General features: G+C 37.5%; 1 protein-coding gene across 6 annotated transcripts; it reads right to left on the bottom strand.

Annotated features, from left to right (window-relative positions):
* Positions 1-30,496: 30,496 nt before the first annotated feature.
* LOC131946853 (nuclear hormone receptor HR96) lies at positions 30,497-132,666 on the bottom strand. Of its 6 annotated transcripts, none has more exons than XM_059307826.1 (7): positions 132,560-132,666; positions 99,709-99,818; positions 98,095-98,158; positions 37,784-37,963; positions 37,133-37,274; positions 35,334-36,154; positions 30,497-35,084 (listed from the first exon to the last, which is right to left on the bottom strand). In XM_059307826.1, the coding sequence occupies exons 3-7, from the start codon at positions 98,131-98,133 to the stop codon at positions 34,581-34,583; spliced, it is 1,686 nt and encodes a 561-aa protein (XP_059163809.1). In that variant the 5' UTR covers positions 98,134-98,158; positions 99,709-99,818; positions 132,560-132,666; the 3' UTR covers positions 30,497-34,580. The 6 variants fall into 6 exon arrangements, with proteins under 6 accessions (XP_059163809.1, XP_059163810.1, XP_059163811.1 ...); XM_059307827.1 differs by lacking the exon at positions 132,560-132,666 and adding an exon at positions 100,604-100,630; XM_059307828.1 differs by lacking the exon at positions 132,560-132,666 and adding an exon at positions 100,533-100,566.
* Between the last annotated feature and the right edge of the window lie 11,513 nt (positions 132,667-144,179).

Here is a 144,179-nt window from a genome sequence, read left to right as displayed (position 1 = left end):
TCCAACGACCCCACCACCAACCCCAACATCAATTTCGAATATCTATTCATTTACTTTTTAAAGTTCTAAATCTTGTTTCTTTCCCCTCCTTTTTACACAGCAACCTTTTGAAAACTCAATGCGACCAGTACATAAATAAACACTCTTTTAACTAGTCAACTTATTTTGTTTCCCTACATTGAAAATGCTCCACTGGCCCTTTGTCATTCTCGGAAAAATATCCTTTCCACTCCCCACCCAGACTTTTGACACGTTTATTTGACCTTCACCCCTTTTACTGCCATCTTTTGTAATTTTTGTTATAATCATATACATGACATCATGTAAATATTCTTTATGTACATGTTTAAAACCTTTCGTTTTCTGTTGAAACTATGTAAAAAAAAAAAATGTGATGTTGATGTACTTGTTTTAAATTGCAAATAAAAGTATTAAAAAAAAAAAAAAAAAGAAAAAAAAATTCAAAAATTTTCAAAATTTGTCACAATGGATATCTTCTAGTTCCGGATATAGGCTACACTGTTATGCATCTCCTAGCGTATTTTCAACAGGAAGGGCCTAAATGTTGGAAAACCACAGCCAAAAATTACTTTGTAAAAAAATTTTGGTAAAATTATTTACAACAAATGTTTGCATCATACGTTAACTTTCTTTTATGAACTGTTTTATAGCTCCTTGATATTTACTATTATGGTAAAAAAATATATGTGTGTAGGCCCTATGTATAATAGTTTTTTTTTGGCACATTTTTCCGTCAATTTTCAAATGTCTGGGTGATACTGCCCCCTGAACGATGTATAGAGAACTTAAAGATACTGACTTTTTAAAAAATAATTTGCTGTATTTTTTATATGTATATACTAAATTTTATTTAAAGAAAGAAAATAAAAATAAAGCAATATTCGAATATAGAAACCCGTTTTTAATTATGCAACTGGAAAAGTGTTTAAGGATGTAACAAGAACGCAGAAAAGAATGACGTCACATGCCACATGTTTAAACTACCGAAAGAACACAACAATAATGGCATCATCTTCCAATTTTAGAATATGAATAAATGAACTATTTCATTCAAATCTGATTTAGTTCTAGATTCTATAAGTTCTAGATTCTAGTTCTAGATTCTTATCAAGTTTTACTCTATTAAACGTGTAGAACTTTCCCGGTCAAGCTGATACAAATTACTTAAAAAGTAATACAGTAAAAGTATGTAGGTCTATAAATCACGTGAAACTAGTACCTATGGCTAGTTTGCACATACAGTGGCGTGCAGAGGGGCGGGGGGGGGGGGGGGGGGGCGGACGGGCCCCAGGCCCCGGGCATCCACTTCGAGGGAGCATCTGATAGAGTGAATTTAGATTTTATTTTTTTTGGAAATTGTGTCTTTGAGATATAATACGTTTTCATCTGCCTCAACAACAATTGCTGACTTATTTAATTATTTTGCCAATCCCACCCAAAACACATTTTCATTCTCAATCGTCTATCACTCGTTATGACATTCTGTCAGTATAGCACAACGTTTCTTTAATAAATGCGGTCTTTATATTAAAAGTGTGCATCTGATTTTTTTTGTATAGTCTAGGGGCATCATTTAGAATACCTTTTGCCCATTTAATTCCTAGGCACTGAAGGTGCATCTTTTTAAAGTATTTAAAGTAATTATGTCCATATTCGTTTTACTACTTTTAATGAGAACCTTAGAATAATAATTATTATATCCATATATATATATATATATATATATATATATATATATATATATATATATATATATATATATATATGTATATATATATGTATATATATATATGTATATATATATATATATATATATATATATATAATATATATATATAATTTATGGGGGCATCTTCCCTTGGGTTTGCCCCGGGCAAATTAGTAGGCAGTCTTATCCAACTACTCCGCACTATTTATACACGCGTCATCACTTTCAATAGGTGCGCAATGGTGTTTATTCATGCAACTCTATTGTAAATAAAACATGTAAAGTACTAAAAAAATATTTCATAAAAACTTAATAGCAAACTTTTATGTAATAATACACTAAAAATGAGAAAATAAATTATACACTACGATTCAAATGAATATAAAGAAAAGCGTGGGTCTCTTCATAAATATTAGTAAAGGTATCCAATAAATAATAAAGTGACCCACGCTTTTCTTTATAGTTATTCAAATCGTAGTTTGTAAAATTTATTTTCTACTTTTTAGTGCATTATTACATAAACGCTTCTTATTTAAACTTTTTTTTAAAATTTAATAACTTAAACTTTTTGAAGTAGAATAGAATTTTGAAGGAAAAAAAATTGCACACCAAGGGAACGCCAAACAAAAAGTGTATAATAGTGCGAGATATTATTAGTACTTTAAATATTCACATTCGTTTTTTTTTTTGAGAAATCGGAAATAGCATAAATTACTATATCCGCTTAACGGAGGTTACTCAAAATTTAACAGAAGGCAGAAAATTTGATCTATCACTTACTTGACAAATTTCGTTTATCTATCTGAAATAGTGACCAGAAAGAAGCGCAACGGAAAAAAGCGCAAAACAAAAGGCGCAACGGAAAAAAGCGCAAACGGAAAAAAAGCGCCCATAGAAAAAAAGCGCACACAGAAAAAAGCACAAAAAGAAAAAAGCGCAAACAGAAAAAAGCGCACAGAAAAAAAGCGCAACCGAAAAAAAATAGTAAACGGAAAAAAGTGCAAACAGAAAAAGCGCAAACGGAAAAAAGCGCACACAGAAAAAAGCGCAAACAGAAAAAAGCGCAACAGAAAAATGTGCAACCAGAAAAAAACAACGAAAAATGTGCAAAAGAGAAATTTAGCACAAAGACCTATATGGACTAGATGACTGATTTATACATGACTGTTAGGGCTGCTGTGAGAGTGTCGTGTTTGATCACGTGATCTACTACTTTTTAAAGCATACCACTACCATGTGCATTACCATCACAACGATACAGGCTATAATCGCTTTACACAATGCCTATTATTTTCTTGGTTAATAATTATTCAACTACTATTCTCGTATAAATAAACATAAAACTATTCTTGATATCGACATTACACGAAGTATCACTCATATTCTCCCTAGTCCGAACTACCTAGCTTGCATACTTTTTTCCGTTTGCGCTTTTTTCTGTTTGAGCTTTTTTCTGTTTGCGCTTTTTTCCGTTTGCGCTTCTTTCTGGGAACCATCTAAAATAGTAGTCAAATTATAGGCTTTTGAAAAACCAAAAGTTGGATAAGTTCCACTTCCGTTTACCGAAAATCGCTGAAAAGTTAATACAGAAGTACAAATTAATACTTATATTTGGTTTCATCAACCTAGCTCTATCAGTACACAAGTTATCTTGTTTACAGACATACATACACACACAGACATACCGACAGAATTGCAAAGCCCAGTTTTTCCGTTTCAATTACGTATAGAACGCTGAAAATTTGATAAATCTGCATTTATTATTTTTTCCCGATTAAAATAAGTCCCTTATACTCCATATATGATGAAGTACTCTGGTGAAACACGGTGAAAATTATAAATATTTCATGTGCATTTTGTAAACTATTCCAATACTTCCTCTATACAGAAGAAAATAAAAATAGTGTATGCTTTAATTAATTATTATTTATAAAATTAAATTCATTATATATTTTTACTAGCCGTCCCGGCCAGGCCCTGCTCTGGCTTCTGTGAAAAACCTTCCTGTTAAAGACCATTACCTGTGTGTTTAGTAATCATCATAAACCCGGCATTGCCCACCCAAACCACAACCAACCAAAACCAAAACAACAAAACGCAAACATAACGCTAACACAATTACAAATACAAACAAAAACAAAAACCTAAAAACAAACCCAACCACAACCACAAACACCAATACAAACACAAAGAAAAAACAAACAAAAAAGCAAACGAAAACAAAAACCTAACAACAAACCCAACCACAACCACAAACACCAATACCAACACACACAAAAAAAAAAGCAAACGAAAACAAACCAAATCCAAACGCAAAACCAAACAAAAACACAAATACAAACCCAAAGAAAAAAACACAAACAAAAACAAAAAAAGAAAGAACAAAAACGAACCAAATTAAACCGCAACCACTAACGCAAACCCAACCTAAACACAAAGAAAACACTAACGCGAACATAAACGCAAAGTGCTCACAGTCTAGCCCGGGGCGGAATCGCCTATTTTAGCTTAATAAACGACTATAGTACCCCAACTTATTCATAGTCTTTTGCACTCACTTAAACGAACGCGCCTGTTTCAATTTAATGAACAATTATAATACTCCAAGCTTATCCGTAAAATACCTACAACGTTTGCACTTGATCAATTCCCGCTAATTATGTAATTATTTTTTTTTCCCAACACCAAAACAAAGTAATAAAAAGTAAATTCTTTTCCACTAATGCAATGGTTTTATAAAGGGAAGTAATTGTGTTTTCCTAATTTATCAAAGGGAAGTAAGTGCTATAGGACTAAATATAGACATAATTAGAATTTTTGTAAAAGATGATATTTTTTAAAACTTGTGTTTAATGAACATGCCGAAAATTATTACTTTCAGTTTGAAAAATGAAAATTATTTCCCAAAACTTTCAATATGAATTTTTTAACTCATAAATTTAGACCATAAGGACTTTAATTATCTAACACTTAAATCCATCGAAGATCCACGACAAACATATGTGTTACATGCAGAATTGAGCTTTATATATTAGATACTCATTTATATGTTGTAACATTTTACGTAATACAGATTATTTAATGTGTAACCCATTTTTTTTAAAATTTTGTTTCAGATTATGATTTAGTGTACGCTTTGGTTGTTTTAGTTTTACTGTTGGTAATATTTATCTTGTTATCGCTTTGGCGCAAATGTGGATCAAGTATATAGATTTCCTTTCATTTTATACGTTTCTATTATTATGAACATATAGTTTTCAAAACGTACACAAATTTATCATTTCAATAAATTAACCCAATAACATTGAAATCAATACTTAAGTGATTATAGTTCATTTATATATATATATATATATATATATATATATATATATATATATATATATATATATATATATTTATTTATTTATTTATTTATTTATATATACATATATAAATTTTTTAGAAAAACAAACATCTGTTAAATCAATCTTAGATGATGCAATTTATTGCTAGTAAGTTCTAATTTATCTCGTGTAACTTTTAAAGTATTGTGCAAACCATAGGTCTAACTCTGCAATGTTTCTTTCGAGTATGCTTCAATTCAATGAATGCAACATATTAAATAGTCATGAGTAATTGCATAGCTTAAAATACTCTAAAATTTATATTTTACTAGACTACCCAGTCATCCCCTGGATAACTGTGGGTTTCGGGGGTCATCCATAAAAAACATCACGTCTGTCACATATCGTCAGAAAGATCCAGACCCCACATTCAAAAAAACGTTTTTTTTTTATCTTTCGAAAACATCGATTTCGGTTGAGCATTGGTCTGACCACACTATCCCTTCATATATTGACATCACAGGTGACCTACTCAACTCTACTTCACCTGCCCAGTGTCGCCAAGTCTCAGACAACATGTTTTTATCGTTTAAAAAAACTATACCGGCCGAACATGTCTCTGACCACAATATCCCTTCATATGCTTAGGACACAGAAACGGATGAACTCTACTTCACCTGCCCTGTATCCCGCCAAGTTCAGATAGGCAACTTTATCATTCGCATCTAAAAAAATATAAAAAAATTGAATTTTTTTTTAACATTGACGTGATGTGTCTAGAACCCATGCTACCTGCATGAAAGCCTATTACACTATCAACTTAGCTATTTAGACTCGTGATGTCACTGGTGTTTTTTTTTTATGGTATAGTTTAATACTTTGAGTCTCCCTATACAACTTGATTTACGCGCATAGGCCAGATCTAGATCTAAGTCTAGTAACTTTCAAATTAAATTTTATCTTAAATTAGACAATTACATAGCTAAACAAAACAAAGATTTATATAAAATAATGAAGGTCTGAAATTATCTAGATCTAGATAGAGTTATCTAGATCTAGATTCTACAACTCATTTGCTTAAGTCTTAAGTCTAGTTTTTGCGTAACTCTTGCTACATCTAGAAAAGACCTATTCTAGATAGATCTAGATAGATAAATCACAAAGATTTATATCAAGTATTTAAGGACTAAAAAAATGTATTATGATTTTAAAAAGGATTGTATTTTTATCAAATTAATCTTTGGTTTGTATCTAATTAATCTTTGGATTGACCGAGATTCTAGATCTAGATCTATAAATAACTTTCTTGGCCACCTGATATGTAGATATATAAATAAATAGATATTTTTCTTGGACAGATTGTAGAGCTAGAGAAATTTATTGTAAAACTAAATGAAAAAGACAGTTGAAAATTTATATAAGCATGGAACATAATAAAAACAGCAAACGGACGTATTGTTAAAGTTATAGCCGACAGAAAATTAGCTTTAGAACGCGTTAAACTTTTGAATGGGCCACAAAGTCTATGATGGAAGCCACCATGTTATTGTACTAAAAAATAGACAAATCATGTGACGTCACTATTCAGTCAAAGTAAAGCCGATGTTTGAAAATTTTAAAATTAATGTGGTTAATCTACCTATGAATAAATCAATAAATTAATTAACGTCTTTAAATAAATTTGTGATTAACAGTCTGTCTGAAAAGAAAAATTATTCTCTACCTACATACTATTTTACAGCACTACACATATTGCAGATTCTCTCCAGTAGCAAATCAGACAAACAAATAAATATTCAAACATGTAAGAAAAGTTGAGTTTTAGTAGTTTAGAGATAATTATTACAAGATTTTCCAACAAAACAAAAACAAAATTTTGTATTTAAAAATCAGAGGAATAATAGGATAATTCTAATGGTTGCATTTTAAATTCAAAGATACATAAATTAAATTTTAAAATCTACCAAAATTTTAACTAAAAAAATTAAATTTCTATTATTACAGATCTAAGACTAAACATCGAAAGTTCTGCTATTGATACACTTTTTTGGTAAAAATTAATTAGTAATTAATTAGTAATATATATATATATATATATATATATATATATATATATATATATATATATATATATATATATATATATATATATATATATATATACATCAACAAATAGAAAAATATAGGTTTTGGACTTAGCTCGAATCGTGAGCTAACACTGGTTACGAATCGTGAAAACCCACTCTATGTTTATGGATATCCAAAAGAAACAATTCTCAATTGTAATCACTGGCGCTCAGTGTAGGGTGGATCTTTGGGGTGTGTGGCTGCTGGTGGGGTGAACTAGAGGATAGCTTCGTATTTAAATCTATGCCTTGTGTTGCCAAACCCTAAGAAAAAAATCTCCAAGATCGAGTACTACTTTACTACTACGTTACTGGATCTCTGACCGAAGAAGGTTTGTGTATGTAGTGCGTACAAGTATTACATGATCGAGGTCTCACAAGAGAAGAGTCGTGACTATAATTAGGGAGAAAACGACATGACAGTCAAATACACCTTATTTATGAGTTTCCCGACGGCATGTTCGGGCTGCCGTGAATGCCTGTATTTTAGACGTGTAAGAAATCAGGACAACTTTACAATAAAGCGAACTCGGCCCGAGGTATCAAAACAGTATGGACTTCAAAATTTGTTTAGAATCCATACAATATTTTAAACCAAAATCATTATGCTCCAAACTATTGTAAAGGATATCCTACAATAAAAAATGTGCGTGTATTAATGACTACCATATCTCTGCCCTTCAACGATGCCCATTCATCCATAAAAATTGTGCAACACGTATAATGCGATGACTATATTAAGTCAGCACCATTGGAAACTATTGTATATAACAATTGGAATGAATTCGTTAAATTAATAATTATGTTTGGGAACGCATGAATCTTTAAGATGACACAACATACCAACACTTTTACTTTCTTCCAAAAAAATAAATAATAAATCACCCTGTTGGATTCCCCCCCCCCCGATGAGGACTCCCCCCCCCCCCCTCCGGCCATATGCCCGCGAGTGAATGTTAATTTTGTTATACCAAGACAAGTAGGCCTACTTAGACGACACCTACCTACAACAAGAAAGTCAGGACTAGCGTTCACGAACTGTTTACTATAGGCATCCCGTCTGTTCACTACAAAACTTCATCGGCACGCATACAATAGGGTATCTGATTACGGGGTTTCTAAATTTTCCTCCCTGGTCAGGTCGGGAGCTAATTCTAGTCCACCCATCCCCAGTAACCTCAGGTCAAATGCGAGGCGACCGTACCCTTCACACAGGGAGGTGTGACACTATAATTTACGGCCTGTCACAGTTCAGGTGGGTGATAACTACTAGCATCAACCGGGGCCTCAGTTACATCAATCAACAACGTCGGCATTCGACCATTTAGTTTTTCCCAAGTGAATTCAGCAACAATTATTTAAGTTTACAAACTAATTCAGATAATAGTGACGATGCTGAAGCGCGGGGCCCCTCCAAGCGCGGGGCCTGGGGCGGCCGCCCCGTTCGCCACCCCCAAACGCCGGCTCTGTATATATATATATATATATATATATATATATATATATATATATATATATATATATATATATATATATATATATATTAGCTTATACTCGTGCTTCGCTACGGTGTGGATATTGCCGCGGTCATCATCATCATCATTCCTTTGTTGCCCCTGGGGAGCAAAGGGCTGCAACCACACATTCCCATCGGACTCGGTTTTGAGCTGCCCCCTTTATCTGTGCCCATGTGTGCCCAGCTGTTTTCACCTCTTCTTTAACTGTTCTTCTCCATGTCTTCCTTGGCCGTCCCACCCTCCTTTTCCCCTGGGGATTATAGTCCAAAGCATGCCTTGCGATGTTTTCTTTTACTTTTCTTAATGTGTGTCCGATCCATCCCCATTTTCGGGCCTTGATATCTGTCTCTATTGGCTGTTGCTTAAAAGTTCGCCACAGGTCTTTAATTAATATTTTGTCTAGCCATCTTATTTTAATTATATGTCGTAAGCATTTGTTTACGAATGCCTGTAGCTTATCAGTGTAGATATGAATATTACCTCAGAGTTTACCGCGCTTCGCACGGGTGCGGATCCCCGCATTGAGGCGGATATTTTTTTTTAGCGCACCGCGCTGCGCGCGAGTGTCGGTATCCTCAGAGTTTATCGCACTGCACGCTTCGCTACGGTGGTCGCTAAGGTGTATATATGGATATTACCTCAGAGTTAACCGCGCTGCGCGCGGATGGGGATCCACGCATTGGTGCGGATATTCATTCAGTGTCGGTAGCACTTGGGTGTGAATATGGATATTCTCGAATTATACCAGTGCTTCGCTACGATGTGGATATGGATATTAGAGTCCCCGCAATGGGGCGAATATATTCCTTCCGTGCACCTTGGTGTGAATATGGATATTCACAAACATTAAATTACGGTTTAAAAAACGTGAGAGTCCGCCCAGACATCACTCCCCCCATACTCGCGTCGTCATCTAAGCAGCCGACGAACAACACGTTTACCCAGGCGTCCGCGCCCAGGGGGAGACTTCCACATGGTTCCAAAATCTATATCGATGACGGAATGACGGAAGGACTGACACACTACCAGCAGTGTTATATTATATATATATATATATATATATATATATATATATATATATATATATATATATATATATATATATATATATATATAAGTACCTTATCATTTATTAATCCATGCTGCCTTTCTGTTTTACATTCATTCTCCTCATCAATTTTGCACTTTTTGAAAGTTGAAGATAATGATCCCTCCGTATCACCACTCGTTCTTTTCTGAATGAGTATAGGCGTGAATTTGTTATAATACAAAATCCGTTTCTATAATTAAAGTAATTATTAATTAATTATCCATCCATCCATCCATCCATCCATCCATCCATCCATCCATCCATCCATCCATCCATCCATCCATCCATCCATCCATCCATCCATCCATCCATCCATCTATCCATCCATCCATCCATCCATCCATCCATCCATCCATCCATCCATCCATCCATCCATCCATCCATCCATCCATCCATCCATCCATCCATCCATCCATCCATCCATCCATCCATCCATCCATCCATCCATCCATCCATCCATCCATCCATCCATCCATCCATCCATCCATCCATCCACCCACCCACCCACCCACCCACCCACCCACCCACCCACCCACCCACCGTCCGTCCGTTCGTCCGTCCGTCCCCACCTACCTACCTACCTACCTACCGACCGACCAACCGACCGACCGACCGACCGACCTACCGACCGACCGACCGACCGACCGACCTACCGACCGACCGACCGACCGACCGACCCACCGCCGACCGACCGACCGCCGACCGACCGACCGACCGCCGACCGACCGACCGACCGACCGCCGACCGACCGACCGACCGACCGACGGACCGACCGACCGACCAACCGACCGACCGACCGACCGACCGACCGACCGACCGACCGACCGACCGACCGACCGACCTACGGACCTACCGACCGACTTACCTACCTACCTACCTACCTACCTACCTACCTACCTACCTGCCTACCTACCTACCTACCTACCTACCTACCTACCTACCTACCGACCGTCCGACCGACCGACCGACCGACCGACCGGTCAAAATTTGTGTCCGTTTAAAAGACTTAATTTTGGGGAATTTTGGGGCATTGAAACTAGTGTTTTGAACGGACACAAATTTTGAAAATTTATAATAAATTATTTTGAACTGTGTATTTAGTGTCGATCAAATAGATAAAATACACGGTTTGTTCTGTGAGAGTTGTAGTTGGTGTCACTCCTCCTATTGACAAATGACGACAATTTGAGCAAATATTATATTCATCAATTAAAAAAAGTATTTTACTCTGACAGTTATTAATTTAAGTGTAGAAATCGAAGTTTTCGTAGAAAGTTATTACATGTGGGATAACCCCCACCAGTGGCGTAGCGAGGTCGGGTGTCACTCACCCCCCTTAAAATTAATATATATATATATATATATATATATATATATATATATATATATATATATATATATATATATTATATATCAGTAAGTATGTATATACGCATGTGTATATGTATTCACATATTTTTTGTTTTTAATTTTTTTTACTTCCCCCCCCCCTATACATCGATTAAAATATAAGTTATTACGATTCTCAACCAAACCGTTTACCTCAGGTATATTTTGCAACGTTGAGTTAATGTAACTTCCCCCCACTCACCCCCCTTCCCCCCCCCCCCCCCCCCAACCCCCAATGCGATTGCTTTAAACTGTGCTTAGATATATTACTAACGATTTTTATCTATAGACGGATATACATACATTTGTTAAATTTGTTCTTAAAAGACTATTTTTATCACTCTAAATAATCGCTTAATAGAGTGGGATTATCATTTTTATATTTATATGTTGCTATTTGTTTTGCCTTGGTGTCACCCCCCCCCTCCCAAAATTGGTGTCACCCGGTGCGGTCCGCACCCCTCCCCCTCGCTACGCCTATGACCCCACACATCTATTACCGTTCTCACATTCTCAATAAAACATTTGTCCGCTGTAAGTTTTGCAAAGTTAAGTTGGTGCACCCTCAACCCACCGTGACAGCTTAAACTGTGCATGGATCATAATAGCGATGTTTATCTATAATCGGTTATTAATACAGCGGGATGTAGTATTTTTGTCTATGCAGTTAGCAAATCTACGTTGTGTCATTCTTCCCACTCCCCATCGGGATTATAAAATTGTACTTAAAAGACTATTTAACTCTAAATATGTAATGAAGCAGAAAGGAGCAATTATCTTTTATATATTTTGTCAATTTTTTATGCCTTTGTGTCATCAGCCTAAATGTTGTCATTCTGTGTGGTACGCACAGAGTTTCTAGAATCTATATGGATAATATCTTGGGCATCATAATAATACTATTATTAGCTAACCATTTATCTACACGCGTTAAACATCTAAGTTTACCGGTATGCTAAAATGATTATAATTAACTTAAATATGAATGAAAGCACTAACCATTATTAAATTTTTTCCAATAGAACTCTTTGGTAATTTTATTAGGCTGATAGTCTACCAAAATAAAATTGCGACTTGACTCGCAATTTCTGTGCTTTCAATTGGCGTGCATGATTGCAGTGGTGCGAATTTTAATAACTATAAATTAAAAAATAAATAAACCGATAGTGATCTCCGGAGTTAAATATCTAAAAGAAAAACCGAGTAGCCTATATGTAAAGAGAAGAGAGCTACGGGGTTTCCCCTTCCTGCCGCCCGGATATATAAACCGACTGACCGCTCGGATATTTCTTTCTTTTGACCCGAGTCGAGAATGTAGGTCGTGTCTGAGTGAGGTTGCATTGTCAATTTGGCTGGGTGTTTTGTATGTAGTGTTTTGCATGTATTGGTTTGTACGTATTGTTTTGTATGCATTGTATTATTTGATGTTTTGTGTGTTTGGTGCGGATAATATATGGCGTTTCGGTTGCCGAAGGGGATAGGAAGGTTGTCTGTGTAGTCAGAGCCTAGACTATCCGAGGCATCGACAGAGGCGTAGCGACCGATTCCGGCGCCCGGGGCGGAATATATATTTTTGCGCCCCTCCCTCCCATTTTATTTATAGATATTCCTGTCTTTGAAAAAGTCCCCCCCCCCTTTGAAAAAGCGCCCCCCCCCCTAAGTAAATAAATTGGTAAGGTTTGTGGAGCTTTTTACCAGTTCCTATCCCATTAGATTTTCTATTTTAGTGCCACAAAATTGATATAAAAACAGTTAAATCAATGTGAAAAGCCTTTAAGTCGTTTATTTTATGTAACTTTGATTGTATATAATTTAATACTTCAGCTTAAAATGAGCTTAAAATGAGCGTTTCAATTAATTTTTCTACCCCTTTTGGCGCCCCTTAGGGTCGGCGACCGGGGCGGCCGCCCCACCCGCCCTCCCCTAGATACGCCACTGGACATCGAAGGTTCATAATATTCCATCGAAAGTTGTAAGTGTTTGATTAGTGCTTGATTAGACGTTTGTTCAGAATGTTTTGGATTTGAAATAATGTTTACGTGTTTTATTGATTGTTTTCATATTTGTTAAAATAAATTCTTATAAATTGTTACGGTTTTTTAAAATTTTATCTAGTCTAAGGTTAGGATTTAACCAAAGTGGGTTTTACCAAGGTTGCATTGACCGGACAGTTTATGAGGTAAGCCTAGGACTTCGAGAGGTAGTTATCCACCCTAGCAGGGCTTACATATAAGTACAAGATTTTATATTTGGTGTACTCTCAAGTTTTTAGTGACCTCCTATACATGAAAGTGATACTTAATCTATTTCAGCTTTTTCTAAAATATCGATAACAAAAATAGTGTTTCAGGTGGTTGGATGAAATTTCCTTTATAGGTACAAGAAATTAATTTTTGAATCCGTTAAACGTAAATGATTTCTGGTGGTTGGAAACTATAGTTTACGCTATTTCCGCTTTCTTAAAAAATCATAGGAATTAGCTTCAAAATGGTTCAAAATGGTTGTTACCAATACGCATTTGTTGCAACCAAAATTGAATATTTTATAACATTATTGAAATAAGTATACAATGGCTTCCGGTTTCATTAAGAAACATTAAAAAGTAATTACTAGTAATATATTAGTAATTTAGCTAACACTTTTATTTTTTATTTAAATTAGACTACTCGTTAATCTTGGATAACTGTAGGTTTCGGAGGTCATCAATAAATAACACCATGTTTCTTTGACGATTTTTATTTCTCCCCTCCCCTCCTCACTGACATCGTTACAAAAAGCCAGACCCACATTTAAAAAGACGTCACACCTCAGACAACATGTTTTTGCCTTTTGAAAAACCGATTTCGCCTGAGCATGGGTCTGACCACGCTGAGGTCAAAGTTACTGGTGACAATTTCAACAAACTAGCTGTAACGGTACTCAAGTTATCGTGTTCACATACACACACACATACACACACTCGGACAAAATTGCAAAGTCCAGTTTTTCCTACTCGATTACGTGTAAAACGCCGAAAGTTTGGTAAATCTGGGTTTATATTTTTGCCCGATTAAAATAAGTCCTCTATACTCATGATGTGATGAAGGCCTAATGTGTAAAACGGCAAAAACTCAAAAATTCAAGTGATTTGTGTGCACAATTACAATACTTTCTCTATACTCTGTATACGAGAAAGTAAAAATTAAGAGCATTGTGGAAGCCCTCACAGTGATGTGTGGTTTTCTGAGTTTCCTATTTTGGCATGCCAAGTGTAGATTTGGTAGAATACGGATGATACTGTAACAAATGTTCCATTACCGTAGATGGTGTCTTTGCAGATTTCTAAAAGAAGCTCTCTATCTCCTAGTGCCATAATTCTTTCTGGATCATTTGACTCAGTGTCATAAAGAAGAAATGATGTATATTTATCTGGTATGTCAAACCTGGATGAAGTTGGATTACTTATTGATTTGTTTGTTTTCTGGTAAAGTAGGCTTCTAGACATTGATGATGGCAGAGGCGTAGCGACCCTTCCCGGCGCCCGGGGACAAACCTTTCGATTTGAACCCCCCCCCCTCCTCGAGATTTTGATTTGCACACCCCCATCAAACTTTCGATTTGCACCCCGCCCCCTCGAGATTTTGATTTGCACCCCCCCCCCCTCAAACTTTCGATTTGCACCCCCCCCTCGAGATTTTGATGTGCACCCCCCTCCTCAAACTTTCAATTTGTACCCCCCTCAACCTTTCAATTTATTTTTCCAACCCGTTTTGGCGCCCCCTAAGCTTGGCGCCCGGGGACATATGTCCCCCCCCCCCCGCCCCCCCCCTCGCTACGCTACTGGATGATGGCTTTGATATGGGGCCAGCACATCATTGCTGATTCCTGTTAATGCTTCACCAATAACATTACGAGGGGTTGCAACTAATTTTTAATATCTCTCCTCATTATGCTTCTAATAATGTTAGCATCTGCCTTTTGAGGACAAGAATCGCGAGAATGATCTGTTGGTTCTTGTATTATGACGCCATCTTTAAGTTTCATGCTGGAATGACAGTTCGTTGCACGGTTCCGTCTACACCGCCATATTACAATGCCGTTGTACTTACGAGAGGCGAGATACTCGAACCCCAAGTACTTCATTACTTCAGTGTTTGTTTTGACTTTTTGAAAACTCCGAATCCAAAAAATATGAAATTTTGAATAGTTCCTAAATTATAAATGGCTGTTAAAATAAAAATGTATACCGTATAAATAATAAAACAATAACAGATAACTATAAATCAGTTATATAAATATTTTTATAAGATTTAAGCTGAGAATGAATATTATTTGTGTAAACTAAAAACATTCACTCTGAAGACTACATCAAGTATGTCGTATGGAAAGCAGGTCATCAATATACTACTAAAACTCAAGTTTGTTACCTGTTTGAATATTAATTAGTTGTTTTTTTTTTTTTTTTTTCTTGTTTGTCTGTTTGGTTACAGGAGATAATTTGCACTTTGTGTACAGCTGTAAAATAGTAATTAGGTAGAGAATAATTTTTGTTTTCAGACAGACTGTTTATCAGAAATTTATTTAAAGACGTTAATTAAATTGATTGATTTATTCATTGGTAGATTAACCACATTAATTATAAAAGTTCAGAATAATGACTTTACTGAGAGTGAATAGTGACGTCACATGATTTATTTACTTTTTACACCATTAATGGCGGCTTCCATACAAGATTTCGTTGTCCATTCCAACGTTTAGCGCGTTTTAAAGCTTACTTTTCTGTAGGCTGTAGCTCTTACGATACGTCCGTTTGCAAATTCTATTACGTTCCATCGCTAATATCAATTTTCAACACTCCTTTTCATTTAATTATACAATAAATTTATCTAGATCTAGAATCTAAAAAGATCAGCTGTCGAAGAAAGTTATTTATACAACTAGAGCTAGAATCTAGGTCAAACCAACATTTATTAGTTTAAAAAATTCATAAAAAACGTTTTAATAACAAGCTTTTATGTAAAAATGCACTAAAAAGTAGAAAATAAATTATAGACTACTATTTAAATAACTATAAAGAAAAGCGTGGGTCACTTTAGTATCTATTGGATACCTTTACTAATGTTAAGGAAGACACCCACGCTTTTCTTTATAGTTATTTAAATAGTAGTATATAATTTATTTTCTACTTTTTAGTGCATCATTACATAAAAGCTTGTTATTAAAACGTTTTTTATGCATTTTTTTTTCAGTACTTTACATGTTTTATTTACAATAGAGTTACATGACTAAAAACCATTGCGCGCCTACTGAACATCACGTTCAGTAGGCGCGCAATGGTTTTTGAACGCAGCCATTACGTGATGGCGCAGCTATTGAAGGTGATGACGCGTGTGGTGTGGTTGGCTAGACATGCCTACTAATTCGGTCCAAATTTTAATTAATTCATAAAAAATTAATTAGGCATTCAATTAAGTCAAATTTAGATTCAGATTGCATTGTCTTCATGTCTTGACCCACGTGCCAACTGTGAATCGTATCGGTCAAGTAGAACTGTCCGAATTTTCACTCCTGCGTTTCCGTCTAGACAGACAGACAGAGGAAGTGAGTTAAATAAAAGCTTGTAAAAAAATCATAAAAAAAATTCATAAAAAACGTTTTAATAACAAGCTTTTATGTAATGATGCACTAAAAAGTAGAAAATAAATTATAGACTACTATTTAAATAACTATAAAGAAAAGCGTGGGTCACTTTAGTATCTATTGGATACCTTTACTAATGTTAAGGAAGACACCCACGCTTTTCTTTATAGTTATTTAAATAGTAGTCTATAATTTATTTTCTACTTTTTAGTGCATCATTACATAAAAGCTTGTTATTAAAACGTTTTTTATGAATTTTTTTTTCAGTACTTTACATGTTTTATCTACAATAGAGTTACATGACTAAAAACCATTGCGCGCCTACTGAATATCACGTTCAGTAGGCGCGCAATGGTTTTTGAACGCAGCCATTACGTGGTCGTGATGGCGCAGCTATTGATGACGCGTGTGGTGTGGTTGGCTAGACATGCCTACTAATTCGGTCCAAATTTTAATTAATTCATAAAAAATCAATTAGGCATCCAATTAAGTCAAATTTAGTTTCAGATTGCATTGTCTTCATGTCTTGACCCACGTGCCAACTGTGAATCGTGTCGGTCAAGTAGAACTGTCCGAATTTTCACTCCTGCGTTTCCGTCTAGACTGACGACAGACTGACGAGGAAGTGAGTTAAATAAAAGCTTGTAAAAACGTTTTAATAACAAGCTTTTATGTAATGATGCACTAAAAAGTAGAATAATAAATTATAGACTACTATTTAAATAACTATAAAGAAAAGCGTGGGTCGCTTTAGTATCTATTGGATACCTTTACTAATGTTAAGGAAGACACCCACGCTTTTCTTTATAGTTATTTAAATAGTAGTCTATAATTTATTTTCTACTTTTTAGTGCATCATTACATAAAAGCTTGTTATTAAAACGTTTTTTATGAATTTTTTTTTCAGTACTTTACATGTTTTATCTACAATAGAGTTACATGACTAAAAACCATTGCGCGCCTTCTGAATATCACGTTCAGTAGGCGCGCAATGGTTTTTGAACGCAGCCATTACGTGGTCGTGATGGCGCAGCTATTGATGACGCGTGTGGTGTGGTTGGCTAGACATGCCTACTAATTCGGTCCAAATTTTAATTAATTCATAAAAAATCAATTAGGCATCCAATTAAGTCAAATTTAGTTTCAGATTGCATTGTCTTCATGTCTTGACCCATGTGCCAACTGTGAATCGTGTCGGTCAAGTAGAACTGTCCGAATTTTCACTCCTGCGTTTCCGTCTAGACAGACAGACTGTCGACTGACGAGGAAGTGAGTTAAATAAAAGCTTGTAAAAAAATTCATAAAAAACGTTTTAATAACAAGCTTTTATGTAATGATGCACTAAAAAGTAGAAAATAAATTATAGACTACTATTTAAATAACTATAAAGAAAAGCGTGGGTCACTTTAGTATCTATTGGATACCTTTACTAATGTTAAGGAAGACACCCACGCTTTTCTTTATAGTTATTTAAATAGTAGTCTATAATTTATTTTCTACTTTTTAGTGCATCATTACATAAAAGCTTGTTATTAAAACGATTTTTATGAATTTTTTTTTCAGTACTTTACATGTTTTATCTACAATAGAGTTACATGACTAAAAACCATTGCGCGCCTTCTGAATATCACGTTCAGTAGGCGCGCAATGGTTTTTGAACGCAGCCATTACGTGGTCGTGATGGCGCAGCTATTGATGACGCGTGTGGTGTGGTTGGCTAGACATGCCTACTAATTCGGTCCAAATTTTAATTAATTCATAAAAAATCAATTAGGCATCCAATTAAGTCAAATTTAGTTTCAGATTGCATTGTCTTCATGTCTTGACCCATGTGCCAACTGTGAATCGTGTCGGTCAAGTAGAACTGTCCGAATTTTCACTCCTGCGTTTCCGTCTAGACAGACAGACTGTCGACTGACGAGGAAGTGAGTTAAATAAAAGCTTGTAAAAATACAATCCATTTTAAAATCAGAATGCATTTTTCAGTTTCTTTATTAAACTATTTTAATCCTTAAACACTTGATATAAATCTTTGATTTTTAGCTTCAAGTATACAAGTGATTTATCCAGGGACCGCACCGGGTGACACAAAGGTAAAAAATAGCAAAATCTATAGAGAAAAGTAATAATTCAACTTAATTAAGTGATTAGAGTGTTAAATAGTCTTTTAAGAGCAAATTTGACAAATCCCAACAAGGGTGGAGATGGGGGGGGGGGGGGGGGGAAGGGGTGACACCAAGACGTAAACCTACTAATGATAGAGAAAAATGCTACATCAAGCTGTATTTATAACCCACTATAGAAAAAATTCGTTAGTATTATATCGGACCGTAACATATATATATGTTACGGTCAAAACCCGAAGTGCGGCCAAAGCCCGCATTGGCCGGCCAATGTGCGCATTGGCCGGGACGTACTGGTCAAAGTCCGAAACGCTTAAACTTGACAGCGTATTTTGTACATTGGCCGGCCAATCCGCGCACTGGCCGGGATGTCCGGCCCAATGTTCTATCTAGACTAAGTTGTGATCGCGTTTTCATTATTCTGGGTGTGGTTTCATTGTAAGTACCTTGTTTCATTGTGGTTTCATTGTTTAGCTCTTGTTTGTATAGCATTCTATATGCAAGGCGACATGGACCAAAAGGGCCGTCAGACCATGAGACAGACATAGCAGATGGCTGTCAAAAAAAAATGTAAATCCATGTTAGTTTCCATATATGGGCTACAATTGTATGTGACAGCCTCCTCCATGATGACGAGGTGAGACAATCATCAAAGAACGTGCCAACCAAGATGTTCAAAACATGATGATGACATGGTTGCAAGCAAATGATTCAGCTCATTGGGCTGATAGTCTCAAATTCATTCAATTGACGAAAAAACGTTCTTTTTTATTAGAAATCCAACACTCGCCCGATTAAAATAAGTCCTCCTCCAGCACTCGCCATACGAAGCCTTGTTTTGATGCAAAGCAAAAGTGGGACTTAGCACTTCAAATCTACCAAGAGAGGCTCTCGATAATTTAGTTACTGAGGAGGATTTTGAGAACATTGAACAAGAAATGGAGGTTGCCATAAATGCAACGACATCCTCAGCTGGTGGAACGTCCAGACCAGTTGCGTGACTATAATGTAGCCAACAGATACTCGCTTGCAAACTCAAGTTGCTAAGATGCATAAAACATCAAATACAAAATTTAAACAAGCTGAAGTGGGTGACAATGTACGCATCCGTATACCAGATGTTGACGAGGGTTGCCGTGATCCCCGAAACGTCATTGCAGTTGTCATGAGCGTCGAGGGCGCTTTCTACAATTTAGGAACGGAACACGGTGTTCTAAAAGAACTGTATGCTAGAAGTAAGTTTTCAATTCTTCACGAAAAAAATGCTCTTATTGTCGTCAGTTGGCACTGAGGAAAAATCACTACTAACTATTGCATCTTCACAATCATTGACCGGCGGCCAAGGCTACACTCGCTGCAATTGCACAACCAAGTGCACAACAAATCGCTGCAAGTGTAAAAATAACAAGCTACTATGTAATTCTAAATGCAATAAGTTCAACTTGTTGTAACAAGTGATAATAATGATTGATTAAGACAATTGAACAATAAAAATGTGAATGTTTCTGTCATTTACTTTAATGAATAATCAATGAAGACTTAATTTCATGATCCTTACGATATTAAAAAAAAAACACACAAATTCTGCTCATGATCTTCTAACATGCACTTTGGTCGGTCGTCCCTAGCTAGATAATCTTCTAATTCAGACTTTGGCCGGTCCACCATGGCCAGTCCGCGGATCGGCCGGCCAAAAGCCGAAATCAAGCAACGTTTCGGACTATACCTTGGTTTTCTGTGAACTAGTTTAAGTTCAGGCCACATATTGTTTAGTTCAGAAATAACTTGATTCGCAAATTCTCTTCAATTTAGGATTTAAATTATTTGTTTTGGCAGCCATCTGGTACGTCTGTCTCTTGATCTGACGGTTCTTTTAGTCCATGTCGCATTTCATATAGAATGCTATACAAACAACCAAACAATACGTTGCTCACAATGAAACCGCACCCAGAATAATGAAAACGCAATCACAACTTAGTTTAGATAGGACATTGGCCAGGACATCCCGGCCAGTGCGCGCATTAGCCGGCCAATGTACAAAATACGCTGTCAAGTTTAAGCGCTTCGGACATTGGCCAGTACGTCCCGGTCAGTGCGCGCATTGGCCGGCCAATGTACGAAATACAATCTTAGTGCTAAGTTCCTCGGGCTTTGGCCAAGAGAGCCGGCCAATCCGCGCATTGGCCGTACTTCGGGCTTTGGCCGTAACATATATATATATATATATATATATATATATATATATATATATATATATATATATATATATATATATATATATATATATATATATATATATATATATATATACATGCACACATAATCTATATATCTAAATATAAAGTTATTATATAAAAAGCAATGTGAGTGTGTGTGTGTGTGTCTGTTTGTTTGTCTTTTATGCAGTACTACACCTCTTATCACATCGCCGTCAAACTTTGGGAAGTTGTTGTGAATATACCTGATGAGGTTTCTGCGGAAAAAAAATCAAATTCGCAGGGGTGTGGCGCCGTGGCAGGGTGCGATTTGTTTTTTTCTCTATGTACTGTATATAAAAAATAAAAGTCGATTGAAGTTTGACACAGTTCATCCCATCGCCATGAAACTTTGGTGAGTTGATTAGAACACTCCAGGAAAGGTTTATGCAAAAAAAAAAATCTCTTTTAATTTCGCAAGGGCAGCGCCCCGAGAAGGTTCGATTTTTCTCAATATACGGTATATTCAAAATAAAAGTACGATGAAGTTCGTCATATTCCATCCGATTTCCATGAAACTTAGAACAATCCAGGGAAGGGTTCTGTGAAAAAAAATCATTGTTAATTTCGCAAGGGCGGCGCCACGGGAGGGTGCGATTTTTCTCTGTGTACGGTATATAAAGATAAAAGTCGATTTTGGTTTGACACCGTTCATCCGATAGCCATGAGACGTTAAGGAGTAGATTGGAACACTACCTGGAAGGGTTCCTGCAAAAAATATTTTTTTAAATTCGCAAGGGCGGCGCCAGGGGAGGGTGCGATTTTTCACTATATTCGGTAAATCTATATATATATATATATATAAAGCAATGTGTGTCTGTGTGTCTGTCTGTCTTTTATGCATTACTACACCTCTGATCACATCGCCGTGAAACTTTGGGAAGTTGTTGAGAATATTCCTGGTGAGATTTCTGCGGGAAAAAAAAATTCAAATTCGCAAGGGCGGCGCCACGGGACGGTGCAATTTTTCTCAATATAAGGTATATAAAAATAATAAAAGGGAATTGCAGTGACACCGTTCTCACGATCGCCATGGAATTTTGGGAAGATGTTTAGAATATATTTCGGGAGGTTTCTGTGCAAAAACATTATCAAATTCGCAGGGGTGGCGCCCCGACAGGGCGCGATTTGTTTTTTTTAATAACGGTGTATAAAAATAAAAGCCGATTGCGGTTTCACACCGTTCATTCGATAGCTATCAAACTTTGGTGAGTTAATTAGAACACTTCAGAGAAGGGGCCTGCAAAAAATATTTTTTTTAATTTCGAAAGCGGCGGGGATTAGTAGGTATTGGGGGGAGGGAGTATTTAATTTTGCATTAGCCGCCCCCCGGCAGGATGCGATTTGGTGCCCTGGTCTTTCCCGTGAGCGCTATGGCGACTACGTTCGGTCTAAACAGTGTTATGGACGATGAATAGGATAGGGCGTTACAAACGCTCACTAAATTGAATCAGGCATGTCCTCCGGCGCCCTGGTAGGTTGCGATTTGGCTGCAAATAAACAAAAAAAAAATAAATAATAAACCACTCTGTTTAATGCTCCACTGATGTAGGTCCCCACACGCAACTGAATGTTAATTTTGTTATACCAAGACAAGTACATATACGACAACTACAACAAGAAAGTCATGACTAGCGTTCATCAGGTCTGCTACAGGCATCCCGTCTGCTCAATAAAAGGACGTCTTCATAGGTCCACATACAATAGGTGACACACACATACACACACACATACACATGTAAGGGCCGAAAAAAAAATTGCGGGGATGGAGAGTTTTAATAAGTTTCGCTAAATAAGTTTCGCGGGGATGGGGCGCTAAATTACCGGCGCCGGTACTGGATCTAGATGTTTAAGTCTTGCAACACAAGTAACTGCCTGATTGAAAGTGTCTTCTTAAGCCACCCTGGGCACAAAACAATTATTAAAATCTGGTGCACGGTAAAAGTATCGGTGGCGATCGTTAGTTTCGTAAACTTCACTAGACAACATAAATCATTAATTATTTTATTTTTATAAAATATTTTGTGACTCCTTTTGTGTCATATTTATTTAGTGCTTTGGGCTTGTATTTAAACGCACTTGGAACTAACTCGATTATCTGCTATCTATATGTTGGCTGGTACTCTATTTTTGGCTCGTTATTTTATTATTTGTATTTAAATAAAATGGTTACTCATTTTCTCATCACTCAGGATGGGGCAAACTCGAATAGTCATCTAGTGCAGGCTATTTTTTAGGTATTGAATATTAGGTCGTCCTATGTGGATGAGCTTGTTTGTTGTTCTATTTTGCTTATTTTTGAAGTTATATTTTTACTTTCTCGTATATACGAAGTATAGAGAAAGTATTGTAATCGTGCACAAAAATGACTTGAAATTTTAACAATTTTCACCGTATTACACCTCAGTCCTTCATCACATCCGAAGTATACAGGACTTATTTTAATCGGGCAAAAATTATTAATACAGATTTATCAAAATTAAGAGGTTTTATGCGTAATCCAGTCTGAAAAACTGGGCTTTGCAATTCTGTCCGTATGTCTCTGTGTGTGTGTGTCCGTGTGTAAACACGATAACTTGAGTACCATTACAGCTAGGTTGAAGAAATTTCATATATAAGTATTTTATCAAAATCGTAGATCCGTATCAACTTTTGAGCGATTTTCGATAACCGGAAGTGGTACTTTTCCTACTTTGAATTTTTCAAAAGCCTATAACTTGAGTACTATTTCAGATAGATAAATGAAATTTCACATGTAAGTAAAAGATCTAATTCTCTACCTTCTGTTAAATTTAGAGTAATTTCCGTTGACCGGAAGTAGTAATTTACGCTACTTCCGATTTCTCAAAAAACTAATGTAAATTTTTAAAGTACTAATAATATTGCGCACTATTATGCACTTTTTTATTTAGCGTTCACTCGGTGTGCAATTCTTTTGTCTACGAGATTTTATTCTATTTTTAAAACTTTAAGTATTTAAAATGGATTAAAAATCATGTCTATAGCCCGAGTTCCCATCCCCTGTTATGTTATATAAACATATTCGAGAAAGTTTAGGGGAGATCACTCCCGGTTTATTTTATTAACGTTCCCCCACCCCTTCTCACGAGATGGCGTTCGAGTCTCAATGCACGCTGATCTATCTGTCAGAGTGTCACAGGTAAATTATGGGCTTTAGGTCACGTTGATTAACCTAGTCCCCAGACTCTAGTTGTGCAGTTCACGAGGTGTGAATTTAATCAGCGGTGTGGACGGTCAGATCGCCACCTTGCATTTGTTTTTCAATTTAATGTCCTGTCTCACCAATGGCCCAGAGGCGTAGCGACTCTTCCCGGCGCCCGAGGACAAACTTTTCGATTTGCACCCCCTTGACGATTTCGATTTGCACCCCCCCTCAAACTTTCAATTTGCACCCCCCCCCCCTTAACCTTTCAATTTATTTTTCCAACCCATTTTGGCGCCCCTAAGGTGGGCGCCCGGGGACATATGTCCCCCCCGCCCCCCCACCCCGTTACGCTACTGCAATGGCCGTCTCCTTAAGTCTATGACCGTAAGGCCACGACCTATGTCAATAGGGTCTGACCTTTTAATTAGGTACGACAGAACTGTGGCGCCATCCAAATTAAGCTAGGCTTGGTGGGAAAAAGGTTGGTTGGATTCGGCCTATATAAGAGGTTTAGTGGCCCAGCTGATGTATTGTTGATATGGCCTGGTGTTTACACCAGCGGCCCAACGTCGTGTTTCTGTACATATGTGCTGTGTTCTAGATGTTTTTCTTCTTCTTCGTTCTCAATTATTAGTGTTGAAGGGGATTGAGATTTATCTGCCAGTGGGTTTGAACTCGAGACTTTGTTCGAATTTATGAACCATGAGCTTTTTGCCGACTCGACCACGCCTCCAACACAATTAAGCGTTACGTGTCAACTGTTTATGCGCCATTGAGGCCATTGACTCCGATTTCAGCCTGCTTTTCTGTTTGGATTTGCTTCCATAGCCTTTGTCCAACCAAGAACAAGGCAGCAGTTGTTTAATTTTGGAGTTGTCTCTCTTAGAAGAGTGGCTGTCCCCAGCTAACGAGCCTCATCTGTCCGAGGGTTCGAACTCGAGACTTTTCGGCTTAGTAACCATGAGCTTTTACCGACTCGACCACGCCGAGCCCTGTGACCTGATGTTTAGACCAGTGGCCAATGTTGTAACGGTGGTCAAACGTCTTGTCCCGGTAGATACGTCCTTCGTTCCAGTGGCCATTATCTATGTGGCTGATGTTGGTACCAGTGGCCGAACGTTTTGTTTCTCTAGATAAGTGCTTTGTTCTGGTGACCAGAGATTTGTTTCTCTAGATAAGTGCTTTGTTCTGGTGACCAGAGATTTGTTTCTGTAGATGAGTGCTTTGTTCTGGTGACCAGAGATTTGTTTCTGTGGTCCGACCCTGATGTTTGTACCAGTGGCTCAATGTTTTATTCCAGTGGCTGGAAATCTTCCTATCGTTGGAATGTCTAGCTGGCTTGTTGTAATTCTGAGATTACGTAGCCGTGCAAGTAGAAAAATAATAACTAGGGATATTGATATTTCAATTGGCGATTCTGAGATTACGTAACAGTGCAAGGAATAAAATTAGGATTAGGAAGAGTAACATCAACATAAGTAATTCTGAAATTAAGCAGAGCAGTAGTGTAGGACTTGAGGAAATGACATATAGGGCCTACCTGTGTAAAGTTGAGATATGTAAATGCCGGTTTATTATTCACACTTAGAATCTATATATTTTTAGTTTTATGTAACCAAGGTGAATAATTCTGTATGGAGATGTAAGTTTAAGGATTTGTTTTCATTTTTTATTTGTATTAGGAATTCAAGTGATGTTTCCTTGAATATGAAAGATTGGCCAGGTCTTTATTTGTGCTGTTGCTTTTAAAACATATATATATATATATATATATATATATATATATATATATATATATATATATATATATATATATTTGTAACGTCAAATGAAGATCAATAAATGTATTACCTGGGTGTTACTAAGTTTCATTTTTAGTTTAATATTGGTGTTGTTTAGATGTTAGTTAGTTTTGCTCAGGTCTATAAGACCCCTTTGTCACCACGCAAAGGTGCACGGATTTGAGAGAATAATGGTCAATACCATCTTACCATAGGTCTCTCTTCCCATTGGGGAACCCCCCCCCCCTCCCTAATATATATATATATATATATATATATATATATATATATATATATATATATATATATATATATATATATATAATTCTCTTCTTGGAGACGTTAGAAAACACCATTGAAGCTGTAAGCGCGCCTAGCAGTCCCCTTTTTTCCTCTCTAGGCATATCGCAACCACCCCCACCCCCACATGGTCTGGTGAGCTGTGGTTCACGCTAAATGTTTACAATTGTAGAGCCGGGTTTCGTGACGGCTATTAGAGGCAGATAATTTGTTTTGAAACTATTTTAAACTTAGGGGAGGTAACATAGAGGAGGCTGCTTTCAAGGGGGTGGGGGAGGAGTGTTTTAGTGTTTTAAAGCAAATATTTTCGGTGACAGCATTGGTACTGTCGAATTCACAAATTATGAATTACTAAAAAGTAGAAAATAAAACTAAATAGCGGCGTGTTATACGCCGCGGGTCGGCTCGTTCATTTTAACATGACAAGGTAAGCGTCACACAACCAACGCATGTACTGAACAAAACACAATGGCCAGCATTGTTATAAATGAGTCCATTGTTGATGCTAGTGGGTTATCCGCCCCCTCCCTCCCATCCCACACCTGAACTAGGACAGTGTAACCCGATATGAAGAAATCCCCGCCCCACCTAGAGATCTGCAGGCTAGGGGAAGTACCGGTCGCCAGTCTTTGACCTTAGTCTGACCCAACTCACCTGGGATGCGAATTGGGGAAAAGCTGGGTGGTGAGGGCCAGAGAGATAGGACAGTTGTTTTGTAAAGTGGTAGGGCTGGCCCCTAAGGCTTGCCACGATTGAGATTCAAGATTACTATGTTATTCAAGACTAAAGTATCAACCATTGAAATTAAGAAGCTGAAATTGCGTTTGTGTTTTTCTGGAACCTCTCACTGCAGTTATCAGTACCAACCATATTTATGACGTCATAACAAGCATGTAGTCTGGGTATAAGAAGAGCTATGGTGGTTGATATATTTTTGCATTCGTTCGGTGAAAGCTTTCAGAAATTAGATCTCCAAACACATTTCATAAACTTATCTTTTTATAAAGATACATAGAGAAATTAAGTTTTATTTATACATCATTTATACATACTCTAGAACTTCTCCAATTATATCTACATTATTAAACACATGAACTTTTTAATGCAGTGCTCAATGAACCTTACGCCAAACCAGTTTAAAAGTTCGAGTTTTGTAACTACAACTAGGCAAGCAAAATGTACATAATTTAAATAATCTACACCAACAACCAAGCATTTACCTAACTACCCATCTATATATTCACTCAGCAACCTACCCACTTACCCACATAAACAAAATTTCTGTTTGCGCATTTTTCCGTTGCGCATCTTCCCGGGAACCTTTGTATATATAAGACGTCTCGGCTGTCACCAGTCGCTTGGACCTTATTGCTCCCCTTACAAGGGTAGTAGCCAACGCTGCATTGTCTATTTGCTGTTTCATCTTGTTGCGCGTGGACATCTCTTTCTGTATTGACTATATCATCACGTTTTCATCAAGGGGCTGTCACATAAGATAGTAACACATTTTACGATTTTAGGTAACTAAAAAGAGGGTAGATTGTTTTCTTTATCGGCCTTATCGCCTTTCTGCAACTTGTTCTGATTGATACCAGGCTGTTCTCAATGTCGACCTTAAACCCTTATAAAATGCTATACAATCAAGAGCCGAGCAATATATTTAATATTACTTTATATTATTGATCTATCAATCAACCAATCAAAAAACTCGACGCACCATTGCTGTGTTACTATATGATCTATTTCTCAAGAGCCAGGAATGTAACAAATGTCATCTACATAAATAAAAAAAAATTTGAACAGAAGTAGAATAAAAAAATCTCTGTTAACAATCACAAATCAACTAAAACACAAGGACAGCCAAGCACTTAAGATGACTAACACATCAAATGTTTGACACCTTGGATCAGCTCTAGGCCGGAAGTTGTAGTCTGGTAAACCCCAGGCCTGTACACAACAAGTGGTTTACTCTAAAACATGGACTAACGGCTACAACATAACCAGGAAACAATTTAGTCATCTCAAATCAAATTCAGCGAAATCAAAATTTTAAAAGGTAAACAACTGTCTATAAGTTTTAAATTATTAAATTATTATCTGAAAAATGATTAAAATTATTTTATTCTGATAAAAGTTTAATTATTTGCTTGGTTTGTTAACATAATAGAAAACTAACTATGTAATAAACTTAATGAGAATCACTGAAGCAATGTAACAATAATCAGGGGAAATACATTTTCAGTAGGTTGACCATGTGATTTGTATGATTACATGTACATCCAATTTTTGTGGAGATTTTACTTTGAGCAGGCCCTATTGTCACACCACTGAACAATCAGATGATGTTACACTACCGACCAATCAAATGATGTTACACTACCGACCAATCAAAACGCCACTGATTAATCAGATAATGTATAGCTAGTGACTAATCAGAAGCTGAAAGGCTACTGACCAATCATGCTGTAACATCTAACCAATCAAAACAGGCCTTGTTTTCAGTAGTTTGTCTATAAAGGCTAATTTACAATTCATTATAACTTTCATTTTTAAAATAAAAAACAAACAACAACCCAACAATATAACCAGTGTAGTTAATGAATCAGCCAAGAATTATTATTTTTTTTACAATGACAGAGGGGTGGGGGGTTATCTATAGATACAATCCTCACAACAAAACAAATGTGTATATGCCATTTCTTGGTGTATTCACGTTACCACTGGGCTATCAAACAAGACATAGACACACCAAAATATCAGTCAAAAAATTGATAACAGGATAAATAGATGTAAATAAATTAGTACATTTTCAATAGGATTAATACTACACAATGAAAAAAAATGTATCTTTCTCAATAAGAGGCATACAGATGAAAGAGAACAATCAACATTATGAAATTGAGCAATTCAAGTGCTATAAGGTAAACAACAGATATGCTTATACCAAATAACTAATAAAAAACAGACAAATCACGATATACTACAGCAAATGATTCCCATTTCATAAAGTGCATTAGTAACTTAGTATTGTATGAAAATAGATTAGTCTAGGTATAAAGGTATGTTTAAACCTACAGTCACATATTTCATTGACAGATAATGTTTATAGGAGAGCCCTATTTCTTCATATGATTTCTATAGGACAATTAAAAAAATCTATTTTCAAAGCATGTCATGCCAGATATAAAATAGTAGCGTTTAAACTAAGATTATGATAATTCTTTTTACAATGTCATACATTCTATTTCTTAAAAGTTTTAAATTCAGGCATTTGTAAGGGAAGTAACTTTAAATAAAAAGCAAACCAAAAACCTGAAAATATTTTCAAACAAGTGCTTTTAAGTCAAAACAACTGAAATGTTTTATTTATTAGTTATTGGAAATTACTATTAATAATTAATTTAGCCCCTGAATTGTTTTATTTATTAGTTATTGGAAATTAATGTTATTGAAATAGTTTTGCCCCCAATACAACAACATAAAATATTCTTCGACTAAAATATGAGCAGTGAAGCAAAGAGCCAAGCCATCTCCAGTTACATTAGCCAGTATAATGAAGCCACAAATGTGCAGTGCTTTACTCCTTGTGTGGTTCAGACAATGTATCACAACATGAGCTTCAAGAACATTCCAGAGGAAAGCACTTAGATGATAAACAGAACAAGAAAACAATCTTTCTTATAGTTTTAGTCAATCAAAACAATTTTAGTCAATCAAAACAATTTTAGTCAATCAAAACAATTTTAGTCAATCAAAACAATTTTAGTTGATCAAAACAAATTTAGTTGATCAAAACAATTTTAGTTGATCAAAACAATTTTAATTGATCAAAACAAATTTAGTTGATCAAAACTATTTTAGTTGATCAAAACAAATTTAGTTGATCAAAACAATTTTAGTCAATCAAAACAAATGTATTTGATCAAAACAAATTTATTTGATCAAAAGAAATTTATTTGATCAAAACAATTTTAGTTGATTAAAACAATTTTAGTTGATTAAAACAATTTTACTTGATCAAAACAAATTTAGTCAATCAAAAAAAATTTATTTGATCAAAACAATTTTAGTTGATCAAAAAAGTTTACAGTTTTAAAAAAAAAAATCAAGTTTAAGCTGATGAAACAGTTTCACTATCTGATAAAAGTTTACTTGACACTAACCAGTTTTTGATGTACTGAATTAAAAGACAGGCTCGGCTACTTTATGTATTGAACCAGCATCACATGTGTGTTACGCTAAAATTTACAAGCAAATGATACATTCATATTCTTATTCGTTTGCTATGAGTTTATAAGAAAAGAGAAATATTTTTCTATGTATGTGGTTATGAAATAATCGAACCTAAGAAAATTTTTTAAATTGTTCTATTTTATACCCTCATTCGGTGAATTATAGTTGGAAAAATGCTTGAAACTTTATGTAAAAAATTATAAAAGTGTTTGCCCAAGAAATAGTCAGTAGTCTAAAATAGCAACCATTTACGTGTAATTATTTTCAGCTGAGAAGTGATGACTAAACTTATGTGCTTATTCTCTGTGGTGATATAAAAATTAACAAGGGACAATTCTAAGAATAAATGTACATACAGATTGCCATTTTGTTAATTGCCATGCTAAAAAAAAAAAAAACAAGGTTCAAGAGAGTTCAGTTTTCTATCACAGTTTAAAGGCTGAAAAATTCTGTCGAACATTCTTTAAAGGTTAACACAGAGTTTTAAATTTTTTTTTGTACACCAAAATAATATTTAAAAATGTTAACATGCTTTATTGTATACCAAAATAATATATTGAAAATGTTAAAAATTAGTCTCCCTTTATTAAAAATTGTAAATACCAATTATCTTTCCAAAATAAATAAAGTTTTTTAAAACACACCAACAAAGAACTGAATTGTTGCAGGAAGGTTTCAATTTAGGCTTGACAAAATACATCAGCACTAAAACCAACTCCCTCAATAAACAGTACATTAACAGTAACAAGGTATAATCTCATCTAGAACAAATCTGACACCTCTAAAACAGTGTATAAAAATTAAATGTAAATAATGTGTAGTCACTTTAGCAAAACAAAATGATGGGTTATACAGGAGGCAATGTATATTAGTTAAAAAGATGTTTTCCATATCAAATCTAACACAGCCTATCTACAAAATGACACCAACATGTTCAGTAAATTCAATACTTCAACAATAACCACTGTCAACAAATTAAAAATAACAAATTTACATGAAAACATTAAAAACTTGGCTACAGATAGTATAGGAACAAATATTAGAACAGTAACAAAATTGTTATATCATTTCAAATGAAAACAGTACAGCTAGCATGATTTAATGAGATTTTTTTTTCCAGATATTTTTTATACCAAGAAAAAAATGTTATCCAGTTTAAATGTGTTGACAAAAAAATGGAGAAACAGACCAATCAAACCTGACACCATCTAGTGTAAGAAATTGCTGATTCATTCTTAGTGTTATAGTGTAAAAGCTGTTTTCTTCATTCTAATTTGAATCAATAAAAAATTATGAATATGAATTAGGACCCGCTAGTTATAGTAAAATGTGAAAAGTTTAATAACAAAATGAAGCAGAAAGCAATGACACACTTTAGTTAAACAAAAAGATAAGTTAGCAAGTAGTGAATAAAACAAATATTTAACTTTTTACAATGCTACAGTTAATGTGTACAGTAAATTTTTTAAAAGAACTGAATGATTTCACTTTAAAAATTTAATAATTTATTAATAGGCTGAAGTAAGGAAAAAGTTGATTGGAGAAAAAAAAAATGATTTTTTTGAGCAGTTGATGAGATGAGCAGGGTAAATTGGTCTCTGATGTAGCACTGTAAACAGAGGGTGTTGCCATGGATACTTTCCAAAAACAACTGCCTTGACTTGTAATTTTTTTTTCTCTTGCTATTATTTACAGACACAACCACAATATTAAAGTTAGACAAGACAGTAACATAAGAGATCAAAGTTGTGATGTTTTTAACATACAGGAGGGATGAACCGCACCGAGATTTGTGCATGAAAACATCAAACGTATCAAGCCAATGCATAATTAACATAATATGATGTAGGCAAAACTACATGACATAAATACCGGTATATTGAAAGCCATACCACAGTTATAAGTTAAACAACGTGGTGAGGGGAAATAACATCTTATAGACATTTATAGATTATCTCATTGTACAGGTTTAGTCATTAATCTTTGAGGTATAAGATGCAACATTTATGTACAATTAATAATTAATCAATGTTTTATTTTATAAAGATGGCATGGAGGTTTGGCTGTGAAAGCTTTAAGAACTGAGTTCAGGCGAAGAGTTGAATCATTTGGAGTCAAATGTTTTAACTAAGGGACCCTGGGATAGGTAAACTTTAGGATAAGTTTCATCTAACTAATGCATTGTAAAATGTATGGGAAAGGTTTTATTGAACTGGATTACACCTTTTAGCAAGCATGTCACACATTGCAGTGTTTTAACAGCTTCTACCTTCCTACAGGAAAGTTAAGGATAGATTAGGAACCCAAACAGCTAGTTCTCTCTTCATTCATTAGGCACTGAAAATGTATGGCACAGAACTTCACCTTTCTACAGCACTAAACCATAACAAACTTTATTTGACATCTCTTCAATGTTTACAACCAAAAAAAAATCTAAACTTGTTAGTAGAGTTTTGTCAACTCATTTTCTTGACCTTCACTGTTGAACCACTAGGAATGACCAGCACTACTCATAAAAGTATTTTAAAATTAATTTCTTTTTAACGATAACATCACTAAAAATATTAGCCAATGTTATCAGACTTGACAGAATCAGAATTAAATCCATGTTATATTGTTACGAGCTAAAAATTTTAAATATTTTTTCTTAAAGTAGGTAACAATGTTTGAAACTTGGATGGGAAAAATATTGCCAAAATGAATACATTGACCAGTTTGGAGTTTAGAAAAATTTCTTGATGTAGCTCTACAGATTCACTGATTTAACTAATAGGGTGGCAGTGAGGTTTGTGAATATCTCAGCGAAAGGAAAGGCAAACCAATGCACAGCCAATGTATGTGGCACTACTCATTAATATCAAACCATGTGGCTATGCAGTTTATAACAGACAACAGTGGGTACCTCACGTCATACATACCACTTTGGCAAGCACCAATAAACATACAATAATTTTTAGAAATTGGGTTAAAACCTTAACTTATATAGATTTATAAATGTGTTTTTAGTCAAAAGTCTGATTACATTGAATGAGTTAAAGGTTGTCCATCTTAAAATTTATGATAATGTATTTAATTAATAATATAGTAAAATATTAAGTGTTATTTCTTAGTTCATGCAAATGTTAGCAAACTATAATAAAAGGGGGTTAGAAAAAATGGTTAAATATGAAGATTGGAACAACATAAAAAAAATTGGATGACAAAACCCTTATGGATATTATGGGACCTATATAAAGCATGACTGAGGTAAGGACCTACATAAAGCATGACTGAGGTATAGACCTACACAATACATGACTGAGGTAAGGACCTACACAGTGATATCAAAATCTAGATTTCTTGCTCTAGTCCACCACAGCATTGCGCACTGTCTGCATCAAATGCATGGCTACAGTACATGGTCACTCCATAGGCTGTTGATACTGGACTGTAGGCTTACAGAGAGAAGAGCCAGACATAAAATCTCGGATTTAAAAAAAACAACAACCAACTACCTAAAACACAAACCCTTTTTAGCACAAACATTAAAAGCTGTCAAATCACTTTAAGGCATTAATAAACTCGATCCATATAGTTCGGATGTCCTTGGGCAAGAATTATGCACTTTATACATCACTGCAAGGTCTTGAAAAAAGTTTGAAATGTCACATGACCAAATAGTTTTTAAAAATGTATCTTCGTAGTTTTTTTTTTTTTAAACAGAAAAAAAAACTGAAACAACAGAAGAGGTAAACGAGGTTGGTGTATGCTGCGGCAACCAAACCCACTTCAATGTAGGATCCCCCGGGGATATCAGCGCCCCTGGGACGACACATCTGAGTATTTCACAGCTCAACATGGTTTTATTTGTACAAAAGCAGGCTAAACTTGAGACTGTTTCCGTTAGAAATATCAAAAAGCCAAATTTTCCCCTATGTCTGGTGGTCTCATCTGTTCAGATCAAACACCTCGACCAGCAGGGGTTCTAGATTTGTTATGTCCAAATGCGACGCCATTTGACAGCTTTCCTGACCCAAGTTCCGTACGTCCTGTAACTTCTCCAGAAGTTTGGGGTACACGGCGTTAGCTTTGGCGACCGTATGCACGGACTCGAGGTAAGCTTTCAGCCACATGGAGTGCCGCTTTTGGCTTTGCATAACCTGCTTGGTCTCCACCAGATGGGCCCTGTCAGGGGACATGAGTTCTATGATAAACAGCAGCATGAGCACCGTTCTATCCTTGCCAGAAACTTCTAGAAGTTGTCTAACAAATGTGATGTGCTGGATGAACATTGAGCTGCCCAAGGTGCTGTTGATGACTGACGAGTCCACCTTGCCTTCTAATTTAGGGGCGTCGGGGTTTGAGCCTTGTAGCATTTTAAATTTAAATCCATTGCTCTTCGAGTCAAATCCCATTGCTGAGCGCAGGACGAACATTTCCATTATACCGCCCTGGAAAAAATATTTTAACCATTAGAGGTCTAGAATAAAGAGTTTATTATTATTTTTATTATTAAAAAAATTTTATTTTTATTTTTCAGGAAAACCAAAATTTTGAATATTAACTAAGCAAGTGAGTTAACAAAACCTTTTTTCAGTTTTACTCTTTAATTTACTTTAACCACAAATTTACTTAAGCTTGATTAAACTGTGTTAATTTATCTGAATAAATTATCTAAATGAAGACAAATGTGCATGTACCTTGAGTAAATGAATCTGGTCAGTCTGTGACAGGCTCTTGAATTCTGGGATATGCTTCGCAAATCTAATCAGACGTCGTATAAAGATGTCAGTCATGTTGAAGAGCTGACTGGCTGTCTTGGGTTTCTCCGTCAACTTGGGGACCTGGTCTGGGGTATAAGCAGCTTCAAATATCTCGTCGTAGATCTTACTCAGCTCCTTGAGGCTGCTGTCTATCTGTGGGTGCAGGGGGATGCTGTAGTCCTCGTTCTCTTCCACTGGATCCGAGATCTCAGACTTGACGAACGAGCTGTTAGTGAGTTCGTCGGACGAGCAGACGGTCTCGCTCAGCGGGTTGACACTGTTGGAAGCGCTTCCATAGTAGTAGTCGTCCTCGTCGGAGGAGTACTCAACTTTAGGGATCTTGGTGACAGGCTCCAGGGTGTGGGTGCGCAGGTGTGGTAGAGGGGGGTTCGGCATCAGCGGCGCCATGTGGTGTGGGATATGTGATGGGGGGGAGCTTGTTGACGTGGGGGAAGCGGAGCCGTCAAAGCTCATGTAGTGGCGCTTGAGTGGGGAGGTTGAAGAAGAGCGGGAGTCGTAGTAGGGGTTGAGTGTCATGAAATCACTGTCACCGCCGTTCTGGCCGGTGGACATGAGGTGGGGGTGGCGGGGGAGAGGGAGCTGCCCGGGGTGGAGGTAGGACATCCCGCTGTCCTCGCCCATCAGATCGTTTGATGTGGAGGAGCAGGGCTGGATCTCAGAGTTGGAGCCTCCGCCAGGGGACTGCTGAAGCTGGCGCGTCTGCTGGCGCTGTCTACGTTTCACTAACTGGTCTTCATCTGCACAATTCAACAACATTTAGTTAGCAGTTGATTCCATAAATATTTCACAAAACAGATAGATAAAACTTAAATAATCAAATCTATAACTGGAAAGTTTATATTCATTAAAGAAACGTGGGCCTTATCTTAACATTGCTACATGAATATTAATATATGATAAAAACAAAAAAATATGGATAAAATATATTTTGCCCTAATTAATTTTTTCCTAGCTTCTTAAAAATTACCCACACTGCAAAAAAGATGTAACTTAACATTTTCCCATTGTTTTTAAAATACTTCAATTTTTCCTCTAAAAGCATAGATTAGATTAAATATTAAAAAAAATTAAATACTGTTTAGACAGTCTCTATATGTGCCATTGTGTTAAAAAAATTCCATTTTGCCAATGCCTTTAAAAATAAAAATCTAAAGCTAACAAAATCATCTCTACTGGAAAATTGCAGGAAGTAAGCAAAAAAAAAAAAAAGGCAGCTCAAGTGTTATGACCTCGATATATGATTTAACAATTTGATTTGGCCACACAATGGAGCAAACAGAGTAAATATTTTCTGGGTATTTTGTTCCGGTCTTCAAGAATTTATGTTGTTGTAAATAAATGACAGTGTAATTATATTTTGATTTTTATATTTTAGCATCAACCCTAGGGACTTCTTGGTTGAATGATAGAGCATTGGCTGCTAGCCCTAATTTTTTAATTCGGATCTTGGTTTGGACTAGTGATGGTGGAACATCCCTGAGTCCACCCAGCTCTGATGGGTACCTAACTTACGCTGAGGAAAGTAAAGGTAGTATGGCATAATGCTGACCACACCATCCCTTCATATGCCAAGATCAACAAACTTACCAACTTTATCTACCTAATGGATTGCTAGGTCTAAAGAGGATTCTTTATTTTTTGTTATCATCAACCCTGAACCAGATTTAAAATTTTTATTTTATTTTATTGAAGGTTAAAAAAAAAAAAAAACTTACTTAAGATCCATTCTTTTTTCATCCCAATAGAAAAACACTTTTTTAACCGGCATCCAGAACAGAACTTGCGTGTGTGCGCGTCCAGTTTACAATTTCCTTCAAAGCTACAGGTAAAGGGCTGGAATGGAGAAGGTAAAAACGTCTGTTTCAAAGGGAAAAAATGGCCTTGGTTAGAGTTACGTTTCCTTGATTGATTAGTCAAGTGAGTTACGTTTCCTGATAAATTTTTGTGTTGAGTATAGTATTGTAAAACCAATTGGTTTATAGCTTTTGAATGTCAAAATAGTTATGGCTTATACAAGGTATTAAGTATTATGTGGTAAAAAGTATATATTGTTTACTACTTATTATCCAGTGCATTAAAAGTATATCATAGAATAAAAATTAACTATAATCAATTAAGTGCTAACATTTATTTATATTAATTATATATCTCACAAAAGTTTCTAAAAAAAAAAAACAAAAAAAAACAAACCCCAGTTTATAGTAGTTTTATACTCCACAAAAACTTTGTAAGTTAATGAATTAAATGTAAACCTAGGCTGTTAATGAGCATGTCTGTGTAACTTAAATGATACTTCACAAAAACTTTGTAAGTTAATTAATTAAATGTAAACCTAGGCTGTTAATGAACATGTCTGTGTAACTGACCTTAGCCTTGAGAGCATTTCTCCTGAAGAAAGCCTTGCAGGACTCGCAACTGATGGCGTCAAAGTTGTACCCCAGGGCCCTATCCCCACACACCCCACAGAACAGCATGGTGCCATCTTTAGGCTTGGGGCGTCTTTTTTGTTCCCTCTTGGACTGGGAGCCTGACTTGGGAGGGGGGCTCTGTGGAGGAGAGAAGAAGACTGTAATCATAGGGCCAGGGGTTGTAAGGGGGATCATGTACAGATTCATGTACAGACATCAACAATTACCATAGGGCCAGGGGTTGTAAGGGGGATCATGTACAGACATCAACAATTACCATAGGGCCAGGGGTTGTAAGGGGGGTCATGTACAGACATCAACAATTACCATAGGGCCAGGGGTTGTAAGGGGGGTCATGTACAGACATCAACAATTACCATAGGGCCAGGGGTTGTAAGGAGGATCATGTACAGATTCATGTACAGACATCAACAGTGACCAAAGGATAAACAGATTAATATAGAGAAAACTACTGTCTACAGAAACTTAGATTTAACAGTTTTTTAAAAACAGATTAACTGCATCAATAGCGTAAGAGTTTTTAGGATCGGTCGATAAACAAAAACAAAACAACTGTGTTACGGCCAAGGCTAAACAGGTTTTGTAAGGGATTAGTGTAATACTAGATGACATCAGACACCGCCTGTAATGTCAACATGTCATTCATCTTTTGAACCCTGCAGGAACAGGAACGTAAACAGGAGTAGAAAGGTATATAAAATGTCAAGAATGTCCATCACTGTTTGTTTACTACACAAGGTAAATAAACAAGCACAAGTGATGAATCAGCCTGAAGCTGGTCAGGGAGGTCAAATGTCAATGTATCAGCTTGTCATTAATCAAGTGGGTACTAGGAAGTTGGGCTGTTAAATGGACACTCAACTTGTTTGGCTACACACTGTCAACACACACAGTGATCACACAGAGTAACAACACACACACATACAGTAACAACACACACAATGATGATACACAGTGTCAACACACACACTAACAACACACACAGTAACAACACACAGTGATGATGCACACAGTGTCAACACACACACTAACAACACACACACTAACAACACACACAGTAACAACACACACAGTGATCACACTCAGTGTCAACACACACACACTAACAATAATATAGTGATACACATAGTACACACACTAATAACACACAGTGTCAACACATACAGTGATGACACATACTAATAACACACACAGTAACAACACACACATGAAACTAGCACATGGCCACACAGTGACAACACACACATATGAATCTAGGTCAGTTCACCACAAGTAGAACAGCAACCTACACATGCTACTAGTCAACGTGCTTTATCTGAACTAAAAACTACCTGTAATGATTACTAGTCGACCTGCATTACCTGAACTAAAAACTACCTGTAAGGATTACTAGTGGACCTGCATTACCTTCAGCTCATCAAGATAAAAACACATAGTTTAAGGCCTACTTAAAACAAAATCAGGACAGATAGTACATGAAGCTAGATCCCTGCCCCCATGTTACTGGATCAAATGTATGCTTCCATCAACTGTCAAGATAAACATGTACTGAGGTAGAACATTAGCTTTTATTTTGGCTGAGAAAGACTAATGTGACCATTATTTTGGTAAAAGATAGACATATGTGACCATTATTTTGGCTAAAGATAGATAAATGTGACCATTATTTTGGCTAAGAAAGACATATGTGACCATTATTTTGGCTAAAGATAGACAAATGTGACCATTATTTTGGCTGAGAAAGACAAATGTGACCATTATTTTGGTAAAAGATAGACAAATGTGACCATTATTTTGGCTAAAGATAGACAAATGTGACCATTATTTTGGCTAAAGATAGACATATGTGACCATTATTTTGGCTAAAGATAGACAAATGTGACCATTATTTTGGCTGAGAAAGACAAATGTGACCATTATTTTGGCTAAAGATAGACAAATGTGACCATTATTTTGGCTAAAGATAGACACATGTGACCATTATTTTGGTAAAAGATAGACAAATGTGACCATTACTTTGAATGTTCTTTGACTACGTGAGGAAGATGCGTACGCTTGTCCCAGGTTTGACCTCATGACATGACCCCGCTAACCAGGTCAACATGGACAGACCAAAGCTGGCATTAACCTACTCACGTGCCCACTGTTTTAATCCACACTCGTCCTCGACACACAGCCCATCCCCCCCCCCCCTCCCCCCCCCCCCCCAACACCTTAGCAAACACACCTGTCTGACGCAAACAATCAACAAGCATCTCCACAACGAGTAAATCTAACCACAGCGTATGTTCAACATCCCAGGCAATAGGTGTAGACTAGATCGGTGAGTGGAGAAAAAAAAACAACTGCTGTTGGTAGTGGCTGGGAGAAATGGGGTCACATGGACAGCAGTACATGAAAGTCACTAGCCCAGTTGCAACGATGGGGCGGGGATCAGGTGGGGGAGGGGGTGCGGCTTTTTTTTAAAGTTAAAAATACATTACTACTGGGGAGATGGGACAGAACGGTGAATTTGTGCGGAAAAATGTAATATGAAGGGGGGGGGTATAGGAAAAAATAAGGGGAGGTAGGGAAAACGTGACGGATTGCTGTATTGATGGGGTTGGGGGGGGGGGGGGAAGGGGGTAGTAATAACCAGAGAAGCTGTAGAGGAGTGGGAGGGGGAAGGATGGACCAGCAACAGGCAACAGGGCTGGAGATCGATAGCTCGATACTCGCGTACATCAGTCGATATGAGCTGTGGTGAGCGAGAGTGGCTTGACTTCCTGATCGTGAATCTCTGGGGTTACAGTGGGCTGGTGGTCCACCATAGTGGGATGGTGGTCCACACAGTGGATTTGTGGTCCACACAGTGGGCTGGTGGTCCACCATAGTGGGCGGTTGGACCACCACAGTGGGCTGTTGGAACACCACAGTAGGCTGGTGTATACAGTGGGCTGTTGGACCACTACCGTGTTAACAGTGTGCTGTTGGTCCACCACAGTGGTCTGGTGTATACAGTGGGCTGTTGGACAACCACCGTGGGCTGGTGTACCACCGTGATAACAGTGGGCTGTTGGACCATCATAGTGATTGATAACAGTGGACCACAACATTGGTAAAAATATTATTAGACGAAACAGGCCCATGAATGGAGTAGATCTCTGTATTGATCAATGGCGATGCTCACGTCACTATCAATATATATATATATATATATATATATATATATATATATATATATATATATATATATATATATATATATATATATATAAAATTGGTGACATGTGATGTGACACTTAAGTGGTGACACAAACTTAGTGGTGACGCGAACTTAGCGGTGACTTAACTTTTTAAGGTAGCCAAACAGTAGCCCAACATAATCTAATATAGACTAGATCAGTGGTTCCCAACCTTTTTCGAGTGGCGACCCCCTTTTATAAAAAGTAAGTGACCCGCGACCCCCATAGAATTAAAAAGCCGAAATTAGTATGGAAAGTAATAAGCACTAAAATAAGATTTTCTAGTAGACTTTTAATATGAACTACTCTTGATAACTGTTTTAATAGCATGAGTAAAATTGCATACTATTCACTAAACCTGCGTGGTTTAGTTTTTAATTTTAAAAAAATTTTGTTAACGCCAACCTATGTCATTATAATTATCTTAATTTTGTTTTTAATCGAAGAATAGTGTTGAAAATATATTCTCGAAAAGTCAATCAATTTTACGTTTGGGTATGAATGGTGAATACTACACCAAAATTGTGTCTGCAGTTTTTCATCTTACTCGGAATCATTCTGCAAATCAAAGAATTCATCTTGTAATTCATCGGGAATGCTGGAAACATTAAGGGAAGAAGAGAATGGGTAATGCGTAAATGCAGATTCTTCTTTTTTCAGCTCAGAGAAATAGCGATGCAGTTCATTTTCAAGAGATTCAAGATGCCCAGAAATCGCTTCTTTCAAAATTTTAATTATCTCACAATCAGATTCATCTACCACACAGCAGAGTTTCTCAAATTTACAATATTTCCAAGATTTATTTTCTTTACCGATTTTACAGCTTTGATAAAAATGCCCCGAGATTATCATGGAAAGTTATAATATTGTTCATTCCCCCTGAAGCTTCAGGTTAAGCTAATCTTGATGTTCGAACACATCTGCTAGGTATGATACTCTCTCCAGCCACTCTATGTTGTTTTAAGTATATCAAAAAGTCTTGTTTCCTTTGCACTTCCAAGAACAATTTGATTTCAGATTTCAATTCAAAAACACAATTTACAACATTTCGTTTGACAGCCAGCGTACTGTAGTGTAGAAGAGCAGAACCTCGTGATCTATAATAATGTTTTTGCTCAGCTCTTTCAACAGTGTTTCTTCCAGACTTTTTTTCTCCGGGGGGGCATTTGAAATCTTCGGGGGGGGGGGGGGGGGGCGGTAAACTTTCTCCGGGGGGGGGGGGCGGACACTGTTAAAAGTATATATTTTCTATATAAATTATATAAATTTCATTTCGTTCGGGGGGGGGGGGGGGGCGGTAAAAAATTTTCGGGGGGGGGGGGGGGGGGGGGTTTCGCCCCTCGAAGAGATGCCTGGAAGAAACTCTGTCTTTGAAGGTTCCAGATTTTATATAATTTACGACTTATACTAGCAATGGACTCTTGATGTCGATTGGTTAGGGCAGTGGTTAAGGAACTAAATCTTTTCTGTTTTCTGAAAGCCCGATTTTGAGCTAAACATAGAAGGCGCACCATCCGTACAAACCCCCACAGCCGGTCTAACCCATTTTAATCATCCCGTTTAAAAAAAAACGTATTTATTTTCTCCATGCTATCTTCACCAAATAGCAACTCTTCTTTGTTATCATCCGCATGAATATAGACACCGACCAGCAACTGCCAACACGAACTCACGTCTGTTGATTTATCAACTTGGAAAGCAAACAATGTTGAAAGCTTAATTTCAATAAAAATGTGTTATTTAACATTTACGTACATGCAGCGTTTGATGAGATTTTCTATTTTTTTTTTTTTTTTGCTTGGTATTTTCTATCGCGACTTCATTTGATGCTTGCACTAATGCAGGTGAAAACTTCCTGTTCGATCAAGTCTCTGACGTTTACAACTAGCTTCTTACCGACGAACGAACTCCATATATTTTTTGGTGTGTTCCGAATGACTCATCTCAAATGACGTTTTAGTTTTGAAGATTTCATAGATTCGTGACTGAGAACAACTTTGTACAGTGCGCTTTGTTTTTTCCCACGTTTTCTTTAACTTGCTTTCTCTGTTTGTGTGTTTGTTTGTCTTTCCAATCAAATCTTGCGATCGAAATTTCTGGCACTTCCCAGTTAGCTAGCGCGCTGAAATTTTCAGGGAAGCTTTCTTTTGGATGACCATTGAATATTCAATTGTTATTATTACTAAATTGATCAATGGAAACATTTTATTGAGCATTTTAGACCGCTATATAATCTATATATATAATTCTCCTCTGCTAGCCATTACAAAAAAAACCAGCGACGCGTACCTCGCGCGCAGTGAAGCGAACGATCACATGTCGCCACAGGCTTAGGGGCAGAGAATTTAGCTTGAACCGAGTTTAAACTTACAGGAGGTAGGCCAGTTTGGGGGAGACGATATGGTCGAGTGGTTGGGCACACGATTGCTATCCCACTCGACACGGGTTCAAATCTATGTGTTCTAGTCAGTAACGTATTCAAACAACGTGTTTTTTACGAGTTGTCTTTTTACGAGTTGTCTTTTTACGAGTTGTCTTTTTACGAGTTGTCTTCGTTTACCCAAAAAAAGTGAAAAGATAAAATCGATAGCAAGATTTTAATGCAAACAAACAGACAAAGACTAAAAAGTAGAAAATAATAATCATTAAAAAAGTTTTAAAAAACCCACGTTTTCTGATTGAACTAAAAAGTAGAAAATAAATGCTATAGGCCCTACATCACAATAATGCAAGCGATCACTCTACTATAAGCGAGCAAAAACGTGGGGCGCCGTGATTTTCTTACAGTTTCTAATACTGTTGACTCTCTACAAGCTCCCTAATAAAAGTCAATAGTATTATCTAATCAATAGTAATATAACTTTTACTTCGGCGCCCCACGTTTTTGATCGCTTATAGTAGAGTGATCGCTTGCATTATTGTGATGTAGGGCCTATAGCATTTATTTTCTACTTTTTAGTTCAATCAGAAAACGTGGGTTTTTTAAAACTTTTTTAATGATTATTATTCTCTATTACATTTCCAGTGATGTTAATGAAGCCGAATTTCAAAAATTCTTCTAAATATTTATGTTTTAATTCAAATTACTAAGGTTTAGTATACCAGTTGGCGACCCCCCAGAAAGACCTTCGCGACCCCCAGGGGGGTCGCGACCCCCAGGTTGGGAACCCGTGGACTAGATCTACGTAATATCATAGGCCATAGACACATGTAGTAGTAAATTGTTGGCCAAAATAAGCATTTTAGTTTAGGTCTCCAAAACGAATCAGACCAAATCTTTATGAATTTAGTAGTAAAATAAATACCGAAAATGGTCGATAAAATTAAAGTGTAAAAATTCGGGAATTAAATATAAAAATAAATAAACAGAGCAACGAGATGCAATGACGTTACTAGATCTAGAGCTAGATCTACGTACATCGGGGGGGGGGGGGGTCTAAGAATATAAAATAAAAACTTTGACTATATGGATCAATAGAATTCGGCGAGCAGAAGCTGATGTAACTAAGCTAAAATGTTTTAGTAAGCAAATACACGACGACTAGTGAGTATTTGAGTAGGTAAGGCTGTACTTACGAGACTATCGTTGCTGTAGTATGTTATAACCATCTCGTTAAAACGCTGTTTACACTGGGCAACACACGAATAAATGGCGCAGAGCCCGCTAGTCGTCCCGCTCTCGTCTGCTCGCCTCACTCGCGCGCTGGCGACAACACAAGGCCAGCTACATTTGGCTTGGTCCGATTTCTAGACACTGGGGTTTTAGGGGGGTGGGGGAGGGAGGGGGATAGGTGACGTTGACCTGGCAAAGCCAGTGGCTGGTGGAATTGAGGGCGGGGTGGGGAGGCGAGGGGGTAGTTTTGTGTGTGTGGGGGGGCCTTGATGATGATGACCCAAGATGTTTTGACTGGGTGTGCAAAGATATTTTTTAAAATAAAATAAAATAAATTTAATTTTTTTTTAAAAATCCACGCGCCATTAGGAGACGCTAATGGCATAAAAACATCTTGTCACAATTAGTGGTCTTTCTAAACACCGGGGTAATTTGCCGATTACTGGGCAGTTTTTTATTTAATTTTTTTTTACAGGAAGAGTGGCTAGACAGACAGATACCGCACAATACGTTTTTCCTTACGACCTTATCATTCACTACATTATGATTGATTGGAAATCTGAAAATACAGATTTACTTGATTCAAACTATTTAAAAAAAAGTTAATTCAATAAAAATGCAGCCATGTCCACACACACGCGTTTTTGTATTTAAAAAAAAAAAGGTATCGCGATAACGTCTTTGAACCAATTAGGGTTAGGTTTAGAGTTATCGGCCATGCTGGTAAAAAGAATACTGAATATGCATGTATCGCTAGTAGATAAGTACCTATTTTTGTTCTATTTTTGTTTAACTGTCATCATACACAATATTACAAGTTAATGTACCTGGTAATATGGGTTTGGGGTGGAGGGTCGGGGAATGTGGGTAGGTAGATAAGTCATGGATGTGTCACTGAAGTTCAAGGTTAGATTAATAGACAAGACTAAGAGAAAACTTGGTTTGCCTTCACGTTGACACCTTACGGTCATGGGCACCCAACATCGAGCACTTTCATGTTGTCTAACCGTAGCAAGCCATCAAGTACTTTAGAAAGCCCTCAAGTACTTTCATGTTGACGTAAAGAGCCGATAGTCTAAACATCGCAATAGCCTGATGTAGACCTTACATCCTCACACCTAGCTGTAAACATCCAAACAGCTAGTTTAAAACAGCCCAAACACCAAACTTTTAACAGCTAGTTTAAAACTGCCCAAACACCAAACTTTTAACAGCCCAACAACTACTCTAAAACAGCCAAACAGCCAGCTGCAAACATCCAAACAGCTAGTTTAAAACTGCCCAAACACCAAACTTTTAACAGCCCAACAACTACTCTAAAACAGCCAAACAGCCAGCTGCAAACATCCAAACAGCTAGTTTAAAACTGCCCAAACACCAAACTTTTAACAGCCCAACAACTACTCTAAAACAGCCAAACAGCCAGCTGCAAACATCCAAACAGCTAGTTTAAAACTGCCCAAACACCAAACTTTTAACAGCCCAACAACTACTCTAAAACAGCCAAACAGCCAGCTGCAAACATCCAAACAGCTAGTTTAAAACTGCCCAAACACCAAACTTTTTAAAGCCCAACAGCTAGTCTAACAGCCAGCTGTATACAGCCCAATAACTAATCTAAAACAGCCCAAACACCAAACTTTAAACAGCCCAACAGCTAGTCTAAAACAGTCCAACAGCCAGCTGTATACAAGGGAAGAAATTCGCCCCACTTTCCATCCTATCTGCGCTACTAGTTGCTTGCAGTGCTATCCTTGACCTTCATAACAAATGCACATGTTCTAGATGTGCATTCTAGAGAAGTGCATGGACTAGTGCGGTCAAACTGAAAGACTGGCACAATTAGCGCGTTTTGTTTTACACAGTTTTTGTGTGTGTCCTTGAACACCAATTTATTTAATCACTATCAGCCCGTTTTGTTTTATACAGTTTGTGTGTGTGTCCTTGAACTCAAATTTATTTATTCACAATCAGCCCCAGTTCTGTTTCTCTCAATTGTTTTTTTACATCTCATTGAACTCTAATTTACATTTAGTCATCTTTAGCCTCTGTTCTGTTTTATTCATTAAAAAAAAAGAGTTCAAGGACATTTTAATTTTTTTTTTTAAATCAGAACAGGGATTAATTATAACTAAATAAATTTTAGTTCAGGAGCATTTTTAAAAATTTAGTCATTTATTTAGTTTTAAAAAAAAATGTCCTTGAACTCCACTGTATTTAGCAGGCCCCACATGTAACATAAATAAAGCATGCCATGTTATTAGATTAGCCGTACAGTCCACGAGGATTTTGCTATCTCAACGTTTTTAATTGCCATCACATGTTTAGTCACATGTACACAGTGGCGTCGCTAGCCTGGGGGATGGCAACGGCGGGATGCGGGAAGTGGTGGGTGGGGTGGAGATACGTAAAACAATATGAACTCTAAGGGGGTCATCCATAAATGACGTCACGTATCAGCCAAAACCCCACTTTCAAATATATTTTTTTAAAACATGGCTTTCTTTTTCAAATACTTTTATCAGCTCGCTCAAAATGGATTACATGAATCGATTTCTATTAAAACTGTCCAAGCAAAAAAAAAAAACAACAGCCTTCTAAACACGCCAAATAACAGCTGAAATTCAATTTTTTACATTCCTATTTCAAATGCGTGTTGTCGAACTTCCTGAACCCCCCCCCCCCCCCCCATCCGCCCTCCCCCGTCGCAAAATTCTGAACCCTCCAACCCACCCCGTCCCTCTTATAATTTGATGGTAATATACAAAACACAACTGACCGGTGGAATAAAAATGATTTTGTGCAAATAATTACAAGCGGTTTGAAATAATCGAAATTTTAATAATGTCAGCTTTGTAAGACGCATATTCGATAGGATCAGAATTCAACTCGCTTCTTGTTTAAAAATAAATAATTTGTCCCATAGGTAGGCAAGGTGACACCCCCATATCCACATTTTGATAACACACCTGTCACATAAGGAGACAAGGTGTCACCCAATATCCACATTTTGATAACACACCTGTCACATAAGGAGACAAGGTGACACCCAATATTCACATTTTGATAACACACCTGTCACATAAGGAGGCAAGGTGACACCCAATATTCACATTTTGATAACACACCTGTCACATAAGGAGGCAAGGTGTCACCCAATATCCACATTTTGATAACACACCTGTCACATAAGGAGACAAGGTGACACCCAATATTCACATTTTGATAACACACCTGTCACATAAGTAGACAAGGTGTCACCCAATATCCACATTTTGATAACACACCTGTCACATAAGTAGACAAGGTGTCACCCAATATCCACATTTTGATAACACACCTGTCACATAAGGAGACAAGGTGACACCCAATATTCACATTTTGATAACACACCTGTCACATAAGGAGGCAAGGTGACACCCAATATCCACATTTTGATAACACACCTGTCACATAAGTAGGCAAGGTGTCACCCAATATCCACATTTTGATAACACACCTGTCACATAAGGAGACAAGGTGTCACCCAATATTCACATTTTGATAACACACCTGTCACATAAGTAGACAAGGTGTCACCCAATATCCACATTTTGATAACACACCTGTCACATAAGGAGACAAGGTGTCGCCCAATATTCACATTTTGATAACACACCTAACTCCTTTCTGTTTGAAGATACGGCTACTAAAGAGAAAAAAAAAGAACTAAAAAAAAATTCGCCATCTTCACTCTAGAAACAAGCCGAAAATAACTAGCTACGTCATTTGACGTCACTGCGACGCATGACACAATCTAATGAAGATACAGCGGATACATCAAGGAATGATTAGGACACCGGCGTTTACTGGGGGGGGGGGGGGGATGTAATATTGGAGCAAAAATGTGTTTGTTCACAATGATTAAAATAACGCCATGTCTTTAAAAAAAAAAGAAAATTGCAAAGAAATCAACAATCGTATTTCGTATGACGGAAATTAAAGCCTTTTCATGCGGGAACATCAGATAGCAGTAAAGCCTTTCATTTGAAATACATTTTTTCCATGGCAACAAATAAGAATAGAACTCATTAACGAGTCGTAGCGAGCCTACATCCATCCCCCCTCCCACCTTTGCCCCGGTGCTACTTCCGCCTAATGACACGACCCAATTGTCATTTTAACCCACACTTCATAAATTCAGCTTTAATTAAAAATAATGTTTTAAAAATAAAACCTACAGTAAAAAAAAATGTGCCTGGTTTTTTTAAATCTTATTTTATAGCCCAAAACAAAAATCATTATTCGCCATTTTGGATGGAACGGGAACGGCGCGCGGAATACCACTGGGGCACGAGAGCGGCCATGTTGATGACGTCAGTAGAAAAACGAGTAGGATCCGGCGCGCTGAGTGCTGTTCCTGACCTACCTCTGTGAACTGGTGGACTTCTCTCTAGACGATTTCTCGGCTTTGTAGGACAAACACAGCGGCCCATTTTTTTTTAAAAAGCAGAACCAGTTCCAGAAAGGTGGGTGGGGGGAGGGGAGGTGTGAACTGGGTGAACGACTGAACCTTCGGCAGCATTGATCATCGAATGAGTACTCAAAGTTGGGGAGTAGGAAGAAAAAAAAAAGAGGCCAAACGAGAAAAAAAAAGTGGAACAAGCAAAAATAGTTTCAGGTACTGGTTGTTAGAAAAAAAAAATAATCGCTAGCAAATGTTAAGCAAATAGTAGGGGGAGTGACTATAGCCACTGTACTATAGGGGGGTAAACATAGAAGAGGTGAATGTTCTAGAACCTAAACATGACTGTGGTCTAAGCACGAATCATTGCTGGTATCGTTGCCTCATGTCATGGATGGTATCGTTGGATTATGTCATGGATGGTATAGTTGGATTATGTCATGGATGGTATTGTTGGATTATGTCATGGATGTATTGTTGGATTATGTCATGGATGGTATAGTTGGATTATGTCATGGATGGTATAGTTGGATTATGTCATGGATGGTATCGTTGCCTCATGTCATGGATGGTATTGTTGGATTATGTCATGGATGGTATAGTTGGATTATGTCATGGATGGTATTGTTGGATTATGTCATGGATGGTATAGTTGGATTATGTCATGGATGGTATTGTTGGATTATGTCATGGATGGTATCGTTGGATTATGTCATGGATGGTATCGTTGGATTATGTCATGGATGGTATCGTTGGATGTCATGGATGGTATCGTTAGATGATGTCATGGATGGTATCGTTGGCTCATGACAAGGATGGTATAGTTGTCTCATGTCATAGATGGTATAGTTGGCTAATGTCATGGATGGTATCGTTGGATCATGACAAGGATGGTATAGTTGTCTCATGTCATAGATGGTATAGTTGGCTAATGTCATGGATGGTATCGTTGGATCATGACAAGGATGGTATAGTTGTCTCATGTCATAGATGGTATAGTTGGCTAATGTCATGGATGGTATCGTTGGATCATATTATCGATGTTATCATTTAAATTTCCCAGGATTAATACATATATTTAACCTATTCATAATGTCAATTATATCAGCTGTCAATTATATCAGCTATTTGGCTTACAATATTACTGACTTGAGTAGGTCAAGGTGCTCATGTAGAGCAATAGCAGTATGGATTTCTCAACCAGAGTCGTGGGGGGGGGGGGGGTTAGGATTGGGGCCAGGGGTAAACTAAACAATAACTTGAGTGTGTCTAGGTTGGGATATAGACCCGGGATAACCTAAACAGTAACTTGAGTGTGTCTAGGTTGGGATATAGACCCGGGATAACCTAAACAGTAACTTGAGTGTGTCTAGGTTGGGATATAGACCCAGGATAGCCTAAACAGTAACTTGAGTGTGTCTAGGTTGGGATATAGACCCAGGATAGCCTCAACAATAACTTGAGTGTGTCTAGGTTGGGATATAGACCCAGGATAGCCTAAACAGTAACTTGAGTGTGTCTAGGTTGGGATATAGACCCAGGATAGCCTCAACAATAACTTGAATGTGTCTAGGTTGGGATATAGACCCGGGATAGCCTAAACAGTAACTTGAGTGTGTCTAGGTTGGGATATAGACCCAGGATAGCCTCAACAATAACTTGAGTGTGTCTAGGTTGGGATATAGACCCAGGATAGCCTAAACAGTAACTTGAGTGTGTCTAGGTTGGGATATAGACACAGGATAGCCTAAACAGTAGCTTGAATGTGTCTAGTTTGGGATATAGACCCGGGATAGCCTAAACAGTAGCTTGAGTGTGTCTAGTTTGGGATATAGACCCGGGATAGCCTAAACAATAACTTGAATAAATCTTCACTTGAAAATAAACATACACCCCGATAAGACAGACATAGCTGTACCTCGACAAACTGTTTGTTAGAGAAACAAAAAACGAGAGAGAGAATCCGTGTATAAAATGTCAAATTCAATAAAAGACGTATCCAATTTAAAATTTGTCAAGCAACAGTAACCATAACAATGTGAAACACAAACAAGATGATGGTGTGGTATGCGGGTGTGATCAGATTCAGCCGGGCGTGTCAACAGCGCCAGCCACATATCAGATGGTATCTCAGCAGCATAGGTTTCACAGCGGCATGTTTAAGGCGTTCATCTTAGCCCGGGGGGGGGGGGCACACGGGGGACAACAGTATAGTTAATAATAGATCGTAATAAATAACAGTGGGGGGGGGGGGCAGGGAGGACAACAGTATGGGTGCTAATATATAGTAATATATAAATGTGGGGACAACAAGAGAAAACAAATAAGGAGGGGGTGGTGTATCCCCCGCCGTCTGCATCAATATCATGTGCAAAATCTGATCGTTTTATAGCATGGGGTGAGGGGCGGGGAATCTATGCTAACAGGGTGGGGGAGGGGCAAGGAAATCTATGCCGTCACGTGGTCAACATTAGGGTCAACATTCGATCGTGCACTGCCGCGTTAAGAGAACAACATAAAAGAGGGGTAACCCGCACTAACCATGGCAAAAATGACGGCGCATTTTATATTTATAGGCTAGATGTTTCCAGAACATAAGCAATGCAGGTATTGAATCTGGTTCGATACCCCCAACAGAGACGGCCTAGTTTACTTTGGAATAAGACCAGCAACACCGTTACAAATACAAGGGTACGGCGTTCATCGATTCGTTACTATAACAGCGCGCCTCTAGCCGAATGCGTAACGTAAATTTTCTTTACACGGGTGATACCTGGCTGGCACCCCCGTGTGTTGCGACACGGTCCACTGACCACGGGACTAGAGTACACGTAGCCACAGTAATCAACAGCACGTTAGAAAACACTTGCCTCTACCAGGCATCCTTTTTTTTTGGGGGGGGGGGGGCTTCCCGCGAAGCAGATCTAACCCCACCCCCAGAACGAAAAATAATTTATATAAAAAATATTTTAAAAGTATCCGCCCTCCCTCGGAAAATGTAGCCCCCCCCCCCCACCTCCGAAAGTTTCAAGTACCCCCCCCCCCCTCTACAGCGGAGAAAAAAGTCTGAAAGAGACACCGCTTGCGACCCCCACAACGCCAACATAGATTACTACAATGAAGATTACAATGATTGCGTAGTATAGATAAAGCAAGGACATGTTTACTTTGTTATAGAACACTAGACACAATTTGCATATGAAGTTTATTGATCTGTTTTTTTTTTCACTTAAGCCCTTAATAACTTCAGAGGTTGAGAGACAACGTTTTAACATGGGTAGGGCCGTGGGGCTATTTGAATGGGACATAATGCCTGTGGAGCTATTTGAATGGGACAAGATGTACGGACGGTAGAATCTATTTGACAAATGTCTTCTGTTCTTAAAACTACAAATCTGTTGTTTCGTTTTTCTAAGCTTAGGGCTAATCCAAATCTGTTTTATTTATTTATTTATGAGTTGCTCCCCCCCCCCACCCGCTCCCGCCGTATAACGGTATCTGCCGCTGCTGTGGGCGGGGCCTGTGCACGCAGCACATTCGTCTGCCACCAACACGAAGGCGGGGAGGGCAAACCAAGCGAGACGGATTCACGTGACGTAATTCAGAAACTGGGGCAAGCTCACAAACTTGCCGGATATTTTTTTTGAAACAAGTGGCGACATCTGCAGAACGCAAGGGCCGGTAACACGGAGTAATAACCTCAGTTGAATGGACAAAAAAACAGCCATTGAATTGAATTGAAGAAAAAAAAACACACGCCTTCTAAACAGCAGCTGAGCTGGGTAACAGAATAAAGTATGGGAGATAAACACACCTGTGTATTGCAACATACAGTAAACACATAGGTGGGTGGACTAGTGTAGGGATACGTTAAATAAAGCGTGGTAAACAGGTTGTGACTAATTTAATTTTGGGATTTGAATCGGGGGAGGGAAACGACTTGCAATTTTTTAAAAAAATTACAAATAATCAAAGACTGTTGATTAGAACAATTTTATAGCGGAAAGACTTTTCGATAGTTCCACGTCCCATCAAACTTATGAGTAAAAAATTTTGTAAATTAAAATATACACAATACAGGCCATATCAATTTCGTTGTTGGTGGTGTCTAAAGGTTCTATTGTTTAAATATATGTATTCATTTTGTAAAATATCTTGGCTGGTTCTAAAGGCTTAAAAAGTAAATATTACATGTATCCATTTGTATTTAGAAAAAAATTCTTTTTAAAAGCTTATTTAATAAATTCAATCTATTTGGGCTAATGGAGGAGAGTTTTGTTTAAGATATTTAGCTCGTTGGTACTGAGACAGTACATGAACTAACTACTAATTAAACATAATCGATATTAAACCTATTAGTGACCTATGTACCAACAAAACAGATTCGATACTAACACAATATAGGAACTAAGAGCCAACAAACAGAATCGATACAGAAAGAATACATTATCGAATACACGAATACAATGCCGGAACAATAGATAATCACAGTGGTAGTTGAGAGAGAGAGAGACATGTGATGTTTGTGTGGTGATGGTCTAGTTTTAACACAATTCAATACGTGAACATGTCAGCATTTTAAAAGTAGAGGATATAAAATTTGAAAGTGGAGAAAAGATCTATAAATTGACTCATTCTGTCGCACAAAGATGAAAGCCATTGTTTGAGTACACAAAGTATTGGTTCTTGTGGGCTTGACACAAATTGTTTGTCGTTATATGCTCCATCCTAGAGGACTAAACACAAATTGTTTGAATATGTAGTCGACTTTCTATTGTTGTCGTTGGATGCTCCACACTAAAATATGTTTAGGACAAAAAAGGTGCTGAAGCTAATCTTTAAACATTCTTTACAAACAACTTTTTAAAATTAGATGATGATTGTAACAGTCAAATGTAGGATGAATGTATGTTTTGAATGAAGGTGTAAAAAGGCGATATGAATCTGAAATATATTGTGGGCAGGCGCATGCGCAAAAGAGGGGAAGTGAGAGGGAATAAAAAAAGATGACGAAATGAAAGTCGTGGTTTTAGTAGTGTAGCTGCTGTATATCTGATATTAATAAAAAAAACTGTAAAATCCCCAATAATGTGGATTGTATTTGCCTTTAGTTTATGCCATGAACCCAGTCATACAAAAGGGTTGTGACAATGATCATCATGATCTTCATACCAGTGGACCACCGACGGAGCATATGACCCAACCACACCTCTCTATTGTACTCGGTTCTGGGCGATTTCACCAAGTTGAGCCCACGTCATTACGGCTGATTCTGTTTCACTGTTTGATGGTAAAGACTCGCAAAACTATACACACGTATCTCTTGCATCGCATACAAGTGAGTGCAAAATGGAACCATAGAGTTCTTGTTTAAATACATATAGAGGGGGTGGAAGCAGGCAGAAGTGGTTACACGTCTGACTTGATGCATGGAAGGCGAGGCGATTCGGTGCCGTGTGGAATGGTAGGTTCGGATCCCGTTCTGTCTGTTCTGTCTTTACTTGGACTATATTCTGTACCTTTGTCTACCCTTGGCGTTGAAATATCACTTTCTGTTTATATTGCTATTTTGTTTAAATACATAACTTGGTGTGGGAGTTTTTTTTTTTGGCATAGATTGAGAAGCTTTGTCTAAGAGCTAGTGACATCTGTATGTCATTATTTCATTAATTTCCTCCAATCAAGCTTTGTTCGCTCCAGAGCCAGGTGAGATACGTGACGTCATACCGCGTGTTGTTCCATTGGCTCAAACTCATTTACTTCCATCTCGGAGTATATTTTTTTGGAGGCAAAAGGTAATGTTGTGTATCATGTTACAGACTAATCAAACTTTGAACTTTGGTGTTAGTTTTATCATTCATGGGAGGGGTTGGGGCGGGGGGTGAAATAGTAAAGGTCTATCTGGTAAATAATGTTACGGACTACTCAAACTTTCAATTCTGGTCTTAGTTTTATTATTCAAGGGAAGGGTTGGGGGTAAGTTAGTCAGGTCTGTCTGGCGTTTTATGTTACAGACAAATCAAACTGCTCACAGATTAAAATCAACATCACAGGATACTTGCCGACACGTCACATACACGTAAAAATCCAGGAAGTAGAAATCAAGCCAAATATGAACACAGAAAATGTGAGAATAAATGCTTACATTAAAACAAGCAAACTGCTGCACTTTAGAGAATCCAGTTTAAATATGAAATTATTATAATCAAATAATTATTTTTAATTTTATATATTTCGACATTTTTATTTGATGCACTTTTTCGGTAATTCTTTTTGTTTTTTTGTTATCAAAATGTCTATTTCCCGTAAAGTAGATGCAAGTTGTAAAGCCTTTACATGTTGATAGGGGTCAGATTGTGGGTCAGGATGGGGGTCAGAATGTGGGTCAGGATGTACGTACATGTGGTCAAGTAAACAGGCCGGATGATGTGACCGTGCACTCGAACACCGGACATATATCTTGATGACTTCAGTTAAAACGAGGTCAACTCGGGTCAGTACATGTTTGTGTACCAGGACAACAGATCCGGGGATCATTGACCGTAGCCATCGATTCGTCAATTAGCTGCCATTATAACATATAAGGGCGCGTGCGTGCGGGTGTGTGTGAGGGTGAGTGTGTGTGAGTGTGTTTGTGGTGTGTGTGTGGGGGGGGGGGGGGAGACTTTAACTGGAGTCAGAATACATTTCAAAAGCCAATTAAGTATTGATGAACCGGTCGGTGCATGTGAACAGATAGAAATATAAGCTTCAACTACTGAAGTATAAACAAGATTTGCCCGAATGTCTGTCCAAATAGATAGAAATAAGCTCCAAGTACTGAATTATAAACAAGAGATGTGCAGGTATCTTTGCTCCACGTCTACTGGTAAAAAATAGAGTACTAAATATAGCTAAATGATCATTACATTCTAATGTCTTCACCACAAACCGGTAATTAAACTCATTCGAGTGTGCCTGTTTTCTAGGCTGACTAGCTTCAGTCAATAAACAAACCCAAGTTGTAATACCCCCTTGAATGTCGAGTAACATCTGAGAAGGGCGGGGGGAGGGGGTGATGAACAAGTACGGCTTTAGAAAGTTATGTAGGGCCCCGAGGCATCAAAGTACGGCCCATACATGAGTGCAATGCTTTGAAAACATAAAGTGCTTTCACAAATTCAAATCACGACGACTGGATACGCTGGGTGGGGACGTATGGGGTGGTTCTCAGCTCTGTTGTGTGGTCAGTTGTGTGGTCGGTTGTGTGGTCAGTTGTGGGGTCAGTTGTGTGGTCAGTTGTGGGGTCAGTTGTGTGGTCGGTTGTGTGGTCGGTTGTAAGGTCAGTTGTGTGGTCAGTTGTGTGGTCGGTTGTGTGGTCAGTTGTAAGGTCAGTTGTGTGGTCAGTTGTAAGGTCAGTTGTGTGGTCAGATGTGTGGTCAGTTGTGTGGTCTGTTGTGTGGTCAGTTGTGTAGTCAGTTGTGTGGTCGGTTGTGGGGTCAGTTGTGTGGTCAGTTGTGTGGTCAGTTGTGTGGTCAGTTGTGTGGTCAGTTGTGTGGTCAGTTGTGTGGTCAGTTGTGTGGTCGGTTGTGTGGTCAGTCGTGTGGTTAGTCGTGTGGTCTGTTGTGTGGTCAGTTGTGTGGTCAGTTGTGTGGTCAGTTGTGGGGTCAGTTGTTTGGTCAGTTGTGTTGTCAGTTGTGTTGTCAGTTGTGTTGTCAGTTGTAGGTTTGATAGTATGGTCATTTGAGCTGTCAATTGTGTAATCAGTTTTGTAGTCATTTGTAAGGATGATAATATGGTCATTGCAGTAATCAATCATAAAGTTAATGGAATGCTCATGTGAGTGGTAGTATGGCGATTTGTGTGGGCACTGTGTGGTGTAAGGTCATGTGTACATGTGTGTGGTCAATTGTACACTCATCTGTGGGGACACGTAGGCGGTGAAGGGACTCGAACACGTGCCGGGTTAAATGACCATCAACACACGGACCACCAAGAGATACACGTCAGTACACACATTTTTATAGTCCAGCTTTCTAAATATTTTTTTTTATTTGTAACATTTCTATTTATAGGAGCACTAAAGCACACCCAGCAAGCACATTGGAACCCGATTGCGCAACATTACTTATGAATTGTATTAACAACAGCACATTTGCCCCACTTAATACTGATACGTCTTCAACAACCGCCTTTTGATTTCTATATTTAATTTTTGATTCAAAACATAACCAGCCCTTCCGCTAACCCTAACTACAGCTATCAGCTGACCCAGGAGCTTAGAGTTAAAAAAAAATGTTTCGCTTCAGCAACTGCTGGGATGAAGAAAACATCCCCAGCAACACGCATTTCAAGCGACATCTGAATGGCATCATAACCAGACGATAACCACCCGGCAACCACCCGTGGTTGTGACACATCCAGACATCCCCAGCACCACGTATTTATAGCGACATCTGAATGTCACCACAACCACCCGTCAACCACCCGGCAACCCCCCGTGGTTGTGCAGGACCCTACATGCAGTCAGCCGGCCGAACCATATAATTTGATTCCATTGCTCTCCATTTCAGCCATGTTTGGTGAGCGTTTAATAAAAACTCCACAAACAGCTCAATAGCTATTAGATAGACGGCGAGATTTCACAATCCGCGCCACATTTCAACACGTCTATATACCACACGTCCCGGCACAAACCCCCGACATCAAAAGGGACTTTTCAATCCCGAGCCGGTCGTAATTAATACATGACGACAGGGTCGACCCCAGGGCTGCTTTATATGCATTATGTCGTATCGATCTTGGACACATAACGGATGTGTCGTCAGGAGGGATGGGAAAACTTACATATGAATATCATTGACGAAAAACCGACATATGAATGTCATTGACGAAAAACCGACATATGAATATCATTGACGAAAAACCGACATATAAATGTCATTGACGAAAAACCGACATATGAATATCATTGACGAAAAACCGACATATAAATGTCATTGACGAAAAACCGACATATGAATATCATTGACGAAAAACCGACATATGAATATCATTGACGAAAAACCGACATATAAATGTCAGTGACGAAAAACCGACATATGAATATCATTGACGAAAAACCGACATATGAATATCATTGACGAAAAACGGACATATGAATGTCATTGACGAAAAACCGACATATGAATATCATTGACGAAAAATCGACATATGAATGTCATTGACGAAAAACCGACATATGAATATCATTGACGAAAAACCGACATATGAATATCATTGACGAAAAATCGACATATGAATGTCATTGACGAAAAACCGACATATGAATATCATTGACGAAAAATCGACATATGAATGTCATTGACGAAAAACCGACATATAAATATCATTGACGAAAAACCGACATTTAAATGTCAGTGACGAAAAACCGACATATAAATGTCAGTGACGAAAAACCGACATATGAATATCATTGACGAAAAACCGACATATAAATGTCAGTGACGAAAAACCGACATATAAATGTCAGTGACGAAAAACCGACATATAAATGTCAGTGACGAAAAACCGACATATAAATGTCAGTGACGAAAAACCGACATATAAATGTCATTGACGAAAAACTGACATGAATATCATTGACGAAAAACCGACATATGAATATCATTGACGAAAAACCGACATATGAATATCATTGACGAAAAACCGACATATGAATATCATTGACGAAAAACCGACATATGAATATCATTGACGAAAAACCGACATATGAATATCATTGACGAAAAACCGACATATGAATATCATTGACGAAAAACCGACATATGAATATCATTGACGAAAAACCGACATATGAATATCATTGACGAAAAACCCAGTGTCAGTGACGAAAGAAAAAAGCCGTGTCTTAGCATTGCGGCGCGGACAGTTCCGATAAAAAAATAAATCTCGTTCCACTTTTCTTTTGCTGGTTGCATAAAAAACACTTCAACATGTTAGCCGTCTCTTGTCTAAACCTCGGGGTATATTCAAGGGAGGTAATGATATTAATTTCATTGATACAGCTGTTACATCCCCTGGGTATAATTCGAATAATTAGACGAGCATGCTGTGATGAATTAGCCGGCTGGTTGGCTGTTGAGTAGATCTAATAGCTGAGCTGTGTGTCGCAAGCTCTATGGCTATCTCACACTATGGCTGGCTAGCTGTTGGGTAGATCTAATAGCTGAGCTGTGTGTCGCAAGCTCTATGGCTATCTCACATTATGGCTGGCTAGCTGTTGGGTAGATCTAATAGCTGTGCTGTGTGTCGCAAGCTCTATGGCTATCTAACACTGATGGTGGTCCCTGGCGCCGACTATGTAACGTCTGGCTCAATATCAACAGGGTTTCTTTCAGGCGTCTTTTCGGGGTGTGCGGGATGAACACCACTCCCCTCCCCATGCCAATGCACATCAACCGCACCCACCCTACTTGTCACCATAGAAAGAAAGACATACATGAGATAGAATAAACATAATTTTATCAGTATTATCTTCTATCATACTGTACAAGATATCTGTGACCATTCAGTAAAGAGATGACAATTGTGGCCAACCATAGAACGAACATACCAAGACCGTGGGACATCTAACGTCACATATCTGCTTACGCCTCATGCCTACAAACGTCAAAGATCCACTAACATCACAGATCTGCTTACGCACAACACCTACTAACGTCAAACATCTACTAACGTCACACATCTACTAACGTCACACATCTACGACCGTCACACATCTACTGACGTCAACCATCTACCAACGTCACATGACACCATTAAAATCTATTCCAGCCTGGGAATGTGTGAGAGCGATAATTAAATTGTGTGGTCCCGTGTCCTGCCCGCCATAAGAAGAAAACAACAACCCCAGTGATCCAGTAGCGCTACTCGCCGCTCGCTCGATACGGACTGTACCAGGTTTGTCGTTCTTCGTCAAGTCAACTGTGATCGACCCAAGTTGAATGTCAATTATATGTTATGGTTTAGCCGATATCAAAGGGGAAAACCGGGTTCACACAGCTAAACCATTATAAGTTGAATGTCAATTATATGGTATGGTTTAGCCGATATCAAAGGGGAAAACCGGGTTCACACAGCTAAACCATTATAAGTTGAATGTCAATTATATGGTATGGTTTAGCCGATATCAAAGGGAAAAACCGGGTTCACACAGCTAAACCATTATAAGTTGAATGTCAATTATATGGTATGGTTTAGCCGATATCAAAGGGAAAAACCGGGTTCACACAGCTAAACCAATATAAGGCGCTCATTAAATTACAATAATAATAACTATAAAAACCGCTACCTAAAAGACTAGTTATACTGAAGGTATGTTTTAAATGACGTGTGACAGTAATATGGGACGGTAAGTAACTTAGTAAGTTAAATTCCTTTCCAGACCAGTCGAAGCAGAGTAGATTATGTTAGATAGGGCCATTACATTATAATTTAAAACGATTGTGTTGTCTGCAATGTGGGTTTCAAAAATTATCGCATTCGGGAAACGTTAATTTTGGCATTTGTCAAATTCGGGAATTAGACCCATTTGGGCGAACCTCCGTTCGGGCTGATGTGCCATTTGGACAGATTTCCAATCAGGCTTTTGTACCATTCGATACCAAACGCAAGACAACCGATATGTACTGCTCCAACACGCCTTGCTTTCCCCAACTTCCTGCCCAGGTACCCAACTGATACAGAACACGACGCTAACACACGACCAGACCGTTCCATGATACAAAACAGACTCATTAAAACATGCAACAATACAATCCCAATTTTAAAACAATACAATCCCAATTACAACATGCAACAATACAATCCCAATTTTAAAACAATACAATCCCAATTACAACATGCAACAATACAATCCCAATTTTAAAACAATACAATCCCAATTACAACATGCAACAATACAATCCCAATTTTAAAACAATACAATCCCAATTACAACATGCAACAATACAATCCCAATTTTAAAACAATACAATCCCAATTACAACATGCAACAATACAATCCCAATTATAACATGCAACAATACAATCCAATTGCAACATGCAACAATACGATCCCAATTACAACATGCAACAACACAATCCCAATTACAACAATAAACTACAACAATACGGGAAAGAATCAATCTTACAAACGAGTTCGTCATCATAAACGTCGGCTCTGATTGATTTATACTGAAAATGTCAAGTTTATAAAACACTTTATTTACAGGTCTTTCTGATACCCATTTTCTATATATATAATTCTCTTCTTCGAGCCGTTAGAAAACAAGCTGCAAGCGCGCTCCCTAACATCCCCACCCCTACATGATCTTAGTGAGCTGTGGTTCACGCTATGTTTACCTTCGTGGAGTTGGGTTTAGTGACGGCTATTATGGGCAGATAATTTAGTTTGAAACGATTTTAAACGTGGGGGGGGGGGGGGGGGAGAGGAAGGGGGGGGGTTATGGTCCTTAACGAGCTACTTATAGTGTTTTAAAGAAATATTTTCAGTGTCAGCGTTGGTACTGTCGAATTCACAAATTATGAATTACTGAAAAGTAGAAAAAACAACAACTAAATAGCGGCGTATGTTATGCCGCGGGCCGGCTCGTTTATTTTACTTGACTTGGCCGTCTTGATTGAAAACTGATATCCATTTATTTTACGTGATTTAGTTGTCTTGACTGAAAACTGATATCCATTTATTTCACTTGACTTATGCGTTACCTTGACTGAAAACGGTATCCATTTATTTGACTTGAATGTATAAAAACTACACCGTGGAAATGCCGATACTTTGGTCTTTTAAACTAGTAATTAGTGTACGAGTGGTGTAAATGTACCGCCATTGTGGTTGCTCATAGAAAATGGTTCACTCAGTGCTGGTCTCTCCCTAGGTTGACTGATGGTAAGGGTGGGGTGTGGGAGGGGGGTTGATGCTCCATTAACTCCCTTAGGTCGAGTGGACTCGGTGTAACAAGGGCGAGTAAACCACGTGATGAAGTGGGGGGGGGGGCATTCAGGCTAGGGACGTCACTTAGTTTAGTGCTGGAAATCATGGGGTAGGGGGGGGGGGGGGTTGGAAACATAAGGTCAGGGCTGTTACTTTTAACAGGGGTAATGTCGTAATCAGGGGAGGTCAGGGGCATAACTGTGCTGATATATATATATATATATATATATATATATATATATATATATATATATATATATATATATATATATATATATATATATATATATATATATATATATACATACACGGCTACAGGACATTACCCCCCTGGATATTTCCCCCCCGGACATTTCCCCCCCCCGTATTTACCCCCAGAGCAATTACCCCCCAGAGCAATTACCCCCCTGTCAATTACCCCCACCGGGGAATTACCACCCCCCTCTCAAGTTGAAATCCACTCTAACTAGAATTTTATACCTATTTACTACTTTAATCCAAACCTTAAGAAAAAGACCGAAACCTAAGCATCCACCTTAGCCTAAAACTTCACACAAAACCAAAACCAAAGCTAGACACAACCCTAACCCTAGCTCTAACCCTAACCCTAACCCTAGCCCAAACCATAGCCCTAACCCTAACCCTATCCCTAGCCCTAGACCTAACCCTAAACCTAGCCCTAACCCTAACTCTAACCCTGTCCGGGGGGGGGGTAATGTCCTACTGGGCGGGGGGTAATTGACAGGGGGGGGGGGGGGGTAATTGACAGGGGGGTAATTACTCTGGGGGGTAATGTCGGGGGGGGGGGGGAAATATCCGGGGGGTAATTGACAGGGGGGAAATGCCCTGTTCCCACATACACATGCCTCTGTTGATGAATCCCCCATCACCTAAAGTAAACACTACAATATATAAATATTCCAGATCGTAACAAATCATGTACAGTAACAATCTATATTTGAATTTCAAATGAGCTTAGAATTATTCGATCTGACAGACCCCCTGATTTCCTGGTACAAGGGTGAGCGCAGCGACTCTATGGGGGCGGGCTTTACAGACGTGTTCCATACACAGGCTCTGCCGATCATTCTCTTATGTAAACCTTATTCGGTGTGGGAGGAGTTGTTTGATGGAAATAAGAGGATTAGTGTCTTATGGAAATAACAGAGTCAGGGAATATAGTCGAATTATATGTGTATTTAGATGTGTGTATATGTGTTGGTGGTATGTATGTGTTGGTGGTGTGTGTGTTTTGTGTGGTATATGTATGTTCCGGTAAATGGTATGTGTCTCTGAATGTGATGCTTCGGTATGCGTATGGGTTTACCATACTGTAGGTAGATCAATACATATGTATTTGATCACGAAGAAAGGGAGTTATCTCTATAACTTTGTAAAAGAAAAATAAAACGAGTTAAATACACTTTTTCTGTAGATGGGTAGGATACCAGTTTTGGTCGCTTATGAAATATGTTAAACTCAATTTAGTTTCCAGTGTATATTTTTTAATGCATGTTTTTTTTGTATATTTTTTTATTGATTTGGAAGGGTAAAAATTAAATAGTCGATACCTAAGTTTAAAATATAATAAGTACCTCATCTAGTATTTGTATTCCATTATCTAGATATATCTAGATTTAATGTAAAAAATATCGCACTATCGAAAATGAATAAAAACTGAGTTATGAGACTTGAATATAACACCACAGACAGACAGACAGACAGACAGACAGACAGACAGACAGACAGACAGACAGACAGACAGACAAACAGACAGACAGACAGACAGACAGAGTTATTTAAGACAAAAAAAAAACGTGTAGGAAAATCCCCGCCTAATGATCATGTATACACCGTGTAAATGTACATTGGACGAGGGCCCGGGGGACACGTTCTGACAATTATTGATACAGTTTTCAGGCACGGCCTTGACACCAGACACCCACCCCCCTGGTGAACAGGAACCACACCCCCACCCCCTCACTAAAGTACACCGGTACTTTCTCTTACGTCAATAATACAACCAAGGTGTCGTTTATTTGAATTATTTTTTTTTTTCACCAGGAAATAACATTGCTTCCCAGGGAGATGAGATTTAGGTGACTTTTACTTCCAAGTCAAGAACGGGGCCAGTATAAAAACAAATACTGAATCACCTCCCTTGGACAAGAACCGTAACTACCGTGTAGAGAATGGTTGTGAGCATCAGAGCGTGACGAGCTTGTCGTGGTTTAGAGTTATTAGACCGTGGTGTGCTGTCATGGTTTCCTGCTAAAGCGGCCTACCATGTGTCACAATACACACCACTGAAATATTTACCACAGGTATATACGAATGTAAGCATTGTCATTGTTGCGGGGATATGCGGTTCATATGGTTGGGGTGAAATATGTACATACATTAGTGAGATGCGTTTGAACGTTAATGAGGAAAAAAACAACAAGTAATAAAAAGTCAGTTCACGTGTCCGGCCACAAGGCTCCCGTTGACGCATTCATCGATCGAGGCGCTGACGAGATCTGGGTCATGAAAATCATAAAACGCCTACAGGAAACAACAGGGTACATTAAAGTCACCAGACGTCGAGGGATGCTCTAGATATCCACGGGGATAAAATAAAGGGGGGGGGGACGGACACCAGGCATTCCAATCTGGAAGCTAATCAATAGGTTAATAATATCGATCTGGAATACGTACGTCTGACGCAAGACGGCGCCCCAGAGAAAACAGCTGCCAGCAAAACCGGCGGGCAATTATAGTCCACTGACGTCATTGACGGCCGGGTCAGCTCCGGGCTAAACATAACAAAACTACAGGGCAATTTTTGTTGAAGCAATTTTTGTTGGGGCAATTTTTGTTGGGGCAATTTTTGTTGGGGCAATTTTTGTTGGGGCAATTTTTGTTGAAGCAATTTTAAGGGGGCAATTTTAGTTGGAGCAATTTTAAGGGGCAATTTTAGTTGAAGCAATTTAAAGGGGCAATTTTTGTTGAAGCAATTTTAAGGGGGCAATTTTAGTTGGAGCAATTTTAAGGGGCAATTTTAGTTGAAGCAATTTAAAGGGGCAATTTTAGATGAAGCAATTTTAGTTGAAGCAATGTTAGTTGAAACAACTTGAAGGGGCAATTTTTAGTTGAAGCAATTTTAAGGTCAATTTTAGTTGAAGCAATTTTAGTCGAAGCAATTTTAAGGGGCAATTTTAGTCGAAGCAATTTTAAGGGGCAATTTTAGTCGAAGCAATTTTAATGGGCAATTTTTGTTGATACAACTTTAAGGGGCAGTTTTTGTTGAAGCTATTTTAAGGGGCAATTTTAGTTGAAGCAAAGCAGATCTAATGGGAAATTTTAGTTAAAACAAAGTAATTCTAAGGGGAAATTTTAGTTAAAGTAATACTTTAAAAAGTTTCAGATAAAGCAGAGCAAGCCTACGGAGAAATTTTAGTTTAAAAATGCTATACAAAAATGAAAATGAGGAAAATTAATGCAGGGGGCGGGGGCTATACGGTAGCTATACAAATACTGTGGTAAATGGGTCTATAAAACCAATGTCGCGTTAAAATCAAGAACACTAACACGAGATGCGGAATAAAACGTTAAAAATAAACACCTTTAAGACAAGCATAACACGCAGACAAAAGAGTTTCTTGTGTCATTAGAAATCCCGCCAATTAATGGAAATCTCGTCAGTTTATCGAGATCCCTTCCAACTTCCGGGTCGGGAGCACGTGACCTGGGGCCATTTTCTCCCCACAGAACGGAACCAGATTTGATCGAACGGAAGGCGGCCTTAGAAATGAACCTAATCTATTACACGAGCAGCCTCTGACGGGTTGGATGTAGGCTCAAGTTAACAACTTGATGACATCCAGGTGTCGAGAGTATGTCAATTCAGGTGCGTGATGGTTCACGTGACATCATTAACATATTCGTTGTAGGACATTTTAGTTTCGTCTGCTTTAAACAAGCGTAGTACGTAGTTATATATGTCGTTAAAAACAGCGGGGGAAAAACAGGTAAAATTGTTTTGACTAAGATAAAGCGTAAAGGGTGTAAACGAAAGCAGATATCTGGCGCTCAAAGTATCAACAAGAAGTTAGAATACCTGTGGCAAGATTCGCTAAAGAAAGGGAAATAACGGTGACAAGATTCGCCAAAGAAATAAAAATATCTGTGACAAGATTCACTAAAGAAATGAAAATACTTGTGACAAGATTCGCTAAAGAAATGAAAATACCTGTGACAAAATTCCTGGCTAAAGAAATGAAAATATATGTGACAAGATTCACTAAAGAAATAAAAATATCTGTGACAAGATTCGCTAAAGAAATGAAAATATCTGTGACAAGATTCACTAAAGAAATAAAAATACCTGTGACAAGATTCACTAAAGAAAGGAAAATACCTGTGACAGGTTTCGTTACAGAAATGAAAATACCTGTGACAAGATTCGCTAAAGAAATGAAAATATCTGTGACAAGATTCACTAAAGAAATAAAAATATCTGTGACAAGATTCACTTAAGAAAGGAAAATACCTGTGACAAGATTCGCTAAAGAAATGAAAATACCTGTGACAGGTTTCGTTACAGAAATGAAAATACATGTGACAAGATTCGCTTAAGAATTAAAAATTCGCGTGATAAGTTCAGCTAAACAAATGTTTGCGATGAGGTCCACTATACAAATATTTGTGACAGGTTTTTCTATGAAAATATGTTCACACCATTTACATAAGAAGGTAAAGTCAACTTCCTCATCCTAACCCACGGGTAGAAGGAAACAATAACAGGTATATCAACAAGGAAACACTTTCACAGATTGTATTCTACAACTCCAGTAAATATGGCAGGAAAGGGGGGGGGGGGGCAGAAGGGGGTTGATAAAAGTCAATTTTTGTGGCCCCGTCTGGACGAGAGAGAGAGGGGGGGGGGAGGAAGGTGCTCACACACGTTCAATTGAGCTTTAATACACTTATGCTTCATTCGAACTGTATACATTTGTACTATAGTTCTCTAGTCTTAACAAACAACAACAGCACACGACATCTAGATTCATATAATTAGTAAAGAAATGATGCGCACAAAACAACACGGGTCAGAACACTACTGCCTGCCACAACAGAAAAATTGCAGTTTTACACATCATTTCTTTACGGCGAACTTTCCGTGTGTTTGTTTGTAGGTTTGTGGTCAAGTATTAAAACTCAGAGCCACTTCTATTGTAGAAATGTCTTTCTAAGATGAAAACCAAGGACACGATGAATCGGAAATAGACAATTTTTAAAGGCTTTTTATCTATTGTCCCCAGCACATTCAGCTATTAATATTTAAATCAGACATTGCCGAGTAGAATGAATTACTAAATAAATTATTTACTTTGCCAACATCGCATACACAATGCATTTTATTGAATTAGTATGTACGTTGGAATACAGTTTTAAGGGATATATAATAGTTAAAGGGGAGGGGGAGGATTTAAAAATGTACGCGTGACTGTGGCGGGGGGGGGGGGGGAAGGGGGGGGTGAAGAAGAGGGTTGGTCGATAAAGTTAAGTAAAAGTAACTAGAATATAACAAAACACGTGCAAATAGCACGCTCTATATTTTTGTCTGGAAGGTAATATTATTTTCCAAACAAAATCGATCCCAAAGTATATGTTTAAGCCGTAGTTAGATCTGTATAGGAGATTTTATTTTTATTTTACCCCCCAATAGGCCGTGGAATTTAGGCAGGAACTAAAATGGTACGGTATGATAAGTCGAATGTCAGCAAATGTCAGGTCTGTATATATACAAGCATAATGTCAACAAATGACAGGTTTATACATGTATGACAAGTATAAATGTAAGTCTATAATGTATAAAAAGTCTAATGTTACCAAATGTCAGGTCTCTAAATTTATGATAAATCGAGTTTCACCAATTGTCAGGTCTATACATCTGTAAGATGTTAGGTGTCACCAAATGACATGTCTATCATCTCATCTATGACATATCAAGTGTCACGAAATGACTGGTCTATACAGCTATGACATGTGAAGCGTCACCAAATGTCAAGGTCTATAATCTATGACATGTCAAGTGTCACGAAATGACTGGTCTATACATCTATGACATGTCAAGCGTCACCAAATGTCAAGGTCTATACATCTATGACATGTCAAGCGTCACCAAATGTCATGTCTATACATCTATAATAGGTCAGGTGTCATCAAATGTCATGTCTATACATCTATGACATGTCACCAAATGACAGGTGTACTCACCCAGCTCGTCTTCTCCCACATAGACAGGTACGAGTGAGGTGTGTAGTTGTAGAAGTTCTCCAGCCATCGCACAGGGAACTGGCTGGGCGGAGAGAACTCGGTCATTGTGGGCTTATAATCCGCTGTGGGCTTATAATCCGTGGTGGGCTTATAATCCGTGGTGGGCTTATAATCCCTTGTTATTGCGGGCTTACAATCCCTTGTTATGGTGGGCTTATAATCCGTGGTGGGCTTATAATCCGTGGTGGGCTTATAATCCCTTGTTATTGCGGGCTTACAATCCCTTGTTATGGTGGGCTTATAATCCGTTGTTATTGTATGATTATATTCCGTTCTGAAAGTGGGTTTATAATCCGTTGGGACTGTGGGCTTATATAATCCGTGGTGTGAGTTCGGATTTAAGCCCTTTATATTTGTGTCAACAAGTTAGACAACCTGAGGTCTTTCAACAACAAGGGCTACGGCACATTTCACTAAATTAGAGTCGCATATCTAATTTCAATTGAATGTCATATTTGTAACAATTAGACCACTTCAACATCTGATATATATATATATATATATATATATATATATATATATATATATATATATATATATATATATATATATATATATCCTATATTTAGCCTATATACCCACACACACACAATAATACGTAGTGAGGCTAACATTTGCAAATGATTTTATGTACATAATGCCACTAGATCTAATGAACTTGTGAATAACAAAACAGGTTCGCCAACTGATTATGCCCCCTGTCAAGCAAATAAATAACCCTACAGGACGCATGCAGATGTAAGCTCGCCACAGAAACCGCATGCAATGAGGTATATCCCACAGCAATAAAACAACAAGGAAAAAAAATCGCCTGTTAATGTATTAGCTTAATATCTGCTTATTGACCTTTTTGTTTTGAAAGCAGATTGCTACATAAAAACATAACCTGATCACGGTATGGAGGGGAAAACCCCAAGGCTAGTATGATATTAAAGTCATATATGCTTCAGTTCTAAAGAAATAGAGGATTAGATATTCGAAATGCCCCGGAATTTACATCTAATCCTGCTTTTATAGACATGTTTTCTTGGCCGGGCGAAGCACGTTCGATATTAATTGAATATGTTATAATTCTTAACAGCGGTCCCCGTATATTTTTTATAGGGCCCCAGGAGAAAACAACTCTGTGGAATGGGGATACGTTAAGTTGATAGAGCAAGTAAGAGTGGCGTAGAATACTGCAGTGGTGAGTCGTGTCGTGTTACTTGGGTGAGGTGATAACTGATTGTTATACTGCAGTGGTGAGTCGTGTCTTGTTACTTGAGTGAGGTGATAACTGATTGTTATACTGCAGTGGTGAGTCGTGTCTTGTTACTTGGGTGAGGTTATAACTGATTGTTATACTGCAGTGGTCAGTCGTGTCTTGTTACTTGGGTGAGGTGATAACTGATTGTTATACTGCAGTGGTCAGTCGTGTCTTGTTACTTGGGTGAGGTGATAACTGATTGTTATACTGCAGTGGTCAGTCGTGTCTTGTTACTTGGGTGAGGTGATAGGCGATCACTGATTGTTATACTGCAGTGGTCAGTCGTGTTTTTTTTACTTGGGAGAGGGGATAGGCGATCACTGATTGTTATAATGCAGTGGTCAGTCGTGTCTTGTTGAGGGAGGTGATAGGCGATCACTGATTGTTATACTGCAGTGGTCAGTCGTGTCTTGTTACTTGGGAGAGGTGATAGGCGATCACTGATTGTTATACTGCAGTGGTCAGTCGTGTCTTGTTACTTGGGTGAGGTGATAGGCGATCACTGATTGTTATACTGCAGTGGTCAGTCGTGTTTTTTTTACTTGGGAGAGGGGGTAGGCGATCACTGATTGCTATAATGCAGTGGTCAGTCGTGTCTTGTTACTTGGGAGAGGGGATAGGCGACCACTGCAATGGTCAGTCGTGTCTTGTTGGGGGAGGTAATATGCGGTCACTGATTGTTATACTGCAGTGGTCAGTCGTGTCTAGTTACTTGGGGGAGATGATAGGGGATCACTGATTGTTATACTGCAGTGGTCAGCGAGTCCAAACGAATCAAACTGTTAAGTGCATGGTCACGTGACTGATGAACCAGTACATTTTCATGTACAGAGTACATGCTATTTCACGGGTACTGTAAACGCCACACAAGGAAAGGTTTATAACGAAAACAAAAGCCGACCTAAGAGAAGAGACATCGTCTTAAGAATCACCATCTACACCTGCTAGTCATTGATTCGACTCTCAACTTACGGGTTTGGGGAACGGCGCAATCATCTCACCCGATGAAGGGGGGGGGGGGGGGGGAAGGTAGCACCGCTATAACAGCCCTTTGTGGAATATTTAAAGTCAGGTTGACAGGTTGCCCAATCGTTAAATCTTATAATCTAAAAAAAAAATTAACATATCCTTACTAGACAATCATCGATTGGAAATCTTTGTTTAGTGACAATCATTAAATCAATCATGTCAGGGTCGCTTACTTACACACCACAATCATCAACTGATAAAAACTAATTATAACACCACAATTATTAAATGACAAATACCGTCCAGGATCGTCTAACAAAACACTACAATCATTACCTGACAAAAACTATCCAGGGTCACCTACAAAAACACCACAATCATTAACTGACAAAAACTATCCAGGGTCACCTAAAAAAACACCACAATCATTAACTGACAAAAACTATCCAGGGTCACCTAAAAAACACCACAATAATTAACTGACAAAAACTATCCAGGGTCACCTAACAAAAATACACCAATAATTAACCGACAAAAACTATCCAGGGTCACCTAACAAAAACACACCAATCATTAACTGACAAAAACTATCCAGGGTCACCTAACAAAAATACACCAATAATTAACCGACAAAAACCAAACACGAGCGACCCACATCCCACAAACGAGGAACTTAAATTAGCGGCCAATGGAGCCGGTGCGTGTGCAGTGAAGCGCTCACCCGCACCCTGACCTCATCAAACGGGAGCACAACAGGTGTGCCAGCAACACTCATAGCAAGCTGTTACCCCGTCGGTCGAAGTATTTTAACACTAGATCATTAGCGCTGGACACTTTCAAACCTTTCATGTCGAGATGTTACCCCGTCGGTCAAAGTTTTTTACCACTAGATCATTAGCGCTGGACACTTTTAAACCTTTCATGTAGGGATATGGGGCCTTCATTTACAACAATTTATTGGCTAAATTAAGTGTGATTATTAATGAATGGTGAAAAATACATTCGTCTAATAAGTGAATAAATACAACAATATTGATTTAGCTTGAGTAATTTTTTTATACAATGGTATTGACCTATGGTCGGAAATCGTCAGTTTCTGAAAATCCTAACGGAAATAAGAAATTAATAAAAACAAGAAAATGAATAACCCCATTGATGAAAACCCTAAGAATGAAAATCACCATTTAATAAAAGACGTAAGGATGGAAATTACTTGTTACTTTATTAATGAAACCCCTAGGAACGTCATGCTAATTATAAGAAAGAAAATCATCCTTTAATTGAAAACCTAAGAACAGGAAGCTAAGAAAGGAAATCATCCTTTAATTGAAAACCTAAGAACAAGATGCTAAGAAAGAAAATCATCATTTAATTGAAAACCTAAGAACAGGATGCTAAGAAAGAAAATCATCATTTAATTGAAAACCTAAGAACAGGATGCTAAGAAAGAAAATCATCATTTAATTGAAAACCTAAGAACATGAAGCTAAGAAAGAAAATCATCATTTAATTGAAAACCTAAGAACAGGATGCTAAGAAAGAAAATCATCATTTAATTGAAAACCTAAGAACAGGATGCTAAGAAAGAAAATCATCCTTTAATTGAAAACCTGAGAACATGATGCTGAGAAAGAAAATCATCCTTTAATTGAAAACCTAAGAACGGACTACTAACAAAGAAAATCATCCTTTAATTGAAAACCTAAGAACGGGTTACTAAGAAAAAAAATCATCCTTTAATTGAGAACCCAAGGCAAGCCACATTTTTAACGATTATATTATCCAGAAAAATTCGTGGCATCTCCTCGCATCTCTAATTGACATAATCACCGATCCAATCAATTTTTACGTTAGGTAAAACTCGAGCACACGTTACGTAGCAGTAGATATGTGGGCGACTCAAATTCTTTAGGGTGGGGGAGGTGCTTAAGGACAGGTACCGACACACTTTCACTGTTACAAGCAGATCAATCGTTGATCAATTAAGGCAATCCGTAACGGGTGCTGCCATTTTAAACAAATTTAATGTTTCATTGTTTTTATTTTATTATTAGTTAGAAATACATTTATTTGTTTTGGTACCCAATGCATAAAATAAAACAAAAGAAAAATGGGAATTATTGTGTTTTGCCAAAAAAAAGATATTTTAATTTTAAATAACAATCGGCCACAGCTTGACTTAAACAATACAACTATAACTATAAACGTTCTTTTTTTTTTTTTGCTAAGTGCTAAGCTTAAGCCTCTTACTGTGTAAATCTATTAATCGCCGCTGCTATATACTCTACATCTGTCAGAAAAATGTGAATAGAACCGTGAGTGCTGATACTAGCACACCATGAGCCCCAGCAACATGTGGCGCGATAGCTAGACTTCATGCTAATTCACGGCCACAGGTGATCAAAGCTTATTCATCAATGTTAAGTCGTACGTCAATAGACTGTGGTCTTACTGCAACACCCACGGGCCCGTATTGAAATAATAATACCAGCCTACGGTGAGTCAATAGATTATATATTCCATCATATTCCCAGCAGCACTAACTGACACCTCACACACACTCATTAACACGTGACAAACCTTGCTACAACCTCACCAGTCCTCACTTTAACTCGTATTAAACCTACTGCAACTCCACCAAACTTCATTACAACATCCACCAAACTTCACTACAACACCCACCAAACTTCACTACAACACCCACCAAACTTCACTACAACACACACCAAACTTCACTACAACACCCACCAAACTTCACTACAACATCCACCAAACTTCACTACAACCCCACCAGTGCTCACTTCAACTCGTATTAAACCTACCGCAACACCCACCAAACTTCACCACAACATCCACTCTCACTACAACGCCCACCCTCACTACAACACACACCAAACTTCCTACAACATCCATTCTCACTACAACAAGCACCAAACCTTACTCAACACCAAAGCCCAAACAATGTTAGCAAACTATCAAAAGACCACACATCAGCATCATGTGGCCCTGGAGCCGTATAGGCTCTATGCACTATGTGAAGAAGTTCTAACCGACAAATTAAGAAATACACAATACACTATCTAGACTTAAATGTAACTTGTGGACAGTACCGGAAATGAAATACACAATACAGAATTTAATGTAAATTGTTTAGTTAATATTATAAGAACTGAAATACACCGTCTAAATGTAACTTTACATTTGGCAGCACACACTCACAAATATCTACATTTCATTACCCCATCCAAATTATATTTCAAATAAACCAGCATTGATCTCCCCTAAACTTTTTCGAATTTACTTATATAACACTACGGGGGATGGCACCTCGGGATATAGACATGAATTTTAATCCATTTTTAATTACTTAAACTTTTTAAAATAGAATAGAGTCTCGTAGAAAAAAGAATTGCGCACCAAGGGAACAGCAAACAATGTGTGTATAAATTCATGTGCATTTTTGAGAAATCCGAAATAGCGTAAAGTATTACTTTTGGTAAACGGAAAGTACTGAAAATTTGAAACAAGGCAGAGAATAAGATCTTTTACTTAAGAGTTAAATGTGAAATTTCGTCTATCTAACTGAAACAGTATGCCTACTAATGTTGCAGGCTTATGAAAACCCAAAAGTAGAATAAGTTCCATTTCCGGTAACCGGAAATAGCTAAAAAGTTGATACAGAACTATAGATTTGATATAATACTTATATATGAAATTTCATCCAACTAGCTGTAACGGTACTTAAGTTATCGTGTTCATAGACAAACACACAGACATACGGACAAAATTGCAAAACTATGTTTTTTCCGACTGAGGGAGGTGTAAAACGTTAAGATTTCTTAAAATCTAAATTTAGATTTTTTTGCACGATTACAATACTTCCTCTACACTTCGTATACGAGAAAGTAAAAATTAGAAAAAAAAATGTTATAAATTAAAAAGAATCAAGCTCTTAAACAAAATTTTAAAAAATGTATGGCGACGCGTGCCAAGGCGAATGAGACCCCCTTGTGTATAGAGCACATGGCGAGTCACATCAGTAGCTCGCCACGCTTCAGATCCAGATGCAGATCCGCATCAGTGAGTTTTCACAGAACCCAAGGTCAACCCATTAAGCCAGATGAAAACAACTTAGCGCTGAAACCCTCCACGAAACCCAACACACGTCACGTGAACAAAAGACATTGCCAGCTAATGAGGCTGTCCACGTGACCTCGCGAGCACACGCGTCTATTTTTAACCTATTCGTGTAACTCGGCAATGATCCCACCTGTCACGCGCTAATGTCATTCACCGATGGAAAAGAATAAATACTTTTTGATATAGAATTCACTATGTTCAAAGCTACGCTGTTTTTGCACTCGTTAACAACCCTTCACCCCCCCCTCCCTATAATAGTGGTTGAACTCCCCCACCCCCTCCGCTTTAAATAGACGTTGAACTTACTCCATTTTTCTCTCCTGGTTAAACTTGCCTTCCCCTCCTTGCAGCTTCCAATAGTAATTGTAGTAATTTAACCCCCCCCCCCCCCCCCCACTGCATCCAATAGTGGTTGAACTTGCTAAATTCTCCCCCACCCTTTCAAAAAGAAGTTAAACTAGTTCCACCCCCACCTGCTTGCAATAGTAGTTGAACTTGCTCCTCTCCCCCCCCCCCCCTCCCCCACCTTGTCTAGTCCACCAACCAGAACAAGAGTTGCGCTATCTCCTGGAAATTTGCCGCGCTCAACCCAGAGCGTCCGCGAGCACTTCTCAAAATACATTTCCTTCTTCCACTAGAAAAACACAACTAACAAACAAACAAAGTGAAACAATAATCAGGAAGAAACATAATAAACACGCCCAACAAACCAAAAAATTCATTTAAACATTTTTTCGCGTGTCAAGGAACATGTTCAAAACATCAACTGGTTCTTGCGACCTACCGGAGACAACACCCAATCTTTTGTCTCGACTTCACCATCATGGCGGACATACAATCCTGTTAGTTATTTCAGGGATAATGGTATTGGGATAATAGTATTGGGATAATGGTATTGGGATAATAGTATTGGGATAATAGTATTGGGATAACAGTATTGGGATAATAGTATTTAATGAAGGTCTCGTTTCACGTCAACTAGGCGGGTCATCCTTGCAAAGGGGAGCGATCGGTGATTACGTAACGTGACGTAACCAATCGATATCGACCTCGGGGTTTTGGAGCCAAGTTAGATCGAGAATATGAACAACATACAGCTATCGACCGCAGGGAAGCACGTGTAATTAACGTGTCCTCTGAGTCTAGACCTCGACAAAGATGAGAGGGGGAGGGGGGCTTTAAATGAAACAAAGAAACGTATAAGGAAACCGTTTATAACTTCTCCCGTTCAACATCCTAGCAATTACATTCTCCCCTCCAGTTATGGATTCGTAATCGTACGTCGTCCCTATGTGAAGATTCGATACATCGACCAGCCTAACAGAGGGTATATAAACAGCAGCCTTACAAACGATACCAATCAGGTATAGGGTAGTTTTCTATCTTGTTAAGTTTGTAGTTATTCAGTAAATCGACACGATCACTCAATTTGAAATGAAGCCTTATGGCCAAGTCATTTCGTCAAACAATACTTATTCAGCTGACTGTCTCAGTCATATTTTGATACCAAGGGACAACTATACATAATACACACACTCATATATATATATATATATATATATATATATATATATATATATATATATATATATATATATATATATATATATATATATATATATATATATATATATGCCTATATATATATATATATATATATGCCTATATATATATGCGTATATATATATGTGTGTGTGTTTTCTAAAGATCCTTTGAAGCTATATCTTACTGCTTGGCAGCTAGCCTTACATTATCAGTCATTATTTACAACTTTACAAAACTTCTTAACGATTCAATTATGCCACATATAGGGAATGGGACAAGCTTGGCGTAGGTGAGGTAGAGCTCAGCTGCCTCAAATGCCACCCTAAACCGGCTGACCAGCACTCCTAACATCCGGTAGCTGATGAAAACTTTGAACTAAACCCACACAGATGACCCAACTCTAACTGATGAGACATTTCAACTAAACACAAAAATAAGACTTTAGCTGATAAGACATTTCAACTAAACGCACCCAGACGACTTAACTCCCGGACAGTACTGGCACCACAACTTCTGCTTTCAAGAGTCTGCCTCCACAAGTTTAGCCCGACTCAACAAGCACAACCGTGCCACTTTGTTTAACCCTAATGAAACTAGAAACAACAAGCACAAATTCTCTCTTTTAAGATCCAAATACCTGAAGCGGTGCAAAACGAAACAAACTTCCCTTTAAATAACAAAATCAACTCGAGCGTCCAGTAGAACTAAAACACATGAAAATTATTCTATACAGCAGTTCCATAGGTTGCTACCACATCATGTATTCACAACAGAACAACTGCTGCACCTAATTTAGATGTCATATGTTGTATGAGAATATGTAATTATATGCAAAGTGGTGCGTTATTTGGCCACTCGCTCAATTTTAACTGGATGAATTTCTCGCATAGCTCGCTCAAGGTCGCTGGGGAAAGACTGTTGAATAATTAGGATTTATACGGTAAAACGTATAATAAGCATGCCAAGACTCTAGTTCTGTGGGCATTATAAAACATGGGCTATTAGGATTTATACGGTAAAACTTACAATAGACTTGCCAAGACCCCAGTTTTGTGGATATTATAAAATAAACTGGGCTATTAGGATTTATACGGTAAAAATTTCACAACAAAGATACCGAGAGCCCAATTATGTGAGAATTATAAAAAAAACACACTGGGCTATTAGGATTTATACGGTAAAACTCTTACAATCAACATGCCAATATCCGAGTTCTGTGGGTATTATTAAACACTGGGTTATTAGTATTTATACGGTAAAAATTACCAGAGTGTAACCATAGACATGCCAAGAGCCCAGTCTCCTCCGACAGAGGAGACTGGAGACAGCGACTTATCATGTCTAACACTTAACCCTGCCAAAAACGTATTAAAAAACTTACGATTCGTAGTTATAGCAAAGAAATAAAAATTATTGGACGTTTTTTTAATGTAGAAGAAAAACCAAGAGTTGTTATGATTTAGAAAATATACCAACGATATTAGAACACCTGAAAGAGGACCAAACATGTTAAAAAGAAATTTCCAGTGTAAAAAAAACCTAAGAAGTAGGCCTAATAATTAGTGATTGTAACTAGTAAGGCCAATGTTAGCTAATTTTTAAACGGGTAAAAAAAAACATCTCTCGTAATTTGTACTTTACAAAAGAAGAAAAATCTTAAGGTAAACCATAATAAAGTAGTCTAAAAGTGACATGACAGTGCTGACATGGCAGTGATTGACTGACATGACATTGATGGCCTGACATGACACCGATTGCCTGACATACCCAGTGCTAACATGACAGACTTCTTGACATGGCAGTGACATGACAAGATAGTGATGACGTGACAATATTGGACTGACAGAACTGACACAAGTTTCTTGTTAGTCCTAGACCAATAACTACTGTCAAGGATGTAATTATGTTTATTTTTAGAACCGCAACGGCCTTTCCCACCGTGAGGAATAAATAGACATCTTAGAGCTATTTCTAAAATCAGCTAGCAAGATATCCGATACTTGACCTGGTCTCAATATCTAGGAAAATGTCATGAAAATATCGTGTCTCAGTGATCAAAATGTCATGAAAATATTGTGTCTCAGTGATCAAAATGTCATGGAAATATCGTGTCTCAGTGATAAAAATTTCATGGAAATATCGTGTCTCAGTGATCAAAATGTCATGAAAATATTGTGTCTCAGTGATCAAAATGTCATGGAAATATCGTGTCTCAGTGATAAAAATTTCATGGAAATATCGTGTCTCAGTGATAAAAATTTCATGGAAATATTGTGTCTCAGTGATAAAAATTTCATGGAAATATCGTGTCTCAGTGATAAAAATTTCATGGAAATATCGTGTCTCAGTGATGAAAATGTCATGAAAATATTGTGTCTCAGTGATCAAAATGTCATGGAAATATCGTGTCTCAGTGATCAAAATGTCATGAAAATATCGTGTCTCAGTGATCAAAATGTCGTAAAAATATCTTGTTGTAAAGATCCAAATTTCATGAAAATATCATGTCTAGGAATCGTCATACAAATAGTACGTCTAAATGTCTAGAAAAATGTTGCGAAAATATAATGCTCTGTAAAATGTCATGAAAATATCGCATCTGCTGAAGAAAATGTCATGAAAATATCGTATCTCTGTTGAAGAAAATGTCATGAAAATATCGTATGTCTGCTGAAGAAAATGTCATGAAAATATCGTATGTCTGCTGAAGAAAATGTCATGAAAATATCATATCACCTCTATCCCTCTATGACATCCTGGGTTTCTTCACCCCCTCTAAAATTCAATTATTCAAAGAACTATTTTCATATACAGTAGCCACAATAGCTTGAGAGCCGCACACAAGAACAACAACAACCTTATCTTGAATAGCTAATCACCCGGTTCCAAACTAGTAACATATTCGAGATGAGCCCTTCATTATGCGAGATAGAATTTACCCACATAACTTACACACACGGCAATAGATGCTACTTTGTTACCAGACAAGAGCTGCCTTCCCTTAATGAAATACACGACACCAGGCGCTGCCCTATAACCACGCGATGATCACCTACAGCTAAACTGAAGTAGGTTCATTTTTAAACAAATGGACACAAGAACCACAATCACATAGCCGATATTTGATTTTCTTACAACGCGAACTTAAAAAAAAACAAAAAAAAAAAAGCAAACAAGATTTTAGATGTTTTTATGTAAAGCATACACAACGGGTATTGTAAAGCTTCAAAGAATCCATCGTTAATAATTGATAATAAACTGAAAGAAAACGCCAAGGCTTAACACGACATAGCCACGTTACACTCTATAAACTTAAGAGCAGATATACAGCTAGTGTGTACATAAACAACACCAGGGGGCATGGTTTATTTAATGGGTTCACAGTGTGTACACACAAATCCAGTGGGCATGTTTTATTTACAGCGTCCACATATTAAGATAAATATTACTAAGGAACTAAATCTATTGCATGCATACACAGAAGATCCAAAGTACTAAATATCTTTTGTCTGCGAGGTTGTACACAACAAATGTGTACACAGACAGGACAAGTACCACACAATAAAGACTGGCTAGTGTACTAGAAAGCCACTAGAAAGAAAAGTGTGAAAAGTGTGAAATGTGATTTGTTAGAGTGTACTAGAAAGCCACTAGAAAGAAAAGTGTGAAAAGTGTGAAATGTGATTTGTTAGAGTGTACTAGAAAGCCACTAGGAAGAAAAGTGTGAAAAGTGTGAAATGTGATTTGTTAGAGTGTACTAGAAAGCCACTAGGAAGAAAAGTGTGAAAAGTGTGAAATGTGATTTGTTAGAGTGTACTAGAAAGCCACTAGAAAGAAAAGTGTGAAAAGTGTGAAATGTGATTTGTTAGAGTGTACTAGAAAGCCACTAGGAAGAAAAGTGTGAAAAGTGTGAAATGTGATTTGTTAGAGTGTACTAGAAAGCCACTAGAAAGAAAAGTGTGAAAAGTGTGAAATGTGATTTGTTAGAGTGTACTAGAAAGCCACTAGGAAGAAAAGTGTGGAAAGTGTGAAATGTGATTTGTTAGAGTGTACTAGAAAGCCAACAGACGGCAAAGTGTGAAAAGTGTGAAATGTGATTTGTTAGAGTGTACTAGAAAGCCAACAGACGGCAAAGTGTGAAAAGTGTGAAATGTGATTTGTTAGAGTGTACTAGAAAGCCAACAGACGGCAAAGTGTGGAAAGTGTGAAATGTGATTTGTTAGAGTGTACTAGAAAGCCAACAGACGGCAAAGTGTGAAAAGTGTGAAATGTGATTTGTTAGAGTGTACTAGAAAGCCAACAGACGGCAAAGTGTGAAAAGTGTGAAATGTGATTTGTTAGAGTGTACTAGAAAGCCAACAGACGGCAAAGTGTGAAAAGTGTGAAATGTGATTTGTTAGAGTGTACTAGAAGGCCACCAGGAAGAAAAGTGTGAGAAGAAAAATGTGAAATGTGCTTTAATAAAATAGTGTTTGACTCAAACGAGCAGGGTAATTATCTTGCACTAGACGCTTGAGTTACCAGACTTAGACGGAAGCCATGTCGCGGCTAGACGAATCGGTACAAGCTTCAGGCACATCCTACAGTCTGACAAGTGTAGATAACGGAGACCATGCGCCGTACTTAAAATATTATCTCCAGACCGGAGAAGAGATGGTTTCAACATCGCGAGGAAAGCGATGGACTGGAATCTGGAATCTTCAGTGGAAAAGAAAAATGGGCCGGTCAAAATAATCCTAGAGAAGAAGTAAGGGCTGCTGGGTTTACATGGGCTCAACCAAAGAGAGCTGCACAAAAACATAGTCCGGTGGAGAGGTGTGGCTGATTAAGTCAAGATATATAGATTTAAATCTAACGCGTTTAAACAACAGAAATACATGCATTTTAACGTGAGAGGCAAGTGACACCGTGATATCAGATTATCCGTCTTCGTTTTCACACATTAAATTATGGGATCTACTGTTTTCTATGATTGAGAGGGAGAATTTTACTGTCTTTTAAGTTTAGATTTTTTTTTTCACGTATACCTATTCAATTTTTATCTTGTAAAGAACATTACCGCTTTCATTGATTTCTAAGCAAATATGATATATCCAGTTCAAGCCTTTACATTTATCAATGACTAGACTAAGGCCATGTTTAGCAGAGGTGTCCCCCAACATTTTATCCACCGACCCCATGACTGCGCGTCTTACCGACGGTGATGGCTAAGTTTACGGTTTGGTGTGGTGTTAAGAAGACTGAAACTAATCAATCAATAGCTAATCGATGCTTAAGATCAATCACAAAACAACTCACGCTGGTTCAGGTAATCTTAATCAATAGATCGATAACATTAGGATCCTCAAACATCGACGGTCCATGGGTGCAGTATCAGACACAAAAACAATTGGCCGATGTTACACTTAAGGAACACAACAACGAATGTATGGAAAAATTATTAGCACGCCAATATCCAAAATACCTTACACACAATATGAGAGCCCATATATACAACATACCTCTGCATACAACAGTAGAACCCATATATACAACATACCTATGAGAACCCCTATATCCAACATACCTGTGTACACAACATGAGAACCTCTATATCCAACATACCTGTGTACACAACATTAGAATCCCTATATACAACATACTTGTGTACACAACATGAGAACCCCTATATCCAACATACCTGTGTACACAACTACATTAGAACCCCTATCTCCAACATACCTGTGTACACAACATGAGAACCCATATACCCAACATACCGTATGCACAACATTAGAAACCCTATATCCAACATACCGGTGTACACAACATGAGAACCCCCAACACACCAGTATACCGCTAATTGAAATGAACACGATCAGATCGACACGGCCCTGGCTGGGTGCAGGCAGTGTGTCAGTCCGTCTAGACCGCCGAATGCACTTCTAGCCGGAGGTAAACAACACCGATAAAGTACGAATACCGGCGGACCAACTATTTAAACCGGTTTTAAGACAGAAGCCGGAGTAACCGTCACCGAGTGCCGGCAGCGCAGACCAGGTGAACCGTGGAGAGAGGAAACACTAATGGGCAGGTACCAGGGGCCGGTGGCACCGCTTAGGTCTTGTATTCATGATCAGCCCGCTGCTTGATCGCAGGCTCAACACATTGATGAATAGGGTAGGCGTTCTAGCACAATGAATAGACTTATAGTAGGCCATCTAGACATCTTAATATATAGGAACATTAATGAATAGAGTTGGAGGTCTAAACAAATTAATAGTAGATAGCAATGGCTATTCGGCACACGGATCGAGTAGGCAAATCACTAAACACATTAATGAATCTAGTAGGCAATCACTAAACACATTAATGAATCGAGTAGGCAATCACTAAACACATTAATGAATCGAGTAGACAATCACTAAACACATTAATGAATCGAGTAGGCAATCACTAAACACATTAATGAATCGAGTAGGCAATCACTAAACACATTAATGAACCGAGTAGGCAATCACTAAACACATTAATTAATCGAGTAGGCAATCACTAAACACATTAATGAATCAAGTAGGCAATCACTAAACATATCAATGAATCGAGTAGACAATCACTAAACACATTAATAAACCGAGTAGGCAATCACTAAAAGCATTAATGAATCCAGTACACAATCTCTAATCAGCACATCAATGAATCGAGTAGGCAATCACTAAACACATTAATGAATCGAGAAGTCAATCATTATAAACACTAATGAATGAAGTAGCCAATCTCTAAACAGATTAATGAGTACAGTAGATAATCTCTGAACAAATAAGAAAATAAACCCTTATAAGCGGGCAGGTTTAAAAGACAAATAGTATGTTCATTGACACATGACTAAATTATGCTTACTGACTGGGTGACTAAATAAGGTATACTGACTTTAACTAAGGGTTACTGGCTTTAACTAGCTACGGCTGACTAACTTATAACTAAAACGTAATTACGGCTTACTGATTTGTAACAAACCAATGTTTATTGACGAGTGGGTGTCTAACTTATCCGCTCTATTCCAGAACCTATACAAGCACACACAAACGAATGCACCAAAGAGAGAGAATCTCACCGAGTCCAACAGTCAAGTCACCGGTGTATGGGCAACTGAGCTCCCCTAACGATAGCTTCCCTTGACGGAGCACATCACTTATTCTTTCACCGTTAAATAACAGTCACTATCGATTTTAACATCAAGTTAAAAAATAGGTTAATTGCTTTAAGTAAAAAAAAAAGTAAACTATGAAAATTTAGATACAAATAATAATAATTGTGAATAATAATAAAAATAGTTAATAAAGTATTAATAATAGGCATAATAATATTTTAATTTTTATAAATAATATTTATTAATAACATTATTTCTAATAATAATAATAAATAGGCATAAATAAATAAATAAATAAATAAATAAATAAATAAATAAATAAATAAATAAATAAATAAAATAAATAAATAAATAATAAAGAGTTAATCTATCTGAAACTAAAATAAAAAAATAAAAATAAAGGTATTCTTTTTTTTAATGTGCAATAAAAAAAACAGCACTGCGATTTACAACGTAAGGAAATATCCACCTGAACAACAAGCACCGTCTAAAGCTCGTGTAAACACTACAATCACACTCGGCGAGGACACAAAGAAACAATCGGCAGCCAGTGTTATCCCAGCGCCGGCTCGTGTCAATGAAAGCCACGATCTAATCAGCCTACAGACCTATGTGTACCTACAGCATCCACCAGCCGAGGGTGAGAGAGAGAGAAAAAAAAAACACAACAACCTCCGATGTCCCTGGTGTGGTGGCGGGGACGACAGCCACCTGCCACACATTGGGTGGACAAGCCCGGATCACGCGCGCCGCGGCGACTTGCTCGGTAGAAAATTTACTTCTGCTGTTTATTAAGTTTATCACCCCCACCCCCCACCTCCGTGGTTCTCTCCCCCCCCCCCCCTCCAGCCTCGGCCTCCCGACACTAGTCGGCAGTTGCAGGTCTTCAGTACATTCTGCGATTCTGACAAGGGAACTTTGGGGGGTGGGGGGAAATCGGGAAGTGGGGGGGGGGGGGGAGTGAGATAGAAGTGAGGGTGGGGATATGGGGTGGGGGTTAAGGATAGGTACACACACACACACACACATATATATATATATATATATATATATATATATATATATATATATATATATATATATATATATATATATATATATATATATATATATATATATATATATATATATAGGGAGGTGATGATTATATGTATACGGGGTGGGGATGTGGTGTAGCTATATACAGTGAGGGGGATTACAAGGGGGGGGGGGGTAGAGATAGATACGGCAATGAGGGTGGGGATTACCTGGGGGGGGGGGTGGAGATTGATACGACAAATGAGGGTGGGGATTACAAGCAGGGGGTGGAGATATATTCAGCGATGAGGGTGAGGATTACAAGGAGGGGGGGGGGGGTAGAGATATATTCAGCGATGAGGGTGGGGATTAGGTTGGCGATGGACAGGGAAGTATGTGTGGGCGGAAAGTCTGGAAATTCTCCACAAAGTTTTTTCCAGACGGCGGATGTTCTGAGGCTGATTAGTGAGCGAGGTGGGGGTGGGGACATTGAATGACGCGTCCACAGCACACACACAGGCGGTCATCACGTGACTAGACACACTTGCTATTTTTTCAACTTAACCTAATACACAGCGTCCGATGTTTATTAGCATAAAATATGAATAGCTTGACCAACACCGCTATTTTAAGATATCACTGTATTGAGCAGTACATGTTCAGGGTAACTATGTAACAATATCTATGGCAAGGAAAGATGAAAGAAGCAGTACACCATCGTCTAGACACTGACAAGGTCATCGTTGTCTCCATTCAGGGTCAGTTTTAACGTCATCATTTCTACATCCCTAGCAGAGCCCCATTTAATAAGACACCAGTCGATGGTTTAAAAAAAACCTGAAGCAATACAAGGGAAGCTACTCCAACAAATTATCACCTCTTTTTTTAAAAAAAAGCCCAACTTTGTCGGGTCAGTTACAATAAGCAACCTGCACTTCTACTGCGGGGCCAATGTACTATTAGATCTAGCGCGAGACTCCATTTGTATTTGTAGATAGGCACGTGCCTAGCAAGCTGACGGCATCATTGAAACTCTGTGTGGTTTGTCACGCTTTGTTGGCTAAAGAGCGCCCTTTGCCGTACGGAGTAGATAAACCTGGATTAGCACCAGTAATAAACTTATCCGTACGGTATCAATGGCTGTTGTACACTTTAAAGAAAACACGCCAGACGGCAAGAGATTGTATTGACCAACATGATCACCAACACACGCTTCAACAAGTCGATGTATCCATTTCTCAATACACCCCCCCCCCACCGGCTCGTGTAATAGGAGATTCGTTATTAATTCTTTGTGTACTCAAGGCCATACACAATTGCTTTAAAATCTAACATGAACGGGTTGAATTTTTTGCGATAGAAAAAAATTGATTTAACTGAAGCAATCAATGAGCATTGCATCTTCTAGGTGGAGGAATCGATTATCAATCGGTTATAGTGGGGTTTGTTTTTTCGCACAAATCATTAGAGGTTGGGTTTATTTTAAAGTAATGGTCCGTATAACAATTAAAATATGTCTTCGTAGTTCTGTGCTTAAAAAACAGTAAGTGTCAAGATATGTCCGTGTGTGTTACTAGATCTAGTGGTAAGCCCACTAGGGCTAGGACTACATTGTGTGACGTAGAATCGGGGAAGCAAGTGTCTTAAAATAGCTATGACGTTTTGCACAAGAAGAGATAAACCAACGTATCGGATATGCTGACGGTCTGGGTCTGGCCCGACCTTGACCTTGAGTCATTGGTGTTAACACTAGCAGCTGTTGAAAAATAGATGGTCATTATGGTCACTTCTGAGGCCGGGCAAAAGATGAACCTTCTTTGACCAATAGACAGATACAATGTTATATTCAAAGCTGACTTTTGCATAAGTAACTACCGTTGATGACTATTAATAACATTAGCACCACACTAAATAAGTTGAAACGCAATACGAATGAGTTGATATCCTATCTGTGATAGCAAGTTTACCAACCAAACCCAGCATCTCAGAACACACCCGTGACCCGGGCAAATTTGCTCTCAAATTATTGCCAGACCATCGGCAAACGGTTTGGGCAAGATAAATGTTTACCTAGAGGACTGTAGCGCACGGGATACAATCGTTGACGGCTGGAGTGCTGGGGAGATTGGGTTAGAGCCCCATCGAATCAGACAGCTACACCGTCGACTTAATCTTTCAATAGAAGGATAGGCGGAATCCGTGAGAAGCTGTACAGGCGATTAGCGAGTTGAAAAGTTCGATCACGTAGTCTTTTTGTGTAAGGAAAACTAAAGGTGACGCGCAGTACATAGAGAACAATTGAGGCTTAGAGTGGGTAATAGTGCAAGAATGTGGATCAAATACGGAGAGTGATGTCAAACAGATGCCACGTTACCATACTTAAGAGTACTGGATTTCAAGTTTCGCAAGGCCGCTCTTTGCAGTGTGGGTTAGATCTGATCGCAGTCATACTTAGAATATGGCCACGGTTTCTGTCATGTTTAGTTGATCTTTTACACGTAGGTGGGATACACATCTTATAGATTTCCTCACCACGCACGAAACACACCTTTGAATTAATAGTCTAGGATTGTAAAACAATATAGGAAGGTAGAGAGAAATGCTGCTAACCCATAAGTCTGGAGTTCGCATCTAGGGTTTGACTCTGTATGACAACTGAGTCCACACAGCTATGGATGGACACTGTTTAGGAAAGTAAAACCGTATGGGCAGATGACTGGTCATACTTTCTCTACATAGGTCAAAGTCACAGAAACAAATTAACTCTACTTCATCTGCAATATTGACCGCCGGGTCCAGAAGTTGTACCTTACTTACTTTTTACTCGTAAATGAAAATGGTGCGATGTAAACTAATATGTGATTGTGTATCGTAATCACCTAGTAATTAACCCACGAGATAAGACAAAGATGACAAAGTCCAGGTCAACAGAGAGAGAAACAAACCCCTGCTACTGGCCAGGTGATGACAAAGTCCAGGTCAACAGAGAGAGAAACAAACCCCTGCTACTGGCCAGGTGATGACAAAGTCCAGGTCAACAGAGAGAGAGAAACAAACCCCTGCTACTGGCCAGGTGATGACAAAGTCCAGGTCAACAGAGAGAGAGAAACAAACCCCTGCTACTGGCCAGGTGAGTGAAGGCAACAAACAAGCTGTAAGTCCAGGTCAACAGAGAGAGAAACAAACCCCTGCTACTGGCCAGGTGAGTGAAGGCAACAAACAAGCTGTAAGTCCAGGTCAACAGAGAGAGAAACAAACCCCTGCTACTGGCCAGGTGAGTGAAGGCAACAAACAAGCTGTAAGTCCAGGTCAACAGAGAGAGAAACAAACCCCTGCTACTGGCCAGGTGAGTGAAGGCAACAAACAAGCTGTAAGTCCAGGTCAACAGAGAGAGAAACAAACCCCTGCTATTGGCCAGGTGAGTGGAGGCAACAAACAAGCTGTAAGTCCAGGTCAACAGAGAGAGAAACAAACCCCTGCTACTGGCCAGGTGAGTGAAGGCAACAAACAAGCTGTTTACATCCTGAGCTAATCAGCCGCTGGGACATGTGCTAGCAGGATCTGGCTGGCCGCACACGTAATTCTCACGGTACCTCCCCCAGCACGGCTCGTAATCAGACGGGTGCAGCCAATCAGCGCCTCACCCCGGGGCGACTTCCTCCACCCCAGGGGGTAGTCATAGTCAGGAGGTTAGGTTTACATGGGCGACTACCACTACCTCAGAGTGGGGGGGGGGGGGGGGAGGGGGGATGTCACATAGGCGACACCGGCAATAACAGATATTAGCAGTACACTTGTAGTCTACAAATGTTCTAATAAGGAAGATTTTTACACAAGAATCACCGGTTCTTTGTTTAACTTGATTAGAATCAAAAGTACAATACTCAGGTAGGAAGTGATACAAATCAGGTAGAAAACGTTATATAGCCAGGAAGAAAAAATTTCATCATCGTCATCTTTTCCCGTTCGTACATAAGACTGGGGCAGATGAAGTGGAGTTGATCTGTTTCAGTGACCTCGGCATATGATGGGATTGTGTGGTCACCATAAGCCCAGGCGCCTTTGTTTTCCCTAACGTGAGTTAGGTACCCATCAGAGCTGGGTCGACTCAAGGAACTTTCTACTGACGGGACCCGGTTTGGAACTCGAGATTTTCCGGTTAGCAGTCTATGGATAGCTAGTCTACGCCGCCCAATGGAAAAATGTTATAACACACAAAATAGAAATGTTTTAAAGCTAACTTTTATGAAGATTGCATACAATCAAAAAGTGCTATACATTGAATATAAATGTTATAGAATATCAGCATATTTGTTAATAACCAAAAACCAACCCAACCTATCCATTTAATAAGCCTTTGAGTTTTGTCTCTGAACACGTAAACACATGTATCTTCTCGCTTGAAATTCTAAACGTCAAAATAAACGAAACGAAACACAAGCAGGTGGTCTAAATATAACAGCCGAGACATCAGAACACAGGAGGATGAGCAGCTACAACAATAGACAACACGCCTCACGTGCAGAAGGTGATGCTCAGGATTCACACAAAAAAATAAACAAAGGCGGCCGACAACAAAAATAGCAACAGGGGAAAAAATGAACATTAGCTGATGTGATTAGCGTCGCTACAAATTTTTTTACACTTCGTGCATGGGTGCGTGGGCTAGGGTGGTGGTATGCTGGCCGTCCATCTACACTGCAGCATCATAACAGAGATAAACTAAGCACCGACACTCACAGCCGTCCAGTTTCTCTGTAGACATCTTTGCCTAATCGTCAGCACTTAAGATGGCCGATGAGGTTCTTTTAACTTCTCAACTAAACACGGATGCCTATGTTTACAGTTCAGTTAAATATCAATGATTGGCCGCCCATTTTCTTCAAAACAAACATCATAAACTAGAATTTTGTAATTTTCTTTGGCCGTCCAGTCAAGCGTCATATTCTCGATTTTTCTATTTATATCTGCCCGTCTGGTTCTATTGAGCCAACACCATAATCTGAGCACTCCTTCTGTTTGGCCGTCCATTCAAGCATTCAGACTCAAAGCCAAGATATTTAAGTGTACGCACAGCTTCTTTAAACCAGTATCACAATACAAGTTTGGCCGTCCATTCAAGCATTCAGACTCCAAGCCTAGATATTAAAGTGTACGCAAGCTTCTTCTTTAAACCAGAATCACAATATAAGTTTGGCCGTCCATTCAAGCATTCAGACTCCAAGCCTAGATATTAAAGTGTACGCAAGCTTCTTCTTTAAACCAGAATCACAATATAAGTTTGGCCGTCCAGTCAAGCATTCAGACTCCAAGCCTAGATATTAAAGTGTACGCAAGCTTCTTCTTTAAACCAGAATCACAATATAAGTTTGGCCGTCCAGTCAAGCATTCAGACTCCAAGCCTAGATATTTAAGTGTACGCAAGCTTCTTCTTTAAACCAGAATCACAATATAAGTTTGGCCGTCCAGTCAAGCATTCAGACTCCAAGCCTAGATATTAAAGTGTACGCAAGCTTCTTCTTTAAACCAGAATCACAATATAAGTTTGGCCGTCCAGTCAAGCATTCAGACTCCAAGCCTAGATATTAAAGTGTACGCAAGCTTCTTCTTTAAACCAGAATCACAATATAAGTTTGGCCGTCCAGTCAAGCATTCAGACTCCAAGCCTAGATATTAAAGTGTACGCAAGCTTCTTCTTTAAACCAGAATCACAATATAAGTTTGGCCGTCCAGTCAAGCATTCAGACTCCAAGCCTAGATATTTAAGTGTACGCAAGCTTCTTCTTTAAACCAGAATCACAATATAAGTTTGGCCGTCCATTCAAGCATTCAGACTCCAAGCCTAGATATTAAAGTGTACGCAAGCTTCTTCTTTAAACCAGAATCACAATATAAGTTTGGCCGTCCAGTCAAGCATTCAGACTCCAAGCCTAGATATTAAAGTGTACGCAAGCTTCTTCTTTAAACCAGAATCACAATATAAGTTTGGCCGTCCAGTCAAGCATTCAGACTCCAAGCCTAGATATTTAAGTGTACGCAAGCTTCTTCTTTAAACCAGAATCACAATATAAGTTTGGCCGTCCAGTCAAGCATTCAGACTCCAAGCCTAGATATTAAAGTGTACGCAAGCTTCTTCTTTAAACCAGAATCACAATATAAGTTTGGCCGTCCAGTCAAGCATTCAGACTCCAAGCCTAGATATTTAAGTGTACGCAAGCTTCTTCTTTAAACCAGAATCACAATATAAGTTTGGCCGTCCAGTCAAGCATTCAGACTCCAAGCCTAGATATTAAAGTGTACGCAAGCTTCTTCTTTAAACCAGAATCACAATATAAGTTTGGCCGTCCAGTCAAGCATTCAGACTCCAAGCCTAGATATTAAAGTGTACGCAAGCTTCTTCTTTAAACCAGAATCACAATATAAGTTTGGCCGTCCAGTCAAGCATTCAGACTCCAAGCCTAGATATTAAAGTGTACGCAAGCTTCTTCTTTAAACCAGAATCACAATATAAGTTTGGCCGTCCAGTCAAGCATTCAGACTCCAAGCCTAGATATTTAAGTGTACGCAAGCTTCTTCTTTAAACCAGAATCACAATATAAGTTTGGCCGTCCAGTCAAGCATTCAGACTCCAAGCCTAGATATTTAAGTGTACGCAAGCTTCTTCTTTAAACCAGAATCACAATATAAGTTTGGCCGTCCAGTCAAGCATTCAGACTCCAAGCCTAGATATTTAAGTGTACGCAAGCTTCTTCTTTAAACCAGAATCACAATATAAGTTTGGCCGTCCAGTCAAGCATTCAGACTCCAAGCCTAGATATTTAAGTGTACGCAAGCTTCTTCTTTAAACCAGAATCACAATATAAGTTTGGCCGTCCAGTCAAGCATTCAGACTCCAAGCCTAGATATTTAAGTGTACGCAAGCTTCTTCTTTAAACCAGAATCACAATATAAGTTTGGCCGTCCAGTCAAGCATTCAGACTCCAAGCCTAGATATTTAAGTGTACGCAAGCTTCTTCTTTAAACCAGAATCACAATATAAGTTTGGCCGTCCAGTCAAGCATTCAGACTCCAAGCCTAGATATTTAAGTGTACGCAAGCTTCTTCTTTAAACCAGAATCACAATATAAGTTTGGCCGTCCAGTCAAGCATTCAGACTCCAAGCCTAGATATTTAAGTGTACGCAAGCTTCTTCTTTAAACCAGAATCACAATATAAGTTTGGCCGTCCAGTCAAGCATTCAGACTCCAAGCCTAGATATTTAAGTGTACGCAAGCTTCTTCTTTAAACCAGAATCACAATATAAGTTTGGCCGTCCAGTCAAGCATTCAGACTCCAAGCCTAGATATTTAAGTGTACGCAAGCTTCTTCTTTAAACCAGAATCACAATATAAGTTTGGCCGTCCAGTCAAGCATTCAGACTCCAAGCCTAGATATTTAAGTGTACGCACAGCGTCTTTAAACCAGTATAACAACACAAGTTTGCCTACTAATTTGGTCAAAATTTTAATTAATTCATAAAAAAAAATAATTAGGCATCCAATCAAGTCGAATTTAATGTCACGATGCATTGTCTTCATGTCTTCATCCACGTTCCAACTACGAACCGTATCTGTCAGTTAGAAGTGCCAGTAATTTTGCTCGGGCGTTTCGATCTAGACTGACGACTGGCGACAGACAGAGGAAGTGAGTTAAATAAAAGCTTGTAAAAAGGAACTTTACTTTAAAGCTTCGAATAGAGAGTTGGCTTAAATAATGACACAAAAAAGTATTTTTGTCTCGATTTAGTTTGAAATTTCTAGAACATACAAAAGATTATCTCTTCTCATCTTAACCAACACAAAACATACGCGCACATACACTACATAAAAAGAAACGGATAGACAGAGGGCTGCTATTCTGAGACATAAAGAAACTCCACATCCTGCAACACGCCATATCGAATCAAATGCATTAGCCTAAAACAGTTTATTTGGACAACACTTCTCACTCTTCAAATTCTATACATGAAATTTGATTTGGGCATTGGGCTGCAAGAATATAATATAATTTCTCTGTCGGATTTCCCGGAATTTGTCTGCAGAAATGCAATACAGATCTATACCGTCTGCAGAAATGCAATACAGATCTATACCGTCTGCACAAATGCAATACGGATCTATACCGTCTGCAGAAATGCAATACAGATTTATATTGTTGTAAGAATGTAATACAAATCTATTTTGTCTGCAGAAATGCAATACACAGATCTATATTGTCTGCACAAATGCAATACAATGGTCTGCAGAAAATCCAGTAATGGATTTGCGCATTTTGACTGCGTGAATTCACGAATTCGCGAAAAAAAACCTATCATTTAGTTGATTTAGCCTGCAAAACTCGTCACATTTAGTCTGCGAAAATCTTCACAATTAGCTTGCATACATCTTTACCTTTAGGCTACAAAAATCTTCACAATTAGCTTGCATAAATCTTTACATTTAAGCTACAAAAATCTTCACATTAATGCTGCAAAAACCTTTATATTTAGCCTGCAAAAATCATTACATTTAGCCTGCAAAAACCCTCACAATTAAGCTGCAAAAACACTTATTTTCTTACCCCTGGATTTTATGACCCGCCAATTCCATCTGTAAACTTATTGACGACCCACCTTCCCACCTTGATAAACAGAATCTGGGTTTTTAAAAAATGATACAAGTCACGTTGGCTACGATTCAAAATATTTTCCTGAGGTTGTTGCTGATAAACGAGCTAACCGTCACGGCAGTGTTGCTCATGAAATCAGGCTGGTGAGTCAATGAATCGTATCAAGAGTTTGGTGCTGTCACGTTTCATCACCAAACTCCCTGAGTCTTTCCGATGCTGCGTCTTTGTTTTTAAAACAATAAACAACAACACTAAACCAATACTAACTTTAGCTCAACTTTCTGACAGTTTAGTATAAATCTTTACTGAGTAAAAATGCGAAACTTTTTTTTTTTTGCAGCGGGGCATAACACAGTCCACTTATAAGAAAAGCTACACATTTTTAAAAACAATCGAACCGTGGTTTTATTTTACCGTGAAATAGTGCAATAAATTAAAGACGTTTCTTTTATCTGTCTAGGAGGGTGGTTGTTCTTTTCCACACACAAAAAAAAAAACAAAGAAAAAAAAACCTTTTATTATTTTATTTTTTCCCTATTTCGAATGCGATAGTACTTTAGAGCTTTTATTCTACATCATGTGCTATATACATATATCTAAAAATGTACTTGTTTACTTTTAGAGGGTGTAAGTAATTTGTGTATAGCTACTTACGGACAATAAATGACGATTCCGCGAAATGTACCAAGACTAACATTGATAAAAAATAATCTAAATATTTTTTTTTAAAATAATAACAATTTCCATAACTTAATTCAATGAATCCTTAAGAGCTTGATAAATGTATTGCAGCCAAATTGCAGCAGGGGTATTTTAAACGCACGGGATAACAGATGTTATCTTAAGACACGGTCAGCGTCAAATCTAGTGAGTAAACAGGTCAGGAACCACCCAGTCTAGAGACACACAGGGTAGGTGGATCCACCCAGTCTATAGACACACAGGGTGGATGGAATCACCTAGTCTATAGACATACCATCCGGAATATTCTCAACTATTGGACAGCCAAGGTTCAGACACGAATATCGAGTAAAGAATCAGGGACTAGTAAAAACGCTGAAAGTACTATGGAAGCGAACATTACCCCTAACCCTGACAATACCCTGATCTTAACCCCATCCCAAGCTACTATACTATACTGTATTGTCCTACCACGCCTTATACAAAAACCAAGAATCTAGAGGCCTTCTTCAGGCAGAAATTACAGCCATGTAATTAAATGCTTAACGTCACTGAACAAAATAAATGAACCTTTCATCACGCTAATGAACAGATGAACACAATTAACATACATCCCCAATAATTAAACATGCGTTCAAGGTACATCTCGCCCCTATATCTTAATTAGCAACTGGCGACTCCTCTCTATTAAACCTGTTGTAGTGGCATTAACGCATTAACCAGCTACAACCCCATTAACTAAAAAATCACACACAAAAAAACACACAATGTTTAATTCGTTAAACAAAATAGCGTAATCAATACATTAATCTGGTGATTCTAAATCCAACCAAGCGTAACACACAACGATTCTTCCGCGAACACACGCTAATTATGTATCGATCATTAAGTTGAAATATTGAAGACCGAGGACAGAGGACGAGGCGACGGAAGTATCTCAACTGTCAAACTCTACGCCCTGACTTGCGTTCCTTCCTGTGCTCGACAAAATCTAATCCATGTCTAGCGCGGGATTTCCCCGAGTATTCATGCCGTAATGAGAGCGATTCATGAACTGACGCCTGCTACACACACATCAAGTGCTAATGCTTTTCTGGCCTGTTGTTACAACATTTCTTCTGGTGCTTTAGTACTTTTTTGGTGTGTTTTTTTCTTCTAACGATTTTTTTTTCTTCATACGTCTGACGCTCTGTTATTTTCACCTCCAACGATGATGCATGTAACGGTTATATTTTCTCAAACAAACAATGTAGCATTTTTTTACTGCAACGAACAATGTAGCGTTTTTTTCTCAAGCGAAAAAATGTAACGTTTACACTCTTCTACAAAAACAATGTAACGTTATTTTTTTTTATACCAAGACTAGCACTTTACCCGTTAATTTTTTCCAACGATTAGCGTTTTAACGGGTTTTTTTTTCTACAACTAATTTTAAACAGTTAATTTTTCTCCGAAGACTAGCGGTTTAACCGTTATGTTGTCTCTAATGAGCAGTGGTTTAACCGTTATTTTTTTTCTACTACGGCTAGCAGTTTAACCGTTATTTTTTCTTTCTCGACTAGCAGTTTAACCGTTATTTTTTTTTTACCGACTAGCGGTTTAAACATTTTTTTTTAACTGACTAGCGGTTTAACAGCTATTTTTTTCTTTACAGACTAGCAGTTTTCTCCTAAAACTAGCGGTTTAAACGTTATTTTTCTCCCCTAAAACTAGAGGTTTAACCGTAATGTTTTCTCTCCAACGACTAGCAGTTTAGCCGTAATTTTATTTTCTCCTACGACTAGCGCTCTAGCGGTTATTTTTCCACCAGCAGGTGACGCTGTTTGCACTGTGGAGCCAGGAGCTAATTTTGTTTTTATGAGTCTCGGGCTGAGCATTGCATCTCAGGCCGAGGATGCCGCGAGTAAGAAACAGTGGGGATGTTGGCCATTAGCATCGGCGGTGGTCCCCACTAAACAACAAAAACTGCGTGTCTTTAGATGTCTCCAGGACATGTGGAAGGGGATCGATTTTTTAAAACTAACGTTTACAACAGTTTCCATTTTCATTCTTCACTAAAGAGACACTTATAATCAAACCGAATATAAACTTAGATCAGGCAGCTTGCTTAACATGTTCGGGTCGAAGTATTTTTCAAAACCATTTTATTTATTGTTCTATTCATGGTCGAGTCGGCAAAAGCTCATGGTTGATAAATTCGAAAAAAAGTCTCGAGTTCAAACCCTCTGGCAGATAAGGCTCGATCCCTCCCAACACTAAAAATTAAGAACGAAGAAGAAGAAGAAGAAGAATTGTTCTATTATAAGTTTTCATAGTTCATTAGTTAATCAAGTTAAAATCAATTCAAATATAATATAACTTGGACCAAACCCTTATGTAGAATATATTCTTGCGGATATTTAAAAAACAAAAACCCATAACTGATCTGTTTCAGTTTTCAAAGTTCAATAGTTAAGTTAAAATTCATTCCAATTCAATTTAAACTGGGTTCAATAAAAAAAAAAAATTCCGCTTCAGGTCGGATTCTGTTACTAAGTATAAAAAAATTCGTATTTCATTTACCTTAACCAATCTAAAGGTAAATTCACAAAACATGCATTTTAATGTGTTCTTCAAGTTACGTAAAGCTGTGGGGTATTAGCCGTCTTAAGAATGTTAACTGGCTAATTTAGAACATGGCTTGCGTGAAGACCCATGCCCTTGACACGAGGATGGCCCGACAGGTGAGAAAAGGAATAGAGTTGGCATGCACTGCATCAGCTCGAACCTCGGCTACACCAGCGTGGAGAGGAGGAAGAAACAGCGCTTAAAGTATGCATGGGGAAAACGCTAGCAACAACGGTACTACATTCCGCGATCAAAGTATACGCTTAAATAAAAAATCTAGCAACAACGGTACTACATTCCGCGATCAAAGTATACGCTTAAATAAAAAATCTAGCAACAACGGTACTACATTCCGCGATCAAAGTATACGCTTAAATAAAAAATCTAGCAAAACGCTAGTACATTCCTCAAAGTATATATTTTTAAGAATACTACATTCCTAAAACAAATTATACATTTAAGGAAAAAAAAAACAAATAGCAGCAATAGTCCCAAATGTATTTGTCGTCCTCTCCCAAATCTTATCCCCACGTTTCAGCAGCTATTCCCAGTCATCGGCATTATCCCGACCCCTCGGTAGTGGTCACCACCCCTTGTCATTAGACCTATACATCGACAATTGTCTCCACACCGGGGGTCGGCGTGGTCGAGTCGGTAAACCGAAAAGTCTCGAGTTCGAACCCTCGGGCAGATGAGGCTCGTTAGCTGGGGACAGCCACTCTTCTAGGAGAGACAACTCCAAAATTAAACAACTGCTGCCTTGTAGTTTGTTCTTGGTTGGACAAAGGCTATGGAAGCAAATCCAAAAAGAAAAGCAGGCTGAAATCGGAGTCAATGGCCTCAATGGCGCAAAACCAGTTGACACGTAACGCTTAATTGTGTTGGAGGCGTGGTCGAGTCGGCAAAAAGTTCATGGTTACATTCGAACAGTCTCGAGTTCAAACCCACTGGCAGATAAATCTCGATCCCCTTCAACACTAATAATTAAGAACGAAGAAGAAGAAGTCTCCACACCCCCCACCTGACAAATGTCCCCCATCCCTCGGTAGTGGTCCCCACCACTTGTCATCAGACCTATACATCGACAATTGTCTCCACACCCCCCTCCTGACAATTGTCCCCACCCCTCGGTAGTATTCCCTCCCTCATGCCCCAGAAATCTTGCAGACAAGATCCAATCGTCTCCCCTGATAACACTCCCCTACAAGGCGAACATTCTAGAAGAATTGAATCACACACACGCAGGCCATATGAAATGAAGACACCCAGTAGCCAGCTGTGTCGTGATAATTTGTTTTTCACTTTAAAAAAAACGTTTTCCTTACAATATCCACATAGCCAGTTGTTTTTAGACTATACCAAGCTTGAACTGGAAAACAGACAAACCCCTGCTCAAAAAATGCACGTGAGTAAATGGTGTTTAAAAAAATCTAAGTTTATACTTAGATTTCATGGCCGGGAACTGTGCCATTGGTCTTACAGATAATCGAGATGACAGAGATTAGACGTAGCTATTATCCATCACTCAATATTACGTCACCACCCAAGATTCGTACATCAATTAATATTCCTCCACCACCCAAGATTTTTCCACCATCCAAGATTCGTTTCTCAGTCCGCCAGACGATTCACCCCCCCCCCCCCACCCCCTCCATCCAACACACCAGAGATAACAAATAAAAGAACTCACCCCCAAGGAATCGTCAGAGTCCATGGCCGCCATCACCATTAGTGCTTGCACTAAGGCGAACTCTCTGGGAAAGAGGAACACGAAATCATTAAACAGCCAAACTGGCCAATTGTTCAGAGAAACTAAATCTGGTACAGTCACCAAATCTTCACCAAATTTAACTTTTACACTAAAGAGTTACACACATTATACAGCCAAGCTGGCCAATTGTCCAGAGAAACAAAATCTGGTACAGTCATCAAATCTAACTTTCACACTCCAGAGTTACACACATTAAACAGCCAAGCTGGCCAATTGTCCAGAGAAACAAAATCTGGTACAGTCACCAAATCTAACTTTCACACTCAAGAGTTACACACATTATACAGCCAAGCTGGCCAATTGTTCAGAGAAACAAAATCTGGTACAGTCATCAAATCTAACTTTCACACTCAAGAGTTACACACATTACAATCAACACTAGTGAGAGTTGGACAATTACAAAACTACAAAGTTTATTCATTTTTCTCTAGAGAACAAATTATATTAACAGCATCAGTTGTGTGGTAGTTATTAAATATTTTTAACATCAGCTTTTATGCAATAGAGTGGCTCCAATAATTACAACACCGATTATGATTAATAAATGGAATATAGATGGCTATGTGCATGGGACGGTGTGGCCTAGCGGTAAAGAGCTACATTGCCACGCAGAGAGTTTTGAGTTCGAATCCAGGTTCAAATCAGTGGAATGTCCCTGAGTCCACCCAACTCTGGTGGGTACCTAACTTATGTTAGGGAAACAAAGGCAGCTGGGCATAGCCCAGACAGCACTATCCATTCATATGCCGAGGCCTCTGAAGCAGATGAACTCTACTTCATCTGCCCCATGTGCCTTGGGATCATGTCCAGATAAGGAACGCCAAAATGTTAACTCCTACCACCCAAAAAACATTATTAAAAGTGGATATAAAACGCGTACCATAGGATTTTACTGAAGAGGGTGGGATTGGGACACGTCATAAATAATTTGCACGAGAAAGCCTGTATTTTGGTTCCTTTAACCCTAACAACAACCCTAAACCTAAAGGCGGATAAGTTGTTTTTTTGGCGTGCGTTTAAAAATTTAAATGCGTAAACATCTGAAATAGCTCACAATTGGTGGGGCTAAACTTCGCATTGGTTGTGGGGCTTATTTTGGACAAGACCCAAGGTGCATGCCTAAATCTAGGCAGAACCAACAAGTAGTATGGTAACCATATATAACAGATTTTGGTTGTGTAAAACCACCAGCAGGATACTAGTCTCCCAATGTTGCATATCTGTAAGTGCTCTGACTTGGAATAAGGTTAGGTTCAGACCTGAGATCAGTATAATGGTTAGGGCTATGGTTGGGGTTAGTGCCTGGGTAAAGAAAGTAATACTAGAGAAAAATAAGGTTGGATTACATTTAACTGGTTAATGAGTAATTGTACAAAGATTTCAATGTTATTAGAAAAAATTGGCTTGATTACATACAAGGGATTAATAGTACCATGATTTAAACAATAGTAAGTTTACAAAATCTAAAAAAATCTAAAAGTAAATGGTCGTTTAAAAAATCAACACCAATATGACCCCAGTGAACTAACTGACCTTGGGTTGACGTTTTATTTTAGAAATCTTGACTGAGTTGTCTTACACAGTAATCCACCAAGACAATACCAGATCAATCTGCTGTAGACACATCAACTACATGATGTCATCTGAAATAAAAAAAAAAAAAATGAGCATCAAGTACTAGAAGGGTGATCAATAAAAATACATACACTGCCAAATTTACAATCAGCTTAAAAAAAATACTCAGGTTAAGATGGATTACTATTTTTATTTTTAGTGTCAATATACAGAGAGTGAGACAAAAATGTTGAAGAACCATTAAAGTTAAAACAGTTGAATAAAGCACTTGAGTTAGCTATCAGGTAGATACAATCTTAATGTGATGCTGGTTTTAAGAAAAACTGAAGTCAAAAGCTGCAGGGAATCAAACTGGTAAGATGGTTTGATAAACTTCCTAAGTTAAGATGAGAGTAAGAAGGCCTAAACCAAAAATAGATATGTGTTACTTGTATTTACAAATACAGCAGCATTCTCAATGTGAAATACTATGTAATCAAGTGTTATATTATGTAACTATTGGTTAACTAAAATATATATGCTATCTTTCTAGGCAGTTTAAAACACAGTAAATGTATTGATGTTCACTTTTAGAAATTATGACAAATTTAAAACTTAATTTAAAGGTAATCTTTAGCCTTCATAATTTTGTCAACATTTATGAAGTTTTGCTAAAATATTATGACATGTAAATCCTAAATAATCTTCGAAATTCTTGTTAAATCTTGCTAAGTTGTTTTACACCACAAGAATTTAAATTTCACACGAATCCTTGTCAACATAAAGAATTAGAGAAATATCACTTTTAACAAATCAAGCAAAGATATCGGTTCTATTTTTACAGCAGATAAAAAAATTAAGACACATGTTTTACCATACGTCAAGGTCGTCCCCCCTGCCCAAGTTTCAGCAGAGTAATGTCCCCTGTAACATTTCTAAGACATTCTAAGCCATACAGCACACACAGAGAATCCATTCTAAAGCTTTAAGAGAGCAGTGGGCCAGATAATGTCATAGCTATGTGCAGTTACACTACACAGGTAACTGCTGACTGGGCTGGTGTTGCCTGACTCAAATATCACACCATCAATTCAGTCAAGTTGACTTCAGTAACACAGCTCTGGTGTGGGACACCCAAGTGACAGTCAGGTTTACTTAGGTAACTCATTTGTAGTGTAGGCTCCCCAGTAATAGGTTTACTTTTGTAACTTATTTTTTCTGTGAGGCACCCAAGTTAGGTTTACTTAAGTAACTTGTTTTTGTGGCCAACACCAAAGTAACAATCAGGTTTACTTAGCTAACTTTTTTGTGTGTGTGGGACACCAAAGTAACAGTCAGGTTTACTTAAGTAACACGGCTTTAATGTGAAACTTTAAAGTAACAGTCAGTTGACTTAAACTATACCTATTGGGGACACTCAAGTAACTGTCAGGTTTACTTAAGTAACTCCTCTTTAGAATGGAACACACAAATAACAATTGTATTTAAGTAACACATTTTTAAAAACAGCTTTACCTAAGTAACGCATCATTGGATTATGACAGCCAAGTAACATTCAAAATATGGGTCATACAAGTAACAGTTTTACTTAAGTAACACACATATAGAACACCCAAGTAATATTCAAAGTGCATCAAATGAACCATCATCAAAGTAAGAGGGTAAATTTAACAAAGTAATCTCCTTTCTATGACACTTTAAAGTAGCAAGTAACACAGCTGTGATTAAAGTTATACAGTGGAAGAAATACTAAGGCAGTAAACTCAAGTGTAATGAAGCTTAATATTTCATGTGAGTCAGCTAATTCAAACTCAGTCGTGTAAAATAAAGTTCTGTTTCTTGTACAACATTAGAATATCAAACACAATGTTACCAATGATATTCTCTACCTAAATTATTTCAAAGTTCTGTTTTATGAACAGTATTATAATATCAACCACGATGTTACCAATGATATTCTCTACATTAATTATTTCAAAGTTCTGTTTTATGAACAGCAATATCAATATCAATATCAAACTCGATGTTACCAATGATATTTTCTACATAAATTATTTCAAAGTTCTGTTTTATGAACAGTATTAACAAATATGATGTTACCAATGATATTCTCTATCTAAATTATTTCAAAGTTCTGTTGTATATACAACATTATAATATCTAACATGATGTTACCAATGATATTTTTTACATAAATTATTTCAAAGCTCTGTTTAATAAACAACATAATAATATCAAACAGAATGTCACCAGTGATATTCTCTACATAAATACTTTCAAATCAAGGTCTAAATTGTCTCATAAAGAGATTTTCAAGCAAAATGTAAAAAGAAATGGATTAAAAAATATAATTAATTAAAGGTCTAATTAAACTTTAAAAAAAAGAGTGAGTTTAAGCTCACATAAAAACATAACTTAAAGAAATTAGAAAATACTAGTCAGAGCTAAGTTGAACTTAGTTTAGCAGTTAAAAAATTATTTTAAATCCTTCTATCAATCTTTAGTTAATTTTTTTATGATTTTTGTATTTTTTTTCTACATCATCCACACATTAATGAACTGCTCAAATTTCTTCACATCTTAACCAGGCAGTTAAACTAGTTATTTGAGATCTGTCTACCCCCTCCCCACCCCTAGCATTGCAACACTCAGTTTCATATTAATGATATATCATCTATGTCATTTTTAAATTGAAAAAAATTAAATAGAATATCATTTTTCAGCAGCAGAAACTTAATTAGAAAATTAAATTATTTGTATACCTTGGGTTTGCAGTTTAAAAAAAAATTAATTAAGAATAAAATTTTAAACTGCTAGATTTCTTTGACACTATTTAATCCCTGGCCTGCATATTTTCATCTTGGTGAATTTAATCTTTAAACTCATTATCACATCCATTTTTCTTGTTTGATCCAGGCCATAAGCCTGGATAGAATTTGTGTAAGCCACCCCTTTACACTGGTTAATTGAAATTTAAACACAAAAAAATGTATTTCCCATTTTAAAAATCCCTTGAAATGTATTTAGGATATGCTTAACACACCTAAGGGAAGGTTATAGACATGATACTTTGGAGGGGGGAGGGGGGGGGGAATTATCTAATGTAGCTGAATTTTTTTTTTTACCAGAAAATATACACCTGCAGGATGAAAAAAAAATGTTTTCATCATAATAATTCTGTGTCATAGGAGGGGGGGGGGGGGGATAGATCCTGGTTTTGTGACAGTGTCAATGGGGGAGGGGTGTGGAAGGGGTGGGGGAGCAGTTCAATTACATGAAGTCACATCATAATAATGCCTGTATCATAGGAGAAGGGATAGATAATAGTATTTGTGACAGTGTGACAATGGGGGAGGGGTGTGGGAGGGGAGGGGTGTGGGAGGGGAGGGGTGTGGAAGGGGTGGGGGAGCAGTTCAATTACATGAAGTCACATCATAATAATGCCTGTATCATAGGAGAAGGGATAGATAATAGTATTTGTGACAGTGTGACAATGGGGGAGGGGTGTGGGAGGGGAGGGGTGTGGGAGGAGTGGTTCAATTACCTGATGTCACATAAGGACAACTTTCCCCTCCCCTTTCCCCCTGTGGGAAACATGGTCAGAACTGTGTTAATAATCAGTGTTATAGAATAAGAATAGACATACTCATTACGTTAAATAATTTGGGTAACATAATGGTACTCTACAACTTAAATGGTATCTAAACTGATTACCAACTAAAATGTTTACAAAGATTAAAATTTAAATAAGAGGGTTTTTATTTCAAAGCAACTGTTTAGAAATAACCAAAATGACTTTCTAGTAGGAAGAAATCTAACAAAAAGACAATATCGTTATAATAATATTTTTTGTTTCTTTTTTATAAAGATCAGATGCAACAAAGTAATTATAATGATAAAAAAAAATAGATTGTTTTTTATGAGACAACACTATCAGATGATCCTGGTATGTAGCAGTAATACAACGTAAATCAAGTTGGGAGTCACCTTGTGACGTAAACAACAAAAATGGTGGCCTACATAACGAAAGCCAAATATAATTGTGGGCAGAAAAAATATATTTAAAAAACCGTTTCTCGAGATTTCTTTGATTGGCAGGAATGTGTTAGGCGGTACAGATGCAAGGCCATTACCGGTATTAAGAAACAGGGGACGTTATCACAGCAAAAGGACAAAGGTTTATCTCATCGTGGCACGATTACACACACGGCAGGCGTTACAACACGGTGGCCTTGATCTGGTTACGGGGCTGTGTTGTGCTGCTAAAGTCCACAGCAATCGCTGCGGCTAAAAAAAGGATGTGCTCGATTTTGGATACAAAACATATTGACATGACCTAACACTCAGCAAGGCAAATGAATAAGCGATCGTATTAGTCAGCCTCCACGGCTGGCTGAACGTCTGTTTGATGTTTGAATATGAGGTGGAAAATAAAATAATATTTAGCTGGAGGTTAAATTACATCACACAATGAACACTCGCTAGATGGGGCGTGGTGATATTTTTTTAAGGGGGAAGGGTACGTGGCTGGGGGGGGGGGGGGGGGGGGGGTGTCTAAAAATAGCGAAAAACGCACAAATAAAAAACCATAAAGAAACAGGAGTAGGGTTAAGGTTGTTAAAAGCTGACTTTTTAAATTAAACCTACCGCAGTATTAGAAAACAACATATAGTATTCTCTAGGTCGTGGGGTAAAGTATGTCCCACACAACAGTACCTAACATAAAAAAAAAATTAGTCGATATGTATGTGACAGCCGGTGTGGTGTCTGACTATCTCTATTACAATCTACCCCCACCCCTTCACCACACGGTATAAACAAAGAAATAATAATTACTTGTTTTGATTTTTTTATATTAATAAGAAAGCCCGTGGAGTCATTAAAAAATTGATATTCTTCGATTAGACATCAAGGTGATTGTAGAGTTGAACTAGAAGTTCAGTTTTTAAACCTTACACATTGTCGATTTTACCTGCGATTTTAGACAGGTTGGTCGCCTAATAGTACTGGTATACGATATTTAATAAAGGGGACATGAATAGAATTTCTAATAAAAGGAACATGCATAGAATGTTTAATAAAGGGAACATGAATAAAATATGTGTTATTAGATAATATCCCAATGTGCTCAACAAGAGAATGACATTCAAAAAGTGTTATCATATCAAGTTCGCAAGATACTGAAAGGAAGTAGGACAATAGGTCAAGAACTGGTGGTATTTTTTTTTAATGTTCAAAACACGATTACAAAACGGATGTAAAGCAATAGTCCGCTCACTGTTGTATAGATTGTTAGATACATTGTTAAAAAAATTGTAACATTCTTATATATTAATTTAAAGTTAATTAACACGATTATATATACAGTTGGCGTCGCTAGGTGGGGTGTCACCCAGTGCGGCAGATCATGGTGTCATCCCCCCCACCTTTTTTTTCTCTACAAATGTTGCAGTTGGTGCCCCCCTCCACCCCCCCCCCTCCCCCAGGTAAAAAAACCTTTGATGTGTTCACATTTAATACTAACGCTGTTTATAGATAGTCGATTGTTAATACAGCTGGATGTAGCATTGTATTCTCTATAGTTTGCATGTTTACGTCATGGTGTCACCCCCTACCCTTGTGGGAGTCGTCATTATGTCCTTTAATCATCTTTTTACTCTAATTAACCATTCATTGAAGGGAAAAAAAACCATTTATTCTATTTATCTTGCAATTTTTTGTCTTTGAGTCACCCCCCCCCCCAAATGGTGTCACCCGGTACGGTCCGCGACCCCCGCCTCTGATAAATACAAAGATATAAAATTATATGTTTAGGAAGTCCCTGAATTCTGGGGCTCTGTAACAGCAGGGAAACAAAGGCGTCTTGGCGTAGCGGAGACTGCACTATCCCCCTGTATGCCGAGATCACTGAAACAGACAAACTCTACTTTATCTGCGCCGTGTGTCTTAAACAGAAACAGGAAAAGGTTATGATGATCTTTTACCTGTAGTCTGTTAGAGTATTTACAACTGATTGAGAGGATAAACTTGTGTTACACGAATACTTAGGGAAGGCTAAATAAAAAGTGACCTTTACTATAAACGATGTAATAAGAAAACCTATTTCGCCCCTGCCAAACAAGACGAACGTTGGAATTTTAGATTGGTCCTGCAGTGTAACATATAACACATAAACTATAGATCTATACCACCTAACGACTTGACTTAGTTCTCTTTGCTCCTAATGGCACATAGGGCCTCCACTATTTCCTTCCATTTCATCCGATCACCGTTAGAGTTAAACAAAGAATCCTGCAAGGGAACATGCACGACCGAAGCTATAGATCTTCCATGTAAAGTCTTAAACGAAGAATCATAGAATGTAACTTGTAACATCGAAACTATGACATCTATGTCTTGGAGTTAAACGAGGAGCCAAGAAAGAAAAAATGTCTACGGAAATGTTATCGGCCAAATTATTACCGTCTGGGCAGCTTTACAGATAAGTCGTCTCTGTAGCTAAGTACAGTCGAATAGATTAGATGCTGCTATAGAAGCTAGTGGTTGAGATAGTGTAGACAACTTAAGCAGTGCGGTATGGAAAAACTGTAATAGTATAGGAAAATTAACTAGTGGTGGAAGTAGTTTAGGCAAGTTAAGACAATGCGGTATGGAAACATTTTAATAGGCTAAGTACAGTCGAATAGATTAGATGCTGATATAGAAGCTAGTGGTTGAAATAGAGTGGGCAAGTTAGGCAATGCGGTATGGAAAAACTGTAATAGTATAGGCAAATTAACTAGTAATGGAAATAGTGTGGGCAAGTTAAACAATGCGGCATGGAAACATTTTAATAGGCTAAGTACAGTCGAATAGATTAGATGCTGCTTTAGAAGCTAGTGGTTGAAATAGTGGAGACAAGTTAGTGAGTTTTAGTGCCGATGGTTTTATTGGATACATTAGGCTAAGGGGAGGGAGTGACGTAAAAAAACGTAAGAAAATAGGAAAATGGTCGTCTTACAGTCAAAATATTTTAGGCTAAGATTTGTATTTATCGACACGTTCTTTGACTAGAAAACAATGGCTTGTGTAGTATTTTAAGCAATCATTTGCGCTTACTTTGTATAGAAACTTTCATGGATTCATTGAATGGCGCGTTTTATTTTTAGAGCAGACTTTAATGCACATATTGGATCTCAAACTATCATTCTAAATGGCATAATATAAAATAGATATCGAACCGTTCTTTCCGTCTTTACAATCAGCAATGGACCAGCATAACTACTTTAAAATATCAACACTGCGTCATCAATATTCACCAAACACTAAATATTTCAGTCCAGCAATCCATTACTAACATTTTAAGATTACTAATCTAAGGCCGGAATTAGTTTCTATACTACTCCAGCCTCCACCCCTGCACAAAGGCTTCAGACCCGGAAGTGATATGTGGGTCAGTCGGTAAGAACTCATTACTTTCAGTCTTGGACTGACCTAAATAGATGTAGCAAACAATATTTTAAACTTAAACATAAAAATAAATCAAACTCTACCATAAACACACAGTGTAGGCATAATATTCTTTGTTCAAATAAATTAAAACGGGTTAAAATATTCTCCCTGTGTACTTTTATTAGTATTTTTTTTCTCCTAGTCATCGCCAGCCCTCCCCTTGATTAACATTGAGATACGCCGCTGGTCAGTAATTAATTTTATAGTCAATGAACCCAAACACTGCTTGCATCAACAGACCTAGCTGCTGAGTACCTTGACTGACGTTTTGATAAAAAAAATCGCCGTGTGCCCGCCATAGAGGATGAGCTGACGGACTATGTTTTACACCTGTGTGAAGTGAATCATACTCGGGATATTATTGAAACGGCAGGTGCACATTGATTTCGGGTACGATATCAGCAGTACATTAGCTGAAAAAGGTGTGTTAGTTGTAACAGTGCTTGCGGCCGCTCTAGACGTACTTATTTGCTGACATTGACAACACAAAGAAAGAACAAAGTTTCTTGATTTAGATGAACCAAAACGGGAAAACAAGCCATTTTAAAATTGTGTTTCACACTAGTGCTCGGCAGCACAGAAGTCAGCGGGCCATATCCAGCCCTTCTGTGTCGTGTACTAATATACAGCTTCACTTTCTTCAATTTGTTTCAAGAAGTATGTATTATGTACGTTTATTTTAACATAAAGAAAAATTTAAGACGGCAGAGGCAAAGACAAAATAAAATAAGGAAGATACACGATATGATCCATTACCAAAAAAACTATATCTGTCCTTCTTGTTAAGATAAAATTACATATTTAAACAAATTTATTTTTTGGTTTCATGCGATAGTTGTAGTCAGTTACGAAACACACAAATCTCTTAGAGAAAACCCCCTCCCTTGAAATATACGTGACAAAGAACCCGAAAAAGTACACATTCGCAGTACACGAGATAATATCAGGACTTAGTAACCCCATATAAATTCGAGAATTAAAAAGTTGAGGCGAAGACCACCAGTAAAACGAGTTACTGGTATCAAGTCCATCGCGTGCGTTAACACTGACCAAGGGCTCACCTATGTAAAGAGGGAGCCCATTAATCTGACCCCTTCTATCCTTGAACGGACAGTGTGTAATGAAATTCTCTTTCTTCTCTCCATCATGTACACTAGAAAACAAGACTAGCCATCTCTTTCCTACCTCCGCGTCATCGATCGGCTTCGTCTGCTTGACTTAATAGGAAAGACTTGGGAATGGGATTACGTTGATAGGTTGTCGCTCCTCGTGACGTCAACGGCGCCATCTTGTTTTTTTTTAAATAAAATTATTATAATACGACATCCCCACGTACAAAGAATGACCACTACAGTTTAGGTTACACATATACAAACATTTACTAGATTCATGGTAGGTTTATATAGGCAACCACACATACTGTATGCATATATATGTATGTATATATATAACTGTATGTATGTATAGATGGAGAAAGGTTCATTTGGTTCAGAGACCTCGCCACTATGCCCAGCCGCCTTTGAGAAATAAGAAATTGCGTGGTCGAGTGGCAGAGCATTCGGCTGCTAGCCCGAATGTCTCGAGTTCGGATATCTCGGTCACGTCTAGGGACAGAGTCCACTCAGCTCTGATGGATGCCTGGCTCAAGTTGGAGAAAGTAATGCGGTTGAGCATAGTGCTGACCACACCATCCCCTCGTATGCCGAGGTCAAGAAACATACAAACTACACTTCATCTTCTCAAAATGAGAACTTCACTTTTTACACATTACTATGTGTTATGTGTATTTGTGTATATGTATGTATAATGGTATTTCGCCGCTACCCTGGGCCATTCCGATTCAGGGACACGACTCTGATCTTCAACGTCAACTTTTGATTTTGATTTGACGCAATGCCAGTGTGAAACATCAAAGCGTCCTCCTTTCAAAACGCAATCAGGCAGCCAGCATCTCAAAGCGGTATTTCATTACTGTCCCCCACCGCCAATCCTTATCTTAGCCTTGTATCTGGTCTTCTAATGAAGGGCTACGATTTTCCCCCCGCGGTGAATCGCCTAACGCCGTCTGTCGCAATGGCTACCCAGATTTACATAGAAAGATGAAAGGGAGTCTGGGCGGATGAATAGGGAAAACCCCATAAGCATAACGTTATTACAGGATAAGGGGAAAAAATGTTCACCTTGTAAAACAGGAACTTGATGTTGGCGCCCCCCTCCCCCTTTTTATAATAATAACAAACAGGCCGTATTTTTATGTTTAAATAAAGTTAATGATCGTGTTTATATAAATTATTCACATGTGTTGATTTTTAAAAATAAAAATCAAACAAGTAAATATAAAAGCTAAACCATTAATTGAACGTAATGAGAGATGGAATTGATTTTAATGTAGCTCGTATGCAACTTTTCTTCTCTTCATTGACGTCAGCATTGAACTGAACAAAGGATTTGATTTTGTGTTATAGGGTTGGGTGAAAGCTAGCAGATGTTACATCATGTACGGTGTCAAACACCGGTCACTGAGCTATCAATAGGTCAGTGGTTTGGGCTTTATTGACGGAAAATGTGAATTATCAGGTTATTGAACTTGGATATTGTAGAAATGTTCAGATCTTCTAACAGTCGAGTAGCGAGGTAAGATATAATATAACCTATCTCGGAAATTCCTAGTACCGAGACACATTGTTTTCTTGTGTTATAGGTTTAGTGATTGAACTTGGATATGTTAAAAATTTTCAGATCTTTTAACAGTCGAGTAGCTTGGTAAGATATGATATAACCTGTCTCGGAAATTCCTAGTACCGAGACACATTGTTTTCTAGTGTTATGGGTTTAGTTATTGAACTTGGATATTGTAGAAATATTCAGATCTTCTAACAGTCGAGTAGCTAGCTAAGATATGATATAACCTGTCTCGGAAATTCCTAGTACCGATACACATTGTTTTCTAGTGTTATGGGTTTTTTTTATTGAACTTGGATATTGTAAAAATTTTCAGATCTTCTAAGAGTCGCTTGGTAAGATATAATATAACCTATCTCGGAAATTCCTAGTACCGAGACACATTGTTTTCTAGTGTTATAGGTTTAGCTATTGAACTTGGATATTGTAAAAATTTTCAGATCTTCTAACAGTCGCTTGGTAAGATATGATATAATCTGTCTCGGGAAATTCTAGTACCGGTACACATTGTTTTCTAAAGTTATGGGTGTCTCTGAGACAGGAAGTAATTAGTTCTGGGGAAGAGGGGAGGTCTGGGGAAGAGGGGAGGTCTGGGGAAGAGGGGAGGTCTGGGGAAGAGGAGAGGGCGGAGATGTTTGGGTTCAGGATAAAGAAAGTTTTGGAGTCTATGCAAATACAATTATCACTCGAAATATAGCAATACCTAGGTGGAGAAATGATATAAGCTGCTGTCACAGAGATAGAATTATTGAGAATTAAAGTTGACAGTGAGGTTTAAATTACAGTTTTAGATCGAGATTGTGTAACTAGATTATAGTGTTAACAAACTCCAACTTGCAGTGAATGACTACCAGAAATAAATCACATCCGTGCTAATTAAATAATAACATATGTTTCATCTCTCGCTTCTAGTTTATTTCGTCGCGCAAAACAGTTTAATCATAAAAATTAAATTCGTTTAATTGAGGATCTAAAAAAAAAAATATTTAAAAAAATAAATAAAATAAAACTGGTTTTTCAAAAGCCATTATTAAGCGGAAGCCAATTATATATATAAAAAAACATTTAAAAAAATATATTCTAGGCTTAACTCCCTTTATTATTATAAATGTTAGTGTAGATTTGTGTCTGATGAGGTTCTTCTGTCGTGATTTCCCCTCCACACGACCCGATGATGCACTCATTATTTATTATTACACGCCCTGATGAGAGAGGGGAAAAACAACAAGCCCAACACGGCAACAAGGATGGATTCAATAAAAATCTCCCGGTGGACGTCCGCGGCCTTGAACACCGCTGGACGGGTGTGACAAGTGTCCTGGGTTTACAGGACGGTTCTCAAGTTGCTGGTGCTGCGATGGTTCTCAAGTTGCTGGTGCTGCGATGGTTTTCAAGTTGCTGCGATGGTTCTCAAGTTGCTGGTGCTGCGATGGTTCTCAAGTTGCTGGTGCTGCGATGGTTCTCAAGTTGCTGGTGCTGCGATGGTTCTCAAGTTGCTGCTGCTGCGATGGTTCTAGTTGCTGATGCTGCGATGGTTCTCAAGTTGCTGATGCTGCGATGGTTCTCAAGTTGCTGGTGCTGCGATGGTTCTCAAGTTGCTGCGATGGTTCTCAGGTTGCTGGTGCTGCGATGGTTCTCAAGTTGCTGGTGCTGCGATGGTTCTCAAGTTGCTGCGATGGTTCTCAAGTTGCTGCGATGGTTCTCAAGTTGCTGGTGCTGCGATGGTTCTCAAGTTGCTGGTGCTGCGATGGTTCTCAAGATGCTGCGATGGTTCTCAAGTTGCTGCGATGGTTCTCAAGTTGCTGGCGCTCTCAACACCGGCTTTGTACTGATTCAACGGTTCCATGATTACAGTAATATGGGACAGCGTGGTAAGGGGGTACAGCGTTTGGCTCCCAGCCCGAAGGTCTGTGGTTAGGATCTCGGTCCGTACTCGGGATTGTAGGACGTGCCTGAGTCCACCTAGCTCTAATGGGTACCTGATTCACGTTGGTGAAAGTTAAGGCGGATGTGTATGTGCTAAATACATCATCCCTTCATGTGCTAAATACATCATCCCTTCATATGCCGAGGTCTAAAACAGTAACTTTATGATTTAGCAGACTCTTGCTGACCCCCTTAACATCACATATTCCCTGACCCCCCCCCCCCCCCCCTCCCCACAAATAAAATCACACTATAACTATTTTTAAGCAGAAATTTTCACATATCAGAAACATAAAAATAAATAAAAAATACGAATATTTATTTCATAGATTATTTGTCACTGACCTAGATCTAATAATGGTAGCTGAATTTCATACCAACTAGCTGTTAAGTTTTTTTTTTTAAAGCAATCCGCTGAGTAGCTTCGTTTATTTAAAGTCTTTGATAATTCATCCAAGAGACTAGTAATTCAGCAATCATTCAGGCTGGAAATACCAGGTTAAAAAAGTTCTAATAACACTAGAAATATCCTCCACTCATAGTTCATGCAATAATTCATTTGCCATAAACATTTTAAAGCCAAATATGAGAAGTTTGTAGAGCATAGAAATAACGGAGAAATTCTTTAAGATGGACGAAATTTTACTGCAGCTTATAGCGTTGGAAAAAACTTCTTGTGACATATCAGTTTCACTCAACAATAATAGATTTTAAAGAGGCTGGTTTTAAAGTTTAGTTGGTTTGAACTTGATATTCAGTCTGTAGAAGATTTTAAACAGGCTGGATAATTTAGTAGGTTTTAACTTGATAATCCGTCTGGAGATTAAATCACAATTTAAAGAAACTTAACAGACATGATTAAAACTGTATGGGGTTCAACATAACACAAGCATATTAAGTCGGCTTTAAGCAAGCTTGATATTTGGCTACTGATATTTTAAATGGAAATTCAAATAAATTCTGTCGTAACAAGCTTGGTAATAAGGCTAGTTTCGACCAATAGTCGGAAAATATATTTAAAAATGTATATGTTCAAGAATTACCATTACAATAGTTTACCAGTTGACAAGTGTGCAAGATTAACAGGTACAATTGGTAAACAAAAGATATAAGTGATCGCATTCTTGATTTATAATCACTCCACAATAAAAAGTGATATCAACAAGTCAAAATAAAAGTGGTATAAGCAGATCAGTATAAATATGGTATCCACAGATCAATATAATGTGGCATACAAAGATCAATTTAAACGTAGAATCCACAGATATAAATGTGGTATCCACAGACTGATATAAATGTGGTATTCAGAGACATATGAATGTGGTATCCACAGATATAAATGTGGTAACCACAGACTGATATAAACGTGGTATCCAGACTGATATAAATGTGGTATCCACAGACTGATATAAATGTGGTATCCACAGACTGATATACATGTGGTATCCACATATATAAATGTGGTATCCAAAGACTGATATAAATGTCGTACCCACAGACCGATATAAAATGTATCCACAAATCGATATAATGCATCTATCGATGTAATTAAAGAGATCTGACTCCACAACTTAGAAGATGTAAGTTATAAAATGTGCACTTATTTCACTTGAATAAGGTGTAGGTATTTTTTTTTACTTCATCTTCTAGCCGTGATAAGTGTATTTAAATTCCCAAGTGGAAAATGTCATTTTCAAGGAGCCAAGAAAATAATCGATATCTCATCTGAAGTTTACCATGAACTTGTCTAGAATATTTTACAGTATTAAAACTAAACTTATCTTCAAAATATAATTGAAATATTATACCACGAAATCATAATCTCAAGAAATAATTTGAAAACAATACCCCCCCCCTTTCCCTTGCCTCCCCCACACAAACCCACAAAACAAACCAGTGAAACTTAAAGACTTCACTTACACCAAGATATCTTCGTTTCTCTAATCCCGTTTTTTTCTGTGCCCAAGATATAAATATTCTGTCTATCTGACACAATCTCTAAACCAAATGTAAAAAAATAAAACGGCTTGCTAAAACGATTTCTGAAAAATTAATATTCGACATAAAATAATAGTTCTCTTCATATTCTAGCCGAAAATTAATATAAGCAATAAACTGTAGAGCATTAAAAAGGAGATATTCTTAAATTTCAGAAAAACCTACTAACGTGGGTGTTAAATATATATCTAAACTTCTTCATCTAACAATGATGTACGACTTAAAAAAATAAATTTAAAAAGTCAAGAACAGCAGCATACAACATACAACTAATGACAAGAAGAGCAGCATATAAACACAACAAATGACAAAAACAGCAGCATGCTACTAAAACTCTTCCCCAGGTAATGATGTACAAAAGTAGAAATTTGGAAACGATAATGCGCATCGGAAAACTGCACAAACAGAAAAATGCGCACCGGAAAACTGCACAAACAGAAAAATGCGCACCGGAAAACTGCACAAACAGAAAAATGCGCACCGGAAAACTGCACAAACAGAAAAATGCGCACCGGAAAACTGCACAAACAGAAAAATGCGCACCGGAAAACTGCACAAACAGAAAAATGCGCACCGGAAAACTGCACAAACAGAAAAATGCGCACCGGAAAACTGCACAAACAGAAAAATGCGCACCGGAAAACTGCACAAACAGAAAAATGCGCACCGGAAAACAGCACAAACAGAAAAATGCGCACCGGAAAACTGCACAAACAGAAAAATGCGCACCGGAAAACTGCACAAACAGAAAAATGCGCAAATACAAATTAATTACGCTAAAGCAACTTAATTTTGTCACATTTCGTGAGAATACGTTTTATTATGCCAAAAATTACATGTAATCTTTCTTTGTTAATGCATAAATGCTCGATTTAAGAAAATAAAATGCCTTTGCCCAGTTTTTTGTGCGCAGTATTCCGCTGCGCATCTTTCCGGTTACCGAGCGATACATAAAATAAATGTGATCAATTTCGTCTGTTCTGCTGGTAAATTTCTGTACGACTTCTTAAATCAATGCACCTACTTAAACCTCATTAAGTCTTCCCACTAATTAATTAAAGTCTATCTCATCACCTGCCACGGTGAAGCTACAATAAACTAACGAATACCACTTTATTGGTTATGAGCCATAAGTATTGCTTTTTTTTTTTTAAAATACCAGCCGCCATCCTAACTATCCAGGGCAGAATAATAGTTTTCTATACACAGTTGTATCAATCATAAAGAAAAGACAATCTTTCTATTTCTAGTTTTGTCAATCATAGATGTTGGATAATCTATTTATAGCTGTCAGTCATAAAGGAAAGTCAACCTTTTTCATTAACAGTTCTGTCAATAACAAAGGTAAACAATATTTCTATGAACAGTTTTGTGAATAACAAAGGTAGACAATGATATTTCTATGAACAGTTTTGTCAATAACAAAGGTAGACAATCATATTTATATGAACAGTTTTATCAATAACAAAGGTAAACAATGATATTTCTATGAACAGTTTTGTCAATTACAAAGGTAGACAATATTTCTATGAACAGTTTTGTCAATAACAAAGGTAGACAATGATATTTATATGAACAGTTTTGTCAATAACAAAGGTAAACAATGATATTTCTATGAACAGTTTTGTCAATTACAAAGGTAGACAATATTTCTATGAACAGATTTGTCTATAACAAAGGTAAACAATCATATTTATATGAACAGTTTTGTCAATAATAAAGGTAGACTATGATATTTCTATCAACAGTTTTGTCAATTACAAAGGTAGACAATGATATTTCTATGAGCAGTTTTGTCAATAACAAAGGTAGACAATCATATTTCTATGAACAGTTTTGTCAATAACAAAGGTAGACAATCATATTTCTATGAACAGTTTTGTCAATAACAAAGGTAGACAATCATATTTCTATGAACAATTTTGTCAATAACAAAGGTAGACAATATTTCTATGAACAATTTTGTCAATAACAAAGGTAGACAATTATAATTCTATGAACAGTTTTGCCAATAATAAATGTAGAAAATCATATTTTTATAAATAGTTTAGACAGCCATAAACATTATCAGGACGTTCCCCCATCTTTACACAATACAATTTACAGAGCCAGTCTGGCGTAAGTAAGGGGCCATAGTGAGATGGATGGACGCACATTAACGTGATTTCACGTCTGAGCGTCACACAGAGAAAAAAAACACATCTAAATTGTATTGTACCGGGTTGCCTTATAACACTAAAATGTCTAATATCAGGTGCTCAGGTTTTAATAAAAATATTACGTTTCTATTTAGAGTTATTTCTGAGAGCGAGCGAATGGAAAATATTTTCTTTTCTTGTAAAAACTTCAATTCCGTGTGCTTTATTTCAGCGCGAATGTTTAATAAAAAAATATCCCCACGGGTAACGGAAAGACTGTTTTAGGTTTTTAGGTTAAACGAGCGTCAAGCCTAACTAACATATACACTGCTGATGTTTAATACTTTCAACTACTGTTCATAACAATGGTTAGTATGTTTGCTTGAACAAACACAGTAAAAAAAATCATTTTAAATTTAACAGCCAATAACAACTACTAGATTCGATCTAAAGTCCTTGACAATATTAGTAAACAAAGAGATGTAAATTGGTTTATAGATTATTTTACCGTTTGGTTATTTGCCAAAGGCTTCGGCATCAAATGTTTATTAAACCACGTGACAGTTTCGATCCCACAGCTCTTAAAATATTATTTTTTTTTTGTTATCATTCAACTTTTACCCTAAGTCTATCTTACAGTAAAAAACACACAAAGAAATACGATATTTAATGAGAGGATGATAGCACATGCACAGCCGTTCTTTGTTGTGACGCACAGGCTTGGTGAAATGTTTTGTAACGGTTAAATAGAGCGTAACATGTTGCACAGCAGAGATCACGTGGGTCGACCTTGAGAGGCTGGGGGGGGGGGGGGGGGTTCATGCTGTATCAGACCAGTGCACCAGATGGTGGCGGGTTACGGAAATGAGGAGGGAGGGGGGGGGGGGAGGTCGCCGTTTAAAAAAAAAACAACCCACAATCTTTTCGTAAAGGAAGTCCCTCTAAGGGAATTTCCAAGAAAAAAAGGGACAGCAGGCTACCACAAAATAGATGCATTAATTTAAAAAAAAATGCGTGCCCCTTTCTTCAATTTTAAAAGATATATGTTTGTATAAATAACTTGGCTAAGCCAGCTAGAGGGTATTAAAATGTCCTCGCGTTTTTATTAAGACCAGATCCATTAGCAACAGTTTGAATCCAAATAGTGTATGTGTACATTATAAACAAAGTAAACCATCGACCTGCTCATTCGGGCGATAAAACAAATTATGTGCAACCTTTATGCACTAACGGTGTGCGCCTTGGTGCTACACACTTCAGTTTTTAGATACAGAATGATTTTTTTAAAATTATAGAACAGAGCCTCTTTTAATTATAGAACAGAACCTCTATTGATAATAGAATAGAATCTCTTTTAATTACAGAATAGAACCTATTTTAATTATAGAATAAAACATCTGTTAATTATAACGACACGTCTCTGAAAATCGAAAGATGGTCCACATACATGGCAATATACGGCAACCAATAAAACTATAAATTGATTGCAATTATCATTTCAAGTAAGTCCTCGTGCACGCTGATATTGACCCCCGCTCCCCCTTCCATTAAAAAGGAAATTGTTGCGACAAGAGGATTGCTGGGAAATGAGGTCAGGGTCGTGAGATCCCCCCTCCCACTCCCTCCCTGGTGGACGGGAGATGCTTACAATACCAGGGCTCTGAGTTTTAACAATAGCAGGGTTTTCTCCCTGCAACAATGCCAGACAAACAATGCTGCTAAAAAATTAGATCTCTGCGATACACACCCAGATCTTTGCAGCTAGATCTAAGAAACTTGCAGACTAACTCTTCAAGCTGTTACAGCGAACAATGTGGTTTTTTAAGTGAAATAAATACAGTGGGTTGGGGAAACATTGTTTTTAAAAATACTGGAGAATATATAATGGGGAAAAAGTGAATAGGTTGTTTTCTTTAGGGATTCATAAAAACAACTAATGACGTGGTTTTCAGAAAATGGGGTATCTGTTTCTTCCGGTTTGTGTATTGATTGACCCTTATTGTACTAGAACTGTCTCGGGTAGTTGTGTTTTTACCGCTCTTTGATACTGTCACAATACTGTGTATGGTTGCAGTATAGTCGTGTACCGACGACATTTTAGCTGACATTATAAGTTAAGCTATGTTTTTATAAAAGTTTAGTCATGTATTGACAAAAGTTTAGCTGACAAAAGTATAAATGTGTACTGAAGAAGGTTTAGATGTGTACTAACGAAAGTTTAGCTGTGTACTGAAGAAAGTTTAGATCTGTAATGACGATAGTTAAACATGTTTCGATGTAGATAACTATAGTAAAAAAAAAACAACACCCTACAATTAGACACTGATCTAACGAATTTGTTTACATCGGTATTACTTGGTTACAGATGTAACTTGATGTCACGTGGTTACAGATGTAATTTGATGTCACGTGTTTACAGAGGTGGGTAAGCTGACACAGCAGAAACAGAATGACACAGGGAAACACAAGGCAGAAATAATAACTCCCTACATCCTAAACCGTGCATAGATAATTACAGGACGGTTAAGTCAGGTGTACGTAGTTTTAACAGTAGCGTAGCGAGGGGGGGGGGGGGCGGGGGGGGGGACATATGTCCCCGGGCGCCGAGCTTAGGGGGCGCCAAAATGGGTTGGAAAAATAAATTGAAAGGTTGAGGGGGGTGCAAATTGAAAGTTTGAGGGGGGGGGGTGCAAATCAAAATCTCGAGGGGGGGGGGGTGCAAATCGAAAAGTTTGTCCCCGGGCGCCGGAAAGGGTCGCTACGCCTCTGGTTTTAACATCACAAATTTAACCAAGAAAAACCGACGCCCTGGTGGTATCAACACCCCGCTGTATAGGACCCAACATAAGACCACGGCATAGTTCACATCTAACGATAAAATATCCTACTTTCGATTTCAATGTTAGAGGCTGACAAAAAAAAAATACAAGATCGCAGTGCTGATAAAATTTGTCCCGCCGTTACTTCATCGCGCATGCGTAGTGTGATACGATTCATATGCTAGTTTCATACGGGTCTCTAGCATTTGTTTGAAGAACTAGAAATTCACATACAGTTACAGTAGACGAGCAGTAGGGTGGAAACAATATGTGCAGCGCTGGGTTATATCTGCTGACATGTAATTATAGTCTAAACAATTAATTGCACGTGGGTCGTTAACCCTGGCTTTAGGTGGACCGCAGCCAAAAGTACCGGAATCAGATGAGCGAGACTTGGGAGGGATATTTGTGGAATGGTCGATAGAGCAATAGTCGAGAGGTACAAGAAAAATGTCAATTGGTGCAGCTGAATGATCGATTGATACAGTAGGTGGATCGACCAATGAGCCCGAATGGTCGATATAAAAAACAAATGGTCGATACCTACAACCGAATGTTCGATAACTACAACCGAATGGTCGATAAGTAAAACCGAATAGTCGATAACTACAACTGAATGGTCGATAAGTAAAATCGAATAGTCGATAATTACAACCGAATGGTCGATAACTAAAACTGAATGGTCGATAACAACAACTGATAAGTAAAACCGAATGGTCCATAAGTACAAACGAATGGTCCATCAGTCCACTGGAACTGTCGATCAGTCCACTCGCACTCTCGACCAGTACTGTGTTCTCAATCCGTCCACCTACAGACACATGAGTAGGAGAATCTATTTCTCCATGTTCTGTAACTGACAGCCCGTGTCCTTGTTACAGGTCATCGCTGGTCAACTATTGGCCTCACGCCGACGTCCACTGACTTGTAACAGGAGACTTGAGCTTAAAGACCATCATTTGACGCAACAGCAAGTAGGAGTGATGCTTTTGTCTCGCACTCTATGGAATCGTTCGACAGTTCTAAAAGCAGAGTTGCCGCTGTGTACATTCTTATCGCGTAAAAAAAAATTGTATTTAAACAAGAATATGGGGCCTAACGCAAGTAATATAATCTTCTTCTTCGTTCTGTTGTATTGTTGGACTGGATTTCCACTGATACAATTAAGTATTATGTGTCAACCTCTTGCGCCTTGATAAACCGTTGACTCCGATTTCAGCCTGATTTTCTTTTAGGATTTGCTTACATAGCTTTTGTCCAACCAAGAACAAACTACAAGGCAGCAGTTTGTTTGATTTTGGAGTTTTCTAGATGGGTTGCTGTCCACAGCTATCGAGTCTTATCTGGCCGGGGGGTAAGAACTTTTCAGTTTAGGAACCGTCAGCTTAACCGATCCCACTGCCGAGTAATACAATCAAAACTCCTCAGAAATGTATGAAGATGTTAAAAAAAAATACGTGAGAAGAACTAACTGGCAAGAATAGTCAGTACACACCTAATACACTAGACCAGGGGTCTCCAAACTTTTCAGTCCGAGGGCCGCATTAACTATCAAATTTCAGTTCGGGGGCCAGTTTCTTCCAGGCATGTCTATGATTTTTCTGGGCAAAGTTCCTCAGCTATCACCGACAAACGTTTTTTCCGTGGACAAAAAGATCTTCGCGGGTCGGATGAAAGGACCTCGCGGGCAGTAGTTTGGAGACCCCTGCACTAGACAATCGTAGAGCTCAACAAGCAAGTCACATGACGCCAAAAAAATGTGACAATGATTTATGCCGAGCCTAGGGGCGCAATAAGTCTAGTCTACAACAGGGGTCACAAAAATATGCCGGCATAACTCATATGAACAATAGTATGGTTGACGTATAGATGTGCTCTACGGTGAATGGGGTGTGTGGCTGTGTGTAAATAAAACTTATCTGGCACGGGGCATAGATACCGTGTAATCCGGTGTTTTTGAAATTACACGCCACATTATGTACACCGCCAGTGCACACATGCTCCGTATGTGGGTGTCAGATCTAGATTAGAGCAGAAATGGTGTTAAAAATATGGGGAACATGTCAGAAAATGACGACAGCAATATGCCAACAGTTAGATCCGTATCTGTTTACATTCAGGCCGAGCTACAGTTTAGAGCGGAGAACTTTAACATACCAACGATACCGATAGATGTTCCAATTTTTGTTTCTATTTATTCCTTAAGACCAGACTTTTCTATCTAGCCACAATCAACTACAACCATTGTTTACATTTAGCGTGTTCATTTAGCAGCCATTTAAATGGCAAAGAAAAAAAGAGATGAATAAACGCAGTGAAATTGAAGTCGGAAAAGCAGACAGGAATCTTTTGATATTGGCCACTGTAAATTCAACATTTGCCACTGTTAATTCAACGTGGTGTGCAGCAATCTTTTGTTACTAGCCTTTATTAATTCAACATGGTTTGACTAAAGTTACATGAAACTCGCAATGTTTTTCTGTAAATTTTGACACATATTTTGTAATTGTGTGGTATCGATACAGTTCACAAAGTGAGCTCCAAAAAGTGTATTTAAATTTTACTTCTACCTTTGGTTACTCAAAGATTGCAGATTTTAAAGCTTAGCTATATTGTTTGTTTTAGGTGTGGGTATGGGTATACAAGAACGAGGTTATAATAGCCTGGACAAGCCGATGGACGGTCCATAATTGAAATAGTACAAGCGCATTAAGTGATACATTTGTAGCCCTCCCCTTTTCTATACGCCACATGAAACCAGGTTAAGTTTGTTGACATATCCTATTGTGGTCAGTGATAGCCAAACTAACCTACATTTCTACGGAGCAGAATGGGGACAGGTCAGCATCTGTTTCTGGGGTCAACGGCCAACAGATCACAACACGCTTTTAGAAAGGAAAACATTCACTTTGTATTAGTCCGAGTGGGTAGTTGTGTTTACACAGCTTCGCGGATTGGGGTGTTTATTGTGCGGGTTGCAGTGTTTACACAGCCGCACGGATTGGTGTGTTTATTGTGCGGGTTGCAGTGTTTACACAGCTTCGCGGATTGGTGTGTTTATTGTGCGGGTTGCAGTGTTTATATAGCCGTGCGGATTGGTGTGTTTATTGTGCGGGTTGCAGTGTTTATATAGCCGTGCGGATTGGTGTGTTTATTGTGCGGGTTGCAGTGTTTATATAGCCGTGCGGATTGGTGTGTTTATTGTGCGGGTTGCAGTGTTTATATAGCCGTGCGGATTGGTGTGTTTATTGTGCGGGTTGCAGTGTTTATATAGCCGTGCGGATTGGTGTGTTTATTGTGCGGGTTGCAGTGTTTATATAGCCGTGCGGGTAATGGATGTCAAACAGCCGTGCGGGTAATGAATGTTAAACAGCCGTGCGGGTAGTGGATGTTAAACAGCCGTGCGGGTAGTGAATGTTAAACAGCCGTGCGGGTAGTGGATGTTAAACAGCCGTGCGGGTAATGGATGTCAAACAGCCGTGCGGGTAATGAATGTTAAACAGCCGTGCGGGTAGTGAATGTTAAACAGCCGTGCGGGTAGTGAATGTTAAACAGCCGTGCGGGTAGTGAATGTTAAACAGCCGTGCGGGTAGTGAATGTTAAACAGTCGTGCGGGTAGTGGATGTTGAACACTCCCAGCGTCCAGCCAAACCGCGCCACCGCCGCATCGATTCCAGAACCGGGATTATGAGCCGACGGCTTCTGTCAACAGCTCAACCAACCCCAATATCAATTGTCTTAATAGAGGTCAACTGTCTTATTAACCGTGACATGGCGCTCGGAAAAGCAAGGATCGTGAGTGACCTGTTGAGAAAATAGATTGCTACCTTTCGTATTTCACATTAAAATTGACTTTCTGATCAATGTTTTTAATTAACCTGCGCAAATGTCAAATTCTAGAGATGAAAAAAAAAGTCTGAAACTTGATTTACAGTATAGAATTACAAATCAAACAAGGATTTAGAATATCATATTCATACATCACATCATAAACCGAAGAGATGCAATGAAAATAACTATATCTATGAAGCACTGAAGCAAAGATTACACGCAGATGGCATAAAATTAATCTTAGTGTACTCGTCCTCTAGTTTTGTAAGACTAGCTCCAGAATTCTATTTCTAATGTACACATTTTACGACTTTCAATAACAATTATCTAATACATTTAAGCTGAAGTATAAAAAACAACATTTGTTTACTAGAGCCTAGTGCTGTATCGCCGATGTTAATTACAGGTTATAAAAGTTGATTGCGACATGTTGTTGAGACAAGCGTCTCTCGCTGCCACTCTAAGTGTATTCCATGGGCTGACTTAACAGTTGCCAACACACGACATACATGCCCGTCTATTGATTGTTGCTTTATCTCTTTATACAAGCCTCGTTTTCATTTGATAGATATGTTATTTATATTGGTTACTGGTTACACGATATACAGCATACACAAAGGTTCACCTAATATGCACGTGAAAGGGTATAATGATATGCTATATGGACCGTGCACCAAAATATACAGCAAACACCCAGCATGTAGGTGAAAGTGTCCGAACTTTGCTACCTGGTGGGTGCATCAGAACGATCATAGAACCAACTTGAAATGTTACATATTTCATCAGATATGAGACAAGTTTTAGAGCGCCCCCCCCCCCCCGACGAAACCATCAACAGACGCGTAATTATTTATTTTTTACTTCCCAGCCTGCTTAATTAACTGAGCCACTAAGAACACGGGATGCACCCCGATACATGTCGCAGGTCGATTTATTAGATTGTGTTCAGCAAGTTAAACAAACCGGTTTTTTTTTTCAACAAGATCGAACTTCTTGTAATCATACATGAACTACTCACAATGTCTGTATGCTCAGACGGTAGAGAGCACGAGTGCTAACCGGAAAGTCTCGAGTTCGGATCCCCGGGATCTGAGTACAACCAGCTCTGATGGGTACTTGAGTAAAGGGGGACGGGCAGAGGCCTGAACACAAAATCTCTTCATATGTCGAGATCACAGAAACAGGCGGACTCTACTTCATTAGTCCCATGGACCACCAGGTTGAAAAAAGTTACGACTTAGTATTTAGTACACAATTAGCAGGTAGCTAAAGCGATAACAATAGATGAGTGCAAAACGAAAAAGCTTTCAAGCTACTAGTAACCGGTAACCAACAATCATATAAATAACATATCTATAAATTGAAAACGAGGCGGGAGCGAACCGATGGAAGGTACCACGCTAACTTATTCAGACCATGCACAGATTCACGAGGTGGAGCGGTCATTGTGTCCCGTCCGTACGCCTCAAATCAATCACATTTACATAATCAATAAGCCAATCTGATGATCTCCCATGTTTATGTGCAGATGAAGCCAGGCGTATCCGGTTGTTATGCTTATCACTCAACTCACCCCCCCCCCTCCAACGATCGATCTTCATCGATCAGTTGTAAGGACCATAAATAGACCATTGTACCCTATCCGTCTTCACTGCCTCTCATTTATGCTAAATAAAACACGAATCGCAAGCAAATGACATCGAGTTTACAGGAATCTAGTCTGAGAAAATCATAGGTATATTATGTAAGGGGATACCATAGCGGGGAAATAAATTGCATCCACATTACTCATAGTGTAAGGAGAGCACCATTTTAAAAAGTTAAGTATAGAAGGGGAGATAACACAAGAAGAAAATAAAAATAACAAGTAACATGATACTGATACTTCATAAACAGAGGGGAAAATGTGGTAAAGATCACTTCCTAGTGGATAGAAACTGGCGAGGTCAAGGATGTGATATTTACAGCGGCCTTGAGTTAAGACGATAATGAAGACAGGACAAACTTGGACGGTATGTTCTTGCGGTTAAAAATAACTGCTCTTTAACTCTGTAAGAACTTACTTAAACAGACGAGACGGCGGGTAATTACCTAATAGCTGAGCCCTACATCCACTGGGCTAATTGTGAGACTGATGGCCCATCATGAACATCTCGCACAATAACATTGGTATTTTACTAATTCAACAACCGTGAGTGATCTCAACACACAAAAAATAAAATACAAACCAGGTTTTGGCATTAGGTGAACTTGCAGGTGAACTAAATTACGTAGTACTTTCAGCATAGCTTGTATACTGTATTGCGCTGTTGTAATATGATACGGAGTTGCTATTTAAGTATCATATTGAGGGGTTTTCCTTATAGGTATCGTTGTCAGAGTTAGGATAGCGATACTATCAAAATTAGCTTGGATACTGTCCTATATGTATCGTTGTCAGAGTTAGGCTAGCGATACTATAAAAATTAGTTTGGATACTGCACTGTCGGTATCGTTCTCAGTTAGGGTAACGATACTATCAAAATTAGCTTGGATACTGCACTGAGGTATCGTTGTCAGAGTTATGGTAACGATACTATCAAAATTAGCTTGGATACTGCACTGAGGTATCATTGTCAGAGTTAGGGAAGCGATACTATCAAAATTAGTTTGGATACTGCACTGAGGTATCGTTGTCAGAGTTAGGGTAGCGATACTATCAAAATTAGTTTGGATACTGCACTGTCGGTATCGTTGTCAGAGTTATGGTAACGATACTATCAAAATTAGTTTGGATACTGCACTGAGGTATCGTTGTCAGAGTTAGGGTAGCGATACTATCAAAATTAGTTTGGATACTGCACTGAGGTATCGTTGTCAGAGTTAGGGTAGCGATACTATCAAAATTAGTTTGGATACTGCACTGTCGGTATCGTTCTCAGTTAGGGTAACAAAAATGCAAACCAAGTTTTGGTATTACGTGAACTTTCGGGTTAACTAAATTACGTAGTACTTCCCGCATAGCTTGTATACTGTATTGCCCTGTTGTAATATGATACTGAGTTGCTAATAAAGTATCATATCGAGGTTGTTTTTTTCCTTATAGGTATCATTGTCAGAGTTAGGCTGGCGATACTATCAGAGTTTCTTCCAGGCATCTCTTCGGGGGGGGGGGGGGGGGGGGGGGCAAAGCCCGAACAAAATGAAATTTATATAATTTATATAGAAAATATATACTTTTAACAGTGTCCGCCCCCCGAAGAAAGTCTACCGCCCCCCCCCCCCCCCCCGAAAATTTCAAGTACCCCCCCCCCCCCTCCCCGGAGAAAAAAGTCTGGAAGAAACACTGGATACTATCAATATAAATGTGGATACTGTACTGTCAGCAAACAGAGAAGTGAACTATATTTACTATAACAGTTATCTGAGTAAAAACTGCTAGTGCTATCTACATGGGTATTGAAGTAACTAGATCTCTATCCTACATCACAGCATGCTTTTACACTATTCCCTGAATATTTTTTTTCAACTTCTTAAAAAAAAACAATAGAAAAAAAGTATGAATACAACAATTTTATTGTACACAGATTGATCAACTAGCTCTACCAATTAGCATCTGCATTCATCTTCACAACAGTTCTTTTTCTATCAAATTAGAATCTCCTAAATGTCTTTTAAATAATTTATCATCTCAATTCTTAAAATCATTAAAAACTCATTGTTTTTTAAATATGGCAGACCTTGCCATCCCAGTTTCTAAATTCATACTTCAAGAAAGGCAGCAATCTTCCCAATTTTCAGACAAATGATTGTAAAATGTTCCAAAAAAAAATTCTTTAACAATTAATTCAAGTTTCTTATAAAAATAATATGCAAACTATCGGCTTTGAACTGCTGTACATTGCATAGCCAAACGCTCTCTGGCTTTTTGTGTGGTATCATTCATGATCTCACGTAACTGAAATATTCCCACATGTAATGCAACTATTCTGTTTTATTCCATTCTATACGGTTAATACAGTATAAATACTTTAAAAGAGAATCTGTGTTTAACCCATTGGGAGAATGTAATGGTTTTCCTGAGCTGCCAGAGAACGGAATGATATGTGGTAGAATGACCAATTTAAAATGTATAATTAAATTTTAGCAGTAGTGGGACTTCACTAATTTTGTAACGAGCTCTACTTTTTGAGCCCCTGTTACACATGTCCTTCAATTTGAATCTCCCCTCCCCCTCTACAATGGCCTAGTATAAACTTTTTATCAAGACATCTGGTTTGAATCCTTCAAACAATTTTCTGTTTCTCCATGATTGATGATTTATCTTAACATAATGTACAAGAGGGAATGTAATTGTATGTAAAAATTAAACTAATTTGTAAAAACATGTTCTTTCTTTGTTACACACAGCATAAATGATCTTCCCAAAGCCATTTTATTAGAACTCATCTACACAGTAGTTTTTATTAAAAGTCATGTAAACTGTAGTTATTATTAAAAGCCATATACACTGCAGTTATTATTAAAAGTCAACAACACTGTAGTTTTATTGAAGTCATCTACACTGTGGGTTTTATAAAAAGTCAGCTACACTGTAGTTTTATTAATTAAAAGTCATTTAACCTGTGGTTTTATTAAAAGTCATTTAACCTGTGGTTTTATCAAAAGTCAGTTACACTGTGGCCATATTGAAGTCATCTACACTGTGGTTTTATCAAAAGCCATCTAACTAAGTTTTATCAAAAGTCATCTAACATGTGGTTTTTATTCAAAGTCATCCACACTGTAGTTTTTTAAATGTTTGTCTCAAGAAAACCATATGACTGTATCAAGCAGACTGCAAAGTGCTGTGTATTAGTCCCTAGCTTGGCAGACAGATATTTTTTTAGTTTTTGAAAAATCATTTTGTAAATAAAGATTCTTAAAAAAAAGTTGGATCTGTTATAATTTTTAGCAGATTTTATGATTATATCTTGGCATAATGATCCATCATCTCCTAACTACGTGTACTTTATTCATTAAATAATAAAGTAACCAGTACTTTTAAAATTTCTATTGATTATTATTTATATAAATAAGTACTTTAAAAACAACCAAAACACAATGTTCACATTAAATTAACAATAGGGGAAAACATGTGAATTGTTGATTTTACTCTGATAAGTGCCATTTTATCACCTAGCTTCAATTATTGATACATTAAATGAAAAATACAAGATTAATTATGTCAAAACAGCAATTAATGACCCTGTACAAACAATTAAAGCACTTAATCAAATGGAATTGAAAGAATTCTTTCAAAATAGGAAGACAATACCAGACAACAAAACAGCTACTTTTCAAAATTAAATTTACCACCTTACTCAATGCAATTAAATTACCTTACTGAAAGGAAACTTTAAATTCAAAATAATAATATAAAAATCATTGATTCTACAGATGTTGCTCATTAACCTATAACACACTGATAACCTTTACCCCGTATTGCAAGATGAAAAATCTAATTTACGAAGCGGCAGGTGGGCAAGAAAACCTCTACAGGAAAAGAAAAATAATGATGAACTCACGCAATAAGCAAATAATCAGACATGTGCTAGCACCACAAAAACTAGTGGCTGGCTTTCTACAAGCATAAGGTGGTTTACTAATTATTATCTTTGTATCAAACTTAATTGTAATACAGGCTTAATAAGAACATTGTTTTTAACCTCCAGGTAAGATGTAGGATTTCTAGTTTAAAAGAGATCCAGTTTGAACAATGAAAGATATAGAAACAGACTTCAGAAAAAAAATTTTGCAATAGCTTTCACATAATTCAGCTCAAACTGGTTTTAAAAAAATTCCAAAATTGAATAGAAAATAAATTGTAAACCCAAATGTCATTTAAAAAAGTAAAAATCTAAAACATAAAATAAACCTTGTCACAATCTTGCAAAGGACAATTTTGATTTTCAAATTTACATTCAAATAAAGAAATTACAGCAGCTCATTGGCTAGATGTAGGTTAGGGGATTAATAAAAAAATTTGCTTACACAGAAGAATTGAAAGAAAATTGGAAATAAATTGTTTTTTTAAATCAAATTATAAGGAAACTCTGTATTAGCTATATTTATTCTTGATGAAACTAAATTATTTATTTTGAAACAACTTTTGACAGCACAAGTGAGGGGTTTGTTTAGATTATAATCTTCAGATTTTAAACGTTTTTTACTCCAAGAATCTCTACAATAGATCCAAAATTATCTTTACCTTGAAAGAAAATCTTTAATTACCAAAGAAAACAAACTTAAAAACAAAAAACTGAAACCATAAATATTATTCTACACTGACCTCATTATTTTTGTAACTGAATTTTTTTAATGAGAAAACTTTGAAATGCAGTCAGGATGTTTATTTAATTATACAGGTGAACTGTTTTGATCATTGTAAATATTATGAGAAAAATATTTTGAATGAGATGCCCAACAGTTAAACAAGTTCTTTTTCTTTAAAACCTTAAACATAGGTATTTCCACAAACACAAGAGTAAAATAAATAATCATGCTGATGCAAGAACCTAATCTATTACTGCTGTTTAACTTGTAATTTATGTTTGGTTTTGAAGTAATATACATAAAAATGTGGTCCATTTTAAAAAGCTGCAGAGCCATTGCAGATTGGTTTAGGGGAAAAAGACTTTAAAAGTTTTTTTTATTTCACAATGTCTGTGAGATGGTCAAATCTAGTAATTCTATTTAGATTTAGACCCACATCTAATTATTCTTATTTTTGTTCAATCTTAACTAATTTCTTTCCAATAACAATACAAACTTAATAATCTGAATTGAAATTCAGTTGGTATTAAAAATTAATTTTAAGTTTACTGTTTAAAAAAGGGAGGTAATAAGATAAAGTATGAGTGATTGCTCAATCAGCAAAGTGACCATGAAGAGATGATTTTTAAACCAGAGATTCAACAAGCTCTATCAATAAGGGGCAGATAATTGGGGCTAAGAGTTAAGATCACAAACTACGCATAGATTTTATAGCAAATATATTTAGGGACATGGGGTGAATAAATGGAAAGAATAAATATGGCACAATTGGCCTAAATATCGCAACTGAATGATTTAGCTTTCAAAATTAAAATGTAAAAAAAAAAAAAAAAAAAAAAAAAAAAAAACAACAATGCTTTTAAATGCACCAAAAGTAAGAAAAAAAATCTTTCTTTTGGCAAATGTGGTCACTTAGACATTTAATAGACCAATGCTTTTTCAATGTAAAATTAATGTATTTTCATAATTAAATTATCCAAAACAAAAAAAAAAAACAGAATGAAAAGAAAAAAGCTACACTCTCCTAAAAATGCTATCCCCTTGCTAATTTTTTTTATTGATACTAGCAATGTAAAGTAGTAGTATGGCAAAAAGGGAAGTAATGTTAGATAAAAAAAAATTAATCTATAGTTAAAGCTATTAATTTTTTTATAGCTTTTATCATTCTGGTTATGTGTGTGTTGTACAGGCTGGCCCTATAACTGTTGATGTGTAATGAGTTAGTTGAACCCATCAGCACAAATATAATAGAATAACTGAACTAATGTGCTTTGGATTTATTTTAAAATGTGAATGTTTTACCATGTTATTACAAAATTAAATATACATTGACCCATTTTTGATAGTATTGTGACCATAACCTCAATTCAACAACTGTACCAGCAGTAAAAACCTTGCTGCTACATCATCAGATTACCCAAATTTTGTTTTACACAAACCAAATTAATATATCAGTGCAGTTCTGATGTTTTTAAAAATTTTACATTTTAGTGCTAAGAAAATGATTATGAAATAGATTTTACACCCTAAATAATTCTAATGATTCAGAAACATTAAGAGAAAATTCAATGACTATTAAATATGTTTTTATACACTTAATTTTCAGACTAGCTAAAAGTTTACTTTGCTTTTCAAGGTACATAACTCTTAATGCTAGTAGAATGAAATTATTAAAGGGGACGCTTATATTGTGTGTACGAATTATTATTTTTTCTTGCACATTGCTTTTGTGTTTAGCATGGTAATATTAACAAATACTTAGTATTTAAAGGAATTATATCTATGATCTTAAAGAGAATAGTAAGTATGAGTAGCAAATCATTATTTTACTGACTGTACAAGCAGTTTTAGATTTTAGGAAGTGTTTTAGAATTAGAGATGAAAATTGAGAACAAGTCCCAGAAACCAAATTAGTCTAATAAGTTTTTGCTCTTTATCTTAAGACAGGTAGTTGCTGCTAAAATTAGTAGCAAAAAAAAAAAAAATAAATAAATAAATTTGTGTAGTTCAACCACACAAGAACTTTACGTTCATTGATGTATGTTACTTAATCTATAAATAGTTAGATAGATTCAACAGATTATCCTAGAGATCTAGACAGTGCGCAAATAAAAACTTTATACTTTATACTATTCGTCAACTCACTCTGCACCACTACTTATTGGCTTATTAGGCTACGTATTTTTCCCTTATGTCAAGGCCCTAGGCATAGAATCTAAATAGCATTCTAATATACATACATGGCCTATTTATTTTAGAATATAGAACAAAAAAATTAGATCCATATCAGAAAGTATTGGAAAGTAATGTGACAGATGAGCTAGGATTAGTTAGTAGAGCTTTTTCTTTAGCCCAAGGCCTAATTCAGTTGAGTCAGCATATTCATCCAATTATTTGCAGTAGAAGGAACTGTGTAAAAAAATTAGATCTAAGATTGTAACTAAGAAAAACTTTGGCTAAACTTATCAGTCTCCACCACCCTCACTCCCATTTAGCTGTGTAGACTAAAAACAAAATTGTAAACATTATTTTCATAAAGTATCATATAAGGCCCTAGCCTAGGCCTATTTATTAAAAGTAGTAGGCCTACTCTTAACTCTCACTGTACTAATACTACATCTACAATGTAACTATAGGCCTACTAATCACTATTATAATATTATTAGTCTATTGATCTATGAATTAGGGCCTACTAGTACTAGGTCTATACTGGTCTATACAGATCTATATGATCTAATCTAGAGCTTCTAGGGAGTATAGTCTTTTATAGCGTACAAACTAGCTGGTTTAACTGCTAAACTTTAGCTTTAGATCTATATAATCAAATTAGTACTAGACATCTAGATCTAGAATCTAGAGTTTAGCAAAATAAAGAAGTTATTTACTAGATCTACTAGATTTCTAGATCTAGATTAGATCTAAAAAAAATTGACTAGGGCCTAAGCAAACATAATAAATGCAGCTAAATCTAGATCTAGACTTTTTTTCATAGTTGGTGTGTCCTCTCAACTCATGTAATTGTATTCATTCACCATTATTGTATACTGTATTATACACTATACAGTGTATAATATACTATAGTGTAGTGTGTGTGTGTATGCCGTGTATGGTTATGTTATGTATATGTATTGTAAATTACGCTTCACAATAGTGTGACAATAGGCCTAGGGCCTAGATCTATATATATATGATATTTATTATACAAGGCCCTATACTATAGATTTTAGATCTAGTTCTAGTAGGAGTGTCCAGCTAGATTTCTAGATCCATCAATTATAAAATTTGATATGATATCATTCAACATTACTCATTAGTATTATTAGAGTTAAGTAGGCCTACAAAATGTTGAAAATAAGTTTAGATTAGATCTTCGTAATATCGAGATTCTAGAATCCCTACTCTTGCCTCTATCTAGAAGAGTAGATCTAGTCTAGATCTAGACTAGATACTAGATAGCTCTATCCCTCCTTACACTACTCCTACGGTTACGACCTTAGTTCTGGCTTACACAGTGACACACTACCTACACTCAACCTCAACACTTCAACACTGTGCAGTGTGGTGACTACACACATTTTTTTTGAGCATGGATAAAAATAAAAATAACTGCAAATCAACTCTTTAAAATTACAAAAGTGATATAAATGTTACCTGCAATCTGTAGCGGTATGAAGTACTAATCATCGACAAATCTTAGTCTTGATATGATATAGAATAGTTCGCTATTTTACTCCCTTAACAACAACACTAGCTACTCTATAATATACTCTATAGAAGTGTGTCTGAAATCTATATTAAGCAGTGTGTGTCAGTAGGTCACCGTTCTCTAGACAAGTTGTGCCAGTTGCCAAAATGTTTTCGTGTGTAAAAAGAAACAACCAAATAGATAAAAATTGTGTAAATTTTACAGTATTAAATTTCATTGTATTTTATTCTACATTAGTGATATCAAAATGAAATAAAGAATATATGCGGCTTAATTAAATAGTCTGCCATTAAATACTAAAGATAGATCTAGCAGTTATGGAGTATGGAGTTGTGCATTTGAAGCAATCGTATCTTAACCGGCAGGTTCATTTTTTTTTTCAAACAGCCTTATGACAGTGCTTTTTATTTTTATTTTTTTGGGCCTCCAGGAATGTCACCTATTGCATTAGTAGTAAATCTAATTCGTGTGCTAGATATTCTAAGACTGGCTGTAATAAGATGTATTTCTTATTCCCGTCTTCACCATCAGATTTTCTATATGGGGAAAAATGAGGAAATGTTTTACATAAAACAAGAAATAAAATCACATGAATTTAGTAAACCACAATGCCAATATTATTCAACATAGTTGTTTATAATGAACATCACTGAACTAACCAGTTGCTTTCAGGCATCTCGAAGAAGGTGTACCGCCCCCCCCCCCCCTTCCTCCGATCGAAATGGAATTTATATAGACGACATAAAGGCCTACTTTAACCAGTGTTCCTCCCCCGGAAAATGTTCCCCCCCCCCTCACCCCGAAAATATCAAGTGCCCCCCCCCCCCCGAGAAAAAAATCTGGAAGAAACACTGGAACTAACTCAGCTATACTAAAACAATAACTAAAACAATTTTAAATATATATATATATATATATATATATATATATATATATATATATATATATATATATATATATATATATATATATATATATATATATATATATATATATATATATATCATGCTCCATCAGCTTGCTCGATACTAGCTTAGAAAAACAAGCATCGTATGTTACCATGCTATTCATAGCCACAATATGTCAATAATGTATGCATTCAGACAGCTACACATTTGTGGGTTGTGTTTGGAGAGGGGGGGGCGGTCGTCCCAACAATTTTAAAGCAGAATTGACAAATGACTAGGCGGTGGCTAAAATGTGTACGCAAAGGTGGGACGGGACTGGCTGTTTTTCCTATGACCATTTTCGTGAGAGTGCCGCCTTTTTTCGAAGAAAATGTAAAATAACAGGTTACATATGCTGTAAAGATCAGTGGAGCGCACGTCTGCGAACCTAAACGTCTCGCGTTCGGGCCCATGACTTGGGTCTATGGCCATCCCCGAGCCGCCTAGCTCTGTTAGGTTACTGACGATAGTAAAGACGACTGAGCATAGTACTGATTACACTATTCATTTATAGATAGAAACAGATGAACTCTACTTTGTAAGGATCGCCAGGTTCAAAACGGTTATTTTACTTTCAGAAACTGCAAATTTGAAACTTTTATTCATTAGGGTCAATTTTATTTAATAGTATGTTAATTCTTACCTTTTTAAAACTCATCATATGCACAATTGGCGAGTTGTGCTTTAAAGATGAGCTCTCTATCTCCCATCACAGTGTATTGTCAGTTTTCTTTAGCATATCTACTTCCACTGTTAGTTCTCTTTAGCATCTCTACTTCTACTATTGTCCATCCATCTATTCACCGTGACACTCAAGTATAGCCCATGGACGACTTCAGTCTACTTTCAACCCTTTCTTCCATTTAGAAATGTCTTGTCTTTTCCTTCTGTCTAGAAGCCAAGCTGTCGTAGGTAGGATTATATCTCCACATCAGCTATCCAACTAAGCTAAGGTTTGCTTTTTTGTCATTTTCTTTTGTGATATTGTATAGGTCACACAACACCTTCTTTTATTTTTTTTCTGGTATTCTTAGAGGAAGACGGAGGGTAGAGGAAGGGGAAGACGACACAGCACCACCCCCCCCCTCTCAAAATCACTTCCTTGTATTGGTCATACAAACTTGTATTAATACACAACCTTGTATTGGGCATTCACAACCTTGTATTGGTCAAACACAACCTTGTATTGACCAAACACAACCTTGTATTGACCAAACACAACCTTGTATTGGTCAAACACAACATTATATTGGTCATACACAACCGTGTATTGGTCAAACTTTGTATTGGTCATGCACAACCTTGTATTGGTCATGCACAACCTTGTATTAGGGGACGGAGTGGTCTAGCGGTAGAGAGCTGGACTGCTAACCCGTAAGCCTCGAGTTCGAATCCGGGTTCAAGTCAGTAAACCGTCCCTGAGTCCACCCAACTCTGATGGGTACCTAACTCACGTTAGGGGAAGTAAAGGCGGCTGGGCATAGTGCTGACCACACTATCTCTTCATATGCCGAGGTCACAGAAACAAGTGAACTCTACTTCACTTGCCCCATAGACCGTCAGGTTTGAAAGGGAAACTTTACTTTTTTTTTTTACAACCTTGTATTGGTCATATACAACCTTGTATTGGCCATACACAACCTTGGTCCTACACCATGTTGTATTGATCAAATAGTGTAGCACAGTATCTGCATTTGATTTGCCAACAGATCCAAATCACTGGTCTAACAAAGTTCAGCAATACCCATTAGCGCACTCATTCGTAGGTGTGTCGGTGTTTCGTTCATAAGCGAGAAATACAGTACTAACAACAACATCATTATACTTCGCTTCACAGAGTAATCACGTTAGTAAATGTTTGTAACACAGCATTATCCACACAGCATAGCCTACCATTGAATAAGCCCTGTCCAGTTTCATTATATACTTTTTAAATGCAATCGACTTTAGTGACTTAACAATGGTGCATGGTTTTCGCTTTAAAAAAATAGATCTTTCAAATTGATTAGGTTGAATCGACTGCTTTATTGAGCGGTTTAAAACCTGCTGCCTATGTAAGATATAATCTGATGTAATCTTGTACAGGTAGGCCTTCATAGGCACACTGTTAAAGGGAAAGTGCTAGCGAAAGGGAATTTATATAGAAAATTTAAGAAAATAGATACTTTTAACAGTGTCCGCCCTCCGAAAATTTTAGTCCGCCCCCCCCCCCACCGGAATTTTTAAGTGCCCCCCCCCCCCCCCCGGAGAAAAAAGTCTGGAAGAAACACTGCCACGTCTTGAGCACGAACGGCAAAAGATGATAAATATGAGCCAAGATGTTCGGCGCGTGCTGATGTACCTTACAATTTACCGTATCACTACGATATGTAAAAATCATTTTTAACATACTTAATTAAATAGTGTAAACTTTTCAAAAACAAGCGAAACATGGACAAAAAGCCTCACAAAATTGGTTTGAAAATGTAAATTATCACACATTAAGAAAATTATTCTTTGTTCCATTTTTTCATTTTAACAATCAGACATTTTATATAACATTTAAAAAGAAATTAAGCTTCTGATAATTATTTAGCAATTTCGAGTAATTAAAAATAGATGAGTGAACAATGCAAGGTTGTGTCCAACATGTTATCAAAGTAAAATATTTTTAAAACGTAAAAACGTTTTGATATAACAGGCAAAGACCGAAAACCTGGATACTCCCCCTTCATGGGTTGGCTACTCTATCTAGATTCGGTTAGGGGGATTAAGGGCATAGAAGAAAAAGGTAGTCAATTTGGTTAAAGTTTGGCTCTTTACCCAATTGTTTGTGTACAAGCCTAGTCTTCCATAAGAAATTTTGAAAAAAAAAATATAGCCAAAAAAAGAAAGTTAAAAACAAATATAAAAAAATATCTCCTTATGAGTGTCCATTTTCCGTAACAGTTCAAACCTGTTCCCAGTTACGTTATAGATCACCTGTCAATATTTACATGGTATCTTAATCAGGTGAGAATTTCTTTTTTAGCCGAGCCAAGTTGATGTTGGATGCACCTTAAGTCTAACGTTTTAAAATCCGAGGGATTATTTTGTCATTATTGAGGACGTCATATACTTTAGCTGGCTAAAATAAATGCCCCAGGGTTGCTACTTCGCTCACTTTTATAAGCTTTTATTTAGTTCACAATGACTGTTTGTTTATTTGTTCCTTAGTCAGTGGCGTAGCTACCGTAAAGCTAGCGTAAGCAAGGCATAGGGGCCCGAGGCAAATAGGGGCTCTTTTTCGAAAGTTTGAGGGGGATGCAAATCGAAAGTTTGAGGGGGGTGCAAATCGAAAGTCTGAGGGGGGGGGGGTGCTAATCGAAAGTTTGAGGGGGGGGGGGGTGCAAATAGAAAGGTGTCCCCGGTCGCCGGGAAGGGTTGCTACGCCTCTGAGGGGCCCACTAACACTTTTTGCAAAAATCCTAGCTACGCCACTGTCCTTAGTATGGGTTTGATGTAAATCTTGTGACTCAGTTTCGACCCACTACAAATACATCTTCGTATGAACTTTCCAGAGAGCCTACACTCCTCTCCGAAGACAGCGCAAGAATATCTAATTTTAAGATTAGTTAGATATTCAATTAGTCGTTAAAATTAATTAAAATATTTTAAAGTTCAATAAGAGAGAAGGAGATAACAGGGCCAAGAACTAGCCGATGGCGGTGAACTATTGGTCACAGATGATTGGATAATACGCTGTGGCTGAGGAAGGGAAGTAAATCATCTTTAAAAGAACGCACGCTACTGATCTGGTTTGAAAGAAAATTATAAATTTTAGTAGTATGTTTTGTCTACTTCAATAAGAAAAAACAAAATGCAAACGAAAATCTAAAAAAAAAATAATAACTTACATTACTAAAATAAGAAAATAAATAAAACAACTGTAAAAACATGTATAATAATAAGCTTTTAAATAAAATAAACATATCTACAACCTGTAGTAAAAAGCACCCGGCGACCGTGAAATATCTATATATATAATTCTCTTCTGGGAGCCGTTAGAAAACAAGCTGCAAACGCTCTCCCTACCTCCCCACCCCTACATGGTTTTAGTGAGCTGTGTTCACTCTAAATGTTGACAAGCAGAGCCAACGATTTTAAACGTGGGAAGGGGGGGGGGGGGGGAAAGGAAGGGGGGGGGGGGTTATGGTCCTTAACGAGCTACTTATAGTGTTTTAAAGAAATATTTTCAGTGTCAGCGTTGGTACTGTCGAATTCACAAATTATGAATTACTGAAAAGTAGAAAAAACAACAACTAAATAGCGGCGTATGTTATGCCGCGGGCCGGCTCGTGTTACATATTTTAACGGTTTAGTAGTTTACAGTTTTTTTTTTCCGAAACAAAAGGGAGATAACAAAACTTAGTAAGGGCGATCACTCAAAGGGTAAGGTGACGGCGGTAAATTATTACGGATGATTTCATGCATGAGATCCAATCATGGACTTTAATAAGGGACAGATAGTTAAGATTGCAGGCAATCAATTGGGTTTTACAGCAATTTAAAAATAAAAAATTAGCATGTGTTGACGTCATTAAGCACGAGCGGTATGTAGACTGTACGGTACTAATTGATTTTAAAAACTAAAATATTGACTCAATTTCTTAATTTTTAAAATTTGTAATTAATGACTAAAATGTAGAAAAGAAAACATATGTACGAATTTTAATATATATATATATATATATATATATATATATATATATATATATATATATATATATATATATATATATATATATATGTGTGTGTGTGTCAATGTGTGTTTGGGTTTCTGGAGTGGGGGGGGGGGGGGGGGGTTAAGCCTAAATGTGCTTCCAAATATCCGCCCAAAGCTGTACACATTTTCACTAACATTCACAAAGCATAAAACATCCTAAATATAACCAAATACAAATTACACACAAGCAAAAGTTAACTTATGATAGACCTGTCTAGCCAACCCCTATACTCATATGTTAACATATGTTAACAGCTCCATACGATTCAGATAAGCGAGTTATTATCTGCGACTTCACCTTAAACTGCTTAGGTTAAACGAAAGTACCAACACCGTTAAATAAGGATTTGAGAACCCCCACAATCCTCTCCCCTCCATACGCTAAAGAAAACCTAATCTAAAAATACATCTCAACATGTTTACTGGTTAGCTGGCTTATGTTTATAAAAAAAAAACACAACAAAGTTATGCAGCATACTTCGCCTGCATGACCTCCCATTTGGTTTGCCGTGGTGTTTAGATTGAAGCTTTGTAGGTCACGGTCACAATGGCGTATCCATAATGTAGAAAAGCCTTGGGCACCATTAACCCCTGTTTATTGCCAAGATTAAATTGATATGTCTAGTAGCTCGTAATGTCATTTTCTGCTAGATAATTAAATAAGCTCTAGGTTACTTAGTTTTATTTACTTAATTTTTTTAATTGTGTGTGCAAGGTGAATAGGTTCGGCTACTTTGCTAGGCCAAGGTCAAAGGTGACGATACGTGTGTACGTCACACATATCTAGCAAAGATGACATCAATAACCAATGTGAGGGTCGATATTTTGCTAGGGTTTAATACATTAGCACATGAACGGATTAAATCGAATGCTGCTTTCATGAATGAGATCTGTAGATTTTTATCTAGTAACTAGTCTAAAGTTGAATATAAAAGTTTTATACTTTAGGCCTATTTCTAAAATATGATTTTTTTTTAAGTTTTAAATTTGAGTTGTTGATGCGGTATATTTTAGGTACTGTGACACACAAAAAAAATGTAACTAAATTAAAAATAATTACACACATCAGCCACTAACAGAAGGGGGCTGCTATCTAATCTAGTCTTTAATCGGTGTCCTTGTAACATGAAACCTTGATAAAAAAAAATAAAAAAAATAAACAGCAGTATCTTTCAACGTTGCGTACCGAGCCTAAAAGTACAAAGTTGGGTCAAGCTACCGGTGACCTGGGCAGGTAACGGGAAGGGTGGGGTGGGGCTGCACATGTCGTTACGTTCACGTGATTCGATCGCTGGACTAGATGGTAGATACAGCTGTGGCAGGGGCGGAGTCGATATGATCATGTTGGAAGGGGCGGAGTTGATATGATCATCTTGTAAGGGGCGGAGTCGATATGATTATCTTGTATGGGGCGGAGTCGATATGATCATCTTGTAAGGGGCGGAGTCGATATGATTATCTTGTATGGGGCGGAGTCGATATGATCATCTTGTAGGGGGCGGAGTCGATATGATCATCTTGTAATGGGTGGAGCCGAGATGATCAGGTGTCATGTTGTAAGGGGCGGAGTTTAGATAATCGTGTACTATGTTATCGTGGGCTGAGTCTAGATACTCGTGTATCATACTGTCAAGGATTGAAGCCTTGTACATGATTGTGTATACTGTGGACAGAGGCGGATTCGAGAGACTGAGTATATATCCTGCTTTGGGGCTTGGATGGTATTTTCCAGGGGGTGGCTGTTTGAATCCTAATGGAACATAAAGATGATAATATAGGCCTAGTCTAGACCCGTGCCTTGTAGGCATGACTAAATACACAAGTCTACCAAAACATTTTCACTTTCAAAATAATATCGAATATTATAATTTGATCTAAAAACATATTGAAAACTGCAACACAATCCCAAGACTCAAGGTAAAAAGATTACCTATGCTGTTATAAACACGATTAAAAGGAAAGCACCTTATCGTCTAAGTGAAACCATGTTTCATATCACGCAAACAAGTTAAATATAAATGGTACATTTAAAATAACATTCACCCCAGGTAAATACTTTTAAAACATGAAAATTATCAAAAGAATCTTCGCCCATGAATTTCCAATAAATCCAGTACGACAAGTGCAGCGTAGATCCCAATCTAACCCCCAACACTTGTAAAAATGAATCCTTTATTTGCAGTCTGTACTATTAGAAGAAAGAGTTGGGTAATTTATTACAAAAATAAATGAAACGCAGTTTTCGCGCCTAAAAAACACGCCTTTATCCAGATCAGTGGTTCTGAAATTGTACGCCCCCCCCCCCCCCCCCCCCCCCATACTCTTTTGATCTTGAATGGTGACTGGTAGTTGACGGTAACGAAACAGGGAAGTTGGTGTATTGAAAAACCACATTGTGAATAAGGAGTCATTAGGTTTAAAATTGCAGGATTTTTATGTTTAAGTCTGTAGTTTATGTCTTTGCCTCTAAATTATTGGGGTGTTAGTGTGTGATGTTATAGCTGACTAGGGTATAACGAAAACAAATCGAAGCTGGCCCACAATAAGGTATCATTTTACACTACCTTTCAGGTAAAACTGGTTGCCGCTGTTAGACAACCATGCCACGCCCAGTTAGAACGCACCTTCTGGTAACACTTCTTTGAGATGTAAGGGGAGGTAATAATGAATAAACTTCTGTTGGAAATCGAGAAAGAGTTGCCTGCACAAAACGATCCTATCAGTCTCAAAGTAAGAGAGTATTTTACAGTGTATTTCTGGCTTAAATATCAAACATACAGGCCCGTATATCTAGTATAAACAGTGGCTACTTTTGTTGGGTTATCGAGCAAGACAATTTAGTAAACAAGATAAATAATAATAGGTGTAGATAATATACTTGATAAATAAGTGATCAATAAAGGGAAGTAATAATGCATAAACATTTATCAAATATCAAATCTGAATTATCTGCTTTTAGAACAATGAAAGTGAAACAATCAATAACAAAAGCTGGACAGAAATAGAATTAAAATAACAACACAAAGAATCAGTATATTGACCAGTGTAACTAATAATACTACCCTTGATTGGGCATATGTATATATATTTATATCTTGCGCTTGATTTTTTAATAGGAATTTTTCGGTTATCAAAGCTCCTTTATGAAATTGATAGTAGCTACAGACAAACGAAAATATGTATGGGTAAACAACAGCTACTAAACAAGTTCATTAGGAATTTTGAATTAGAATAGACTTACTTTTTGTAAGACTAGCGCAGTGGCAAAGTGCTTCTATATATCTAGTGTCGAAAATCATAAAAAGCATTTAACTTTTATTTTCTCATTTTTACATTTTGTGTGTGAACTTTTCACAGAACAATCGTGTGTATGTGTGTTAGGGTGGGGGGGGGGGGGAGACTTTTTTTACGCACATGATCGGGAAGTTTCTTGGTGAAACTCAAATGTATGCTCAGCGCGAAAACAATTCCACATTTGGTAAATAAATTCAGTTTAATTATTGCACTATTTCCTTCTGCAATAAAACATAGCCTTCTACGTTGTAGTAGCCTCTAATTTGGAATGGAATTGTTATTTTTAATCAAGTTTGTGGAAAGAGGTAGGTAGGTAGGCCTAAAATAAGATTATAGAGATCTGATTAAAGGGTAGAAGTAGATTCAGATCGTTGTTTATAAAAAGCCAGCGCTATACAAGGACACAAACACTTTGTTAAGCCTATAAATTTTTATTTATGATCTAAAGATTGAAGTTAAGACACTTATTTTTATTTAGATCTAGATCTAAATAGATCAAGATTTTCCTCTACACGTATAAAATAAAGGCCCACATTTTAAAACATTTAATTACAACTATAAAGATCCTAAACCAGGGGTCGGCAACCTGCGGCTCGCGAGCCGCATGCGGCTCTTTTGATATCAAGATGCGGCTCTCTAGCTCCTTGAACAAATACTAATAATCTTAATAAAAAAATAAAATATATGACATAAAAAAATGCTAGTGGCTCTTTTAAGCCAGGAAAATTTTGAAAATTGTAACTTTTGGCTCTTCCGCTTCAAAAGGTTGCCGACCCCTGTCCTAAACCAAAACAGGAAGCGACAATTCTAAAAACAAGTTAATTAAAAAGTCTAGTGACAATTTTAGCGCAATTTCCTTATGTTATCTAAAAATAGCTCTGTCGTAGCGTAAATCAAGAGCAGGGTTAGTAAAACCATTGGTTAGTTATTAAAACGTTTTTTATTTAAAAAAAATTTCAGTATTTTACATGTTTTATTTACAATAGAGTTACATGACTAAAAACCATTGCGCGCCTAGCTACTGAACGTGATGACGAAGCCATAGAACGTGATGGTGCAGCTATTGAACGTGATGACGCGTGTGGTGTGGTTGGAAAAAATGCCTACTAATTCGGTCCAAATTTTAATTAATTCAAAAAAATTTTTGTGACCGAACGAAAGGATATTTTTGAAAACTTTCTTCGGCAATATTGTTCTAAATTATGGCAGGAATCGATTGGTACATGTTTCAAGTCGCTAAGTGATCTGGTTGCCGAGATATGGGCTAAAAACTGCTTTTTTTCGAGGTTTTTTGGCTTTTCCGGGAAATCCATGAAAGAAACCCGGAATTTTTATAGCCTATGTTCATCCTCGTAACTTTCTTAACATAATTGCTTTTGGAACTAGTCATCGATATTGCTTCGTTGAGGAGGAGATACGACTTAAAGCTGCGGACACACATCCATCCATTCATTCATTCATACATTCATACATCCAGAAATGACGGGTTAATAAACGCAATTCTCCAGAATGGAAATTGCGCTAAAAATGTTTAAAATATTTAAACATGTTGTAGGCCTACCTAAACAACCTTTCAATTAATTTCACAGTTTGTCTGATTATGATTGCTTTAATTACCATCGTTGAAAACGCTGCCAAAGTTGCAGGTATGCTATGTTTCCGATCTAAAGATACTAAAGTTTGAAGATGTATGGTTGAACTGTTTCTATTATATCAGTATATGAATGGATTATATGATCAATATTGTGTAAAATATCGATGGCTTTTAACTGCTGTTTGGACTTAAGGACGTCCTACGAACTCAAGATGGGTACCCATAAGAGCTGAGAAGACTCAGGGACGTTCTACGTAATCGAGCCAACCACTATGTAAGTGACTTGCAGCCATCCAATGTTTGCCTGTAACGTCTCATGGAATTAACCCAGTTTCCCAGGTCAATTTTCTGAAACAATTGGATGAGGGCGGCAGTCCCTGGTGCCAAGTCGTCTGGTAGAGGATGATCCAAGATGTTTCTGGAATTTACTTATATAATAAAAAATTAAAAACGACTTTAAACATAAAAAGTAATAAATCGTTTATTTTAAAATAAGTTTACATTTTCAAACGTTTAAGAATTTAAAGATACTCCATTCTAGTTTCAATAGACATAGGATGAACCTTTATATCACATTAACCGTCATTAGAATAGGTTAACTGTGTCGATTTACTCTACAGTAAAGGTGTTAAACAAATACCGCGACAAGTTGAAGTCTCGCCATAGCCCAGTACAAACTGGCACAAAGTCTAAGGTTGATACTGATGATGATAACAAGGTGTCTTCGTCAGTGGGGAAAGCTCTCAACAGGTACAGCTTTTACATTTTATTTCTTTTATAGATTCGCACTTTAACTTTTTAATTACTTTACTTTTAAATAATGCAGTGCAAGATTTCTGAATAGCTATCATGTTATCTAAGAAGAAAGGAATTTAACTCACTATGCGTGTTGACAACAAAAAAACGAGCATCCAAAGAACCTTGAGTAGTAATTTGCCAAGACCGGCGTTTACTTCCACTTGTGAATAAGGGAAATCAGTTCACGC

The sequence above is a fragment of the Physella acuta genome, unplaced genomic scaffold (genome assembly GCF_028476545.2).
Source record: "Physella acuta isolate Inbredline_101_S28 unplaced genomic scaffold, ASM2847654v3 ptg000573l, whole genome shotgun sequence".
In the NCBI taxonomy this organism is placed as follows: Eukaryota; Metazoa; Mollusca; class Gastropoda; family Physidae; genus Physella; species Physella acuta.
This window is presented reverse-complemented; position numbering and strand designations above follow the sequence as displayed.

What these genes read in the sequence shown, in the direction of transcription:
- LOC131946853 (XM_059307824.1), bottom strand. Translation starts at nt 68,469, where the DNA reads ATGACCGAGTTCTCTCCGCCCAGCCAGTTCCCTGTGCGATGGCTGGAG. An exon ending in TGTGGGAGAAGACGAGCTGG is followed by an intron (nt 37,964 to 68,364) that starts GTGAGTACACCT and finishes TCTCCTCCACAG; the next exon opens with AGCCCCCCTCCCAAGTCAGG. An exon ending in GAAAAAAGAATGGATCTTAA is followed by an intron (nt 36,155 to 37,132) that starts GTAAGTTTTTTT and finishes TGAATTGTGCAG; the next exon opens with ATGAAGACCAGTTAGTGAAA.